Raw genomic sequence first — 144,179 nt, forward strand, 5'->3', positions numbered from 1 at the left:
AAGGGCCTTGGCTGAAAGTTTTTGTGTGCACGTATTCATCGTGATTTGATGTGATCTATCCGTGGGATAGTTCCAAAGATGAAAGTAGTTAATGTGCCACACGACAAAGGAAATGAAAGGAGGCAATGCGCCGTGGTACAAAGAGAGATGATAGGAGTGAACACACCAAGTGAAAGCGAAAAATGGAGATGAAAGGATTCAAAGAGACACATGACAAATGGATATGAAATGCGTCATCGCGATAGGTGACAAATATATGCCTTAAGAACCAAAACGTTCAGATTTGGAGGGTCAGATTGGCAACGAACGATTTATATATAGGGATACCTAGCGGCACTAATTAAGTTCATTGCCAAAAAGAAAGTCTCTGATCTACAAGAATTATTGTTATGCACTGCTTGGTGAATTTCATACTAGGTACCCCCCGCCCCCCTCCCCATGAACTTTCCAAGGGGGCAATTGTTGGGGAACGTAGTAATTTTAAAAAATTTCCTACGCACACGTAAGATAATGGTGATGCATAGCAACCAGAGGGGAGAGTGTGATCTACGTACCCTTGTAGACCGACAGCGGAAGCGTTAGCACAACGCGGTTGATGTAGTCGTACGTCTTCACGGCCCGACCGATCAAGCACCGAAACTACGGCACCTCCGAGTTCTAGCACACGTTCAGCTCGATGACGATCCCCGGACTCCGATCCAGCAAAGTGTCGGGGAAGAGTTCCGTCAGCACGACGGCGTGGTGACGATCTTGATGTCCTACCGTCGCAGGGCTTCGCCTAAGCACCGCTACAATATTATCGAGGACTATGGTGGAAGGGGGCACCGCACACGGCTAAGAATATGACCACGTGGATCAACTTGTGTGTCTAGGGGTGCCCCCTGCCCCCGTATATAAAGGATCAAGGGGGGGTGTGGCCGGCCAGGAGGAGGGCGCGCCAGGAGGAGTCCTACTCCCACCGGGAGTAGGATTCCCCCCCCTTTCCTAGTTGGAATAGGATTCGGGAGGGGGAAAGAGGAGAGAGAGAAGGAAGGGGGCGCCGCCCCCCTCTCCTTGTCCTATTCAGACTAGGGGGGAGGGGCACGCGGCCCAGCCCTGGCCACCTCTCCTCTCTTCCACTAAAGCCCACTAAGGCCCATATACCTCCCGGGGGGTTCCGGTAACCTCTCGGTACTCCGGTAAAATCCCGATTTCACCCGGAACACTTCCGATATCCAAATATAGGCTTCCAATATATCAATCTTTATGTCTCGACCATTTCGAGACTCCTCGTCATGTCCATGATCACATCCGGGACTCCGAACAAACTTCGGTACATCAAAATGCATAAACTCATAATATAACTGTCATCGAAACCTGATGCGTGCGGACCCTACGGGTTCGAGAACAATGTAGACATGACCGAGACACGTCTCCGGTCAATAACCAATAGCGGAACCTGGATGCTCATATTGGCTCCTACATATTCTACGAAGATCTTTTATCGGTCAGACCGTATAACAACATACGTTGTTCCCTTTGTCATCGGTATGTTACTTGCCCGAGATTCGATCGTCGGTATCTCAATACCTAGTTCAATCTCGTTACCAGCAAGTCTCTTTACTCGTTCCGTAATACATCATCTCACAACTAACTCATTAGTTGCAATGCTTGCAAGGCTTATGTGATGTGCATTACCGAGAGGGCCCAGAGATACCTCTCCGACAATCGGAGTGACAAATCCTAATCTCCAAATACGCCAACCCAACATGTACCTTTGGAGACACCTGTAGAGCACCTTTATAATCACCCAGTTACGTTGTGACGTTTGGTAGCACACAAAGTGTTCCTCCGGCAAATGGGAGTTGCATAATCTCATAGTCATAGGAACATGCATAAGTCATGAAGAAAGCAATAGCAACATACTAAACGATCGGGTGCTAAGCTAATGGAATGGGTCATGTCAATCAGATCATTCACCTAATGATGTGATCCCGTTAATCAAATAACAACTCTTTGTCCATGGTTAGGAAACATAACCATCTTTGATTAACGAGCTAGTCAAGTAGAGGCATACTAGTGACACTCTGTTTGTCTATGTATTCACACATGTATTATGTTTCCGGTTAATACAATTCTAGCATGAATAATAAACATTTATCATGATATAAGGAAATAAATAATAACTTTATTATTGCCTCTAGGGCATATTTCCTTCAGCAATAGACCTGAGTTTCATGAGCAAACATATGGTTTTTTATTTTAGACAAGACATGAAGGGGATGGTACCCTATATTGCGTGAAGCGGTGAAGGTACTCGCTTTTTGTTGGAATGCCTCATCAAAATCCTGAATATGAGATACTATAAATTGAGAGATGATCTCTTAAATCTTTCTGATAAGAATAAAGGAATAAGCCAATGCATACCAGCTACAGGTAATATTTTGTTACAAAAAGGAGTTGATGCACCACACAAAAAGATATGCAATGTTAAAAGTATAGATTTTCCATTTCGGATGGGTGAATCATCATCTTCTCCATTTTTCCCTAAAAAGAGATACCGAAGGTGGATTATGGAAAATCACCGCATCCTATTAGACTTCGTTTGAAGCAATGAGCTTACGCTCTATCTCAAGGTCTTTCTATTTATAATTCAATTGGTGGCGATCTGACCCTCCAAACTGAACTTTTTGATTCTAATGACATATATTTGTCGCATAGTGCATTAAATCCTTTCATATTCATTTGTCATGTGTCACTTTGAATAATTTTATCTACATTTGTTATGCGGTGTGCTGGCTCGTTTCATCTCTGTTTGTCGACAGGTGCTTTGACGCCTTTGAACCCCTCATCTTATGGCACATTGACTTCTTTCGTCTCCAATTGTTTGCTGGCATGTTAAATTCTTTCATCTCCATTGGCCAGGTTTTCATGAGTACTTTTCCACGATGATAGGAAGTACTACCACATCCCATAAATTATATTGATTTAAATTGAAATATCATATGTTTATATTTCATAAAAAAATATTCACTTGCATGAATAATGTGAGCTTGGGATATCATTTCCCTTAAATATTTCACGAATAATTACATGAAGCTAGTAAATGTTCACTCGTGCAAGTAACAATAGTCATCGTGTAACTTCTTCTACAAGAATGTGTTTTTAAGTGGTTGGGAGTTTGATTCTCGGGAAAATGAAATACTAGCAAACAATACAAGTAGAATTAACTTTGCCTTGTCAGTGCCACCAGAGGTCTTGCTGTGAGCCATGAAGCAGATTGGGATTCACAGAGATCCTGTTGAAACGCCGTCAAGTAGCATAGCAGGAAAGATGATGTGAAAATGAAAGTAGAAATGAAGCGTCGGTTCTGATAGGAGTGGAGAAAGTGAGAAGAGAGGGGGAAACTGATCTATGTACCTTCTTGAGGCCATCCTCCATCCAACGGTGTTTAGTCTTTGAAGGAAGGTGAGGAGGCAGATGACAAGAAGTCATTCATCATGCATCAAACAACCATCAAACTAACGGTGATGTTTATCAACTATGACTATCAAAATATTAGCATGTTATGTGTATATCGACTGCGACACTTTTCACCTCACTAATACCCTCACAATAACACCACTCGACAAATTTCACATTTCTGACCAATATCTATGTTGGATTCAATTTTTCCAAACAAAACTCGAATGGTGACTAAATACAACCAAATGAGATATATAACACATGAGTAAGTGTGCAAATCATCTATATTTTTTCCTACATCATGGAGAACTATTGTACACAGCGTTGGAATGCTATTCTCACAAGGTACTTCAGAAAGATGCTAGATATGGGTGTTCGAAGAGTAAGCAGGAGCAGACATCATCACTTGGCAAGTTCGGATGTAAGTTTAAAATTGTGATCATCAATGCTATATATAAGACATGATCCATGCCCCTTCTTGTCCATGTGACATCAACAGGGACTACATTTGTACATTTGCATGTGTTGTTCGTTTCAACCATTGGTCCTGCTAGTATGTGTGGGGGTTTGCCTGCCCGGACACAGAGCGTCTTTGAGGGAGTCCTGGATTAGGGGGTACTCGGGTGTCCGGACTATGGTACGTGGGCCAGACTGATGGACTGTGAAGATGCAAGACCGAAGACTCTCACCCGTGTCCGGATGGGACTCTCCTTGGCGTGGAAGGCAAGCTTGGCATCCCAATATGAAGATTCCTTTCTCTGTAACCGACTTTGTACAACCCTAGTCCCCCCGGGTGTCTATATAAACCGGAGGGCTTAGTCCGTAGAGACAGAGAATCATAATCATAATCATATATGCTAGACTTCTAGGGTTTTAGCCATTACGATCTCATGATAGATCAACTCTTGTAACCCCCATACTCATCAATATTAATCTAGCAGGACGCAGGGTTTTACCTCCATCGAGAGGGCCTGAACCTGGGTAAACATTGTGTTCCCTGTCTCCTGTTACCATCAACCTCAGACGCACAGTTCGGGACCCCCTACCCGAGATCCACCGGTTTTGACACCGACATTGGTGCTTTCATTGAGAGCTCCGCTGTGTCATCGTCAAGAGGTTCGATGGCCCCATCAATCATCCACAACAACATTGCCCAGGGAGAAACCTTTCTCCCTGGACAGATCTTCGTGTTCGGCGGCTTCGTACTGCGGGCCAACTCACTTGGCCATCTAGAGCAGATCGATAACTACGCCCCTGGCCATCAGGTCAGATTTGGAAGCTTGAACTATCTCGCGGACATCCGCGGAGACTTGATCTTTGACGGATTCGAGACCGCGACAGTAGCCGCTCCCTGTCACCACGATGAACATGACTTAAATCTGTCATCGAACCACACCCAAGAGATAGAACCTGCAACTGCTCCGGCTCTAGATCCGGATCAGATCACGCCATCCAAGGACGGGAGGCTCAATCCCGCCACGGAGGCCGCAGACTCAACGGCGTTGGAGACGCACACAGACCCAACCTCAAGTGAGATCTGTGTTACCAGAACCTCGAACACGTTTCCGGGTACAGGTTCCGAAGCATGTGCGTCCGCGCATGACGAGCTTGATCGGGCGTCGATCGTTGAATTCAGCTCCACGGACATCTTCCGGCACTCGCCTTTAGGCGACGTGCTAAACTCATTAAAAACACTCTCCTTAGTGGGGGACTCACAACCGAATTATATCCGGTTCAATCTGGAGGCTGATGACGGAGAATTTCGCTTCCCACCCTGTAACATCCCTATTTTTAATTTGGATGTTTACAATAGATCATTCATATGCATCCATGATTTATGCATTTTTGCCCCATTTATTTTATTTGATTTTTGATCCAAGAAACTTTGAGCAACTCAAGGACCAAAAGAGAGAGTTGGAAGTTTCCCTAAAAACCAATTTTTATTTTTTTCGAAGTTGGGAGTTTGAATCAAATTTGGTTTCACCAAAATTCATTTCCATTATTTCAAAAATAAATAAAGAGAGAAGATAAAAGGACTTCTTCGAAAACAGAAAAGAAATATGGGAAATTGAATTTGGAATCAAAATTTATTTGTTGGGTTTTATTTACACTTTATTTTATTAGTTTAGCAAAAATGTTTATTTTTTTAACTTGCATTTTAGGACACATACAAGTTCACTAGGTCATATATAAGACCATATAACTATGTGAATTTTCTGGAAATTTTTAAACTTATATTTATTTATATTTTCGGTGTTATTGTGTTTCTATAAAAAAACGTGGGCAGCCAAGGCCCAAGGAAGGCCCAGCCTTCTTCACGACAGGAGGTCGTCTTCAACCTCCTGCACAAGAGGAGGAAGCACGTACGCAACACTCCCACCCAACACCCCACCCCCTCCCCTCCTCTCCCTCGCTCCAAAACTTCTCTGAACGGAATCCACTCGCCTCCCTCAACCCTTTGCCCTCCTCAGTGCGCCTTGGAGTCGCCTGTAATGGCCATTACGAGGCAGAGAAACAACCACCATTATACTCCATTGTCTGCTCAAATTCTGACCTCCCCAAGCTCTATATAAAGCACCCATGGGAACCTCTCTCACCCCTCGTCTGAAGCCCTCTCCTTCTGGAGTTTTACCCCCTTCCTAACCTCGCCAATTGCTCACCGGAGTTCGTGTATTCCGGCGACCTCTCACCGCGTGTAGAGGAAGCAATCTACAACCACAAGTTGTTCAAGTGGTTCACCTCATCGTCCTCTACACCGTCCCGCACGCATCCTTCGCTGAAGCACACCGGAGCCGCCTTCTTCCTCATCTACGGCGACTAGTCCGGTGAGCACCCAGCCAACCAATCAGAAAGTGCCACTTGGCATCTGGGCGAATTTATTTCTCTTTTTCCAGTATTTTTCCAATCTCAGATTCTATATCAATTCTTGGTTCTAGTATATCTTTTAGTCTATAGATCCGATTTAGTTGATTCTTTTTCCTACCGCTTCATAAAAATATCCTCTATCCAGAGAACCAAACAAAAAATATTTTTGATAATTTTAAAATTTGAATTCAAACAGATTTGAATTCAAACTTCGTTAGGCCGTAACTCGAGTTTCGTAACTCCGTTTTAGGTGATTCTTTTTGCAAATCGAAGCTCGTGACGTGTAATTTATGTTAAACCCAAACAAACATATGTTTGCTACTGTAAAAATTATGTTATGTACAGAAACTTTATTTGGTTGTTTTGGAGTTTTTCGAAGTCTTTCATTTGTTTTCTTTTTGGATTTTTGCTTGTATGCTTATGTATGTTATTGCTTGCTTACGTTAGATCATCCGGAGTGCGAAGCTTGCTACCAGGAATCCTTAGAGTTCAACGATCGTCAGCAAGGCAAGTTCACACTTTGATCATAATTTTCAATACCCAGTTTTTACTATGCATTAGTTTAACCCTCAAAGATTGCATGAGTAGGATTGGGAACATGTGGTTATGCTATCTAGTTCATGTGGTAGGAACCTATGACCTTTGATCACCCCTGGAATATTCGTTATGTCATATATTGCTTAGCCATGCTCGTAGACGGGGATTGGTATGTGTGATTCTTGCAAGTTGCGAGAGATAATAATTTGGGATAACGTAAGGTGGCAACTTTAATACACATCTGGGTGGATTGTTTGGGGCACCTGGAGTAACCAGTGCTTGCCCAAGGGGAATCCCAGAGTACCCGTGTGATTACCCTAGGTCCGCCACCCATCTCAAAGGGATCATAAGATATTTCATGCCTAGAAACTTCCGTGTGCAGCCACAAGCCATTATGGGCTCTGGCATAGTTGATTAAGTTGTGTGACCTATTTCCATGGTAGACTAGCTAATGTAGGGGAAAGTAGGTGTACCGGTCTACCCAGGGTTAAGGGGAAATGTTTCTAAAAGTCTATGTATTGATCTACCGATCATGGAGGTGGTCGAGTCTTGTGGGGAAAAGTGCGCAAACCTCTACAGAGTGTACAAACTAATCATGATTAGCCGTGTCCCCGGTTATGGACAACTTGAGTATCTAGAAGTGAATTACTGGTTGATCTCATCACTCTATTTAATGAAATTATTGGGTTACTAATAACTTGGGAATTTTGGGATTGAGTTGGAGGAACCTTCTCAATAATGGCATTTTAATTTAGTAGTAAAAAATGTATTCCTTTGTTGTAGGGTAAAATTAGCTTTATGAAAAATAAAACTTAGAGCCTCCACTAGCTAAATTTGCATATAGAGATAGTATTTTCATTTATTATTATTCTATGGTGTGAAATTGCTTGCATATTCCATGTGCTGACCTACACGGCTGCAACGTCTCATGTTGCAGACTTTTTCGATGAGAATTAAAGGTGCGATAGGTCGTTGTTCTGCACTCAGTTTGCCGTGGAGTTGGATGGACTCATTTACCTTTGAAGCTTCCGCAGTTCTTTTTATTTAGATGGCCTTTGGCCATGTTATTGTAATAAATACTCTTTTGAGGATCTCGATGTAATAAAGTGTGATTGAACTCTGTTATAATTCCTCGAGTACTGTGTGTGTCAGCATACCGATCCAGGGATGACACTTGAGCAAAGAGACATCGATCCATTTTGGGTCGGGTCGCTACAAGATGGTATCAAAGCACACGCTGACTATAGGACGCGACCACTAGGAAATGGAAAACCATAGGAAGAGAACTCTATTTTACGACTTCCTTATATATCCGTTGGTCTATACTCTTCTCTATTCATTTCTATCTCTTCTCTACTTCAATAAAATAATAGTTGAACCCCATCACCAAGTTGCTCAGCCCGATGAGACCATGACTTATGAAGACATCATTGACGAAGAAGAAGCTAGAGTTGACTTTGATTTGAGAAGATTTAGTTCAGACCACCATTACCAAGTTGAGTCCAACGAATGATTGCGGTAGTATGAAGAGATCATATCTCTTGTGGATATGACCTCACCTATAGGTTTTTGCTTGTGTGGTGTGATCTGTGTGAATTGCTTGATTTGAAGTTTTCTTGCTATCATAAGCATATGGGTAGTGATTTATCTCATTAGGCCCTTATTCTATTCTAATTTCTCATCCACTCTAAACCTAACAGATGCCTCCAAGACGTGACCCGAAATTCACACCGGAACTTACCCAGTTGATCCAGAACCAGAATGCCCTCATGCAGCTATTCATCCAGAATCAGAACCAGAACAACAACAACCAACCACCACCACCTCTAGTCGACAACCTTACCCGTTTCCTGAGGTTGAACCCACCGATGTTCTCTAGCAGCACGGAGCCGATCATTGCAGATGACTGGCTTCGCAAGATCGGAAGAGAGCTGACCACCGCAGGATGCACTGACACTGAGAAGGTGCGCTTTGCCGCACATCAACTGGATGGACCAGAGCCTCATGGTGGGAGAATTACACCACCACAATCCCCATAGCCAATGTGACTTGGGATCAGTTCCAGCAGGCGTTCCTTACCGCACATGTTTCAGCCGGAGCTATGAGTCTGAAGAAGCGTGAATGCCGAAACTTACGCCAAGGAAATCGTTCTGTTGGTGATTATGTGGAGGTATTCAGCAAGTTATCCAGGTATGCTCCCGGAGACGTGGCTGATGATGCCGCTAAGCAGGAAATTTTTTTGGAGGGACTAAACGATGATCTGGGATTTCAGTTGACTGTGGCTACCTTTAACAATTATCAAGAGTTGGTCGACAAGGCTCTCATTCTGGAAGGCAAGCAGCAGCAGGTGGAGAATCGCAAGAGGAAGTACGTACAGGGAAAGTACAACTCTGGAGTTCATCAGAAGCCCCGCTATACCCCATACACGGGAAATAATGGATCAGGATCCGGCAAGTATGGTGGACACACTCACCATAACCATGGAGAAAATTTTCATCGTGGAGGAAATGGACATAACCATAATGGCCATAGGAATGGCAATGGGAATGGAGGAAACAAAAATCAGCATCAGTCCAACCCCGCTACACCGGCAAAGAAGGATCTGAGCGACATTACCTGCTTCAACTGCGGGAAGACCGGACACTACGCCACCGATTTCCCTGAGGCCAAGAAGGGAATGGTTATGGAAGCTCTGCAAAGAAGCCCAATCCTTTCACCAGAGGTCAGGTGAACCATGTCAATGTGGAGGAAGTTTATGACCAGCCTGAAGCCGTTGTTGGTAAGTTCTTGATTAATTCATTTACATCCCTTGTTCTTTTTGACACTAGTGCATCACATTCATTCATATCGAGGTGGTTTGTGGATAAGTTTAAGTTGCCGACCGTAGCCCTTAAGTCACCTATGTTAGTGAGTTCCCCAAGAGCAGAGTATATGGCTAGTCGGGGATGTTTTCAGTTGCCATTGACCATAGGGAGAGACGTTTTCCCCACAGGCCTCATCATCCTAGAATCACAAGGATTGGACGTAATTCTAGGCATGGACTGGCTATCCAAGTATGAAGGGAATATTGATTGTGCCCGTAAGTCGATTCTTCTCACCACCCCAAAGGGGAAACGGATCAAGTATGTGGCGAGGCATACGCCAAGGAGGACTCAAGTGAATTCTCTTTAGGGAGTTGTTCAGGAGGAAGTACCAGTTGTGATGGATTATCCCGATGTATTCCCCGAGGAATTGCCCGGCATGCCACCGGATCGGGACATAGAGTTTTTTATTGAATTGTTACCAGGCACCGGACCAATATCCAGGAGACCGTACCGGATGCCCGCAAATGATCTGGAGGAAATTAAGAAGCATATTAAGGAATTATTGGAGAAAGGTTATATTCGACTGAGTTCATCACCTTGGGGAGCCCCAGTGCTTCTAGTTGAGAAGCAGGATGGAACCTTGAGAATGGTTGTAGATTATCGTGCACTTAACGAAGTGACGATCAAGAACAAGTACCCTTTGCCAATGATCAATGATTTTTTTGACCAGCTACAAGGAGCAAAAGTTTTCTCCAAGATCGATCTTCGATCAGGATATCACCAGCTGAAGATTCGAGAACATGATATACCCAAGACAGCCTTTACCACGAGATATGGGCTTTATGAGTATACGGTCATGTCTTTTGGTTTGACTAATGCCCCTGCCTATTTCATGAGCATGATAAATAAGGTATTCATGGGGTTCTTCGATAAGTTTGTTGTGGTATTCATTGATGACATATTGATTTACTCGAAGAATGAAGAAGAACACAAGGATTGCGCATGGTTCTTGAGAAGCTCAGGGAACATCAATTATACGCAAAATTCAGCAAATGCGAATTCTGGTTGAAGGAAGTTGGATTTCTTGGACATATTATATCAGGAGAAGGAATAGCAATAGACTCCTCCAAGGTTGAAGCCGTCACCGAATGGAAGGCACCCACCTCAGTCGGAGAGATTCGCAGTTTTCTTGGACTTGCAGGATATTACCGGAGGTTTATTGAGAATTTCTCCAAGATTGCGAAGCCCATGAAAGAGTTATTGAAGAAAGACACAAAGTTTAATTGGACCGAGGAATGTGAGACTAGTTTTCAGGAGTTAAAGAAACGTTTGGTCACAGCCCCAGTGCTAATTCTTCCGAATATACGAAAGGATTTCCAAGTATATTGTGACGCTTCTTGATAGGGACTTGGAGGTGTTCTTATGCAAGAAGGAAGAGTTGTTTCATATGCCTCACGTCAGCTTCGACCTCATGAGCGGAATTATGCCACACATGATTTGGAGTTAGCAGCCGTAGTGCACGCACTCAAGACCTGGCGACATTTTCTTATCGGAAATCGTTGTGATGTTTACATGGATCATAAGAGTTTGAAATACATCTTCACTCAGAAGGAGTTGAACCTCAGGCAAAGAAGATGGTTGGAGCTCATAAAGGATTATGACATGAAATTGCACTATCACCCAGGAAAGGCCAATGTTATGGCAGATGCATTGAGCCGCAAGAGCTATGTCAATACCATCACAGCAGGAGGATTACCTCAGGAGTTAATTGATGATCTCATAGATCTTCGATTGGAAATAGTACCACAAGGTTTTGTTGCCGCAATGGAAATTCAATCTACTTTGTTGGGAAAGATACGAGAAGCCCAGAAGTTAGACAAAGGTATTGCGGAGATAAAGGGAAGGATGAACCAAGGAAAGGCAGAAGGATTTCGTGAGGATGAACATGGAACCTTATGGTTTGAGCAGCGTATTTACGTGCCAAATGACCCAGAGATCAGGAAATTGATTCTTCAGGAGGCTCATGATTCACCTTATTCAATACACCCGGGCAACACCAACATGTATTTGGACTTGAAGGAAAGTTTCTGGTGGACAGGTATGAAGAAGGATATTGCCGGGTATGTCGCAGTATGTGACGTATGTCAGAGGGTTAAGGTAGAGCACCAGAAACCAGCAGGATTACTTCAGCCTTTGCCAATACCAGATTGGAAGTGGGACAAGCTTGGCATGGACTTCATTACAGGATTACCCAGGACCCGATCAGGCTATGATTCTATTTGGGTAGTGGTTGATCGCTTGAATAAGGTAGCTCATTTCATCCCTGTGAAAACCACATATACAAGTGCTAAGTTAGCCAAGATATACATGACCAGGATCGTATGTCTACATGGAGTTCCGAGGAGCATCATATGAAATAGAGGAACACAATTTACCTCAAAGTTTTGGCATCAGTTACATGAAACTTTGGGTACCAAGCTGGAGTTCAGTACAACTTTTCATCCGCAGACAGATGGGCAGACCGAGAGAGTCAATCAGATGTTGGAGGACATGTTGAGAGCTTGTGCGCTAGATTATGGATCTAGTTGGGATGATAATTTTCCTTACACAGAGTTCTCATATAACAACATCTGTCAAGCTAGTTTGAAAATGGCCCCTTTCGAAGCTTTGTACGGAAGGAGGTGCAGGACACCATTGATGTCGGATGAAGTTGGAGACCATAAATTATTCGGACCAGATTTATTTAGAGATTCAGAGGAGAAAGTCAAGTTGATCCGCGACAGACTCAAGGTAGCCCAATCCATACAAAAGAGTTATGCCGATACTAAACGCAAGGAGGTAACCTATGAAGTCAGAGATAGAGCATATCCGCGTGTGTCGCCACTTCAAGGAGTAAAACTATTTGGAGTCAAAGGAAAGTTGGCACCACGATTTGTGGGGCTGTACAGAGTTTTAGAACGCATGGGTGAAGTTGACTACAAGTTAGAACTACCTGAAGCCTTGTCAGGAGTTCATGATGTGTTTCACGTTTCCCAGTTGAAGAAGTGCCATGCAGAGATGGCAGATATTCCTTTGAGAGATACAGTGCCACTTGAGGCCATATAGTTGGATAGTGATCTGACCTATGAGGAGAAGCCCATCAAGATTCTCGATACTGCAAGCAGGGTTACCCGCAGCAAGGTCATCGAGTTTTGCAAGGTTCAGTGGAGTCATCATACTGAGGAAGAAGCCACCTGGGAACGAGAAGAAGACCTCCGACAGGACCACCCACACATTTTTGCTAGCCAACCCGAATCTCTAGGGCGAGATTCATCTTAAGGGGGGTAGGTTTGTAACATCCCAATTTTCAATTTGGATGTTTACAATAGATCATTCATATGCATCCATGATTTATGCATTTTTGCCCCATTTGTTTTATTTGATTTTTGATCCAAGGAACTTTGAGAAACTCAAGGACCAAAAGAGAGAGAGTTGGAAGTTTCCCTAAAAACCAATTTCGATTTTTTTCGAAGTTGGGAGTTTGGATAAAATTTGGTTTCACCAAAATTCATTTCCATTATTTCAAAAATAAATAAAGAGAGAAGATAAAAGGACTTCTTCGAAAACAGAAAAGAAATATGGGAAATTGAATTTGGAATCAAAATTTATTTGTTGGGTTTTATTTGCACTTTATTTTATTAGATTAGCAAAAATGTTTATTTTTTAACTTGCATTTTAGGACAGATAAAAGTTCAATAGGTCATATATAAGACAATATAACTATGTGAATTTTCTAGAAATTTTTAAACTTATATTTATTTGTTTTCGGTGTTATTGTGTTTCAGTAAAAAAAACATGAGCAGCCAAGGCCCAAGGAAGGCCTAGCCTTCTTCACGACAGGAGGTCGTCTTCAACCTCCTGTACGAGAGTAGGAATCACGTACGCAGCACTCCCACCCAATGCCCCACCCCCTCCCCTCCTCTCCCTCGCTCCAAAACCGCTCTGAACGGAATCCCCTTGCTTCCCTCGACCCTTTGCCCTCCTCAGTGCGCTTTGGAGTTGCCTGTAATGGCCATTATGAGGCAGAGAAACAACCACCATTATACTCCATTGTCTGCTCGAATTCTGACCTCCCCAAGCTCTATATAAAGCACCCATGGGAGCCCCTCTCACCCCTCGTCCGAAGCCCTCTCCTTCTGGAGTTTTACCCCCTCCCTAACCTCGCCAATTGCTCACCGGAGTTCATGTATTCCGGCGACCTCTCACCGCGTGTACAGGAAGCAATCTACAACCACAAGTTGTTCAGGTGGTTCACCTCATCGTCCTCTACACCGTCCCGCACGCATCCTTCGCTGAAGCACACCGGAGCCGCCTTCTTCCTCATCTACGGCGACTAGTCCGGTGAGCACTCAGCCAACCAGTCAGAAAGTGCCACTTGGCATCTGGCCGAATTTATTTCTCTTTTTCCAGTATTTTTCCAATCACAGATTCTATATCAATTCTTCGTTCTAGTATATCTTTTAGTCTATAGATCCGATTTAGTTGATTCTTTTTCCTACCGCTTCATAAAAATATCCTCTATCCAGAGAACCAAACGAAAAATATTTTTGAAAATATTAAAATTTGAATTCAAACAGATTTGAATTCAAACTTCGTTAGGCCGTAACTCGAGTTTCGTAACTCCGTTTTTGCTGATTCTTTTTGCAAATCGAAGCTCGTGACGTGTAATTTCTGTTAAACCCAAACACACATATTTTTGATACTGTAAAAATTATGTTATGTACAGAAACTTTATTTGGTTGTTTTGGAGTTTTTTGAAGTCTTTCATTTGTTTTCTTTTTGGATTTTTGCTTGTATGCTTATGTATGTTATTTCTTGCTTACGTTAGATCATCCGGAGTGCGAAGCTTGCTACCACGAATCCTTAGAGTTCAACGATCATCAGCAAGGCAAGTTCACACTTTGATCATAATTTTCAATACCCAGTTCTTACTATGCATTAGTTTAACCCTCAAGGATTGCATGAGTAGGATTGGGAACATGTGGTTATGCTATGTAGTTCATGTGGTAGGAACCTATGACCTTTGATCACCCCAGGAATATTCGTTATGTCATATATTGCTTAGCCATGCTCGTAGACGGGCATTGGTATGTGTGATTCATGCAAGTTGCGAGAGATAATAATTTGGGATAACTTAAGGTGGAAACTTTAATACACAACTGGGTGGATTTTTTGGGGCACCTGGAGTAACCAGTGCTTGCCCAGGGGGAATCCTGGAGTACCTGTGTGATTACCCTAGGTCCGCCACCCAGGCTCAAAGGGATCATAAGATATTTCATGCCGAGAAACTTCCGTGTGCATCCACAAGCCATTATGGGCTCTGGCATAGTTGAGTAAGTTGTGTGACCTCTTTCCGTGGTAGACTAGCTGATGTAGGGGAAAGTAGGTGTACCGGTCTACCCAGGGTTAAGGGGAAATGCTTCTAAAAGTCTATGTCTTGATCTTCCGATCATGGAGGTGGTCGAGTCTTGTGGAGAAAAGTGCGCAAACCTCTGCAGAGTGTACAAACTAATCATGATTAGCCGTGTCCCCGGTTATGGACAACTTGAGTATCTAGAAGTGAATTGTTGGTTGATCTCATCACTCTATTTAATGAAATTATTGGGTTACTAATAACTTGGGAATTTTGGGATTGAGTTGGAGGAACCTTCTCAAAAATGGCATTTTAATTTAGTAGTAAAAAAATGTATTCCTTTGTTGTAGGGTAAAATTAGCTTCATGCAAAATAAAACTTAGTGCCTCCACCAGCTAAATTTGCATATAGAGATAGTATTTTCATTTATTATTATTCTATGGTGTGAAATTGCCAGCATATTCCATGTGCTGATCTACACGGCTGCAACATCTCATGTTGCAGACTTTTCTAATGAGGATTAAAGGTGCGATAGGTCGTTGTTTTGCACTCAGTTTGCCGTGGAGTTGGATGGACTCATTTACCTTTGAAGCTTCCGCGGTTATTTTTATTTAGATGGCCTTTGGCCATGTTATTGTAATAAATACTCTTTTGAGGATCTCGATGTAGTAAAGTGTGATCGAACTCTGTTATAATTCCTCGAGTACTGTGTGTGTCAGCATACCGATCCAAGGATGACACTTAAGCACAGAGACTTCGATCCATTTTGGGTTGGGTCGCTACACACCCACCGCCCACTTAATAGCCACTGTCGAAGACTTAACTAACATGCTCGATTACGGCTCGGACGACATCGCAGTATGGACGACCATGCCGAAGAAGAAGAGGCCCAAAACCCGCTGTTTGCCGGACGCTGGACGGCCACTTCCTCATATGACGTATACATGGTGGATACACCAAAAGAGAATAACAGCGATGACAAGGAAGATCCAGTTGAGGATAAACCTCTCGAGATACAACCAAAGAGCCAGCGTCAGCGGTGCTGCTCTAAGTCACGCCGCAACAAAGACAGCAACACCTACACAAGAGAAGATAACACTCCAGACGGTGCCGAAGACAATGAAGACTCCATTGAGGCAACTTCCGAACAAGATGAACGGGATGACGGGCAAGTTAGCCCTGATGAACAGGCCACGCATGAAGACTCGGAGGACAGTAATTATCTTCCGCTCTCCGAGGATGAGGCGAGCCTCGGCACCGAGGATTTTATCATGCCTGAGGAACCTCTCGAGCAGGAACGCTTCAAGCGCCAGCTAATAACCACTGCAAGGAGCCTGAAAAAGAAACAGCAACATCTTCAAGCTGATCAAGATCTACTCAATGATAGATGGACTGATGTCCTGGCAGCCGAGGAATACAGCCTCAAGCACCCAGCCAAAAGTTACCCGAAGCGCAAATTGCTACCTCAGTTCGATGACGAGGCGCTGGAGCCCGTACCATCATCGTGCAATGCGTCTGACCGACCAGCACGTGGAAGGGATAAGGCGGCAACTCAAGAAGAACACTAGCCTGCCCTACCTCACCGTAAAGGCAGAGATAAAACAGCTCGGGGACACACATATGACCTACGGCACGACTTGGACAGTAGAGTAGGTCAGAACAGACCGATCTATGGATCACGAGGACGTGCCCTGACACGCGATAACGGCCATCTAGCCGGACGCAATAGTCATACTCATGCCCGGGCCGAGAACCGTAGAAGGACTCCATCCGAGCTACGTCGTGACGTGGCACGATATAGAGGCACTGCTCACCCACTTTGCTTCAACGACGAATTAATGGAGCATGAATTCCTAGAAGGGTTTTAACCCGTAAACATCGAATCATACGATGGGACAACAGACCCCGCGGTATGGATCGAGGACTTTCTTCTTCACATTCATATGGCCCGCGATGATGATCTCCATGCCATTAAATACCTACCACTAAAACTAAAGGGACAAGCTCGGCACTGGTTAAACAGCCTTCCAGAGAACTCCGTTGGCAGCTGGGAAGACCTGGAAGACGCCTTTCGCAATAATTTCCAAGGTACATATGTTCGGCCACCAAATGCCGATGACTTAAGTCACATCATTCAGCAGCCCGGAGAGTTAGCCAGATAGCTCTGGACTAGGTTCTTAATTAAAAAGAACCAAATTGTCGATTGTACGGACGCCGAAGCCCTCGCGGCCTTCAACCGCAGCGTCCGGGATGAATGGCTCGCTCGCCACCTCGGTCAAGAAAAACCAAAATCCATGACAACCCTTACCGCTCTAATGACCGCTTTTGCACGGGAGAAGACAGCTGGCTCGCTCGTAGGAGCAACGGCGCCAACAACCCGGGCACTTCCAAAGTCCGAGACGGCAACGGAAAGCCACGACGCAATAAACACAAGCCTCTTAATAATGATGAAATAACACAAGACACAGCAGTTAACGCTAGATTCAGCGGCTCCAAGCCCGGTCAATAGAAAAATCCATCCAAGGCAAATAGAGATGGACCATCCAACCTCGATAAGATATTGGATCGGCCCTGTTAGATTCATGGCACCCCCCGATAAACCAGCTACTCATACTAACAGAAGATGTTGGGTCTTGAAACAAGCCGGCAAGCTAAAAGCCGAACACAAGGGGAAGGGGCCGCCCAATGACAGCGATGACGAAGAGACTCGCTAGCCAAATACCGAGGTTCAGAAGCAACCCCCGCCACCCGAAGTGAAAACCGTAAATATGGTATATGCGACGCACACCCCTACAGGGAAGCACACGCGCGCACTACGGGACACATACGCCATAGATCGGGTTCCCCCAAAAATTAGTCATACCCGTCCCGAAGGATCGGCAGCTCTGATCATCGATCCAATTATTGATGGGTTCCATCTCACGAAAGTCCTTATGGACAGCGGTAGTAGCCTTAATCTACTGTACCAAGACACTGTCCACAAAATGGGCATTGATCCTTCTAGAATAAAACCCACCACAACAATCCTCAAAGGAGTAGGCGTAGAAGCTCACTGCACGGGCTCTGTCACACCAGAAGTCGTTTTCAGTTTGCCAAACAACTTCTGAAGTGAGGGCTTGACCTTTGATATTGCCCCGTCCCACAGTGGCAACCACACACTTCTAGGGCATACCACTTTTGCTCGATTTAATGCGGTGCCATTCTACGCCCTTGCAAAACTTAAAATGCCCGGTCCGCGTGACTCATAACAATAAACGGAAATACGGGACACTCCTTCCGTACAGGGGATTGTACTATGGCCATTACAGCCAAAGCGCAAAGCGGCCTCGTCAAGCCACACAACTCACCGGCCATTAAGTCGCCGGTTTCCATTAAATGGAACCAATCGGTCTCAGAGCAGGATTAGCAGTTCAACCTCCGTCGTTCTCCTCACAATCATGCGAAGTTTATACCGCACATGCATAATTATGCACTTAAAATACCCTGTCCATCGACTCAGGCACAATACGGGGAAGCCTACAAGCACTACCATTTCCTCCGTTAAATTTCTAACTATTTATTTTTATCTTATCATAGGTGATGCAAAATATTGGTCATCTCACATACTCTTTCGGAGTTCGGCTTCATACACTTACCCCAAGGTTGTTCCTGTTAAAAGAATCCTTTAACCGAGGCAAGGCGGCGCAGACGTGCGAAAGTAGGTCCAAATAATTTTGTAGACCGCACTCTGTATTTTGTGCGTGTAAAGTGCTTTCTCCCTTAGCCTTCGACCACCGGCATGTCAAATAGCCCGGGTCATGGCATTATTATTTGTAAAATGACAATTGACATATCGATCAGATCCCAGTAATCATAATCCATATCCAGTATTTGCTTTTTCTATAAAAAATGAATTTCTCCAGTTTTTTCACACTCGCACCTCGGCACGGGTTGCCAGGGGCTCGATATGGGAACAAAAGAATTGCCGACAAGTCCAAACAGCTTTATAGCACACTTCGGTGTCGTCAGTTTGGCCTTATATGCATCAGCTCTGAAACATTCTTTGGTCAATAGTTGGGTTTCCCGGCTCCTGTGCTTACTACCTTACGTTCCTCTATATTGGCTAGGGTAGTAAAGGGAGAACTATTGCGATTGTGTCCCAGTTTATCCAGAAGAGCACCTCAGTAGAGAAAGCCGATAACTGACTGTCATGATGTGGTGACAGCTGGTCAACCACTCGATGACTTATTAGAATCTTTCACGACGCCTTCCGTATTGCACGAAGGACCGTTCTTCTGGTCACTCATGTAACGCACCGTATTCGGATAACTGCGTACATACCAGGGGCTATATCATAGACCCACTGTCAAACTCCAATGGCTAAGTGAAAGTGCTAAAGCCCTATAGTCCAATTTCCTAGTTCGTCGCATTGACACCTCCTTCACGGACCAAGACTTGGATCAAGAGTGATCAAGTGCTTTTCCGAACACCCCCGTATTTTATGTGAGGGGGCTGAAGCCGACGATTGGAAAACTTTTAGATTATACAAAAACGGCCGCACGGGAGGAGCCACAACTTCTAGGCATAATCTTAAAATATAATAATATTGTTTTTATAATTTCAATACATTTCACTAGAACATCATCTCTTTCGAGCACTGACCCTCTATCAAGCCGGCTCCCTCTAAGACATCCTCAAAATAATACTCTGGCATGTGATGCTCCTTGCCCTCGGGTGGACTTTTTGCTGCAACATCGGTGGCCTTCATCTTCGCCCAGTACGTCTTCACACGGGCAAGCGCCATCCGTGCACCTTCAATGCACGTGGACCGCTTAAAAACATCGATACCTAGCACCACATCACCTAGTCGCTGTACCAAACCAAAATAACTCTTCGGAACTAGCTCAGTCGGCCACAGCCAGACTACGACGTCCTTCATGGCAGAACCGGATATCTTGTGGAGCTCGGCCCACTGGGCCGTCTGTTCGTTCAGCAATAGTGGGCGCTTCGGCATGCCGAATTGTGACCAAAAAAGCTTCTCTGTTGCATGCCCTTCCTGCGCTTCGTAAAACTGCGCCGCATCGGAGGCACTCTTCGGCAAGTCCAAAAAGGCGTCTGGGGAGCTCCACATTTGATTAAGCGGGGCATACTTCGGATTGCTGAACTTAGTCTGCAATAAGAAAGGCTTACTGGCCGCTATCTGCCCAACTTGTCGGATCTCTTCCCGAGCCGCTCTAGACTCACATCGTACTTCTTGCCTCTTGTACTGCCTTTTCAAGAGCAGCTGCTTTGGCCTTGTTATCCTTCTTGAGGAATTCACACCGGACAATGGCTTCCTTCAGCTCGCGCGCCATAGTGGCCATTCTCTCTTCACACTGGCGCTGAGCAGCCTATCCGGCTTCTAACTCATCAGCTGCCTTCTTGGCAGCCACATTACTCATCCGAGCTTGCTCCTTGGCTCGGGCAAGTTCATCCCGAAGGGTCTCAACCGCGGCAGCACCATCTGTAGATACGCATGTCTTAGATCATAATTCTAGGTTCGTGCTCATGTTGCTATACATACTCTAACACATACCTTGCGCCTCGTCGAGTCGCCTGTTAATAAGCGTGATGTCGTTATCCGGCACATCAAGCTTATGCTCTAGACATGCAACCTCTGTAGCATTGGTAGTCGTCATGGAGGTAACAGCCTGTGTTTCCAGTCATTAAGATTATTATCTGAGGACATCTTTTTCGATCCTCTGATTGCCTACCTTTGGGCGCCAACCAGAGTTTCAGGGGCTACTATCTATACACAGGTGCATTTTGCGTATAGAGCACAATCGAAAATATAACATTACATACCTCAAAGCCTCTTAGCAGGCCCATGAAGGCTTCATTCAATCCTCTTTTCGTGGACAAAATCCTCTCAACCACCGTACCCATCAAGGTACGATGCTCCTCTGATATTGACGAATACCGTAACATGTCCATCAGTATATCCGGCGCATCCGGATTCCCGGAAGCAGCTATGGCAGTATGGACTCCCTTTGAAAGGCTATGTCTACTCCACCCTAGAGTCATCTCCGGCTCTAAACCAGATAGTCCGGAGCCTTTATTGTTAACCCTTGTAGGGAATGCACACTTCGGACCCTGGGCAGCCGAAGTTTCACCTTGGGGCGTTGGCTCCATTATCCCCTGATCTGGAGAGACCCTCCGGGACGACACCTCGACGTCGTCCACCCTGTTGGGCGAGGAAGCTTGTGGAGGTGTTTTGCTTTCCATCATCTCTGGTAGAAGGTCCCCCGAGGAGGAGGATTGTTGATGAAGACTGTGTGCTGGACTACAAAACGCATATTCTAGACGTTACCTTTGCAAAGAAAAAAGGAACGACGTATGTTTAAAATATCTGTGTTCACTTAAGATTCGGCTGGAGGCTTGTCCTTACGAAGGGATTGTGCGACAACGACACCTTCCGAGCCTGAACCACCCGATAGGGGTGTTTTGCCCCGCTTAGGAGCCCTTACCTCCCAACTCTCGGAGGTGGCCCTTTTCTTACCATAGGAAGAAGGGATGTCAGCTTCTCCTTCTCTTTTGTCTTCGGAAGAGGGAGCCCTAGTCTCCCCGGACACAGTGTGTGGTTTGCCTTCAGGATGGAAGCCACCTTTGGCTCCTCCGCTCTCCTGATTCTCCTCTTCCACCGATGCCTGGTGTGGCGCCGGGACCAGCATCCTTGTTAGAATGGGACTAGTTGAGTCTTCGAGAAGAGGAGCCAAACACCTGATTCGCTCTGCCTTCTTTTTCTAGCCATGGAAGAAGATGGTTTTCTCAGCATCTGATGACCCACAAGTATAGGGGATCTATTGTAGTCCTTTCGATAAGTAAGAGTGTCGAACCCAACGAGGAGCATAAGGAAATGATAAGTGGTTTTCAGCAAGGTATTCTCTACAAGTACTGAAATAAGTGGTAACAGATAGTTTTGTGATAGGATAAACTGTAACGAGCAACAAGTAACAAAAGTAAATAAAGTGCAGCAAGATGGCCCAATCCTTTTGTAGCAAAGGATAAGCCGGAACAAACTCTTATAATAGGAAAAGCGCTCCCGAGGACACATGGGAATATCGTCAAGCTAGTTTTCATCACGTTCATATGATTCACATTCGATACTTTGATAATTTGATATGTGGGTGGACCGGTGCTTGGGTGCTGTTCTTACTTGAACAAGCATCCCACTTATGATTAACCACTATTGCAAGCATCCGCAACTACAACAAAAGTATTAAGGTAAACCTAACTAGAGCATGAAACATATGGATCGAAATCAGCCCCTTACGAAGCAACGCATAAACTAGGGTTTAAGCTTCTGTCACTCTAGCAACCCATCATCTAATTATTACTTCCCAATGCCTTCCTCTAGGCCCAAATAATGGTGAAGTGTTATGTAGTCGACGTTCACATAACACCACTAGAGGCAAGACAACATACATCTTATCAAAATATCAAATGAATACCAAATTCACATGACTACTCATAGCAAGACTTCTCCCTTGTCCTCAGGAACAAACATAATTACTCACAAAGCATATTCATGTTCATAATCAAAGGGGTAATAATATGCATATAGGATCTGAACATATGATCTTCCACCAAATAAACCAACTAGAATCAACTACAAGGAGTAATCAACACTACTAGCAACCTACTAGCACCAATCCCGGACTTTGAGACAAGAATTGGATACAAGAGGTGAACTAGGGTTTGGAGATGAGATGGTGCTGGTGAAGATGTTGATGGAGATTGCCCTCTCCCGATGAGAGGAGCGTTGGTGATGACGATGGTGATGATTTACCCCTCCCGGAGGGAAGTATCCCCGGCAGAACAGCTCTGTCGGAGCTCTAGATTGGATCCGTCAAGGTTGCGCCTCGTGGCGCGGAGTCTCGTCCCGAAAAGTTCCTTGCTATTTTTTTCTCATCGAAAGACCTCATATAGGAGAAGATGGACGTCGGAGAGCCACCAGGGGGGCCACGAGGTAGGGGCACGCCCTAGGGGGGGCACCCCCCACCCTCATGAGCAGGGTGTGGGCCCCCTGGCCTTCATCTTTTGCGAGGATTTTTCTTTATTTGTTTTAAGATGTCCCGTGGAGTTTCAGAACTTTTGGAGTTGCGCAGAATAGGTCTCTAATATTTGCTCCTTTTCCAGCCCAGAATTCCAGCTGCCGGCATTCTTCCTCCTTATGTAAACCTTGTAAAATATTGAGAATAGCCATAAGTATTGTGACATAAAGTGAAATAACAGTCCACAATGCAATAAATATTGATATAAAAGCATGATGCAAAATGGACGTATCAGCATCTTATTATGAGGTGCGTATCTAAGCTGTATTCGAGAGTCAAGTGCTTACCGAGGTATCTGGATGGTTGTAGTCAAGGCCGACGTCCTCTGTAGTATCCGGCCACTTTTTTCGTTTCTCAAAAAATAACTTCCACATTCCTCTTTGTGTCGCACCGAAGAAGTGCTGAAGGGTTCGTTGTCCTTCTGGATTAAACTCCCCCATACGAAGGGGCCGTCTTTGGCATGGGAGGACCCAACGGACTAGTATTACTTGAATCACGTTGATGAGTTCGGTGTCCTTCTAAAGGAGACTCCAGATGCGGCTATGTAGAGTATGCACTTCATCGGTTGATCCCCAGTCTAACCCCTTATTGACCCATGATGCAAGCTGAATTGGAGGGCCAGATCAGAACGTAGGTATAGCTGCCCACTTGGTGCCACAGGGTTCAGTGATGTAAAACCACTCCCGCTGCCATAAGTCGGAAGATTCTGTGAATGATCCGTTTAGCCTGGGAGCGTTGATAACTTTGCACACTGTAGCACCACCGCACTCTGCTCGTACCCCGTCGATTACCTTTCGTTTCACATTAAAGGTCTTAAGCCACAAGTCAAAGTGTGGGGGAATACAAAGGAAAGCCTCGCACGTGATAATGACCATCGAGATGTGAAGGAAGGAGTCCGGAGTTAGATCCTGAAAATCTAGCCCGTAATAGAACATAAGCCCTCGAACAAAGGGGTGGAGGGAGAACCCTAGCCCTCGGAGGAAGTGGGATATGAATATGAACCTCTCACTGGATCTGGGAGTAGGAATAACCTGCCCTTGAGCAGGAAGCCTGTAGGGGATTTCCGCGGTCAGGTATCTGGATGCCTGGAGCTTCGCGATGTCCTCCTCTGTGATGGAGGAAGGCACCCACCAACCTTGAGGACAGGGCTGGCCATGACTGGAAGCTTGAAACAATCGAAACCTTCGACGTTGGAGCTCGAGGTTGGAGAGGATGAGGAAAGGGTTGGCATAAAGAAGCCAGATGGGCCTTATTACCTTTATAAAGGTAATAAATATCGAACACCTCCTCTTCGACCTTGAAACCCGCCTATTCTTAAGGAATCATGCCAAGCGGATGGTTGGAATACCCACGCCCGTGTTGATGAGGATCCCGCAATAAGGGGACACGATCTCTACATCGACAAGACGTGCCAATGAAATCGCGTCTCCAAACGAAGAACGGCAAGCGAAAAAAAACAGTTCGATATAATAACCACGTGGTGACATAATATAACATCACAGAAAAATTGTCAGCAAATTGGACTCGCAAAATATTATTTCCTCTGCGGTGGTGTGTGGTATTTGTTTTGCAGAGCCGGACACGTTCGTTGCGTCCGAAGACTATGTTGGAGTGTTCGGATAAGGAACCCGCCTTGCAATGTCGAAGACAATTTATGCGCCATACACCTCGCCATTGAAGCCTAGTTCAGGGGCTACTAAGGGAGTCCTTGATTAGGGGTTCCTCGGGTGTCCGGACTATGGTACCTGGGCCGGACTGATGGACTGTGAAGATGCAAGACTGAAGACTCTGACCCGTGTCCGGATGGGACTCTCCTTGGTGTGGAAGGCAAGCTTGGCGTCCCAATATGAAGATTGCTTTCTATGTAACCGACTTTGTACAACCCTAGTCCCCCCGGGTGTCTATATAAACCGGAGGGTTTAGTCCAGAGACAGAGAATCATAATCACATAGGCTAGACTTCTAGGGTTTTAGCCATTACGATCTCATGGTAGATCGACTCTTGTAACCCCCATACTCATCAATATTAATCTAGCAGGACGTGGGGTTTTACCTCCATTGGGAGGGCCCGAACCTGGGTAAACATTGTGTTGCCTGTCTCCTGTTACCATCAACCTTAGACGCAAAGTTCGGGTCCCCCTACCCGAGATCCGCCGGTTTTGACACCGACAGTCTTCACCTTCCCGGACGAGGAGGGGCTTTTCCCGCCCCAATATAGACACGGAAGGTTTTGGCATGCCTAGATGCATAGGCGCTAGGCCTACCTGGACCCTTGTCGTCATGGGCTTTGGCCATCTAGCGCCCTACCTGGCTTCTCGGTGTGATAGGGCATGGACGGCTTGTTCATTGGCCGCTTTCTATTTGGGGGAGGGACGCCTTCTGATGCTTCTTATGGAGGCGCTTGGCCTATCTGGACCCTTGATTCAAGTATTATAGCCCAAAGGATATAGCTCATTTAGCCACCAAATACTCTTGTCACCTATTCATGTATAATAATAACAGATCTACAATGGAAGTAAGGCCTTCCACTTGGCGCCCTAAACTGAAATAAATATGCCCTAGAGGCAATAATAAAGTTGTTATTTTATATTTTATTATTCATGATAAAGGTTTATTATTCATGCTAGAATTGTATTGATCGAAAACGTTAATACATGTGTGAATACATAAACAAACATCATGTCCCTAGTGATCCTCTGCTAGACTAGCTCGTTGATCAAAGATGGTTAAGGTTTCGTAACCATGGACATGAGTTGTCATGTGATAACAGGATCACATCATTAGGAGAATGATGTGATGGACAAGACCCATCCGTTAGCTCAGCGTAATGATCGTTTAGTTTTATTGCTATTGCTTTGTTCATGTCAAATACATATTCCTTCGACTATGAGATTATGCATCTCCCGGATACTGGAGGAATGCCTTGTGTGCTATCAAATGTCACAACATAACTGGGTGATTATAAAGATACTCTACATGTCACTCCGAGTTTCAGAGAGGTATATCTGGGCCCTCTCGGTAGTACACATCATAAGTTGGCAAGCAAACGACTAAGGAGTTAATCACAAGATGATGTATTACGGAATGAGTAAAGAGACTTGCTGGCAACGAGATTGAACTAGGTATGAAGATACTGACAATCGAATCTCGAGCAAGTAACATACAGATAGACAAAGGGAATTACGTATGTTGTCATAACGGTTCGACCGATAAAGATCTTCGTAGAATATGTAGGAGCTAATATGGGCATCCAGGTTCCGCTATTGGTTATTGACCGAAGAGGTGTCTCGGTCTTGTCTACATAGTTCTCGAACCCGTAGGGTCCGCACGCTTAACATTCATTGACGATATAATGTTATATGAGTTATGTGATTTGGTAACCGAATGTTGTTCAAAGTCTCGGATGAGATCATGGACATGACGAGGAGTCTTGAAATGTTCCAGAGGTAAATATTGATATATAGGACGATGGTATTCGGACACCGAAAGTGTTTCGGAGGGTACCGGGTACTTATCGGGTCACCGAAAAGGAGTTTCGGGCACCCACGGCAAAGATATGGGCCTTATGGGCCAAGAGAGGGAACACACCAGCCCACAAGGGGCCGGTATGCCCCTATACAAGTGTGACGCCCCCGATTCAATCGTACACTAAGCATACATGCAAACTTGTACGATCAAGATCAGGGACTCACGGGAAGATATCACAACACAACTCTACAAAAAAAATAAGTCATACAAGCATCATATTACAAGCCAGGGGCCTCGAGGGCTCGAATACAAGAGCTCGATCATAGACGAGTCAGCGAAAGCAACAATATCTGAGTACAGACATAAGTTAAACAAGTTTGCCTTAAGAAGGCTTGCACAAACTGGGATACTGATCGAAAGAGGCGCAGGCCTCCTTCTTGGGATCCTCCTAAACTACTCCTGGTCGTCGTCAGCGGGCTGCACATGGTAGTAGGCACCTCCGGAGTAGTAGTAGTCGTCATCAACAGTGGCGTATGGCTCCCAGGCTCCCACGTCTGGTCGCAACAATCGGATATAGGAAAGGGGAAAAGGGTAGCAAAGCAACCGTGAGTACTCATCCAAAGTACTTGCAAGCAAGGAGCTACACTACATATGTATGCATTGGTATCAAATGGATTAAGGGTATCATATGTGGACTGAACTGCAGAATGCCGGAATAAGATGGAATAGCTAGTCCTTTCGAAGACTACGCTTCTGGTAACCTCCATCTTGCAGCAGAAGAAGAGAGTAGATGGTAAGTTCACCAAGTAGCATCGCATACCATAATCCTAACTGATGATCCTCCCCTTGTCGCCCTGTGAGAGAGCGATCACCGGTTGTATTTGGCACTTGGAAGGGTGTGTTTTATTAATTATCCGGTTCTAGTCGTCATAAGGTCAATGTACAACTCCAAGTCGTCCTGTTACCGAAGATCACGGCTATTCGAATAGATTAACTTCCCCGCAGTGGTGCACCACATTTCCCAACACGCTCGATCCCCTTTGTCCGGACACACTTTTCTGGGTCATGCCCGGCCTCGGAAGATCAACACGTCGCAGCCCTACCTAGGCACAACAGAGAGGTCAGCATGCCGGTCTAAATCCTATGGCGCAGGGGTCTGGGCCCATCGCCCTTTGCACACCTGCATGTTGCGAACGCGGCCGGAAGCAGAACTAGCCCCCTTAATACAAGAGCAGGCTTACTGTCCAATCCGGCGCGCGCCACTCAGTCGCTGACATCACAAAGGCTTCGGCTGATACCACAACGTCGAGTGCCCATAACTGTCCCCGCGTAGTTGGTTAGTGCGTATAGGCCAGTGGCCAAACTTAGATCAAATACCAAGATCTCGTTAAACGTGTTATCTTAGAATAACCGCGAACGCCGACCAGGGCCAGGCCCACCTCTCTCCTAGGTGGTCTCAACCTGCTCTGTCGCTTCGCCATAAAGATCCACACAGAGGGCTGTCGGGAAAGTATGTCCTTCCGGCCCCCAATTCGTGAATCAACCGCGGGTACTCCTCGAGCTGACCCGTCTTTTGTCACCACAAATATCATATATTATATATAAGTATATACCCGTGACCACCTCCCAAGTGATCATGGCCCGATAATATAGCATGGCAGACAGAAAAGAATATAGGGCCACTAATGATAACCTAGCATCCTATACTAAGCATTTAGGATTGCAGGTAAGGTATCAATAGTTGTAGCAACAATGACAGGCTATGCATCAGAATAGGATTAACGGAAAGTAGTAACATGCTATACTACTCTAATGCAAGCAGTATAGAGGAGAGTAGGCGATATCTGGTGATCAAGGGGGGGGGGCTTGCCTGGTTGCTCTGGCAAGAGAGAGGGGTCCTCAACACTGTAGTCGTACTGGGTAGCCGCGTCGTCGGTCTCGGTGTCTAGCAAGAGAAGAGGGGGAAGAAACAATAAATATTAAGCAAACAGATGCATAGCGATGCATGACATGACAAAGCGTGATGCTAGTGGTGCCCTAACGCGGTATGAGGTGGTACCGGTGAAGGGGGAAACATCCGAGAAAATATCCCCGATGTTTCGCGTTTCCGGACAGGCGAACCGAAGGGGGAAAGTTGCGTGTTCGCTATGCTAGGTATGCGTGACGGACGAACGGGTTGCGTATCTGGATTCATCCCATCGTTCTGAGCAACTTTCATGTACAAAGTTTTTCTATCCGAGCTACGGTTTATTTTATATTAATTCTAAAAGATTTAAATCATTTTAGGATTTATTTAATTAAATAAATCAACATTATCCAGAATAGAATTTGCTGACGTCAGCATGACATCAGCAGTTGACCTAGTCAACCTGACAGGTGGGTCCCACCTGTTAGTGACACATTTAATAAACCAGTTTAATTAACCTGACCGGTGGGCCCCACTGTTATTGAATAGTTAATTTACTAACAGCAGTTAGTTTAATTAGTTATTTGGTTAATCTTAATTATGATTAATTAGTTTAATTAATTGTTTAGTTTAATTAATCAATATTAATTAATTAATTTTTTTATTTATTATTCATTTTTTAAACCTTTTTTTCATTTTCGTTCACACGGAGGTGGGCCCCGTTTGTCTATGGCCCAGAGGCCTAGTGGGTCGGGCGAGGCAGGCGCCAGAACCAGCGCGTGCTCGAGGCACGCTGCGCCCAGGTGCGGGGCGAGGCCACCGTCCAACAGGGAGCATGCCGGCGGGCGCGGCTGCAGGCAGGGGCCCGGTCAAGGCGCGGCCGACCAGCCGGAGCCACGACGGGCGGTGCGGCGGCGAGTGGAGGGAGCAGGCGCACGCGGGGCCGTGGAGGCGCACGGGCTGGTCGGGATCGAGGCGCGGGCGCGTCCAGAGCGGCGGCCGAGGACGCGGCGAGGGCGTCGCGAGGCCATGGCGACCATGGGGCGAAGGCTAGAGGTGCGGGGCGGCCATGGGAGCGCATCGGCAGGCTGGACGAGCGGCGGGGCGCAACAGCGGTGCAGGAGCGAAGCAGCGGGGGCGCGGGCGAGTGGATGAAGGTGGGGCGCGGAGCACCGGTGTGTGCAGTGCGGGGCGGGGCTCGGGGCGGCTGGCAGATGCATGCGGGCGAGGCCGGCGGGTGGTGCGCGGGCCTACAGAGGCGGGTGGGGCGGCTGCGCAGGCGAAGCGCGGCGATGCGAGCGGGGCGCGGGCGCGCGCCATCGAGCCGTGGCACGGGCGCGGTGAGCGCGTCACGGGGGAGCAAACGGCAGCCACGCGCTTGAGCAACGGTGGCGTGAGAGCTCGTGCACGTACGTGCGCACGGGGGCAGGGGAGAGGAGGAGATGGGGCCTCACGGGGGGGGGGGGTCATAGGGAAAAGGGCAGTGGGGCATGAGGTGGAGGTCGGAGACGACGGCGATGGGGTGGCAGGCCGTCAGGGACGAGACGAGGTCGAGGCGGCGTCGATCCAGGCGGCGGGGTCGTCGGGCTCCGAGGCGCGCGCGTGCGAGCCCCGATCCGATCTGGATCGGGGGGAAGGCGGGGAACGATGTGGGGGAGTGGGTGGGTGTCGGTTAGGGTTTGGGTGCCTGGGGGGTTAAGGGAGTGGGGTGGGCTGGCCGGTTGGGCCGGTGGAGGCCAGCTGGGCCACTTGGCCCAGCGGGGGGGGGCTTTTCTCTTTTCCTTTTTTTATTTGTCTTCTACTTTTGTATTTTCTTTTCTTTTATTTCTTTTTCTGTTTTATTTCATTTTAAAATACTTAGGCACTTTATACAAATGTGTTTACTACATCAGAATTACATATGCAAATTATGGCACCGCCCAAACATTTTTGTTTTAACTTTTGAAAACTTTTATTATTTAACTTTATTTTAAATTTGAATTTGACTCGGTTTTGAACTAACGGTAGATTAGCAACAGTAACCGTGGTGACGTGGCACCATTTGCATGGAATTACTGTAGCTTGATTACCCGGGCGTTACAACAAGCCAGGCCAATGAGGAAGAGAAGGAAAGAGGGGAGGGCAAGCAAGTGTGGAGTAGGACTGCCCCTTCCTTCCCTCTCCCCCCTCTTTCCTTCCTCCTTGTTTATACAAGGAAAGGGGGCACTGGGCAAGGCAGAAGCCCTAGGGGCCGGTGGCCAGCCCTAGGGGGCGCCTGGCGGCCTCCCCTCCCCTCCCAGCTATATATATGTGGGGAGGGGCGCCAAACAACGACACACCATTGTCTTAGCCGTGTGCGGCCCCCTCGTCCACCGTTTACTCCCTCGGTCATATTTTCGTAGTGCTTAGGCAAAGCCCTGCAGAGATCACATCATCATCACCGTCACCACGCCGTCATGCTAACGGAACTCATCTATTACCTGGACGTCTTAATGGATCAAGAAGGCGAGGGGCGTCACCGAGCCGAACATGTGTAGAACGCGGAGGTGTCCTGTGTTCGGTACTTGATAGGTTGGAGCGCGAAGAAGTTCGACTACATCAACCGTATTGCTAAACGCTTCCGCTTACGGTCTGCGAGGGTACATAGACGCACTCTCCCCCTTGTTGCTATGCATCTCCATGGATATATCATTGCGTGTGCGTATAATTTTTTTGTTTTCCATGCAACGATTTCCAACAGTGGTATCAGAGCCAGGTCTATGCGTATATGGTATGCACGAGTAGAACACAAAGAGTTGTGGGCAGTGATAGTCATACTGGTTACCACCAACATCTTATTTTGATTCGGCGGTATTGCGGGATGAAGAGGCCCGGACCAACCTTACATGTCCACGCACATGAGACCGGTTCCACCGACTGACATGCAACAAGTTTTGCATAAAGGTGGCTGGCGGGTGTCTGTTCCTCCTACTTTAGTTGAATCAAATTTGACTACGGCCCGTCCTTGAAGAAGGTTAAAGCAGCAAACTTGACGAAACACCGTTGTGGTTTTATGCGTAGGTAAGAACGGTTCTTGCTAGAAGCCCGTAGCAGCCATGTAAAACTTGCAACAGCAAAGTAGAGGACGTCTAACTTGTTTTTGCAGGGCATGTTGTGACGTGATATGGTCAAGACATGATGTGATAAACGTTATTGTATGAGATGATCATGTGTTGTAAGAGATCTGACAACCGGCGGGAGACTTATAGTTGTCTCTTTATTGTATGAAATGCATACGCCATGTAATTTATTTACTTTATCACTATGAGTTAGCAAGAGTTGTAGAAGCAATAGTTGGTGAGACGACCACGATGCTACGATGGGGATCAAGGTGTCGCGCCGGTGACGATGGAGATCATGATGCTGCTTTGGAGATGGAGATCAAGAGCACAAGATGATGATCGCCATATCATGTCACATATTCTGATTGCATGTGATGTTTATCCTTTATGCATCTTATTTTATTTAGAACAGTGGTAGCATTCTAAGATGATCCCTTCATTAAATTTCACGGTAAAAGTGTTCTCCCTGAGTATGCACCGTTGCTATAGTTCGTCGTGTGGAGACACCACGTGATGATCGGGTATGATAGACTCTATGTTCACATACAACAGGTGCAAGACAGTTTTTCACATGCGGAATACTTGGGTTTAAACTTGACGAGCCTAGCATGTACAGATATGGCCTCGGAACACTGGAGACCAAAAGGTCGAATGTGAATCATATAGGAGATATGATCAACATAAAGATGTTCACCATTGATGACTACCCCATCTCACGTGATGATCGAACATGGGTTAGTTGATTTAGGTCACGTATCACTTAGATGACTTGAGGGCTGTCTATTTAAGTGGAAGTTCTTTAGTAATTTGATTAATTGAACTTAATTTATCACGAACTTAGTCTCGATAGTTTTGCATATCTATGTTGTAGATCAAGAGCTCGCGATATAGCTCCTATACATTTTTGATATGTTCCTAGAGAAAATTCAGTTAAAAGATGATAGTAGCAATAATGCAAACTGGGTCCGTGGTCTGAGATTATCCTCATTGCTGCATAGAAGAATTATGTCCTTGATGCACCACTAGGTGACAAACCTATTGCAGGAACAGATACAGATGTTATGAACATTTTGCAAGCTCGATATGATGACTACTTGATAGTTTAGTGCGCCATGCTTTACGGCTTAGAACAGGGACTTCAAAAACATTTTCAACGCCATGGAGAATATGAGATGTTCCAAGAGCTGAAATTGGTGTTTCAGACTCATGCCCGTGTCGAGAGATATGAGACCTCTGACAAGTACTTTGCCTACAAGATGGAGGAGAATAGCTCAACCAGTGAACATGTGCTCAGAATGTCTGGGTACTACAATCGCTTGAATCAAGTGGGAGTTAATCTTCCAGATAAGATAGCGATTGACAAAGTTCTCTAGTCAGTATCACCAAGCTACTAGAAATATGCAAGGGATGAGAAAAATGATTCCCAAGCTCGTCACAATGCTGAAATCGGCGATGGTAGAAATCAAGAAAGAGCATCAAGTGTTGATGGTTAACAAGACCACTAGTTTCAAGAAAAAGGGCAAGGGCAAGAGAGTGAACTTCAAGGAGAATGGCAAGCAAGTTATTGCTCCCATGAAGAAGCCCAACGCTGGACCCAAGCCTGAAACTGAGTGCCTCTACTGCAAAGGAAATGGTCACTGGAAACGGAACTGCCCCAAATACTTGGCAAATAAGAAGGATGGCAAAGTGAACAAAGGTATATTTGATATACATGTTATTGATGTGTACCTTACTAGTATTAATAGTAGCCCCTAGGTATTTGATACCGGTTCAGTTGCTAAGATTAGTAACTCGAAACAAGAGTTGTAGAATAAAAAGAGACTAGTTAAGGGAGAGGTGACGATGTGTGTTGGAAGTGATTCCAAGGTTGATACGATCACCATCGCACACTCCCTCTATCTTCAGGATTAGTGTTGAACCTAAATAAATGTTATTTGGTGTTTGTGTTGAGCATGAATATGATTTGATCATGTTTATTGGAATACGGTTATTCATGTAAGTCAAAGAATAATCGTTGTTCTATTTACATGAATAAAACCTTCTATGGTCATACACCAAATGTGAATGCTTTATTGAATCTCGATCGTAGTGACACACATATTCATAATATTGATGCCAAAAGATGCAAAGTTAATAATGATAGTGCAACATACTTGTGGCACTGCCGTTTAGGTCATATTGGTTTAAAGTGCATGAAAAAACTCCGTGCAGATGGACTTTGGAATCACTTGATTATGAATCATTTGATTCTTGAGAACCATGCCTCATGGGCAAGATGACTAAAACTCCGTTCTCCGGAACAATGGAGTGAGCTAATGACTTATTGGAAATAATACATACTGATGTATGCGGTCCGATGAGTGTTGAAGCACGCGGCGGGTATCGTTATTTTCTAACCTTCACAGATGATTTGAGTAGGTATGGGTATATCTACTTGATGAAACACAAGTCTGAAACATTTGAGAAGTTCAAAGAATTTCTGAGTGAAGTGGAGAATAATCGTAACAATAAAATAAAGTTTCTACGATCTGATCGCGGAGGCAAATATTTGAGTTACGAGTTTGGCCTTCTGTAACGCCCTCGATGCGGCTATATCTCCCACGTGTCGAGGCACGACTTAGAGGCATAACCGCATTGAAAGCAATGTCGCAAGTAAGGAAATCATCACACATCCCATGTACATAAATGATAAAGGGGAGGTACATAGTTGGCTTACACTCGCCACGTCACATCAAAGTACATAAACAACATCCATCATACAAATCACTCATGGCCCGACTACGGTGCCAAATAGAAAAGACCCCCAACATGCGACAAGGCCCTGAATCGATAACCCCAACTGGACACCACTACTGATCGTCGGGAAAGGAAACATAATAACGTTGAGAGTCCTCGTCGAACTCCCACTTGAGCTCGTACTCGTCACCTGGAGCGGAATCACCTGGACCTGCATCTGGAATTATAGTATCTGTGAGCCACAGAGACTCAGCAATCTCGCACCCTCGCGATCAAGACTACTTAAGCTTATAGGAAGGACAAGGCAAGTATATGTGGAGCTGCAGCAAGCGACTAGCATATGTGGTGGCTAACTTATCCGCAAAGGAGAGCGAGAAGAGGAGGCAAAGCGCGAGCGAGAGACTAGAAGGAACAACCTGCGCAAGCATTACTCCAACACCGTGTCCACTTCCCGGACTCCGCCGAGAAGAGGCCATCACGGCAACACACTCAGTTGATTCATTTTAATTAATTAAGGTTTACGTTGTCTACAACCGGACATTAACAAATTCCCATCTGCCCATAACCGCGGGCACGGCTTTCGAAAGTTCAATCCCTGCAGGGGAGTTCCAACTTAGCCCATGACAAGCTCTCACGGTCAACGAAGGAAAAGACCTCCTCCCAAGACGTTCCGATCAGACTCGGTGTCTCGGTAACTCAAGACACTTCGACAGGTTAAAACAAGACTAGCGACACCGCCCGAATGTGCCGACAAATCCCGATAGGAGCTGCACATATCTCTTTCTCAGGGCACACTCAGATTGTCCTAGGTACGGGTAGGCCAGCCCAGAGTTGCCACTGGTGGCCACCGGTAGCTGACAGGTGGACCAACACTCAGAGGAGCACTGGCCCGGGGGGGTTAAAATAAGATGACCCTTGAGTCTGCAGAACCCAAGGGAAAGAAAAGGCTAGGTGGCAAATGGTAAAACCAAGGTTGGGCATTGCTGGAAAAGCTTTAATCAAGGCGAAATATCAAGGGGTTCCCATTATAACCCAACCGCGTAAGGAACGCAAAATCCGGGAACATAACACCGATATGACGGAAACTAGGGCGGTAAGAGTGGAACAAAACACTAGGAGAGAGGCCGAGCCTTCCACCCTTTACCAAGTATATAGATGCATTAAGATAACATAGCAATATAATGATATCCCAACAAGCAAATAAAAGATGTTCCAATAGGAACGGCTCCAATCTTCACCTGCAACTAGCAACGCTATAAGAGGGGCTGAGCAAAGCGGTAACATAGCCAATCAACGGTTTGCTAGGACAATGGTAGGTTAGAGGCTCAATCATGCAATTGGGAGGCTGATGAGCAAGTGGTAGGCATCGTAGCAGTGGCAAAGCAAAGAGCGGGCAAACTAGCATAGCAAAGATAGTAGTGATTTCGAGGGTATGATCATCTTGCCTGCACAGTTGTCAAAGCTGACTGGATCCTCACAAGCGAACTCAACGGGCTCCTCGGTAGCGAACTCGTCTCCCGGCTCTACCCAAACAAGACAGACAAGCAACAAGGATACAATCAACCACGTGCAAGACCAAGCAATATGATGAAATGATGACATGCTATGCGGGATGCGATGCGGGATGCAAAATGCAAGATATGACAGGAAATGCATGAACCTGGCCTCAACTTGGAATTCCAAGGGTGCCACTGGATATAGGGGATGAAATCGCTTGAAAACGATATAAAGATCATTGGAATCGGAGCTACGGTTTGGGAATGGCAAGCGTTTTAAGATATGACACCGGTCTGCGATTTACAGCAAGTAGGCATCTAAATGCAACGAAATGAACATGCTACAGCCACCAAACATGAAAACCAAATACATGGCAGTGATGTACACAAGATGGCTAACAGAACACTAGCACTGAGCCATAGGCAAATTCATCAATTAAGAGGTTCAAACAAGCATGGCAAAAATGAATATGCAAAACAGATTCCAGACTTGGTGAAATTAACACTAGCCTGAAATTTCAGATCACGAAGCCATTTTCGGAGCAGCAAAACAACATGATAGATAACCTGAACATGACAAGTAAGAACATGGCATGGAGCTACTCAACAAGCTTATTAAAACACCCAAAGTGACCTGGGGCCAAAAGGGTTCACAAAATACTCTACCGAGCTCACGAACATAGCTCGAACACAATCAGTTTTCAGACTTAGTGAAAACTGAGACATGCTGAAATTATAACTCACGAAGGCATGTAAACGAGCTCGATGCACACACTACGGTGCAAGTCATAGCAAGGCAAGCATGTAACCAGCAAGAAGGCACAATATGATAGCTACACATGGCAAGAACAAAGGCATAGCATGCATGGAACACTAACGGTAGCATCGGCAAAATCGCAAACAAGTTGACGATCTGCCCAGATTAACAACGAAGCTAAAGTTGAGCTCGATTGAGTCAACCTAGAGCACTCCACATATGAAAACAAAGACATGCATGCATAGAGCATAACATAAATATCAAAACTCCCTTACTGATCATCCTCAAAAGAGGCACGGATCACTAGGAAACAAGCTGGACATATAGCATCACGAACTAAAATATCCCAGACTTGGTGAAAATCACTAAGTCCCTGAAATAAGCAATCTCAGGTACCTCTCTTCGCAAGCTTGCACAAGACAACACACACATCCTAAAAATGCATGGGTGTCACCTCTGGAAAGAAGACAAAATGCTTAACAATTCATCCCAAAGGGGCACAGGCATATCATGCATGGATTAAACATGGCAAAAATGACAAAAGTGCATGATGAACTAACGGATCTGCAATTTAACTCACGAAGCCTCCTTCTAACAGCATTTTGGGCACCAATATGAACTCAAATGTAAATGATGCAATGGAATGAAATGATGCACATGTCGAGACGAAGATTTTGATATATTATATGCCCAAAACGGAGCTACGGTTGCGGAGATACAAGCAGTCAAAGGATGCATAAAAAATCTGGGAGTTAGGGTTTCGGGGGAGAGGGGGTCAACCCAGATCCAGCGCACGGAAACCGAGGCACCGCCCGAGTTACTGTAGCAGCCGGAGGAGCTCGCCGGAGCCGGAGCTTCGGGAGGAGGCCGGCGAGGCGGGGCGAGGCCAGGGCGGCGGCGGTCGGCGGTGTGGGGGCGAGGAGAGGCGGCGGCGTCCGGCGCCGATGCGGGCGGCGGCGGGGCGGCGCCGGCGACGAGGGCGGCGGGCGGCGGCGGCCTCGGGCGAAGGAGGAGGCGGGCGGCGGTGATGCGGCCTTGGGCTCCGCGCGGGCCCGTCGGTGCGGCGGCGGCGGGCCACGTGGCGGACGCTGGTTGGGCGAGGCGGATCGGGCGGACGTTGTCCGGTCGGATCCGGACACGTCCTTCGGTGGGGGGGGGGGGTTTGATCTGTTTTTTTTTAGGAGGAGGACGGGGAGAATCCGAGATCCGAAAATGGGGGGCCTTTAAATAGGCATAGAGGGAGCTAGGAGAGTCCAAATGAGGTGCGGTTTTCGCCCACGCGATCGTGATCGATTGCTCTAGGACATGGAGCAAAGTTTGGTGGGTTTTGGCACAAATTTGGGGGGTGTTGGGCTGCAACACACACGAGGCCTTTTCGGTCCCTCGGTTAACCGTTGGAGTATCAAATGAAGTCCAAATGATACGAAACTTGACAGGCGGTCTACCGGTAGTAAACCAAGGCCGCATGGCAAGTCTCGGTCCAATCCGGAAATGTTTGAACCCCACACATGAAAGAAAGCTAGAAATGGCCACCGGAGGAGAAGGAAGCGCCGGAATGCAAAACGGACAACGGAGAAAATGCTCAAATGCATGAGATGAATATGTATGCAAATGCAATGCACGAGATGACATGATAAGAGATGCACGAAAAAGAAAACAACACATGGAGACAAAGACCCGAACCCGAGAAATAAATATAACTTAGCGCCGGAGACGGCAAGAGTTGGATACAAATATGGAAAGTATATCTGGGGCGTTACAACACTCCACCACTACGAAAAGATCTCGTCCCGAGATCTAGGACTGAAAGAACTCCGGGTACTCAGAACGGAGGTGATCATCGCGTTCCCAGGTAGCTTCACGATCGGAATGGTGAGACCACTTGACTTTGAGAAATTTGATTGAGTTGTTGCGAGTCTTGCATTCAGTCTCTTCAAGAATAGCAACTGGGTGCTCACGATAGGAGAGATCTTCTTGGAGCTCAATGTCCTCGAAGTTGACGGTGCGGTCAGGAGTCTTGAAGCACTTTCGAAGCTGAGAGACGTGGAACACATCATGAACATTTGCAAAGTTTGAAGGAAGCTCAAGTTGATAGGCGAGGTCGCCTCTCTTGCTGACAATCTTGAAAGGTCCCACGTATCTAGGGGCAAGCTTCCCTTTGATACCGAAGCGACGAGTACCTTTCATAGGAGAGACGCGGAGGTAAACATGATCTTCGATCTCGAAAGCCAAATCACGGTGCTTACTATCATAGCAGCTCTTCTGGCGGGATTGGGCTGCTTTGAGGTTATCACGAATGACTTTGCACATTTCTTCTGCTTCTGTGATTAAGTCATTACCCAGCAGCTGACATTCACCGGTTTCAGACCAGTTGAGAGGGGTACGGCACTTCCTGCCATACAGAATTTCAAAAGGGGCCTTGCCCGAACTTGCTTGAAAGCTGTTGTTATAGGAGAATTCAGCATAAGGAAGACAATCCTCCCACTTCATGCCGAAGGAGATCACACAAGCCCTGAGCATATCTTCAAGAATCTGGTTGACACGCTCGACTTGACCGCTTGTTTGAGGATGGAAAGCTGTGCTGAAGCGAATGTTGGTACCCATGGCCTTCTGAAAAGAATCCCAAAACTTGGAGGTAAAGATGCTGCCACGGTCTGAAGAGATCACTTGAGGAATACCATGCAGAGAGACAATGCGAGAGGTATAGAGTTCCGCCAATTGAGCTGCAGTGATCGACTCTTTGATAGCCAGAAAGTGAGCCACTTTGGTGAGTTTGTCGATGACAACAAATATAGCATCATTGCCACGCTTGGACTTTGGAAACCCAGTCACGAAGTCCATTTCAATGTGGTCAAACTTCCATTCTGGAATGGCAAGAGGTTGGAGGAGACCAGCTGGCCTTTGGTGTTCTGCCTTCACTCTTCTGCAGACATCACATTCATTCACGAATTGAGCTATTTCGCGCTTCATTCGAGTCCACCAATAAGCTTGCTTGAGATCCTGATACATCTTCGTACTACCGGGGTGGATGGAGAGGAGAGAGTTGTGAGCCTCGTTCATGATCACTTTACGAAGTTCACCTTTGGGCACAACAATACGATCCTCGAAGAAGAGAGTGTCCTTGTCATCAAGGCGGTAGCACTTGTATTTGGACTGACTCTTTGCAATCCCAATCTTCACCTTTTTCACCATAGCATCAAGAAGCTGGGCTTGGCGAATCTGGTCTTCTAAGGTAGGAGAAACTTGAAGGTTGGCGAGGAAACCTTGAGGAACAACTTGCAGATTAAGTTTGCGGAAAGCTTCACAAAGCTCAGGTTGATAAGGCTTGAGAATCAGACTGTTGCAATAGGCCTTTCTGCTCAAAGCGTCAGCAATCACATTGGCCTTGCCTGGAGTATACTCAATACTCGGATTGTACTCTTGAATCATTTCGACCCATCGAGTTTGCCTTAGGTTGAGATTAGGCTGAGTGAAGATGTACTTGAGACTCTTGTGATCAGTGAAAATGTCCACTTTTCTTCCCAATAGAAGATGTCTCCAAGTCAAAAGAGCATGCACAACTGCCGCCAACTCGAGATCATGAGTGGGGTAGTTCTTCTCATTAGGCTTCAACTGGCGAGATGTATAAGCAACAACTTTCTTCTCTTGCATCAAAACTGCACCGAGACCTTGGAGAGAGGCATCACAAAAGACCTCGTACGGGTTGGATTCATCAGGCGGAGTCACAACTGGAGCAGTGATCAACTTCTCTTTCAAAGTGTTGAAAGAAATATCACACTCTGGAGACCAAACGTACTTGACGTGCTTCTGAAGAAGATTTGAGAGAGGCTTCGCGATCTTGGAAAAGTTTTCAATGAATCTTCGGCAATAGCTTGCGAGACCGAGAAAACTGCGGAGTTGCTTCACGTTCTGAGGAGGTTCCCAATTCACAATTGCAGACACCTTCTCAGGATTGACGGAAATGCCCTTGGCAGAGATGATATGGCCAAGATAAAGAACCTCATCGAGCCAAAATTCACACTTGGAGAACTTGGCATAGAATTGATGTTCCCTGAGCTTATCGAGAACCAAACGCAAATGCTTGGCATGATCTTCCTTATTCTTCGAGAAAACCAGAATGTCATCGAGATAGACCAAAACGAAGTCATTGGTGTAGGCGTTGAAGATGAAATTCATCATGCGAGAGAACGTCGGAGGAGCGTTGGCGAGGCCAAAAGACATGACAGTGTATTCATATGAACCAAAGCTTGTTCTGAATGCTGTCTTGGGAATATCTTCTTCACGAATGCGAATCTGGTGATAACCCATACGGAGATCAAGCTTGGAGAATACTTGAGCACCCTTGAGTTGTTCGAACAGCTCATTGATGTTGGGAAGTGGGTATTTGTTTTTGATGGTCTTCTTGTTCACTGGACGGTAATCAACACAAAGTCGACTCGATCCATCCTTCTTCTTCACAAAAAGAACACCACAACCCCACGGAGAAGTACTAGGCCGGATGAGACCCAATCTTTCTTGCTCATCGAGTTGTTTCTTCAACTCCTTCAACTCTTCGGGGCCGAGCTTGTAGGGACGTTTGCACATAGGTTCCGTACCGGGCTCAAGTTCAATAACAAATTCAACCGGCCGGTTTGGAGGCATCCCTGGGAGTTCTTCTGGAAAGACGTCTGGATATTCACAAACAACCGGAATCTGCGAAATAGCATCCAATTCACCCTTCTCATTGAGAGAAAACAACCGGATCGTATTATCCCGAGCGGCAAAGACAATGACATCCTCAAACGAATGAGTCAGTTGAATCTGCCTGGCTGCACAATCAAGCTGAGCTTTATGCTTAGAGAGCCAGTCCATCCCGAGAATAAGATCAATATCCGAATCACCGAGAACCGTAGGAGAAGCAAGAAACTTGAACTCGCCCATCGTGATAGAAACATCCGGAACGATGGAGTTAGCCTGCATGCGCTTGCCGGGAGAGACAAATGTTAAAGGACTAGGCAAGACTTGTGAAACCAATTCATGCCTATTTGTAAACGGTCTCGAGATAAAGCAATGCGATGCACCAGTGTCAAAAAGAACTTTTGCAGGAATATCATTAACAGGAAGGTTACCCATGATCACATCTGACGAGTCCTCTGCCTGAGCTGCATTCATCAAATTGACCTTGGCGTGCTTAGGGTTATGCTTGACCACAGCTGTACTTGCCGATCTCACGGGAGGAGGAGGAGGAAGACGCCTCTGGTTAAAACACTTGTTGGCATAGTGACCCTTCTGTTGGCACTTGTTGCACGTGACCTCTGAAAGCGGACGGTGATACGGAGCACTCGATCTTGGAGCTTGAGATGAAGCCTTGTTCTAAAAGCCTGGATTGGGTGGGTGGGAAGAACCACTGCCACCTTTGCTCTTCTGCTGATACGGCTGACGGAACGGAGGAGGAGGAAGCCAAAACTTCTGCTGCTTGGCCACTTGAGTAGAGGAAGAAGGAGTAACATCTCTGACTCGCTTCCTGGAAGCATCACACCTCAACTGAGCAGCCTCTTGCTTCAGTGCCATGTTGTAGAACTCATCGTATCTCAACGGCTCAAAGAGGACAAGAGCGAGCTGAATTTCTTCACGAAGACCACCCCTGAACTGATAGATCATGCTCTTCTCATCAGGAACATCCTGCTTGGCAAAACGGGCAAGCTTCTGGAACAACTTGTTGTAGTCATAGACAGACAAAGAGCCTTGCTTCAGATTGCGGAATTCCTCACGCTTGCTTTCAACCACGCTCTGCGGAATGTGATGAGCGCGGAAATCTTGACGGAAATCATCCCAAGTGATAACACGTCCACCTCTGGAATCCTTGTACTGCTGGAACCACTCTGCAGCCTGATCTTTGAGTTGGAAGGAAGCGAATTTCACAAAGTCCTCAGGCCTGACGTTGCTGCACTCGAAATGCTTACACAGATCCACAAGCCAATCGTCAGCATCGGTTGCCTCAACACAATTGCTAAAAGTCTTTGGCCCGTTAGCAAGGAACTGGTTGAGTGTAGCAAAGTGACTCTGATTGCTGCCTTGATTCCCTTAACTGCCTTGATTGCGCTCTTGGAGAATTTGCATGATCAGCTGAGTGTTTGCATTGGTTGCGGCCATCACAGCTTGCCATGCCTCTGGAGGAGGTGGAGGTGGTGGCGGATCAGGATTCGGAGTCGTGCGCGTTGGAGGAGCCATCCTGAAGAGGTTGACCACCGTTAGCACATAGACAGATAAATATTGAAGCTGAATCCAACAGAATGAAAATTGCAACATATAGTCTTCACATTCGAACAAATGAACGAATGCATTTCTCTTGAAGTGGTCACATATTCCTAAATTGCGAAGCCACGAAGAATCAGGTAGAAGGGGTACAACAATGAGGGATGGAATCATCATATGACGTCGAAGCAAAACGAATGCCACAACTCGAAATAAAACCAAGGGTTGGCTTGCGGAATAAGCCGGAACAAATACATGATAGAAATTTCGTCCGAAGTTTTCGTGGTGGGACCTACACGGGCTCGATCGTACAGCACCATCATGTACAAGGCAGTGCACATGACATACGAAGCGTCCCCGAGTCAGCATAGCCAAGGACTCTTTAAGACACAACGAGACCACTGTAAAATCGACCGTGAATAGGCGAACCACTAGACGTCGAACCCCAATTTCATATCATACATCTGTCGGAAGGATATCCTAAGGCTACTTGAATTCCCACCTATGAAATTCCCGAAATTTTCCCGGTTATGCAATCAGGTGTTGGGGATACAGGGGAAGCATAATATCTCACCCAAGCTAGCAAATCCTACATCCAGCTGTATCCATCCTTCAACACATAACCAAGAAACCTTCGGAAACCATCTATCTCAACCTTCGAAAAGCATCCGTTATACAAGTTATGGCGATACTCCCGAACTCCCGCCCCAGTACTGGGTGGCGTCGAGGTTATCTCACCAACGAACTGCATAAAAGAGATTTTCGATGTCACGCACAAATCTCAAGTATACCAGAATTGCAACGATAAAATTGTGACGACAACACCTCGGAGCTCAACTCCCCGGGACACTGCCACAACCCCTAAAGACAGGAGGCACCAAGAACAATGTTCTCGTCACAAAACCATCAGAACAAAACCAAGATACTCGCGTGATCCTAAAATTTTTTTTAGTGAAATTTGAGAAGAGAAGAGTCAAAACTCTACGTCAGGATGCCTTACCAGAGCGATGAGGAGACTGGGAAGTAAAAAGAATTCCTAACTCTCCGATATATAATTCCTAAGTGACTCAAAACATTTTTCTAGACACAACTCGGCTGCTAAAAACGATCAAGCAATGGGGGCTCCTAAGGTCGGGGAAGGCTCTGATTACCAACTTGTAACGCCCTCGATGCGGCTATATCTCCCACGTGTCGAGGCACGACTTAGAGGCATAACCGCATTGAAAGCAATGTCGCAAGTAAGGAAATCATCACACATCCCATGTACATAAATGATAAAGGGGAGGTACATAGTTGGCTTACACTCGCCACGTCACATCAAAGTACATAAACAACATCCATCATACAAATCACTCATGGCCCGACTACGGTGCCAAATAGAAAAGACCCCCAACATGCGACAAGGCCCTGAATCGATAACCCCAACTGGACACCACTACTGATCGTCGGGAAAGGAAACATAATAACGTTGAGAGTCCTCGTCGAACTCCCACTTGAGCTCGTACTCGTCACCTGGAGCGGAATCACCTGGACCTGCATCTGGAATTATAGTATCTGTGAGCCACAGAGACTCAGCAATCTCGCACCCTCGCGATCAAGACTACTTAAGCTTATAGGAAGGACAAGGCAAGTATATGTGGAGCTGCAGCAAGCGACTAGCATATGTGGTGGCTAACTTATCCGCAAAGGAGAGCGAGAAGAGGAGGCAAAGCGCGAGCGAGAGACTAGAAGGAACAACCTGCGCAAGCATTACTCCAACACCGTGTCCACTTCCCGGACTCCGCCGAGAAGAGGCCATCACGGCAACACACTCAGTTGATTCATTTTAATTAATTAAGGTTTACGTTGTCTACAACCGGACATTAACAAATTCCCATCTGCCCATAACCGCGGGCACGGCTTTCGAAAGTTCAATCCCTGCAGGGGAGTTCCAACTTAGCCCATGACAAGCTCTCACGGTCAACGAAGGAAAAGACCTCCTCCCAAGACGTTCGGATCAGACTCGGTGTCTCGGTAACTCAAGACACTTCGACAGGTTAAAACAAGACTAGCGACACCGCCCGAATGTGCCGACAAATCCCGATAGGAGCTGCACATATCTCTTTCTCAGGGCACACTCAGATTGTCCTAGGTACGGGTAGGCCAGCCCAGAGTTGCCACTGGTGGCCACCGGTAGCTGACAGGTGGACCAACACTCAGAGGAGCACTGGCCCGGGGGGGTTAAAATAAGATGACCCTTGAGTCTGCAGAACCCAAGGGAAAGAAAAGGCTAGGTGGCAAATGGTAAAACCAAGGTTGGGCATTGCTGGAAAAGCTTTAATCAAGGCGAAATATCAAGGGGTTCCCATTATAACCCAACCGCGTAAGGAACGCAAAGTCCGGGAACATAACACCGATATGACGGAAACTAGGGCGGTAAGAGTGGAACAAAACACTAGGAGAGAGGCCGAGCCTTCCACCCTTTACCAAGTATATAGATGCATTAAGATAACATAGCAATATAATGATATCCCAACAAGCAAATAAAAGATGTTCCAATAGGAACGGCTCCAATCTTCACCTGCAACTAGCAACGCTATAAGAGGGGCTGAGCAAAGCGGTAACATAGCCAATCAACGGTTTGCTAGGACAATGGTAGGTTAGAGGCTCAATCATGCAATTGGGAGGCTGACAAGCAAGTGGTAGGCATCGTAGCAGTGGCAAAGCAAAGAGCGGGCAAACTAGCATAGCAAAGATAGTAGTGATTTCGAGGGTATGATCATCTTGCCTGCACAGTTGTCAAAGCTGACTGGATCCTCACAAGCGAACTCAACGGGCTCCTCGGTAGCGAACTCGTCTCCCGGCTCTACCCAAACAAGACAAACAAGCAACAAGGATACAATCAACCACGTGCAAGACCAAGCAATATGATGAAATGATGACATGCTATGCGGGATGCGATGCGGGATGCAAAATGCAAGATATGACAGGAAATGCATGAACCTGGCCTCAACTTGGAATTCCAAGGGTGCCACTGGATATAGGGGATGAAATCGCTTGAAAACAATATAAAGATCATTGGAATCGGAGCTACGGTTTGGGAATGGCAAGCGTTTTAAGATATGACACCGGTCTGCGATTTACAGCAAGTAGGCATCTAAATGCAACGAAATGAACATTCTACAGCCACCAAACATGAAAACAAAATACATGGCAGTGATGTACACAAGATGGCTAACAAAACACTAGCACTGAGCCATAGGCAAATTCATCAATTAAGAGGTTCAAACAAGCATGGCAAAAATGAATATGCAAAACAGATTCCAGACTTAGTGAAATTAACACTAGCCTGAAATTTCAGATCACGAAGCCATTTTCGGAACAGCAAAACAACATGATAGATAACCTGAACATGACAAGTAAGAACATGGCATGGAGCTACTCAACAAGCTTATCAAAACACCCAAAGTGACCTGGGGCCAAAAGGGTTCACAAAATACTCTACCGAGCTCACGAACATAGCTCGAACACAATCAGTTTTCAGACAGTGAAAACTGAGACATGCTGAAATTATAACTCACGAAGGCATGTAAACGAGCTCGATGCACTCACTACGGTGCAAGTCATAGCAAGGAAAGCATGTAACCAGAAAGAAGGCACAATATGCTAGCTACACATGGCAAGAACAAAGGCATAGCATGCATGGAACACTAACGGTAGCATCGGCAAAATCGCAAACAAGTTGACGATCTACCCAGATTAACAACGAAGCTAAAGTTGAGCTCGATTGAGTCAACCTAGAGCACTCCACATATGAAAACAAAGACATGCATGCATAGAGCATAACATAAATATCAAAACTCCCTTACTGATCATCCTCAAAAGAGGCACGGATCACTAGGAAACAAGCTGGACATATAGCATCACGAACTAAAATATCCCAGACTTGGTGAAAATCACTAAGTCCCTGAAATAAGCAATCTCAGGTACCTCTCTTCGCAAGCTTGCAAAAGACAACACACACATCCTAAAAATGCATGGGTGTCACCTCTGGAAAGAAGACAAAATGCTTAACAATTCATCCCAAAGGGGCACAGGCATATCATGCACGGATTAAACATGGCAAAAATGACAAAAGTGCATGATGAACTAACGGATCTGCAATTTAACTCACGAAGCCTCCTTCTAACAGCATTTTGGGCACCAATATGAACTCAAATGCAAATGATGCAATGGAATGAAATGATGCACATGTCGAGACGAAGATTTTGATATATTATATGCCCAAAACGGAGCTACGGTTGCGGAGATACAAGCAGTCAAAGGATGCATAAAAAATCTGGGAGTTAGGGTTTCGGGGGAGAGGGGGTCAACCCAGATCCAGCGCACGGAAACCGAGGCACCGCCCGAGTTACTGTAGCAGCCGGAGGAGCTCGCCGGAGCCGGAGCTTGGGGAGGAGGCCGGCGAGGCGGGGCGAGGCCAGGGCGGCGGTGGTCGGCGGCGCCGGCGGGGCGGCGTCCCGCGGCGGCGCGGCGAGGAGGCGGCGGGGCCGGCGGTGCGGGGGCGAGGAGAGGCGGCGGCGTCCGGCGCCGATGCGGGCGGCGGCGGGGCGGCGCCGGCGACGAGGGCGGTGGGCGGCGGCGGCCTCGGGCGAAGGAGGAGGCGGGCGGCGGTGATGCGGCCTCGGGCTCCGCGCGGGCCCGTCTGTGCGGCGGCGGCGGGCCACGTGGCGGACGCTGGTTGGGCGAGGCGGATCGGGCGGACGTTGTCCGGTCGGATCCGGACACGTCCGTCGGTGGGGGGGGGGGGTTTGATCTGTTTTTTTTAGGAGGAGGACGGGGAGAATCCGAGATCCGAAAATGGGGGGCCTTTAAATAGGCATAGAGGGAGCTAGGAGAGTCCAAATGAGGTGCGGTTTTCGCCCACGCGATCGTGATCGATCGCTTTAGGACATGGAGCAAAGTTTGGTGGGTTTTGGGACAAATTTGGGGGGTGTTGGGCTGCAACACACACGAGGCCTTTTCGGTACCTCGGTTAACCGTTGGAGTATCAAATGAAGTCCAAATGATACGAAACTTGACAGGCGGTCTACCGGTAGTAAACCAAGGCCGCATGGCAAGTCTCGGTCCAATCCGGAAATGTTTGAACCCCACACATGAAAGAAAGCTAGAAAAGGCCACCGGAGGAGAAGGAAGCGCCGGAATACAAAACGGACAACGGAGAAAATGCTCAAATGCATGAGATGAATATGTATGCAAATGCAATGCACGAGATGACATGATAAGAGATGCACGAAAAAGAAAACAACACACGGAGACAAAGACCCGAACCCGAGAAATAAATATAACTTAGCGCCGGAGACGGCAAGAGTTCGATACAAATATGGAAAGTATATCTGGGGCGTTACACCTTCATTTAAAACAATGTGGAATTGTTTCACAAATCACGCCACGTGGAACACCACAGCGTAATGGTGTATCCGAACATCATAACCGTACTTTATTGGATATGGTGCATTCTATGATGTCTCTTACCGATTTACCACTACGTTTTGGGGTTATGCATTAGAGACAGCCGCATTCACGTTAAATAGGGCACCATCTAAATCCGGTTAGACGACACCGTATGAACTATGGTTTGGCAAGAAACCTAAGCTGACGTTTCTTAAAGTTTGGGGTTGCGACACTTATGACAAAAGGCTTCAGCCTAATAAGCTCGAACCTAAATCAGAGAAGTGTGTCTTCATAGGATACCCTAAGGAAACAATTGGGTACACTTTCTACCACATATTCGAAGGCAAGATCTTTGTTGCCAAGAATGGAACATTTCTAGAGAAGGAGTTTCTCTCGAAAGAAGTGATTGGGAGGAAAGTAGAACTTGATGAGCTAATTATACCTTCTCCCAATTTGGAAAGTAGCACATCAGAGAAATTCGTTCTCGTGATGCCTACACCAACTAGAGAGGGAGCTAATGATGATGATCATGAAACTTCAGATCAAGTTACTACTGGACCTCGTAGGTTAAACAGAGCATGTTGCACACGAGAGTGGTATGGTAATCCTGTCTTGGAAGTCATGTTACTAGACCATGGCGAACCTACGAACTATGAAGAAGCTATGATGAGCCCAGATTCCGATAGATGCCTTGAGGCCATGAAATCTGAGATTGGATCCATCTATAAGAACAAAGTGTGGACTTTGGTGGACTTGCCCAATGATCGGCAAGCCATTGAGAATAAATGGATCTTCAAAAAGAAGACACATGCTGATGGTAATGTCACCATCTACAAACCTCGACTTGTCGCGAAAGGTTTTTGACAAGTTCAAGGGCTGACTACAATGAGACCTTCTCACCCATAGCGATGCTTAAGTCAGTCCGAATATTGTTAGCAATTGCCACATTTATAATTATGAAATTTGGCAAATGGACGTCAAAACTGCATTCCTTAATGGATTTCTTAAAGAAGAGTTGTATATGATGCAACCAGAAGGTTTTGTCGATCCTAAAGGTGCTAACAATGTGTGAAAACTCAATCTTTCCATCTATGGACTGGTGCAAGCATCTCGGAGTTGGAATATACACTTTGATGAGGTTATCAAAGCATATGGCTTTATAATGACTTATGGTGAAGCCTGTATTTACAAGAAAGTGAGTGGGAGCTCTATAGCATTTCCGATATTATATCTGGATGACATATTGTTGATCGGAAATGATATAAAATTTCTGGATAGCGTAAAAGGATACTTGAATAAGAATTTTTCAATAAAATACCTCGGTGAAGTTGCTTATATATTGGGCATCAAGATCTATAAAGATAGGTCAAGACGCTTGATTGGACTTTCACAAAGCACGTACCTTGATAAAGTTTCGAAGAAGTTCAAAATGGATCCGTCAAAGAAACGGTTCTTGCCTGTGTTACAAGGTGTGAAGTTGAGTAAGACTCAAAACCCGACCATGGCAGAATATAGAGAGAGAATGAAAGTCATTCCCTATGCCTCAGTCATAGGTTCTATAAAGTATGCCATGCTGTGTACCAGACCCGTTGTGTGCTGATACGCACATTTTGCATCATGTTTTCTTACTGTTATTTATGATTTTTTATCCATAATAATTCTTTTTGGAGTAATTCTAATGCCTTTTCTCTCATAATATGCAAGGTATACACCAAGAGGGAGAATTCCGGCAGTTGGAAATCTGGACCTGGAAAAGCTATGTCAGGCCACCTATTCTGCACAACTCCATACAAGCTAAAACTTCACGGAGATTTTTTATCAAATATATGAAGAATATTGGAGAAAAAAACTACCAGAGGGGCCCCCCAGGTGGGCACAACCCACCTGGGCGCGCCAGGGAGCTCAGGCGCGCCCTGGTGGGTTGTGCTCACCCAAGCCCTCCTCCGTTGCCCATCTTCTGGTATTTAGGTCGTTTTGACCTAGAAAAAATAAGGGGAGGACTTTCGGGACAGAGTGCCGACGTCGTGAGGCGGAACTTGGGCAGGATCACTTTTGCCCTCCGGCGGAGCGATTCCGCCGGGGGAACTCCCCTCCCGGAGGGGGAAATCATTGTCATCATCATCACCAACAACTCTACCATCTTGGGGAGGGTAATCTCCATCAACATCTTCAAAAGCGCCATCTCATCTGAAACCTTAGTTCATCTCTTGTGTTCAATCTTGTTACCGGAACTATGGATTGGTGCTTGTGGGTGACTAGTAGTGTTGATTACATCTTGTAGTTGATTACTATATGGTTTATTTGGTGGAAGATTATATGTTGAGATCCAATATGCTATTTAATACCCCTCTGATCTTGAGCATGATTATCATTTGTGAGTAGTTACTTTTGTTCTTGAGGTCACGAGAGAAATCATGTTGCAAGTAATCATGTGAATTTGAAATGTGTACGATATTTTGATAGTATGTATGTCGTGATTCCCTTAGTGGTGTCATGTGAACGTCGAATACATCACACTTCACCATATTTGGGCCTAAGGGAATGCATTGTGGAGTAGCAATTAGATGATGGGTTGCGAGAGTGACAGAAGGTTAAACCCCAGTTTATGCTCTATTTCATAAGGGACCGATTGGAACCAAAAGTTTAATGCTATGGTTAGAATTTATTCTTAATACTTTTCTCATAGTTGCGGATGCTTGCGGGAGGGTTAATCATAAGTAGGAGGTTTGTTCAAGTAAGAACAACACCTAAGCACCGGTCCACCCACATAATTATCAAAGTAGTGAATACAAATAGAACCAACATTATGAAAGGGACTAGATGAAATTCGCGTGTACCCTCAAGAACACTTTGCTTATCATAAGAAACCGTTTTGGCCTGTCCTTTGCCTCAAAAGGATTGGGCTACCTTGCTGCACTTTTGTTACTACTATCGTTACTAGCTCGTTACAAATTATCTTTCTATCAAACTACTCTGCTACTTACAATTTCAGCATGTGCAGACATTACCTTGCTGAAAACCACTTGTCATTTCCTTACACTCCTCGTTGGGTTCGACACTCTTACTTATCAAAAAGAGCTACAGTTGATCCCCTATACTTGTGGGTCACCATGTGCCTTGCCATGAGTTTGGCAAGGGGGTACAATAGTTATCCAGGAGTAGATCACTGAACAGCGGTCAAAATTATCCTTAGATACCTAAATAGGACTAAGGAAATGTTTCTCGGTTATGGAGGTGATAAAGAGTTCGTCGTAAAGAGTTACATTGATGCAAGCTTTGACACCGATCCGGATGACTCTGAGTCTCGATCTGGATACATATTGAAAGTGGGAGCAATTAGCTAGAGTAGCTCCATGAAGAGCATTGTAGACATAGAAATTTGCAAAATACATACGAATCTAAATGTGACAGACCCGTTGACTAAACCTCTCCCACAAGCAAAACATGATCACACCTTAGTACTCTTTGGGTGTAACTCACATGGTTATGTGAACTAGATTATTGACTCTAGTGAACTCTTTGGGTGTTGCTCACATGGCGATGTGAACTATGGGTGTTAAATCACATGGTGATGTGAACTAGATTATTGACTCTAGTGCAAGTGGCAGACTGAAGGAAATATGCCCTAGAGGCAATAATAAAGTTGTTATTTTACATTTCCTTACTCATGGTAAAGGTTTATTATTCATGCTAGAATTGTATTGATCAGAAACCTTAGTACATGTGTGAATACATAAACAAACACCGTGTCCCTAGTGAGCCTCTACTAGACTAGCTTGTTGAGCAAAGATGGTTAAGGTTTTCCAACCATGGACATGAGTTGTCATTTGATAACGGGATCACATCTTTAGGAGAATGATGTGATGGACAAGACCTATCCGTTAGCTTAGCATAATGATCGTTCAGTTTTATTGATATTGCTTTCTTCATGTCAAATACATATTCCTTCGACTATGAGATTATGCAACTCCCGGATACCGGAGGAATGCCTTATGTGCTATCAAACGTCACAACATATCTGGGTGATTATAAAGATGCTCTACAGGATCTCCGAAGGTGTTTCTTGAGTTGGCATAGATCGAGATTAGGATTTGTCACTCGGAGTTTCGGAGAGGTATCGCTAGGCCCTCTCAGTAATACACATCATAATCTTGCAAGAAAACGACTAAGGATTTAGTCACAAGATGATGTATTACAGAATGAATAAAGAGACTTCCTGGCAATGAGATTGAACTAGGTATGATGATACCGATGATCGACTCTCAGGCAAGTAACATATTGATAGGCAAAGGGAATTACGAATGTTGTCATAACGGTTCGACCAATAAAGATCTTCGTCGAATATGTAGGAGCCAATATGGGCATCCAAGTTCCGCTATTGGTTATCTACCGGAGAGGTGTCTCGGTCATGTCTACATAGTTCTCGAACCCGTCGGGTCCGCACGCTTAACGTTCGTTGATGATATAGTGTTATGTGAGTTTTGTGATTTGGTGATCGAATGTTGTACCAAGTCCCGGATGAGATCACAGACATGACGAGGGGTCTCGAAATGGTCGAGAGGTAAAGATTGATATATAGGATGATGGTTGATACGTCTCCAACGTATCTATAATTTTTGATTGTTCCATGATATTATATTATCTGTTTTGGATGTTTATGGGCTTTATTATGCACTTTTATATTATTTTTGGGACTAACCTATTAACCCAGAGCCCAGTGCCAGTTTCTGTTCTTTCCTTGTTTTAGAGTATTGTAGAAAAGGAAAATCAAACGGAGTCCAATTGACCTGAAACTTCACGGAACTTATTTTTGGACCAGAAGAAGCCCACAGAGTATCGGAGTTGGACCAGGAGATTCCCGGGCTGCCCACGAGGGTGGGGGGCGCGCCCACCCCCCTGGGCGCGCCCACTGCCTCGTGGATAGCCCAGAGGTCCACCGACGTACTTCTTCCTCCCATATATACCCATATACCCTAAAAACTTCGGAGAGCAAAATAGATCGGGAGTTCCGCTGCCAGAAGCCTCCGTAGCCACCAAAAACCAATCTAGACCTGTTCCGGCACCCTGCCAGAGGGGAGAATCCCTCTCCGGTGGCCATCTTCATCATCCCGGCGCTCTCCATGACGAGGAGGGAGTAGTTCTCCCTCGGGGCTAAAGGTATGTACCAGTAGCTATGTGTTTGATCTCTCTCTTTTGTGTTCTTGGGGTGGTACGATCTGGATGTATCGTGAGCTTTGCTATTATAGTTGGATCATATGATGTTTCTCCCCCTCTACTCTCTTCTAATGGATTGAGTTTCCCCTTTGAAGTTATCTTATCGGATTGAGTCTTTAAGGAGTTGAGAACACTTGATGTATGTCTTACGTGGGATACCTATGGTGACAATGGGGTATTCTATTAATCCACTTGATGTATGTTTTGGTGAACAACTTGCGGGTTCCGCCCATGAACCTATTGTAACACCCCGGATATGACTTTCCCAATATGTACTCGAACTCTTGCCGTTTCCGGCGTTAAGTTATTTTATTTTCTCGGGTTCGGGTTTTTGTCTCCATGTGTTGTTGTCGTTGTCATGCATCTCATATCATGTCATCATGTGCATTGCATTTGCATACGTGTTCATCACATGCATTCGAGCATTTTCCCCGTTGTCCGTTTTGCATTCCGGCGCTCCGTTCTCCTCCGGTGGTCATTTCTACCTTTCTTTTGTGTGTGGGGTTTAAACATTTCCAGATTGGACCTAGACTTGCCAAGCGGCCTTGGGTTACTACCGGTAGACCGCCTGTCAAGTTTCGTACCATTTTGACTTCGTTTGATACTCCAACGGTTAACCAAGGGACCGAAAAGGCCTCGTGTGTGTTGCAGCCAACACCCCTCCAATTTGGCCCAAAACCCACCAAAACCCTCTCCATCATCTAGAGCGTTCGATCACGACCGCGTGGCCGAAAACCGCACCTCATTTGGACTCTCCTAGCTCCTCCTATGCCTATATAAAGGCCACTCCCCGAAATTTTCGGGCAAACCCTAGATTACTCCCTCTCCTCGCGCGCCTGACACAATCCGTGCCGATGGACATGTCCGGCTAGCCGCCCGCCGCCACCTGCCGTCCTCTCGTTGGTTGCGCCGCTCTCGCCCCACATCGCCTGTTCCCGCCGCCGCGTGGCCCGGGAGCCTGGAGCCGGCCCTCGCGGCCCGCTCCCTTGCGCCGCCCGCCCGCGCGTCTCTTCGCCCGCGCCGGCGAGCCTCAATCTTCGGCCGCCGCCCGCCATCGCCGCCGTCGATGCCGACCTACTGGACCGCGCCACCGCGCCTCCTCGTCCCCGGCCGAGCCGCGCCGCTCGCCGCCCGAGCCGGTACCGGTCACCGCCGCCTCGCCCTCGACTCCACCGCCCGGATCCGGCGTCTTCTCCCTTCGGCGACCGCGGCAAGTCCGGCCACCGCGACGTCCATTTCTGGCGAACCTCGAGACTCGTGCTACTACAGTGCCCAGATCTAGATCCGGTTGACTTTTGCCCAGGAACCCTAAATATTTTGCCCCCGTTCATCGCATCGTAACTTTGCATCCGTAGCTCCGTTTTGGGCATATAGCAGATCAAAATGTTCGTCTCAGAGAGCACATCATTTCATCTCATTGCATCATTTTCATTTGAGTTCATCTTGATGCCCGAAATGCTGTTGGAAGAGTGCTATTTGAGATAATTGTCAGATCTGCTGCTCCAATTAGATATTTGTCATTTTTGCCATGATTAATGTGTGCATGATATGCCCCTGAGCTCTACATGTGTTTTGTGATATGTTTTGCCATCTATCCAGAGGTGCAACCCATGTATTTTTTGATTTGTGTGGTGACTAGCACAAGCTTGCAAAGTGGTGCATTTGTTACTGCTGATTTCAGGGACTTAGCATTTCCACTAAGTCCTTGGACTGTTTATCTCATTATGCCATATGTTCATGTTGTTTCCTAGTGATCCGTGCCTCTTTTGAGGATGATCAGTAAGGATGTTTTGTTAATCTTGTAGTGCTCTATCCATCCATGTCTTTGTTTTCAATTATGGAGCACCCTAGCTTGAGTCAATCGAGCTCTACTATTGCTATTTCGTGAATCTAGGCAGATTGTCTACTTGTTAGCGATTTTGCCGAGGATGTTGTAGTTGATCCGTGCATGCTATGTTATTGTTCTAGCCATGTCTAGCTTGTATAATGTGTATTCTTGATAGGTGTATGCTTAGATTGTCATGATATGCTCTGTAGTGAGTGCATCGAGCTCGTAAACATGCCTACTTGATATCTGATTTGCATTCTCCAGTTTTTCACTAAGTCTGTGAACTAATTATGTTTTGCCATGTTCACATGCTCGCAAATGTTTTTTCTGATCCCTTTTGGCTCAAGGTCACTAAGGGACTTTTGTTAAGCTCCTTGAGTAGCTCCGTGCCATGCTTTACTTTGCCATGTTAAGGTCCTGTAGCATATAGTTTTCATGCTCCAAAGTGTGCTACCTGATCTGAAATTCCAGACAAGTGTTAATTTCACTAAGTCTGAAATCTGTTTACCAAATGCATTTTTGCCATGCTTGTTTGAACCTGTTAATGGATGAATTGGCCGTAGCTCAGTGTTCCTCTTTTGTTAAGCATCATGAATGGATCCCTCCCATGTATTTTGTTGTCATGTTTGCATGCTGTAGCATGTTCATCTTGTTGCATTTAGATGGCTACTTGCTGTATACCGCAGAACGTGGTCATATTTGAATTGCTTGCCATTTCCAAACCGTAACTCCGATTCCGGTGATCCTTATATCGTTTTCAAGCAATTTCTTCCCACCTTTACAGTGGCACACTTGTATTTCCAAGTTGAGGCCAGGTTTATTCGTTCCTTGTCAAATCTTGCATATGCATCGCATATCACATCCCGCATAGCATACCATCTTTGCATCATGTTGTTTGAGTTGGCACATGGTTGATTGTGTCCTTGTTGCTTGTTTGTCTTGTTTGGGTAGAGCCGGGAGACGAGTTCGCTAACGAGGAGCCCATTGAGTTTGCTTTTGAGGATCCAGTCAACTCTGACAAATTTGCAGGCAAGATGGTCATACCCTCGAAATCACTACTATCTTTGCTTTGCTAGATGCTCGCTCTTTTGCTATGCCTATGCTACGATGCCTACCACTTGCTTATCATGCCTCCCAAATTGCCATGTCAAACCTCTAACCCACCATGTCCTAGCAAACCGTTGATTGGCTATGTTACCGCTTTGCTCAGCCCCTCTTATAGCGTTGCTAGTTGCAGGTGAAGATTGGAGACCGTTCCTTGTTGGAACATTATTTACTTGTTGGGATATCATTATATTATCTTGTTATCTTAATTCATCTATATACTTGGTAAAGGGTGGAAGGCTCGGCCTCTCGCCTAGTGTTTTGTTCCACTCTTGCTGCCCTAGTTTACGTCATATCGGTGTTATGTTCCCGGATTTTGCCTTCCTTACACGGTTGGGTTATAATTGGAACCCCTTGATAGTTCGCCTTGATTAAAGCTTTTCCAGCAATGCCCAACCTTGGTTTTACCATTTGCCACCTAGCCTCTTTTTCCCTTGGGTTTCCGGAGCCCGAGGGTCATCTTATTTAAACCCCCCCCCCCGGGCCAGTGCTCCTCTGAGTATTGGTCCGACCGAGTAGACTGCGGGGCCACCTCGGGGCAACTTGAGGGTTGGTTTTACTCGTAGGATGTCTCATCTGAGTGTGCCCCCAGAACGGGATATGTGCAGCTCCTATCGGGATTTGTCGGCACATTCGGGCGGTGTTGCTGGATTTGTTTTAACTTGTCGAAGTGTCTTGTAGAACCGGGATACCGAGTCTGATCGGAATGTCTCAGGAGGAGGTCTATTCCTTCGTTGACCGTGAGAGCTTGTCATGGGCTAACTTGGGACTCCCCTGCAGGGATTTGAACTTTCGAAAGTCGTGCCCGCGGTTATGGGCAGATGGGAATTTGTTAATGTCCGGTTGTAGATAACCTGAACCTTAACTTAATTAAAATGAATCAACTGTGTGAGTTACCGTGATGGTCTCTTCTCAGCGGAGTCTGGGAAGTGAACACGATGTTGGAGTAATGCTTGCCGCAGGTTGTCCTCTAGTTACTTGTTCGTTCTTTGCCTCCTCTTCTCGCTCTCTTTTGCGAACAGGATAGCCATCATATATGCTAGTCGCTTGCTGCAGCTCCACATATTTTACCTTGCCTTTCCTATAAGCTTGAATAGTCTTGATCGCGAGGGTGCGAGATTGCTGAGTCCCTGTGGCTCACAGATTACTTCCAAACCAGATGCAGGGCCTGACGACTCCGTTCCAGATGACGCGCTTGAGCTCAAGTGGGAGTTCGACGAGGACTCACGCCGTTACTATGTGTCCTTCCCTGATGATCAGTAGTGGTGCCCAGTTGGGGCGATCGGGACCGTGTCGCATGTTGGTTTTATCTTTTATTTTGGCGACGTAGTCAGGCCATGAGTGATTGGTTGATGTAATGCTATTTATGTACTTTGTTTGACGTGGCGAGTGTAAGCCAACTATGTATCTCCCCTTTTATTATCTATATTACATGGGATGTTGTGAAGATTGCCTAACTTGCGACATTGCTTTCAATGCGGTTATGCCTCTAAGTCATGCCTCGACACGTGGGAGATATAGCCGCATCGAGGGCATTACAAGTTGGTAATCAGAGCCTTCCCCGACCTTTGGAGCCCCCATTGCTTGATCGTTTTTAGCGGCCGAGTTGTGTCTAGAAAAATGTTTTGAGTCATTAGGAATTATATATCGGAGAGTTTAGGAATTCTTTTTACTCCCAGTCTCCTCATCGCTCTGGTAAGGCATCCTGACGTAGAGTTTTGACTCTTCTCTTCTCAAATTTCACTAAAAAAAATTTAGGATCACGCGGGTATCTTGGAATCGTTCCGATGGTTTTGTGACAAGAACATTGTTCTTGGTGCCTCCTGTCTTTAGGGGTTGTGGCAGTGTCCCGGGGAGTTGAGCTCCGAGGTGTTGTCATCACAATTTTATCGTTGCATTTCTGGAATACCTGAGTTTAGTACGCCGACATCAAAAATCTCTTTTATGCAGTTCGTTGGTGAGATAACCTCGACGCCACCCAGTACTGGGGCGGGAGTTCGGGAGTATCGCCATAACTGGTATAACGGATGCTTTTCGAAGGTTGAGGTAGATGGTTTCCGAAGTTTTTTCTTGGTTATGTGTTGAAGGATGGATACAGCTGGATGTAGGATTTGCTAGATTTGGGTGAGATATTATGCTTCCCCTGTATCCCCAACACCTGATTGCATAACCGGAAAGGTTCGGGAGTTTCATAGGTGGGAATTCTTGTAGCTCTAGTTCTTCTTCCACGGATATTTGATTTGAGATTGGGATTTCTTACCGAGTATTCGTTCTTGATCCGTACCTTGTTGATTTATTCTTCTACCTAAATTCTAAGTGGCTTCTCAATTTATGGATATGTGACCATTTCAAGTGGAATGCATTCGTTCATTTTGTTCGGATGTGAAGACTCTATGTTGCAATTTCAACCCGTTTGATTCAGCTTCATTTTATCTGTCAATGTGCTAACGATTGTCACCCTCTTCCGGATGGCTCCCGCTAAGAGCACCAACCAGAATCAGATCCGCCACCACCTCCACCTCCTTTGGAGGCATGGCAAGTTGTGATGGCCGCAACCAATGCAAACACACAGTTGATCATGCAAATTCTTCAAGAGCGCAATCAAGCGAACCAAGGCAACCAAGGCAACAACCAGAATCACTTTGCTACAATCAACCAGTTCCTTGCTAACGGGCCAAAGACTTTCAGCAATTGTGTTGAGGCAACTGATGCTGACGATTGGCTCGTGGATCTGTGCAAGCATTTCGAGTGCAGTAATGTGAGGCCTGAGGACTTCGTCAAGTTCGCTTCCTTCCAACTCAAAGACCAAGCTGCAGAATGGTTCCAGCAGTACAAGGATTCCAGAGGAGGGCGTGTGATTACCTGGGATGAATTCCGTCGAGACTTGAAAGCTCATCGTATTCCTCAGAGCGTGTTTGAAAGCAAGCGCGAGGAATTCCGCAACCTGAAGCAAGGCTCTTTGTCTGTCTATGACTACAACAAGTTGTTTCAGAAGCTCGCCCGCTTTGCTAAGCAGGACGTCCCTGACGAGAATAGCATGATATACCAGTTCAGGGGTGGTCTCAGAGAAGAAATCCAGCTAGCTCTTGTTCTCTTTGAGCCCTTGAGGTATGATGAGTTCTACAACATGGCATTGAAGCAAGAGGCCACTCAACTGAGGTGTGATGCTTCCAAGAAGCGAGTTAGAGATGCTACTCCTTCTTCCTCTACTCAAGTGGCAAAGCAGCAGAAGTATTGGCTTCCTCCTCCTCCGTTCCGTCAGCCGTATCAGCAGAAGAGCAAAGGTGGCAGTGGATCTTCCCACCCACCCAACCCTGGCTTTCAGAACAAGACTTCGTCTCAAGCTCCAAGATCGAGTGCTCCGTATCACCGTCCGCTTTTAGAGGTCACGTGCAACAAGTGCCAACAGAAGGGTCACTATGCCAACAAATGCTTCAATCAGAGGCGTCTCCCTCCTCCTCCTCCTGTGAGATCGGCAAGTACAGCTGTGGTCAAGCATAACCCCAAGCATGCCAAGGTCAACTTGATGAACGCAGCTCAGGCAGAGGACTCGTCAGATGTCATCATGGGTAACCTTCCTATTAACGATGTTCCTGTAAAAGTACTTTTTGATACTGGTGCATCGCATTCTTTCTTGTCATGCCCTTTTGCATCGAAGTACAATGTTGATACTGAGGTCATGCCCAAAGTTATGCAAGTTGTTTCTCCCGGCAAGCTTTTGACTTCTAGTTTGGTTGCTCCCGATATCTCTATCACGTTGGGCGACTACAAGTTTCTTTCTTCTCCGGTGGATCCTGGCAACTCAGATATTGATCTTATTCTTGGAATGGATTGGCTTTCTAAGCACAAGGCGCATCTTGCTTGTGCTGCAAGGCAGATTCAATTGACTCATTCGTCTAAGGATGTAATTGTCTTTGCCGCTCGTGTTGATACCATCCATCTATTTTATCTCAATGAGAAGGGTGAACTGGATGCTACCTCGCAGATTCCAGTCGTTTGCGAATATCAAGACGTCTTTCCAGAAGAGCTTCCAGGAATGCCTCCGCACCGGCCAGTTGAATTCGTCATCGATCTTGAGCCTGGAACGGAACCAGTGTGCAAGTGTCCTTACAAGCTCGGACCTGAAGAGTTGAAGGAGCTGAAGAAACAACTCGATGTTCAAGAGAGAATGGGCCTCATCCGACCTAGTTCTTCTGCATGGGGTTGTGGTGTTCTTTTTGTGAAGAAGAAGGATGGAACGGACCGACTCTGTGTTGATTACCGTCCATTGAACAAGAAGACCATCAAGAACAAATACCCACTTCCCAACATTAACGAGCTGTTCGAACAACTCAAAGGTGCCCAAGTATTCTCCAAGCTTGATCTCCGTATGGGTTATCATCAGATTCGAATCCGTGAGCAAGATATTCCCAAGACGGTCTTCAGGACAAGCTTTGGTTCATACGAATACACTGTCATGTCTTTTGGCCTCGTCAACGCTCCTCCGACTTTCTCTTGCAAGATGAACTTCATCTTCAACGCCCACACCAATGACTTCGTTTTGGTCTATCTCGACGACATTCTGGTCTTTTCGAAGAACAAGGAAGATCATGCCAAGCACTTGCGTTTGGTGCTCGATAAGCTCAGGGAACACAAGTTCAACGCCAAGTTCTCCAAGTGCGAATTTTGGCTCGATGAGGTTCTTTATCTTGGTCATATCATCTCTGCCAAGGGCATTGCGGTGAATCCTGAGAAGGTGTCTGCAATTGTGAATTGGGAACCACCTCAGAACGTGAAGCAACTCCGTAGCTTCCTTGGTCTCGCAAGCTATTGTCGAAGATTCATTGAAAAAATTTCTACGATCGCGAAGCCTCTCTCAAATCTTTTCCAGAAGCACGTCAAGTACATTTGGTCTCCGGAGTGTGACATTGCTTTCAACACTTTGAAAGAGAAATTGGTCACTGGTCTAGTTCTGACTCCGCCTGATGAATCCAAGCCATACGAGGTCTTTTGTGATGCCTCTCTCCAAGGTCTTGGCGCAGTGTTGATGCAAGAGAAGAAAGTTGTGGCTTATACCTCTCGCCAGTTGAAGCCCAACGAGAAGAACTACCCCACTCATGACCTTGAGTTGGCGGCAGTTGTGCATGCTCTTTTGACTTGGAGACATCTCTTATTTGGAAGAAAAGTGGACATATTTACTGAACACAAGAGTCTCAAGTACATCTTCACTCAGGCTAATCTCAACCTCAGGCAAACTCGATGGGTCGAAATGATTCAAGAGTATAATCCAAGTATCGAGTATACTCCAGGCAAGGCCAATGTGATTGCTGACACATTGAGCAGGAAGGCTTACTGCAACAATCTGATTCTCAAGCCTTATCAACCCGAGCTTTGTGAAGCTTTCCGCAAACTTAATCTGCAAGTTGTTCCTCAAGGTTTCCTCGCCAACCTTCAAGTCTCTCCTACCTTGGAAGACCAGATTCGCCAAGCCGAGCTTCTTGATGCTATGGTGAAAAAGGTGAAGATTGGGATTGCCAAGAGTCAACCCAAGTACAAGTGCTACCGCCTTGATGACAAGGATACTCTCTTCTTCGAGGATCGTATTGTTGTGCCCAAAGGTGACCTTCGTAAAGTGATCATGAACGAGGCTCACAATTCTCTCCTCTCCATCCACCCTGGGAGCACGAAGATGTATCAGGACCTCAAGGAGGCTTATTGGTGGACTCGAATGAAGCGCGAGATTGCTCAGTTCGTGAATGAATGTGATGTCTGCAGAAGAGTGAAGGCAGAACACCAAAGGCCAGCGGGTCTCCTCCAACCTCTTGCCATTCCAGAATGGAAGTTTGACCACATTGAGATGGACTTCATGACTGGTTTTCCAAAGGCCAAACGTGGCAATGATGCTATATTCATTGTCATCGACAAACTCACTAAAGTGGCTCGCTTTCTGCCTATCAAAGAGTCAATCACTGCAGCTCAATTGGCGGAGCTCTATACCTCTCGAATTTTCTCTCTGCACGGTATTCCACAAGTGATCTCTTCAGACCGTGGCAGCATCTTTACCTCCAAGTTTTGGGATTCTTTTCAGAAGGCAATGGGCACCAACATCCGCTTCAGCACAGCTTTCCATCCTCAAACTAGCGGTCAAGTCGAGCGTGTCAATTAGATTCTTGAAGATATGCTCAGGGCTTGTGTGATCTCCTTCGGCATGAAGTGGGAGGATTGTCTTTCTTATGCTGAATTCTCCTACAACAACAGTCTTCAAGCAAGTTCGGGCAATGCCCCATTTGAAATTCTGTATGGCAGGAAGTGCCGTACCCCTCTCAACTGGTCTAAAACCGGTGAACGTCAACTTTTGGGAAATGACTTAATCACAGAGGCAGAGGAAATGTGCAAAGTCATTCGAGATAACCTCAAAGCAGCCCAATCCCGCCACAAGAGCTACTATTGTAGTAAGCACCGTGATTTGGCTTTCGAGATCGGAGATCATGTTTACCTCCGTGTCTCTCCAATGAAAGGTACTCGTCGCTTCGGTATCAAAGGAAAGCTTGCCTCTAGATACGTGGGACCTTTCAAGATCGTCAGCAAGAGAGGCGATCTCGCCTATTGTAACATCCCAAATTTTCAATTTGGAATGTTATACATTAGGTCGTCATGCATATCATATTTTATTTTGCTTTTGGTTTTGATCCTAGAAAATCCTAAGCAACTCAAGGACCCACGGAGAGAGTTGGGGATTTCGTTATTTACATATTTGAGTTTTCTCAGATTATGTAAACAGGATCATTTGATTTTATTTATTTTATCATCAATTATTTCTATTACAAAAATATGAGAGAGGGAATAAAATGACTTTCCCAAAATATAGAAATGTTGAGGATTTAATAAAAAAAATCAAATAAGTTTTAGTTCGGAGTTTTTCGGTATTTTTTATTTGAATTTAGGAAAATGCGCGTTTTTCAAAGTTGTATTTTGGGCCCAGATAAATGTTCACTTTATCGGGCTTGATTTTAGGAACCCGGCAAAATTTATTTCGTGATTTTTGGAGTCCGTTTAGTATTTTTTTTTTATTTTTCTTCCGAGTGGAATTATTTAAAAAAAACGCGTAACCGACTCCGGGCCGTACCCGGCCAGGAAACCTCCGCCCGGGGCCTTTAAATAGTGCCCGAGGATAGCCAAACCGCCGCCGCCGCTGCCCGCCGCCGCCGACTCGCCGGAGCGCGCGCCTTTCGAGGTTCGCCGCCGCCTCGTTTTCCATGCTGTTTAAAAAAAAAATTCTGTTCGTCGTTTTTCTTTTTCGTCGGATTTTTCGCGGTTATTTTCTGATTGCGATTTCTGATTCGATTTTCGTTTTAGTATAACCTTTCGCTCGTTTATCGGAATCAGGCGATTCAACCGCCTGGAGTTTTGTCTCGAAACCCTCTTTCCGAATAATCAACTTAAACAAGTTTTTGCTACTGTAAAATTTGCCCTAGATCCAGATTACTAGAACGAAGTTGTTTCCTTTCGCCGTTTGATTTGTTTCGCTTCGTTCGATTTGATTCTTTTTGCAAACCAGGGTTCTTAAGTTGAACTTTCTGGTTAGATCTTCTATTTGAGTTTTACCTGTGCATTAGATGAGTACTTATTGTATGCTTGTTGTTTTTCTACGATAGAATACCCGGAGTGCGCCGCCTGTTACTTCGAATCTCTAGGTTTCGCGGATCATCAGCAAGGCAAGTAACACTTTGCTCATACCTTTTCTACAACCCAGTTTTATTGCATTAGATCAATCCTCACACATTGCATGATTAGGATCTAATTAAATTGTGGGATGGGAAGTAGATGAGGTAGTACCTATTACCTGTTTATTACCAAACCTTTGGGAGTTACTTCTACGTTTGCTTATTATGCCGTGCTATGCTAGTAGACGTGGATTGGGTGAGTGAAATCCATGACAGATGTGAGATTGTTAATTAAGGGTTTATCTAAGGTGGCAACCTAACACACATCTGGGTGGATTGAGGCACCTGGGGTTACCAGGACTTGCCTGTTTTCTTTTGGACCGCCACCCAGGCTCAAAGGGATCATGAGATTATTCATACTAGAAACTTCCGTGTGCAGCCACAAGCCATTATCGGCTTTGGCATAGTTGATTAAGTTGTGCGAACTCTTAAAGTGGTAGACTAGCAGATGTAGGGGATGTAGGTGGTACGGTCTACCCGATCGTAAGGTGCTAGCGCTTCTGAAAGACTATGTCTCGGTCATCCGTTTCTCAAACACCCTGTAGTGCGAGAAACCAAACGGAGGCGATCGAGTCTTGTGGGGAAAAGTGCGCAAACCTCTGCAGAGTGTATAAACTAATCATGATTAGCCGTGTCTCCGGTTATGGACGTTTTGAGTATCTAGTACCTGGATTATCATGTGAATCTCAACATGTTACCACTTGTAGAAAAAGGGCCTATAGTCCCGGTTCGTAATGGCCTTTAGTCCCGGTTCTGGAACCGGGACTAAAGTGTCGGTACTAATACCTCCACCCTTTAGTCCTGGTTCAATCCAGAACCGGGACTAAAGGCCCTCCACGTGGGCTGTGCGCAGAGCCCAGTCAGGAGATCCTTTGGTCCCGGTTGGTGCCACCAACCGGGACCAAAGGGTCTCCTGACTGGGCTCTGCGCACTGCCCACGTGGAGACCCTTTGGTCCCGGTTGGTGGCACCAACCGGGACCAATAGGCATCCACGCGTCAGCACTTCTGTGGCTGGGGTTTTTGTTTTTTATTGAAAGGGGGGGGGTTGGGGATTTTAGGGGGTTAATTTAGGTGTTTCATATATTGTGTTAGCTAGTTATAATTAATAGAGAGAAGTGTCCTCTGTTATGTCTGTGCTTGGTCGACGCTACCTACTATACATACGTATATAGAGAGGACTAGACACGCTAGCTAGCTAGTAAGCAAACGAAGGAAACAGAAGATCGTCATGAACATCTATGCATATATACAGAGAGAAGTGATATCGACCACCTCTCCTTCTCCGAGAGATTGGGCGAACAACAAGTTCTCGTATATCTATCTGACACTACCGGCTACATATATACAGTAATTATCTCTTACAAATATAATCATACGGGCTCAGGGTTAACATAGAATTCTCCGTCTTCAGGGATCACGTGGTCAAGAAAGAATGCCGCCAATTCCTCTTGAATTCCTCGCATGCGAGCTGGTGCTAGGAGTTCATCCCGCTTCTGAAACATCTAATTTAAAGAAGGGGGTCAATACATATATATATGAATGAATGAAACTCAACACAAATGATGGTAATAAAATAAAATTATGAATGTTGTTATTTACGTACTTCATATTGTTCGTCAGTGTAGCCCCGCTCACAGGTCGTGTGGCGGATGGACTCGCAAACATAGTAACCACAGAAATCATTCCCTTGTTCCTGCCACAACCACTTTACAAGAAATAGAGGTTAATCAAACTGATAAGCAAGAATGCCAAATGGTATTGATGAAACTAGCGCTTGAATGACTAGTAGATGCGCTTAAAATGCTACTATAGCTAGTACTTACTTTCGGGTGTCTAAATTGCAGCTCCTTCAGCAGTCCCGGAGCTTTTCTGGTGAATTTTCTCCAAACCCTACCGGACAAAGAAAACAATTACTTGATATATCAGGAAATGAACAAAGTTGCTGATATGGTGGATAATGATCGATTTAATTTACTTCTCGAGTATTTGAGTCATGTCTGCATAGTCCTTGGGATCTTTTCATCTTGAGTCTAAGACGGTTACTAGTCCCTGCTCAAGCTTAATATGTAGGAGAATATAGTGGAAACTGCACACGCATGCATAACTCATCAATTACATTACTATAACCTTGACTAATATATAAGGGAAACCGAATACGCACAAGACAGTAACACTCACTTGAAGTTGTAAGGAAAGAGTATTATATATTTGTTTTGATTTATTATCAACGATTCTAGCATGCTGGCCTCGGTTTCTGCGGCATGAAATTTAACCTGAGTTGCATCTATGAGATTTGTGTTAATGAACCCAATATCACCGACTTGTCTTTTCTTCAATTCGATGATCTTCAATCTGCATAATATAGTGAGGATGATTATAAATACATGCAATGAAAGAGCTAAGCTATATAGAGAAACTTAATGACAGAAGTAGTACTACTTACAGACAGTAGCAGGTGACAGTTGCTTTATCGAGGGCCAATTGATTGAAGAGATGATAGAACTCCTCAAATGGAACAGGCAACAGATCAATTCCAACGAGGTCATGCTCTGGTTTAACTCTTGCATACAAAGTACTCCTCCCCCCAGAGTCTCTGCAGATTTTCAAGTACCAATCATGCAATCTTCGCATCATCGTTGATAGAGATCTTTCATCTTTGACGAGAGGCTTCCCGTACTTGTATCTTTGTATCTGCACGTCCATGGGGTCATAATGTACTTCGTCGGGCAGGTAATCTGCAGGATTGCTATAACCGGGCACCATCCTCGGATCATTATCGACGTTGTGGCTAGGCACCTTGAGCGGGGGGCACGATTGCTTCGCTTGTTCGCCGAGCTGGGCAATTTGTTTCCCAGCTCGTCGTTGTTTCAGCCTTTGATCACTGACAGTACTTCCCGACCGCTCCGCTTCGGCAAATTCCTTTCCAATAATGCGGTCATAGTTTCCTTTCGGCGAATCAGACTTCGGTGGTTTTGTCAGGGCAGCCAGAGTGCGCTTCACTTTCACCCGATCTACCTTCTCCTCCGGAGGTGGATGTTTCTTTGCTTTCACCCCTTCAAAGAATTTCTTCACTTCTTCTCGCGCGATCTCGGCGTTCTCCTCCTGGGTCCTCTCGTATGGTAACTTCTCTGGAGTCTTCAGAGAAGGACCGAATCTGTATGTCCTCCCGCCTCTGGTTGTACTGCTAGACGCCGACCGAGCAGACGTAGTGGTTGTCTTCTTTACTTGGTTAAGCGGTGGAGGAGAAGGACTACGACGCGCCGGAGCAGCTAGAGCGGCGGCAGGTCTCTTCCGCCCTTGCTGACGAGGCGGAGAAGGAGGAGGCGGGCTGCTCGGGCGCGTCGGCGCAGGCGGAGAAGGAGGCGGAGTGCCGCCGCACGCCGGAGAAGGAGCCGGCCGACGGCCCTGATCGTCACTTGCCGGAGGAGGAGGAGGCGGTGGAGGCGGAGTGCCCTGACTCGCCGGAGGAGGAGGAGGAGGAGGCGGTGGCGTCCAGTTCGGAAGGTTGATGAGGTCCTTCCGCCATAGGCATGGAGTCTTCAGAGCAGACCCCAGCCGAGTCTCCCCTTCACCGGTAGGGTGGTCAAGCTGGAGGTCCTCAAATCCCTCCGTTATCTCATCCACCATCACCCTAGCATATCCTTCTGGAATCGGCCGGCAGTGAAAAGTTGCGCCGGGTTCAGTAGGATAAACAGAGCCAACAGCCGCCTTGACCTTCAAATTCATCCATTGCGTCATAAGGTGGCAATTTTGAGACTCCGTGATAGCATCCACGGGATAGCTGGCAGGAGCCATCAAGGCATGCTCTAGCTGAAGCAGCTCGGTGGAAGCCACGCTGCTTCTGCGCTGAGATGGCGGGGTAGATTCGGGGGAGGCTTCGGCAGTACGTTTGGTGCGATTTGCTTCTCGTTCCTCTATCGCGTCCACCCTTGCTTGCAGCGCCTGCATTTGGGTCTGCTGCACTTTTTTCCTCCTCTCATGGGATTTGTAACCGCCTGCGTCCGGAAACCCAACCTTCCACGGAATGGAGCCTGGCGTGCCTCGTGTCCGTCCAGGGTGCTCAGGATTCCCGAGGGCCATTGTGAGCTCGTCGTTCTCTCTGTCTGGAAAGAACGTCCCTTCCTGCGCTGCTTCGATATACTGCTTAAGCTTACTGACTAGTATGTCCATTTGATCGTTCGTCCAAATGCACTTCCCTGTTTCAGGGTCCAGGGTTCCACCAGCCCCGAAGAACCAAGTCCGGCAACGGTCTGGCCAGTTATTTGTCTCTGGTTCGATCCCTTTATGAACCAGATCATTCTCACTCTTGGACCACTTAGGCTGGGCTACGAGGTAGCCACCTGACCCCGTGCGATGGTGAAGCTTCTTCTTCGCAGCATTTTGCTTGTTTGTCGCCGACATCTTCTTACTCTTTTCTAATGTCTTGTGGGCCACAAATGCGGGCCAGTGATCTCTGATCTTCTCATATCTGCCCTTGAATTCTGGTGTCTCATTTTTTTCGACAAACTTATTCAGCTCTTTCTTCCACCTCCTGAATAGTTCTGCCATCCTCTTCAGAGCAAAAGACTTGATTAATTTCTCTTTAACTGGGTTCTCTGGATTATCCTCAGGCGGCAGGGTGAAATTTGACTTCAGCTCAGTCCAAAGATCATTTTTCTGCATATCATTGACATAAGACACCTCAGGGTCTTCTGTAGCTGGCTTAAACCATTGCTGGATGCTTATCGGGATCTTGTCCCTAACCAGAACCCCGCACTGAGCAACAAATGCGCTCTTTGTCCGGAGGGGTTCAATAGGTTGGCCGTCGGGCGTGATTTCTATGATCTCAAACTTTTCATCCGAGCTCAACTTTTTCTTCGGGCCTCGTCTCTTTACCGAAGTTCTGCTCGATTCGGAGGGCTAGAAAAAAGAACAAAGACTTAATTAATATGTGTACATACCAAAACAATGAATGCATCAATCAGCTAGTCAGCATAGGCTTAACTAATATATATACCTGGCCGGACTCGGTTCGGTCACCGGAGCCGTCATCACGGTCTCCTTCTTGCACCGGCATTGGGTCACCGGAGCCGTCCTCATGTTCTTCTTCTTGCACCGGCATTAGGTCACCGTAGCCAGCTTGTTCACCCTCTCCTTCCAGACCATCGGTTTCGTTGAGAAACAACGAGATGGCATCACTTCCTTCTGCGATTATGTCCCTCAACAACGCTTCTTTTGTTGCTTCGTCTAGGGCGGTGTCCATAGTTTCTACAAATATTTACAACATGGCAATTATTATTCAAACATGATAGATGGATATATTAGTGCCAAACGTAGAACTAGCTACCTAATCATAGTAAGCTATCGGGAGGGGGTATATATCGAGAACGACGACACTACATCTATGTCCCTCGACAACCCTCGTTCCCGATAAAAAGAAGAGGAAGAAGAAGAAAAATAAGAGGAGAAGAAAGAATAGAGGAGAAGATCTCCTCTATTCTTTCTTCTCCTCTTTTTTTCTTCTTCCTCTTCTTTTTTTATCCTCTTCTTCCTCTCATGTTCGATAGGATCGCCGAGGGGTCGGGAGGTTGCGTAGTGTCTCAGGATTCAACAAAACCATGTCTTCATCATTAGGCGAAAGTAACATGTGCATGATGGTACGAAGCTCTTCAAAGTTGTTCTGGAACGGACTCCCAGATAGGATAATCCGCCTTTTGGTACAAAGTTCAGCAAGAGCCTTCCGAATATCGCTATTTGGAAGGCCTTTGCTGAATTGGTACCAAAAGGCGGATTATTCTATCCGGGACTCCATTCCAAAACAACTTTGCAGAACTTCGTACCAACATACCCTGGTTAGTTCCGGCTAATGATGAAGGCATGGATTTCTTCAATACTTTGACACTAGGAAACCTCTCTCGACCCCTCGGCGATCCTCGACCCCTCGAACCCTCGACGACCCTAGAACCCTCGACCCCTAGACGACCCTCTTCTTCCTCTCATGTTCAAGAGGATCGCCGAGGGGTCGGGAGGTTGCGTAGTGTCTCAGGATTCAAGAAAACCATGTCTTCATCATTAGGAGAAAGTAACATGTGCATGATGGTACGAAGCTCTTCAAAGTTGTTCTGGAACGGAGTCCCAGATAGGATAATTCGCTTTTTGGTACAAAGTTCAGCAAGAGCCTTCTGAATATCGCTATTTGGAAGGCCTTTGCTGAATTCGTACCAAAAAGCGGATTATTCTATCCGGGACTCCATTCCAGAATAACTTTGCAGAACTTCGTACCAACATGCCCTGGTTACTTCCGGCTAATGATGAAGGCATGGATTTCTTCAATACTTTGACACTAGGAAACCTCTCTCTACTTCCGGCTAATAAGAAGAAGAAGAAGAAGAAGAAGAAGAAGAAGAAGAAGAAAAGAAGAAAAAAAAGAGGAAAGAAGAAAGGAATAGTGGAGAAAAGAGAAAAGAGAAAATAGAATATATATACTATTTTCTCTTCTTCTCCACTATTCCTTTCTTCTTCTCCTCTTCTTTTTCTTCTTTTTTCTTCTTCTTATTTATTTCTCCTCTTCTTTTCGGTAGAGGAAACCCTAAATAGCTAGCAAGTATCGTGGGTGTGAGATACATGTGGCCTTCGGTGTCGGACACTACATCCACGTCCCACAAGTGACGTGGGCGTCGAAGCCCGCGCCACTTGTGGGATGTGGGTGTAGTGTCCGACACCGACGGTACATGTATCTCACACCGACGATACTTTCTATTTAGGGTTTCTCCTCTACCGCTCGGCGACCCTCTCGACGACCCTCGTTCCCGATAAAATAAAGAGGAAGAAGAAGAAGAAAAAAGAAGAGAAGAAAGAATAGAGGAGAAGACTTCCTCTTCTTCCTCTCCTCTTCTTCTCCCTCTTCTTCCCCTTCTTCCTCGCCTCTCTCATGAATGTCCGACGTTCTCGACCCCCCCCCACGTGTCGAAGAAAAAAAGAAGAAAAAAATAGGAGAAGAAGAAAGGAATAGAGGAGAAAAGAGAAAATAGAATAGGAATAGAGGAGAAAAGAGAAAATAGAATATATATTCTATTTTTCTCTTCTTCTCCTCTATTCCTTTCTTCTTCTCCTCTTCTTTTTCTTCTTCTTATTTATTTCTCCTCATCTTCCTCTCCCCTCTCGGCGACCCTAGACCCCCTCTCGACCCTTGACCCCTAGGCGACCATCGACCCCTCTCTTTTTTTTCTTCCTCTTCTTTTTTATCCTCTTCTTCCTCTACCGCTCGGCGACCCTCGACGACCATCGTTCCCGATAAAAAAAGAGGAAGAAGAAGAAAAAAAAGAGGAGAAGAAAGAATAGAGGAGATCTTCTCCTCTATTCTTTCTTCTCCTCTTTTTTCTTTTCTTATTCCTCTTCTTTTTTATCCTCTTCTTCCTCTCATTATATTTTCTACGAATGTTCTATATACATACATCCATCGATATCATTCCATACATACATATACATCTACATTATATATGAACAAAAAAATATCAAAATTCATCATACATACATCTAAAGTATATATGAACAGTATATATGAACAAAAAAAAATCAAAATTCATCATACATACATCTACAGTATATATGAACAGTATATATGAACAAAAAAATATTAAAATTCATCATACATACATACATCTACAGTATATATATATGAACAAAAATCAAAATTCATCATACATACATACATCTACATTATATATATATGAACAAAAATCAAAATTCATCATACATACATACATACATCTGCAAATTCAGGAGCAGGGAAGGAACGAAGGGGGGAGGAGGCGGTAGCTACCTCTCCCGGAGGGATCGGGGAGGAGACGCGGGCGGCCGGCGTCGGGGGTGACGGCGACGAGGACGTGCTCGGGGTCGGCGAGGGCGAGGGCGACGGCGGACGGGCTCGGGGTCGGCGAGGGCGAGGGCGACGGCGGACGGGCTCGGGGTCGGGGTCGGCGAGGGCGACGGCAAGGGCGGACGGGCTCGGGGTCGGCGAGGGCGGACGGGCTCGGGGTCGGCGAGGGCGGACGGGCTCGGGGTCGGCGAGGGCGACGGCGGACGGTGGATGAGGACGGGCTCGGGGTCGGCGCGCTCGGGGGCGGGGCAGGGACAACGGCGTCGAGGGCGAGACGCAGAGGGTGCTCGGCGGCGCAGGGGGTGATCAGGGGCGGTGGACGGGCGGCCGCGGACGACGGCGAGGCAGGGCGCGCTCGGGGGCGGGGCAGGGGCAACGGCGGCGACGGCGAGGTGAGCAGAGGGGCAGCCTGGCGGCGTCGTCGGGGCGGGTTGAAGAACTGATCCAAAATTTTCGCAAGTGTCGGCTTATATAGCCAGAGAATTGGTCCCGGTTGGTGGCACCAACTGTGACGAATGCCCCCCTTTAGTCCCGGTTGGTGCCACCAACCGGGACCAAAGGCCAATTTTCGGCAGCCCAAAGGGCGGGAAGCGGCGGCCTTTGGTCCCGGTTGGTGGCACCAACCGGGACTAAAGGGGGGCATTGGTCACGGTTGGTGCCACCAACCGGGACCAATGCCCCCTTTAGTCCCGGTTGGTGCCACCAACCGGGACCAATGCCCTTGTGCTGCCAGCGCCCAAAAGTTTAGTCCCACATCGCTAGCTGAAGGGTGCCGGCACCGGTTTATAAGCCCTGCTGTCTCCTCCCTCTCGAACTCCTCTGAACTGCAGGCCTATGGGCCTAATTTGACACTGCTTTGCCTGTGGGCCTATTGGGCCTTCTACGGGCCTGAATCCTGGCCCATGTAGGGTTTCTAGTCGTATTCAGGCCGTGGAGGCCCAGTAGGTGGCATTTTTTTTGGTTTTTTCTTTTTTATTTCTACATTTTTTTGTTTTTTTATTTTTTATTTCTTTTTGCTTTTAGGTCACAAAAATTATAAACTTTCTGTTAGTGCCATTAGTTTTAAATTTTAAATAGTTTAAATTTGAATTTTTAAAAATTTGTGTGAATCACTAGTTTATGAATAACTTTACTATAAAATTAGAATTTTTTTCTATTTATTTTTTATTTCTACTTACAACTAAATACTTACAGTTTTTTAGTGATTTCTTTTTGCTTTTAGGTCACAAAAATTATAAACTTTCTATTAGTGCCATTAGTTTTAAATTTTAAATAGTTTAAATTTGAATTTTTAAAAATTTGTGTGAATCACTAGTTTATGAATAACTTTACTATAAAATTAGAATTTTTTTTTCTATTTATTTTTTATTTCTACTTACAACTAAATACTTACTGTTTTTTAGTGATTTCTTTTTGCTTTTAGGTCACAAAAATTATAAACTTTCTGTTAGTTCCATTAGTTTTAAATTTTAAATAGTTTAAATTTGAATTTTTAAAAATTTGTGTGAATCACTAGTTTATGAATAACTTTACTATAAAATTAGAATTTTTTTTCTATTTATTTTTTTCTTCTTTGCTATTTATTTTTTATTTTAGGTCACACAAATTATAGTTTGATTTTAGGTCACATAAATTATATTCTTTTTGCTATTGAAGATTATTATAGTTTTATTTTAGTTGATCATAACATAATATTTTAATTGATTGTTTTTATTTTCATAAAATTTTTTAGTTCATTCTGTTTGCTATTAATTCATTCTTTGAGCTAAATGACTCTGAAATTGGAAAGCATTTCAAAATGAACTCTGAAAAGGTTAAAAGTTGGCATGGTCTCATCATTTCACCCACATAGCATGTTCCAAAAAGTAGAGAGGGTTACGACAAAAACTTGATGCACTTCGTGTACAAAATGGACAATCACTTTCGAAGTATCAAAGTTTTGAACCATAAGACATGAAAGCATTTTAAATGAACTCTGAAAAAGTTGAAAGTTGGGATGGTATCATAATTTCACCCACATAGCATTTGCTTATTGCGGGAGAAAGTCTTCACTTTTTCTTCGCTTGTGTCATTTGCTTATTGCGCCGTAACCATGGATAATCTTCATTGTTTATCAGGATGCTTGGGTCAGCATTGACATTGAAGGGAGGAATTTCATGAAACTTTTCATAATCTTCAGACATGTCTGTCTTGCCGTCCACTCCCAGGATATCCCTTTTTCCTGAAAGAACTATGTGGCGCTTTGGCTCATCGTATGATGTATTCGCTTCCTTATCTTTTCTTTTTCTCGGTTTGGTAGACATGTCATTCACATAGATAACCTGTGCCACATCATTGGCTAGGACGAACGGTTCGTCAGTGTACCCAAGATTTTTCAGATCCACTGTTGTCATTCCGTACTGTGGGTCTACCTGTACCCCGCCGCCTAACAGATTGACCCATTTGCACTTAAACAAAGGGACCTTAAAATCAGGTCCGTAGTCAAGTTCCCATATGTCCACTATGTAACCATAATATGTGTCCTTTCCGCTCTCGGTTGCTGCATCAAAGTGGACACCGCTGTTTTGGTTGGTGCTCTTTTGATCTTGGGCGATCGTGTAAAATGTATTCCCATTTATCTCGTATCCTTTGTAAGTCAATACAGTCAAAGATGGTCCCCTGGACAACAAGTACAACTCATCACAAACAGTGTTGTCACCTCTGAGACGTGTTTCCAACCAACTGCTGAAAGTCCTGATGTGTTCACATGTAATCCAGTCGTCGCACTGCTCCGGGTGTTTGGAGCGCAGACTGATCTTGTGTTCATCGACATACGGGGTCACCAAGGTAGAGTTCTGTAGAACTATGTAGTGTGCTTGAGACCAAGAATATCCGTCCCTGCATATTATTGAGTCTCTTCCCAGAGTGCCTTTTCCAGTCAGTCTCCCCTCATACCGCGATTTAGGGAGACCTATCTTGTTAAGGCCAGTAATGAAGTCAACACAAAACCCGATAACATCCTCTGTTTGATGGCCCATGGAGATGCTTCCTTCTGGCCTAGCGCGGTTACAGACATATTTCTTTAGGACTCCCATGAACCTCTCAAAAGGGAACATATTGTGTAGAAATACGGGCCCCAGGATGACAATCTCGTCGACTAGATGAACTAGGACGTGCGTCATGATATTGAAGAAGGATGGTGGGAACACCAGCTCGAAACTGACAAGACATTGCGCCACATCACTCCTTAGCCTTGGTACGATTTCTGGATCGATCACCTTCTGAGAGATTGCATTGAGGAATGCACATAGCTTCACAATGGCTAATCGAACGTTTTCCGGTAGAAGCCCCCTCAATGCAACCGGAAGCAGTTGTGTCATAATCATGTGGCAGTCATGAGACTTTAGGTTCTGAAACTTTTTCTCTGGCATATTTATTATTCCCTTTATATTCGACGAGAAGCCAGTCGTGACCTTCATACTGAGCAGGCATTCAAAGAAGATTTCTTTCTCTTCTTTCGTAAGAGCGTAGCTGGCAGGACCTTTATACTGCTTCGGAGGCATGCCGTCTTTTTCGTGCAAACGTTGCAGGTCCTCTCGTGCCTCGGGTGTATCTTTTGTCTTCCCATACACGCCCAAGAAGCCTAGCAGGTTTACGCTAAGGTTCTTCGTCACGTGCATCACGTCGATTGAGGAGCGGACCTCTAGGTCTTTCCAGTAGGGTAGGTCCCAAAATATAGATTTCTTCTTCCACATGGGTGCGTGTCCCTCAGCGTCATTCGGAACAGCTAGTCCACCGGGACCCTTTCCAAAGATTACATAGTGTAAATCATTGACCATAGCAAGCACGTGAACACCGGTGCGCATGGCGGGCTTCTTCCGGTGATCTGCCTCGCCTTTGAAATGCTTGCCTTTCTTTTGACATTGATGGTTGGTCGGAAGAAATCGACGATGGCCCAGGTACACATTCTTCCTGCATTTGTCCAGGTATATACTTTCAGTGTCATCTAAACAGTGCGTGCATGCATGGTATCCTTTGTTTGTCTGTCCTAAAAGGTTACTGAGAGCGGGCCAATTGTTGATGGTCACGAACAGCAACGCCTTAAGGTTAAACTCCTCCTGTCTGTGCTCATCCCACGTACGTACACCGTTTCCATTCCACAGCTGTAAAAGTTCTTCAACTAATGGCCTTAGGTACACATCAATTTCGTTGCCGGGTTGCTTAGGGCCTTGGATGAGAACTGGCATCATAATGAACTTCCGCTTCATGCACATCCAAGGAGGAAGGTTATACATACATAGAGTCACGGGCCAGGTGCTGTGATTGCTGCTCTGCTCCCCGAAAGGATTAATGCCATCCGCACTTAAAGCAAACCATACATTCCGTGGGTCCTTTGCAAACTCATCCCAGTACTTTCTCTCGATTTTTCTCCACTGCGACCCGTCAGCGGGTGCTCTCAACTTCCCATCTTTCTTTCGGTTCTCACTGTGCCATCGCATCAACTTGGCATGCTCTTCGTTTCTGAACAGACGTTTCAACCGTGGTATTATAGGAGCATACCACATCACCTTCGCAGGAACCCTCTTCCTGAGGGGCTCGCCGTCAACATCACCAGGGTCGTCTCGTCTGATCTTATACCGCAACGCACCGCATACCGGGCATGCGTTCAGATCCTTGTATGCACCGCGGTAGAGGATGCAGTCATTAGGGCATGCATGTATCTTCTCCACCTCCAATCCTAGAGGGCATACGACCTTCTTTGCTGCGTATGTACTGTCGGGCAATTCGTTATCGTTTGGAAGCTTCTTCTTCAATATTTTCAGTAGCTTCTCAAATCCTTTGTCAGCCACAGCATTCTCTGCCTTCCACTACAGCAATTCCAGTACGGTACCGAGCTTTGTGTTGCCATCTTCGCAATTGGGGTACAACCCTTTCTTGTGATCCTCTAACATGCGATCGAACTTCAGCTTCTCCTTTTGACTAATGCATTGCGTCCTTGCATCGACAATGAGCCGGCGGAGATCATCATCATCTTGCACATCGTCTGGTTCCTCTTGATCTTCAGCAGCTTCACCCGTGGCAGCATCATTGGGCACATCGTCTGGTTCCTCTTGATCTTCACCAGCTCCCCCCGTTGCAGCATCACCGTATTCAGGGGGCACATAGTTGTCATCGTACTCTTCTTCTTCGCCGTCTTCCATCATAACCCCTATTTCTCCGTGCCTCATCCAAACATTATAGTGTGGCATGAAACCCTTGTAAAGCACGTGGGAGTGAAGGATTTTCCGGTTAGAGTAAGACCTCGTATTCCCACATTCAGTGCATGGACAACACATAAAACCATTCTGCTTGTTTAACTAAGCCGCATCGAGAAACTCATGCACGCCCTTAATGTACTCGCGGGTGTGTCTGTCACCGTACATCCATTGCCGGTTCATCTGCGTGCATTATATATAATTATGTGTCCAAATTAATAGAAGTTCATCATCACATTAAAACCAAAGTGCATACATAGTTCTCATCTAACAACATATAGCTCTCCAGAGCATCTAATTAATTAAACCATACATTGAAACTATGTAAAACATTTCAATACGAAAACAAATGCGATCATAATCGCAACCAAGGTAACAATTGATCCAACGGCATAATGATACCAAGCCTCGGTATGAATGGCATATTTTCTAATCTTTCTAATCTTCAAGTGCATTGCATCCATCTTGATCTTGTGATCATCGACGACATCCGCAACATGCAACTCCAATATCATCTTCTCCTCCTCAATTTTTTTATTTTTTCCTTCAACAAATTGTTTTCTTCTTCAACTAAATTTAACCTCTCGACAATAGGGTCGGTTGGCATTTCCGATTCACATACATCCTAGATAAAAAAAATCTATGTCACGTTGGTCGGCATAATTTTCATAAACAATAAATGAACCAATAGTTATGAAGATAATATACATACCAAATCCGAATCATAGACAGGACGAGGGCCGACGGGGGCGGATACCAAAACCATCGCACTATATAAGATGCAATAATAAATGTAAGAAAATGATACAAGTATCTATCTAAACAGACAAGTAAGAATATTTTTCCTTTCAGAAATAAGATAAGAACAAGAGGCTCACCATGGTGGTGTCGGTGATGAGATCAGCGCGGGTGATCGACGGCGGTGAAGACGGGGACGGGGCGTGACGGACCGCTAAATCTAGACAAATCTCGAGGAAAATGGAGCTTGGAGGTCGAGCTTCGATAGGAGAAAGTTTAAGTAGTGTGGCTCAGGCATTCCATCGAACACCTCATGTGCATAGGAGGTGAGCTAGAGCACCACAAACCCCTCCCCTCGCCGGCCAGAGAAAAACAGAGCACTGGAGTGCTCTGCTCGCGGGCGAGGGTATATATAGGCACCTCATTGGTCCCGGTTTGTGGCAAGAACCGGGACTAAAGGGTAGCCTTTGGTCCCAGTTCAGGCCACCAACCGGGACCAATGGTGGTGGGCCAGGAGCGAGGCCCATTGGTCCCGGTTCGTCCCACCAACCGGGACCAAAAGGTCCAGACGAACCGGGACCAATGGCCCACGTGGCCCGGCCGGCCCCTTGGGCTCACGAACCGGGACCAATGCCCACATTAGTCCCGGTTCTACACTGAACCGGGACTAATGGGCTGAGCCGGCCTGGACCATAGCCCTGTTTTCTACTAGTGTACTCTAAAATTAATATTGTTGGGTTTTAATGATGTTACTTAATTGGGATTGAGAATGCTGTCAACCATTCTCAATGTTTAACAACCACCATGATAGTAATTAATTTTATTCCTTTGAAGTAGGGAAAAATTGGCTTTACGCAAAAACTATAACCATAGAGCTTTCCACCAGCCAAATATGCATATAGTATAGTTGTTGCATTCCATTACTCTCTATGTGTTACCTTGTCAGCATATTCCATGTGCTGACCCGTTTTCGGGCTGCAACGTTAATGTTGTAGACTTTTCAGACGATGATTGAGGAGTTTTAGGTCGTGGTTCTATACTCAGTGATGCCATTGGAGTTGATGGACTCACTTATCTTCCAAGCCTTCCGCTGTTATCGTTATTAGATGGCCTTAAGCCATATTTATTGTTTTAAGTTCTCTTTTGAGACACTCGATGTAATAAGTGTGTGATTGCTACTCTACTGTAAATCCTCCGAGTACTGTGTGGTGTCAGCATTACTGATCCAGGGATGACACCAGAGCACAGAGATCAGACTGTTTGAGGACTGGTCGCTACAGAGATGGTATCAGAGCACACGCTGACTGTAGGACACGACCACTAAGCTAAAGACCTAGATCACTACTCACTCTCTTCTCTTCTGACCTCTCATCTTTTCTACTCTTTAGGATGGCGGATGCAAGGAACAAGTTCACACAACCAGATGAAGATACACCCTTTGGACGCCACTTGAAGGAAGTCACTAGATACCTGAACATAGGAATACCAAGCTTCACGGGAACCTACAACGCCACTTTACCTGAAGAAGAGCGCTGGATGATTCAAGTTCAAGTTCCAGGAAGGACGTTCATGCCAGTCACTGAGCCCATAGAGTTTTCTTTTGATGCACCAACTTGGAGTCTAGGAAAGAGCATGGCAGCTCACATCGCCATGGGACGCATTGGAGAAGTCTACCGCAAGGATCTTAAGGATACTATCTACCAGATTGGCGGGCACCGAGATGAACACTGGGAGATGATCAGCACCAGGAAAGATAGATCAATTGCAGCTTTTATCTAGGAGTTAAATCAACACATTCGACGACGGGAGAATCAGATGTGCGCCGACATGATAGATCTGAAGAAGGCTAGGACCAGAATTAAGGAACTGGAGGAAGAACTCAAGGCTACACGTGAAGATTATGAAGAAGAATTGAAGTATTGGTGGAGAAGAATGACGATCTGATCAAGAAGATTGGAATATTTATGGGAGGCCCGACACCAGTAGATGAAGACGAGGAACCCAAGGAGATTAGCCCGGAAGACTACATCATCATAGTTGACAGCACCGACTCGGAACAAGATAGTAGAGATGATGACTATGTGGATGAAGCAGGAGCAGATATCATGGAATCTACAACCGTAGAATATTTCTAGTAGACCACCTCATCAGTAGTAGTAGTCCACCATGTAAATATAGTAGTCCGAGCACTTTTGCGATAGTTAGACTGATTGTATGCCTTTGTTTGATTGATTAAAGTGAATTGTGTGCTTTTGCCTCATGTGCACATGGGTAGTGTTTTCCCTTTAGACCCCCTCTATTCTTATATCTCATATTTTCTAAACCCTCAGATGCCTCCGAGACGTGACCCCGGATTTGCCTTTCCGCCGGAGCTCACCCAGTTGATCCAGCAGCAGAACACCCTGATGTAGTTGCTAGTTCAGAATCAGAATCAGGGGAACAACAACAACAATCCACCACCACCACCACCTGTTGACCACTTAGCCCGTTTTCTTAGGCTGAATCCGCCGGTGTTTTCCAGTAGCACCAAGCCGATAGTAGCAGATGATTGGCTCCGCAAGATAGCTAGGGAGTTGACCACAGCAGGATGCACAGATGTGGAGAAGGTTAAGTTTGCCGCACATCAGTTAGAAGGACCCGCAACATCTTGGTGGGAGAATTTCACAACCACCTTCCCAGTCGACACTGTCACATGGGACCAGTTTCAGCAGGCTTTCCGTACTGCCCATGTTTCAGCAGGAGCAATGGCCATGAAGAAGCGTGAGTTTCGTAACTTGCGCCAAGGAGGACGGACAGTTGGCCAGTATGTGGAGGAGTTTAGTAAGTTAGCACGTTATGCCCCAGATGACGTTGCTACGGATGCAGCTAAGCAAGAGAAGTTCCTGGAAGGATTGAATGATGAGTTGAGTATGCAGTTGATGGTAGCCACCTTCAACAACTACCAGGAGTTGGTAGACCGTGCTCTTATGATTGAAGGGCAGCAGCAACAAATTGAGAACCGCAAGAGGAAGTATGGACAAGGGAAGTATAATTCAGGAGCTCAGCAGAAGCCTCGTTTTACCCCTAGACCAAGAGGACATTTTCAGCATACCCATGGAGTAGGTAGCTCGCACAATCACAATGGCACCAAAAATGGTAATGGGAATGGAGGAAGCAATGGCCAGAACCGCAGCACCCCATCAACCCCAGCCAAGAAGGATTTGAGCCACGTCACTTGCTATAAGTGTTCGAAGCCAGGACATTATGCAAATGACCGTCCTGAAGGACAGAATGGCAATGGAAGTTCTGGGAAGAAGCCAAACCCTTTCAACAGGGGACAGGTGAACCACGTTAATGTGGAGGAGGTTGAAGCTCAGCCCGATGCAGTAATAGGTAAGTTTTTGGTTAAGTGATTTACTGCACTCGTTCTTTTTGATACTGGTGCATCGCATTCATACATATCAAGGGGATTTGTGGATAAGTATAACCTACCAACCCAAGCCCTTAGGTCACCCATGTTAGTAACTTCGCCAGGAGCAGAGTATGTGGCAAGTTTATGGTGTGATCGGTTACCATTAAGGATTGGTAACTATGTTTTTCCCTCAGACATAATAGTATTGGAATCACAAGGATTGGATGTGATATTAGGCATGGATTGGTTATCAAAGTATTAAGGGGATATTGAGTGTGCTAGTAAGTCAATTTTGCTTACCACACCAGAAGGGAGAAGGATCAAGTATGTATCCCGGCATGTACCAAAGAGGACCCAAGTAAATTGCCTAACAGGAGTTGTGCAGGAGGAAGTACTAGTGGTAAAGGATTTTCCTGATGTATTTCCCGAAGAGTTGCCAGGCATGCCACCGGATAAAGACATTGAGTTTTTGATTGAGCTATTGCCAGGCACTGGGCCAATATCAAAGAGACCATATAGGATGCCAGCAAAAGATTTGGTGGAAATTAAGAAGAAGATTAAGGACTTACTGGATAAGGGATATATTCGCCCAAGTTCTTCGCCTTGGGGATCACCAGTACTTTTAGTGGAGAAGAAGGATGGATCGTTAAGGATGGTTGTTGATTATCGAGGATTGAACGAAGTAACGATCAAGAACAAGTACCCACTACCAATGATCAACGATCTGTTTGATCGATTGCAAGGAGCTAAGGTATTTTCCAAGATCGATTTGAGATCAGGATACCACCAGTTGAAGATTCGAGAACAGGATATTCCTAAGACAGCTTTTACCACCAGGTATGGGCTGTATGAGTATACCGTTATGTCATTTGGACTGACTAACGCGCCTGCCTATTTTATGAACATGATGAACAAAGTGTTTATGGAGTTTTTGGATAAGTTCATCGTAGTGTTCATTGATGATATCCTGGTATATTCGAAGAATGAAGAGGAACATAAGGAGCATTTGTGTTTGGTAGTTGGAAAGCTCAGAGAACACCAATTATATGCCAAGTTCAGCAAATATGAATTTTGGTTGAAGGAAGTAGGATTCCTCGGACATGTTATATCTGGAGAAGGTATAGTAGTAGATCCCGCTAAAGTTGAAACCGTGACCAAGTGGGAAGCCCCAACTACCGTTGGAGAGATCCGGAGTTTTCTTGGACTCGCAGGATATTACCGGAGATTTATTGAGAATTTCTCAAAGATTGCAAAACCTATGACGGAGTTGTTGAAGAAGGATACTAAGTTCAAATGGACTGAGGAGTGTGAGGAAAGTTTCCAGGAGTTGAAGAAACGTTTGGTTACCTCACTAGTGTTGATTTTGCCTGATCAAACCAAGGATTATGAGGTGTATTGCGACGCTTCACGTCGAGGACTTGGAGCAGTGCTTATGCGGGAAGGAAGAGTTGTTTCGTATGCTTCACGACAACTGAAGCCTTACGAATTGAATTATGCCACGCATGATTTGGAGTTAGCAGCCGTAGTGCATGCGTTGAAGACATGGAGACATTTCCTCATTGGAAACCATTGTGAGGTGTACACGGATCATAAGAGTTTGAAGTACATTTTCATGCAGAAGGAGTTGAATCTCAGACAAAGGAGATGGTTGGAGCTCATCAAGGATTATGATATGAGATTGCATTATCATCCCGGAAAAGCTAATGTAGTAGCTGATGCATTGAGCCGTAAGAGTCATGTCAATACACTAATGACGGGAGAAATACCCAAGGAGTTAGCAGAAAATCTTCGTGAACTATGTTTAGAAATAGTTCCGAGAGGCTATGTAGCAGCATTGGAGATTCAGTCAACACTGATGGATAGAATCAGAGAAGCTCAGAAAACTGACAAAGAGATTGCCACTATAAAGGAGAAACTGAGCAAAGGAAAAGCTAAAGGATTTCGTGAGGATGAGCACGACACCCTATGGTTTGAAGACCGTGTTTACGTGCCCAACAACCCGGAGATCAGGAAGTTGATTTTGCAAGAGGCCCATGATTCACCGTATTCGATTCACCCAGGAAATACCAAGATGTATTTGGATTTGAAGGATATTTTCTGGTGGACCGGAATGAAGAAGGATATTGCGGAGTATGTAGCAGTTTGTGACGTATGTCAGAGAGTAAAGGCAGAGCATCAGAAGCCAGCAGGATTGTTGCAACCATTGCCGATACCCGAATGGAAGTGGGATAAAATAGGCATGGATTTTATCACGGGATTACCAAGGACTCGTTCAGGCTATGACTCGATTTGGGTTGTAGTTGATCGATTGACGAAGGTAGCACATTTCATCCCAGTAAAGACCACTTACACCAGTGCTAATTTGGCAAAGATATAGGTGACCAGAATCGTATGTCTGCATGGAGTTCCAAGGAGTATCGTATCGGATAGAGGAACCCAGTTTACCTCAATGTTCTGGAAGCAGTTGCATGAGACTTTAGGTACTAGGCCAGAATTTAGTACAGCTTTTCACTCGCAGACAGATGGACAGACTGAGAGAGTCAATCAGATTTTGGAGGATATGCTGAGAGCTTGTGCGCTAGATTATGGATCTAGTTGGGACGATAATTTGCCATATGCAGAGTTTTCTTACAATAATAGCTATCAGAACAGTTTGAAGATGGCACCTTTCGAAGCTTTGTACGGAAGGAGGTGCAGGACACCGTTGTCATGGGACGAAGTTGGAGACCGCCAGTTGTTTGGACCAGATCTGATTAAGGAGTCTGAATAGAAGATCAAGTTGATTCGCGATAGGCTCAAGGTAGCTCAGTCCAGGCAGAAGAGCTATGCAGATTCTAAACGCAAGGAGATAGTTTACGAAGTTGGAGATAGAGCTTATCTTCGAGTATCCCCACTTCGAGGGAGTAAGCGTTTTGGAGTTAAGGGGAAGTTAGCGCCACGATTTGTAGGACCATATCGAGTTTTGGAGCGTATGGGAGAAGTGGCCTACAAGTTGGAATTGCCAGAAGGATTGGCCGGAGTGCATGATGTGTTCCACGTTTCTCAGTTGAAGAAGTGTCACGCGGAGATGGCTGACATACCTTTGAGAGACACAGTGCCATTGGAAGCAATCCAGTTGGATAACAATCTGACCTATGAGGAGAAACCAGTCAAGATCCTTGAGTTTGCCAGCCGAGTTACTCGTAGCAAGGTTATCAAGTTTTGCAAAGTTCAGTGGAGCCACCACACGGAGGATGAAGCCACCTGGGAGCGAGAGGAAGATTTGCTCAAAGACCACCCTCACCTATCTTCTTGCCAACCCGAATCTTGAGGGCGAGATTCATCTTAAGGGGGGGTAGGTTTGTAACATCCCAAAATTTCAATTTGGAATGTTATACATTAGGTCATCATGCATATCATATTTTATTTTGCTTTTGGTTTTGATCCTAGAAAATCCTAAGCAACTCAAGGACCCACGAAGAGAGTTGGGGATTTCGTTATTTACATATTTGAGTTTTCAGATTATGTAAACAGGATCATTTGATTTTATTTATTTTATCATCAATTATTTCTATTACAAAAATATGAGAGAGGGAATAAAATGACTTTCCCAAAATATAGAAATGCTGAGGATTTAATAAAAAAATCAAATAAGTTTTACTTCGGAGTTTTTCGGTATTTTTTTATTTGAATTTAGGAAAAATGCACGTTTTTCAATGTTGTAGTTTGGGCCCAGATAAATGTTCACTTTATCGGGCTTGATTTTAGGAACCCGGAAAAATTTATTTCATGATTTTTGGAGTCCGTTTAGTATTTCTTTTTATTTTTCTTCCGAGCGGAATTATTTTAAAAAAACGCATAACCGACTCCGGGCCGTACCCGGCCGGGAAACCTCCGCCCGGAGCCTTTAAATAGCGCCCGAGCCGGCCCGAGGAGAGCCCAGCCGCCGCCGCCTAAACCTAACCCTAGCCGCCTCCAGCCGCCGCCCGCCGCCATCGACTCACCGGAGCGCGCGCCTTTCGAGGTTCGCCGCCGCCTCATTTTCCGTGCTGTTTAAAAAAAAATCTGTTCGTCATTTTTCTTTTTCGTCGGATTTTTCGCGGTTATTTTCTGATCGCGATTTCTGATCCGATTTTCATTTTAGTATAACTTTTCGCTCGTTTATCGGAATCAGGCGATTCAAGCGCCTAGAGTTTCGTCTCGAAACCCTCTTTCCGAATAATCAACTTAAACTAGTTTTTGCTACTGTAAAATTTTCCCTAGATCCAGATTACTAGAACGAAGTTGTTTTCTTTCGTCGTTTGATTTCTTTCGCTTCGTTCGATTTGATTCTTTTTGCAAACCAGGGTTCTTAAGTTGAACTTTCTGGTTAGATCTTCTATTTGAGTTTTACCTGTGCATTAGATGAGTACTTATTGTATGCTTGTTGTTTTTCTATGATAGAATACCCGGAGTGCGCCGCCTGTTACTTCGAATCTCTAGGTTTCGCGGATCATCAGCAAGGCAAGTAACACTTTGATCATACCTTTTCTACAACCCAGTTTTATTGCATTAGATCAATCCTCACACATTGCATGATTAGGATCTAATTAAATTGTGGGATGGGAAGTAGATGAGGTAGTACCTATTACCTGTTTATTACCAAACCTTTGGGAGTTACTTCTACGTTTGCTTATTATGCCATGCTATGCTAGTAGACGTGGATTGGGTGAGTGAAATCCATGACAGATGTGATATTGTCAATTAAGGGTATATCTAAGGTGGCAACCTAACACACATCTGGGTGGATTGAGGCACCTGGGGTTACCAGGACTTGCCTGTTTTCTTTCGGACCGCCACCCAGGCTCAAAGGGATCATGAGATTATTCATACTAGAAACTTCCGTGTGCAGCCACAAGCCATTATGGGCTCTGGCATAGTTGATTAAGTTGTGCGAACTCTTACAGTGGTAGACTAGCAGATGTAGGGGATGTAGGTGGTACGGTCTACCCGATCGTAAGGTGCTAGCGCTTCTGAAAGACTATGTCTCGGTCATCCGTTTCTCAAACACCCTGTAGTGCGAGAAACCAAACGGAGGCGATCGAGTCTTGTGGGGAAAAGTGCGCAAACCTCTGCAGAGTGTATAAACTAATCATGATTAGCCGTGTCTCCGGTTATGGACGTTTTGAGTATCTAGTACATGGATTATCATGTGAATCTCAACATGTTACTCTAAAATTTATATTGTTGGGTTTTAATGATGTTACTTAATTGGGATTGAGAATGATGTCAACCATTCTCAATGTTTAACAACCACCACGATAGTAATTAATTTTATTCCTTTGAAGTAGGGAAAAATTGGCTTTACGCAAAAACTATAACCATAGAGCTTTCCACCAGCCAAATATGCATATAGTATAGTTGTTGCATTCCATTACTCTCTATGTGTTACCTTGCCAGCATATTCCATGTGCTGACCCGTTTTCGGGCTGCAACGTTAATGTTGCAGACTTTTCAGACGACGATTGAGGAGTTTTAGGTCGTGGTTCTATACTCAGTGATGCCGTTGGAGTTGATGGACTCACTTATCTTCCAAGCCTTCCGCTGTTATCGTTATTAGATGGCCTTAAGCCATATTTATTATTTTAAGTTCTCTTTTGAGACACTAGATGTAATAAGTGTGTGATTGCTACTCTACTATAAATCCTCCGAGTACTGTGTGGTGTCAGCATTACTGATCCAGGGATGACACCGGAGTACAGAGATCAGACTTTTTGAGGTCTGGTTGCTACACCTATCTACTCGAGCTTCCTTCAAACTTTGCAAATGTGCATGACGTGTTCCATGTCTCTCAGCTCCGAAAGTGCTTCAAGACTCCTGACCGCACCATCAACTTCGAGGACATTGAGCTCCAAGAAGATCTCTCTTATCGTGAGCACCCCGTTGCTATTCTTGAAGAGACTGAACGCAAGACTCGCAACAGGTCAATCAAATTCCTCAAAGTCAAGTAGTCACACCATTCCGACCGTGAAGCTACCTGGGAATGCGAGGATCACCTCCGTTCTGTATACCCGGCGTTCTTTCAGTCCTAGATCTCGGGACGAGATCCTTTCATAGTGGTGGAGTGTTGTAACACCCCGGATATGACTTTCCCAATATGTACTCCAACTCTTGCCGTTTCCGGCGTTAAGTTATTTTATTTTCTCGGGTTCGGGTTTTTGCCTCCATGTATTGTTGTCGTTGTCATGCATCTCATATCATGTCATCATGTGCATTGCATTTGCATACGTGTTCATCTCATGCATTCGAGCATTTTCCTCGTTGTCGTTTTGCATTCCGGCGCTCCGTTCTCCTCCGGTGGTCATTTCTACCTTTCTTTCGTGTGTGGGGTTTAAACATTTCTGGATTGTACCTAGACTTTCCAAGTGGCCTTGGGTTACTACCGGTAAACCGCCTGTCAAATTTCGTACCATTTGGACTTCGTTTGATACTCCAACGGTTAACCGAGGGACCGAAAAGGCCTCGTGTGTGTTGCAGCCCAACACCCCTCCAATTTGGCCCAAAACCCACCAAAACCCTCTCCATCATCTAGAGCGTTGGATCACGATCGCGTGGCCAAAAACCGCACCTCATTTGGACTCTCCTAGCTCCTCCTATGCCTATATAAAGGCCACTCCCCGAAATTTTCGGGCAAACACTAGATCACATCCTCTCCTCGCGCGCCGGACACAATCCGCGCTGACGGACATGTCCGGCTAGCCGCCCGCTGCCACGTGGCATCCTCTCGTTGGTCGCGCCGCCCTCGCCCCACATCGCCTGTCCCCGCCGCCGCGCGGCCCGGGAGCCCGGAACCGGCCCCCGCGGCCCGCTCCCTCACGCCGCCCGCCCGCGCGTCTCTTCGCCCGCGCCAGCGAGCCTCAAGCTCCGGCCGCCGCCCGCCAGCGCTGCTGTCGACGCCGACCCGCCGGACCGCGCCACCGCGCCTCCTCATCCCCGGCCGAGCCGCGCCGCTCGCCGCCCGAGTCGATACCGGTCACCGCCACCTCGCCCTCGACTCCACCGCCCGGATCCGGCGACTTCTCCCTCCGACGACCGTGGCAAGTCCGGCCACCGCGACGTCCATTTCCGGCAAACCTCGAGACTCGTGCTGCTACAGTGCCCAGATCTAGATCCAGTTGACTTTTGCCCCGGAACCCTAAATATTTTGCCCCTGTTCATCGCATCGTAACTTTGCATCCGTAGCTGCGTTTTGGGCATATAGCATATCAAAATGTTCGTCTCAGAAAGCACATCATTTCATCTCAGTGCATCATTTTCATTTGAGTTCATCTTGATGTCCGACATGCTGTTGGAAGAGTGCTATTTGAGATAATTGTTAGATCTGCTGCTCCAATTAGATATTTGTCATTTTTGCCATGATTAATGTGTGCATGATATGCCCCTGAGCTCTATATGTGTTTTGTGATATGTTTTGCCATCTATCCAGAGGTGCAAACCATGTATTTTTGTGATGTGTGTGGTGACTAGCACAAGCTTGCAAAGTGGTGCATTCGTTACTGCTGATTTCAGGGACTTAGCATTTCCACTAAGTCCTTGGACTGTTTATCTCATTATGCCATATGTTCATGTTGTTTCCTAGTGACCCGTGACTCTTTTGAGGATGATCAGTGAGGATATTTTGTTAATCTTGTAGTTCTCTATCCATCCATGTATTTGTTTGCAATTATGGAGCACCCTAGCTTGAGTCAATCGAGCTCTACTTTTGCTATTTCGTGAATCTGGGCAGATTGTCTACTTGTTAGCGATTTTGCCGAGGATGTTGTAGTTGATCCATGCATGCTATTTTATTTTTCTTGCCATGTCTAGCTTGTATAATGTGTATTCTTGATGGGTGTATGCTTAGATTGTCATGACATGCTCTGTAGTGAGTGCATCGAGCTCGTAAACATGCCTACTTGATATCCGATTTGCATGCTCCAGTTTTTCACTAAGTCTGTGAACTAATTATGTTTTTGCCATGTTCACATGCTCGCAAATGTTTTTTCTGATCCCTTTTGGCTCAAGGTCACTAAGGGACTTTTGTTAAGCTCCTTGAGTAGCTCCGTGCCATGCTTTACTTTGCCATGTTAAGGTCCTGTAGCATATAGTTTTCATGCTCCAAAGTGTGCTACCTGATCTGAAATTCCAGACAAGTGTTAATTTCACTAAGTCTGAAATCTGTTTACCAAATGCATTTTTGCCATGCTTGTTTGAACCTGTTAATGGATGAATTGGCCGTAGCTCAGTGTTCCTATTTTGTTAAGCATCATGAATGGATCCCTCCCATGTATTTTGTTGTCATGTTTGCATGCTGTAGCATGTTCATCTTGTTGCATTTAGATGGCTACTTGCTGTATACCGCAGAACGTGGTCATATTTGAATTGCTTGCCATTTCCAAACCGTAACTCCGATTCCGGTGATCCTTATATCGTTTTCAAGCAATTTCTTCTCACCTTTACAGTGGCACACTTGTATTTCCAAGTTGAGGCCAGGTTTATTCGTTCCTTGTCAAATCTTGCATATGCATCGCATATCACATCCCGCATAGCATACCATCTTTGCATCATGTTGTTTGAGTTGGCACATGGTTGATTGTGTCCTTGTTGCTTGTTTGTCTTGTTTGGCTAGAGACGGGAGACGAGTTCGCTAACGAGGAGCCCGTTGAGTTTGCTTTCGAGGATCCAGTCAACTCTGACAACTTTGCCGGCAAGATGATCATACCCTCGAAATCACTACTATCTTTGCTTCGCTAGATGCTCGCTTTTTTGCTATGCCTATGCTACGATGCCTACCACTTGCTTATCATGCCTCCCAAATTTCCATGTCAAACCTCTAACCCACCATGTCCTAGCAAACCGTTGATTGGCTATGTTACCGCTTTGCTCAGCCCCTCTTATAGCGTTGCTTGTTGCAGGTGAAGATTGGCGACCGTTCCTTGTTGGAACATTATTTACTTGTTGGGATATCATTATATTATCTTGTTATCTTAATGCATCTATATACTTGGTAAAGGGTGGAAGGCTCGGCCTCTCGCCTAGTGTTTTGTTCCACTCTTGCCGCCCTAGTTTCCGTCATATCAGTGTTATGTTCCCGGATTTTGCGTTCCTTACGCAGTTGGATTATAATGGGAACCCCTTGATAGTTCTCCTTGATTAAAACTTTTCCAGCAATGCCCAACCTTGGTTTTACCATTTGCACCTAGCCTCTTTTTCCCTTGGGTTTCCGGAGCCCGAGGGTCATCTTATTTAACCCCCCCGGGCCAGTGCTCCTCTGAGTGTTGGTCCGACCGAGTAGACTGCGGGGCCACCTCGGGGCAACTTGAGGGTTGGTTTTACTCGTAGGATGTCTCATCTGAGTGTGCCCTGAGAACGAGATATGTGCAGCTCCTATCAGGATTTGTCGGCACATTCGGGCGGTGTTGCTGGATTTGTTTTAACTTGTCGAAGTGTCTTGTAGAACCGGGATACCGAGTCTAATCGGAATGTCTCGGGAGGAGGTCTATTCCTTCGTTGACCGTGAGAGCTTGTCATGTGCTAAGTTGGGACTCCCCTGCAGGGATTTGAACTTTCAAAAGCCGTGCCCGCGGTTATGGGCAGATGGGAATTTGTTAATGTCCGGTTGTAGATAACTTGAACCTTAACTTAATTAAAATGAATCAACTGTGTGAGTTACCGTGATGGTCTCTTCTCGGCGGAGTCCGGGAAGTGAACACGGTGTTGGATTAATGCTTGCCGTAGGTTTTCCTCTAGTTACTCGTTCGTGCTTTGCCTCCTCTTCTCGCTCTCTTTTGCGAACAGGATGGCCACCATATATGCTAGTCGCTTGCTGCAGCTCCACATATTTTACCTTGCCTTTCCTATAAGCTTGAATAGTCTTGATCGTGAGGGTGCGAGATTGCTGAGTCCCTGTGGCTCACAGATTACTTCCAAACCAGATGCAGGGCCTGACGACTCCGTTCCAGATGGCGCGCTTGGGCTCAAGTGGGAGTTCGACGAGGACTCACGCCGTTACTATGTGTCCTTCCCTGATGATTAGTAGTGGTGCCCAGTTAGGGCGATCGGGACCGTGTGGCATGTTGGGTTTATCTTTTATTTTGGCGCCGTAGTCGGGCCATGAGTGATTGGTTGATGTAATGCTATTTATGTACTTTGTTTGACGTGGCGAGTGTAAGCCAACTATGTATCTCCCCTTTTATTATCTATATTACATGGGACGTTGTGAAGATTGCCTAACTTGCGACATTGCTTTCAATGCGGTTATGCCTCTAAGTCGTGCCTCGACACGTGGGAGATATAGCCGCATCGAGGGCGTTACACCTATGCATAGGGGTTGGCACACGTTTTCGTATAGACTCTCTGGTAGAAACTTTGGGGCTCTCTTTGAAGTACTTTGTGTTGGTTTGAATAGATGAATCTGAGATTGTGTGATGCATATCGTATAATCATACCCATGGATACTTGAGGTGACATTGGAGTATCTAGGTGACATTAGGGTTTTGGTTGATTTGTGTCTTAAGGTGTTATTCTAGTACAAATTCTATGATAGATTGAATGGAAAGAATAGCTTCATGTTATTTTACTATGGACTCTTGAATAGATCGATCAGAAAGGATAACTTTGAGGTGGTTTCGTACCCTACCATAATCTCTTCGTTTGTTCTCCGCTATTAGTGACTTTGGAGTGACTCTTTGTTGCATGTTGAGGGATAGTTATATGATCCAATTATGTTATTATTGTTGAGGGAACTTGGACTAGTGAAAGTATGAACCCTAGGCCTTGTTTCAACGCATTGCAATACCGTTTACGCTCACTTTTATCATTAGTTACCTTGCATTTTTTATATTTTCAGATTACAATACCCATATCTATCAAGCATATTGCACTTGTATCACCATCTCCTCGCCGAACTAGTGCACCTATACAATTTACCATTGTATTGGGTGTGTTGGGGACACAAGAGACTCTTTGTTATTTGGTTGCAGGGTTTCTTGAGAGAGACCATCTTCATCCTACACCTCCTACGGATTGATAAACCTTAGGTCATCCACTTGAGGGAAATTTGCTACTGTCCTACAAACCTCTGCACTTGGAGGCCCAACAACGTCTACAAGAAGAAGGTTGTGTAGTAGACATCAAGCTCTTTTCTGGCGCCGTTGCCGGGGAGGTTAGCACCTGAAGGTATATCTTTAGATCTTGCAATCGAATCTTTTTGTTTCTTGTTTTATCACTAGTTTAGTTTATAAAAGAAAACTAGAAAAAAGATATGGAATTGAGTTTGCCTCATACGCTTCATCTTTTTAATATCTTTCGTGAGTATGATGGAAAGGAAAATTGTGCCAAAGTGCTAGAAGAAGAATGTATTAAAATGTTTGGCACTAAACCTTTGAATGATGATCACGATTGCAATGTTGTTAGTATGAATTCCTTGAATATCCATGATGCTAATGATATGCAAAGCCACAAGCTTGGGGAAGCTATGTTTGATGAAGATGATATTTTTTGTCCCCCAAGTTTTGATGAGCAAATTTATTATGATGAAAGCATGCCTCCTATTTATGATGATTATATTGATGAAAGTGGATTTGGAGAGGTCCTCACTTTATTTAGTAATGATTCCACTATTTTGGAAGAGGTTCCAATTGATTATGAGAACAAAGTTGCTATCTATGATGATTATTGTGATGACTTGTATGCTATAAATAATAATGATATCCATGAAACTTGTCATCATGATTTTAGTTTTCAATTGGATTATGCCTCACATGATAATTATTTTGTTGAGTTTGCTCCCACTATTATTGATGAGAAGAATTTTGCTTGTCTGGAGAGTAATAAAAATGCTATGCTTGTAGATCATGAAAAGAATGCTTTAGGTGCTGGTTATATTGTTGAATTCATTCATGATGCTACTGAAAATTATTATGAGGGAGGAACATATGCTTGTAGAAATTGCAATAATATCAAGTTTCCTCTCTATATGCTTAAAGTTTTGAGGTTATGCTTGTTTTGCCCTCCTATGCAAGTTGATTCTTGTTCCCACAAGTTGTTTGCTCACAAAATCCCTATGCATAGGAAGTTGGTTAGACTTAAATGTGCTAGTGATATTCTTCATGATGCTCTCTTCATGTTACAATTCTTATCTTTTATGTGAGCATCGTTGAAATCATCATGCCTAGCTAGGGGCGTTAAACGATAGCGCTTGTTGGGAGGCTGCTACCTCTTGAGCTTGCGTTGGTTTTCCCCAAAGAGGAAGGGATGATGCAGCAAAGTAGCGTAAGTATTTCCCTCAGTTTTTCAGAACCAAGGTATCAATCCAGTAGGAGGCCACGCTCAAGTGCCTCGTACCTGCACAAAACGATAGCTACTCTCAACCAACGCGATTAGGGGTTGTCAATCCCTTCACGGTCACTTACGAGAGTGAGATCTGATAGATATAATATTTTTGGTATTTTTGGTATAAAGATGCAAAGTAAAAAGTAAAGGAAAAGTAAAAAGCAAAGAAAGATTAAAGTGATGGAGATTGATATGATGAGAATAGACCCGGGGGCCATAGGTTTCACTAGTGGCTTCTCTCAAGAGCATAAGTATTCTACGGTGGGTGAACAAATTACTGTTGAGCAATTGACAGAATTGAGCATAGTTATGAGAATATCTAGGCATGCTCATGTATATAGGCATCACATCCGTGACAATTAGACCGAAACGATTCTGCCTGCATCTACTACTATTACTCCACTCATCGACCGCTATCTAGCATGCATCTAGAGTATTAAGTTAAAAAAAGAGTAACGCCTTAAGCAAGATGACATGATGTAGATAGATAAATTCATGCAATATGAAATAAACCCCATCTTGTTATCCTCGATGGCAATGATGCAATACGTGCCTTGCTGCCCCTTCTGTCACTGGGAAAGGACACCGCAAGATCGAACCCAAAGCTAAGCACTTCTCCCATGGCAAGAACTACCAATCTAGTTGGCCAAACCAAATGGATAATTCGAAGAGACTTGCAAAGATAACCAATCATACATAAAAGAATTCAGAGAAGATTCAAATATTATTCATAGATAGACTTGATCATAAACCCACAATTCATCGGTCTCAACAAACACACCGCAAAAAGAAGATTACATCGAATAGATCTCCACAAGAGAGGGGGAGAACTTTGTATTGAGATCCAAAAAGAGAGAATAAGCCATCTAGCTACTAACTATGGACCCGAAGGTCTGAGGTAAACTACTCACACTTCATCGGAGAGGCTATGATGATGTAGAAGCCCTCCGTGATGACGGCCCTCTCCGGCGGAGCTCCGGAACAGGCCCCAAGATGGGATCTCGTGAATACAGAAAGTAGCGGCGGTGGAATTAGGTTTTTGGCTCCGTATCTGATCGTTTGGGGGTATGTAGGTATATATAGGAGGAAGAAGTACGTCGTGGAGCATCGAGGGGCCCACGAGGCATGGGGCGCGCCCTAGGGTGGGGCCCCCACCCTCGTGACCGCCTCTCTGATGCCCTTGCCTAGGGTCCAAGTCTCCTGGATCACATTCGGTGAGAAAATCACGTTCCCGAAGGTTTCATTCCGTTTGGACTCCGTTTGATATTCCCTTTCTTCGAAACACTGAAATAGGCAAAAAACAGCAATTCTAGGTTGGGCCTTCGGTTAATAGGTTAGTCCCAAAAATAATATAAAAGTGGAAAATAAAGCCCAATATAGTCCAAAACAGTAGATAATATAGCATGGAGCAATCAAAAATTATAGATACGTTGGAGACGTATCAAGCATCCCCAAGCTTAATTCCTGCTCGTCCTCGAGTAGCTAAATGATAAAAACAGAATTTTTGATGCGGAGTGCTACTTGGCATAATTTCAATGCAAATCTTCTTAATTGTGATATGAATATTCAGATCCGAAAGATTCAAGAAAAAAGTATATATTTACATAAAAATAATAATACTTCAAGCATACTAACAAAGAAATTATGTCTTCTCAAAATAACATGGCCAAAGAAAGTTATCCCTACAAAATCATATAGTCTGGCTATGCTCTATCTTCACCACACAAAGTATTTAAATCATGCACAACCCCGATGACAAGCCAAGCAATTGTTTCATACTCTAACTTTTTCAAAACCTTTTCAATCTTCACGCAATACATGAGCGTGAGCCATGGATATAGCACTATCGGTGGAATAGAAAGGTGGTTGTGGAGAAGACAAGAAGGAGAAGATAGTCTCACATCAACTAGGCATATCAACGGGCTATGGAGATGCCCATCAATAGATATCAATGTGAGTGAGTAGGGATTGCCGTGCAATGGATGCACTAGAGCTATAAGTATATGAAAGCTCAAAAAGAAACTAAGTGGGTGTGCATCCAACTTGCTTGATTATGAAGACCTAGGGCAATTTGAGGAAGCCCATCATTGGAATATACAAGCCAAGTTCTATAATGTAAAATTCCCACTAGTATATGAAAGTGACAACATGAGAGACTCTCTACTATGAAGATCATGGTGCTACTTTGAAGAACAAGTGTGGTAAAAGGATAGTAACATTGTCCCTTCTCTATTTTTCTCTCATTTTTTTTATTTTTATTTTTATTTTTATTTGGGCCTTTTCTCTCTTTTTAAGGCCTCTTTTTATTTGGGCTTCTTTGGCCTCTTTTTTTTTGTCCGGAGTCTCATCCCGACTTATGGGGGAATCATAGTCTCCATCGTTCTTTCCTCACTAGGACAATGCTCTAATAATTATGATCATCACACTTTTATTTTTCTTACAACTCAATACTTAGAACAAAATATGACTCAATGCCTCTGGCGGTGTACCGGAATATGCAATATGACAATGATGGAGTGTGTCATAATAAACGGAACGGTGGAAAGTTCCATTGCAATATATCTCGGAATGGCTATGGAAATGCCATAATAGGTAGGTATGTTGGCTGTTTTGAGGAAGGTATATGGTGGGTGTATGATACCTGCGAAAGGTGCGCGGTATTAGAGAGGCTAGCAAAGGTGGAAGGGTGAGAGTGCGTATAATCCATGGACTCAACATTAGTCATAAAGAACTCATATACTTATTGCAAAAATCTAGAAGTTATCAAAGCAAAGTATTACGCGCATGATCCTAGGGGATAGATTGGTAGGAAAAGACCATCGGTCATCCCCGACCGCCACTCATAAGGAAGACAATCAATAAATAAATTATGCTCCGACTTCAGCACATAATGGTTCACCATACGTGCATGCTACGGGAATCACAAACTTTAACACAAGTATTCTTAAATTCACAACTACTCAACTAGCATGACTTTAATATTATCACCTCCATATCTCAAAACAATTATCATGCTTCAATCTTTTCTTAGTATTCAACACACTCAAAAGAAAGTTTCACAAATATTGAATACCAAGCATATTATTATTAAGCAAATTACCATGCTATTAAGAGACTCGCAAAATAATTTAAGTGAAGCATGAGAGATCAATAGTTTGTTTAAAAAAAATCCACCACCGTGCTCTAAAAGATCTAAGTGAAGCACATAGAGCAAAATTATAACGCTCAAAAGATATAAGTGAAGCACATAGAGCAAAACTACATATCTCAAAATATATAATTGAAGCATATAGAGTATTCTATCAAATTTTAATTCATGTATGGCTGTCTCAAAAGGTGTGTACAGCAAGGATGATTGTGGCATACTAAGACACAAAGACACAAATAATGCAAGACGCTCCAAGCAAAACACATATCATGTTGGTGAATAAAAATATAGCTCCAAGTAAATTACCGATGGAAGTGGACGAAAGAGGGGATGCCTTCTGGGGCATCCCCAAGCTTTGAATTTTAGGTGTCCTTGGATTATATTGGGGGTGCCATGGGCATCCCCAAGCTTAGGCTCTTGCCACTCCTTGTTCCATAATCCATCAAAAGAATTCACCCAAAACATGAAAACTTCACAACACAAAACTTAAAGTAGAAAACTCGTGAGCTCCGTTAGCGAAAGAAAACAAAAGACCACTTCAAGGTACTGTGATGAACTCATTATTTATTTATATTGGTGTTAAAACTACTGTATTCCAACTTCTCTATGAATTATAAACTATTTTACTAACCATAGATTCATCAAAATAAGCAAACAACACACGAAAAACAGAATCTGTCAAAAACAGAACAGTCTGTAGTAATCTGTAGCTAGCGCAAGATCTGGAACCCCAAAAATTCTAAAATAAATTTCTGGACGTGAGGAATTTATCTATTAATAATATTCAAAAATAATTAACTAAATAGCACTCTTCAAATAAAAATGACAGCAGTTCTTGTGAGCGCTAAAGTTTCTGTTTTTTACAGCAAGTTCAACAAGACTTTCCCCAAGTCTTCCCAACGGTTCTACTTGCCACAAACACTAATTAAACACAAAAAACACACAACCAAAACATAGGCTAAATAATTTATTTATTACTAATCAGGAGCAAAAAGCAAGGAATAAAAATAAAATTGGGTTGCCTCCCAACAAGCGCTATCGTTTAACGCCCCTAGCTAGGCATAAAAGCGAGGATAGATCTAGGTATTTTTATCCATGGAATTAATCTTTCTATTTTGAATGTTGCAGAAATTAATGGTAGAAGAAAGATTAAGAATGTTGCAGAAATTGGCATCTAGGCTAGCTTTTATCTCTTTAATAGATTCGTTTTGGTAAGAAAGCAAGAGAGATGTGATTTCAGCTTTCTCATTAATGTGGTGCCCAAATATAGTTTTCATCCTCTCATAGGTATGTATGGGTTCCCCTTCAAGGAAACCCCCTGCGAAAATAGAATCTAAAACTTTTTTGAACGAAGCGGGTAGCCCAACATAAAAGCTTTTTAAGTAAACCTCAATTTGATATTGGGGTACATAGCTAGCCCGGATCCTTAACAGCCTATCCCAAGCATCTCTCAAAGATTCATCAAGTAAATAACGAAAAATTCCAGAATCATCTTCATCAAATTTACTAAGGTTTTCATTGATAACTCCGACAAGCTGTTCTATAGCATTCCGATTTATGAGTTTAGAAAAGATAGCAGGATTGTCTAAAGCACTAGAACTTGGGAGAGAACCCCCAACTCTTTTTGGTTCTGACTTGGCGAGGGAAAAGAGGCAAATAGAGAGGGAGGATAGAGAGACAGGGCGAATAAAACGGCAAGGGTGAAGTGGGGGAGAGGAAAACGAGAGGCAAATGGCAAATACTGTAATGCGAGAGATAGCGATTGTGATGGGTACTTGGTATGTTCACTTTTTGCGTACAATCCCCGACAACGGCGCCATAAATCTTTCTTGCTACCTCTTGAGCTTCCGTTGGTTTTCCCCGAAGAGGTAGGGATGATGCAGCAAAGTAGCGTAAGTATTTCCCTCAGTTTTGGAGAACCAAGGTATCAATCTAGTAGGAGGCCACGCTCAAGTCCCTCGTACCTGCACAAAACGATAGCTACTCGCAACCAACGCGATTAGGGGTTGTCAATCCCTTCACGGTCACTTACGAGAGTGAGATCTGATAGATATAATATTTTTGGTATTTTTGGTATAAAGATGCAAAGTAAAAAGTAAAGGAAAAGTAAAAAAGCAAAGAAATATTAAAGTGATGGAGATTGATATGATGAGAATAGACCCGGGGGCCATAGGTTTCACTAGTGGCTTCTCTCAAGAGCATAAGTAGTCTACGGTGGGTGAACAAATTACATTTGAGCAATTGACAGAATTGAGCATAGTTATGAGAATATCTAGGCGTGATCATGTATATAGGCATCACGTCCATGACAAGTAGACCGGAACGATTCTGCATCTACTACTATTACTCCACTCATCGACCGCTATCCAGCAATCATCTAGAGTATTAAGTTAAAAACAAAGTAACGCCTTAAGCCAGATGACATGATGTAGAGAGATAAATTCATGCAATATGAAATAAACCCCATCTTGTTATCCTCGATGGCAATGATGCAATACGTGCCTTTCTGCCCCTTCTGTCACTGGGAAAGGACACCGCAAGATCGAACCCATAGCTAAGCACTTCTCCCATGGCAAGAACTACCAATCTAGTTGGCCAAACCAAACGGATAATTCGAAGAGACTTGCAAAGATAACCAATCATACATAAAAGAATTCAGAGAAGATTCAAATATTATTCATAGATAGACTTGATCATAAACCCACAATTCATCGGTCTCAACAAACACACCACAAAAAGAAGATTACATCGAATAGATCTCCACAAGAGAGGGGGAGAACTTTGTATTGAGATCCAAAAAGAGAGAAGAAGCCATCTAGCTACTATCTATGGACCCGAAGGTCTGAGGTAAACTACTCACACTTCATCGGAGAGGCTATGATGATGTAGAAGCCATCCGTGATGACGGCCCTCTCCGGCGGAGCTCTGGAACAGGCCCCAAGATGGGGTCTCATGGATACAGAAAGTTGCGGCGGTGGTATTAGGTTTTTGGCTCCGTATCTAATTGTTTGGGGGTACGTAGGTATATATAGGAGGAATAAGTACATAAGTGGAGCATCGAGGGGCCCACGAGGCAGGGGGCACGCCCTAGGGGGGCGCCCCCACCCTCGTGACCGCCTCTCTGATGCCTTGGCGTAGGGTCCAAGTCTCCTGGATCACGTTCGGTGAGAAAATCACGTTCCCGAAGGTTTCATTCCATTTGGACTTCGTTTGATATTCCGTTTCTTCGAAACACTTAAATAGGCAGAAAGAGCAATTCTGGGCTGGGCCTCCGGTTAGTAGGTTAGTCCCAAAAATAATATAAAAGTGGAAAATAAAGCCCAATATAGTCCAAAACAGTAGATAATATAGCATGGAGCAATCAAAAATTATAGATACATTGGAGACGTATCAGAGGCAACCCAACTTTATTTTTGTTCCTCGCTTTTTGCTCCTGTTTAGTAATAAATAATTTATCTAGCTTCTGTTATGATTGATTTTTTTATGTTTTAATTAGTGTTTGTGCCAAGTAGAACCGTTGGGAAGTCTTGAGGAAAGTCTTTTTGATCTTGCTGTAAAAAACAGAAACTTTAGCGCTAACGAGAATTGCTGCCATTTTTTATTGGAGAGTGCTATTTAGTTAATTATTTTTGAAGATGATTATTATATAAATTCCTCACGTCCAGCAATTTATTATAGATTTTTTGGGGTTCCAGAAGTTTGCGTTAGTTATAGATTACTACAGACTGTTCTGTTTTTGACAGATTCTGTTTCTATGTGTTGTTTACTTATTTTGATGAATCTATGGCTAGTAAAAGAGTTTATTAACCATAGAGAAGTTGGAATAAATTAGGTTTAACACCAATATAAATAAATAATGAGTTCATTAAAGTACCTTGAAGTGGTGTTTTGTTTTCTTTCGCTAACGGTGCTTACAAGTTTTCTGTTAAGTTTTGTGTTGTGAAGTTTTCAAGTTTTGGGTAAAGATTCGATGGACTATGGAATAAGGAGGGGGAAGAGACTAAGCTTGGGGATTCCCAAGGCACTCCAAGGTAATATTCAAGGACAACCAAGAGCCTAAGCTTGGGGATGCCCCGGAATTCATCCCCTCTTTCGTCTTCGTTCATCGGTAACTTTACTTAGAGCTATATTTTTATTCACCACATGGTATGTGTTTTGCTTGGAGCATCATTTTATTTTATTTAGTTTCGCTTGCTGTTTGAATAAAATACCAAGATCTGAAATTCTTAAATGTTAGAGAGTCTTCACATAGTTGCATAATTATTCGACTACTCATTGATCTTCACTTATATCTTTCGGAGTAGTTTGTCATTTGCTCTAGTGCTTCACTTATATCTTTTTAGAGCACAGTGGTGGTTTTATTTTGAAGAAATAGATGAACTCCCGTGCTTCACTTATATTATTTTGAGAGTCTTTAGAACAGCATGGTAGTTTGCTTTGGTTATGAAACTAGTCCTAATATGATGGGCATCCAAGAGGGATATAATAAAAACTTTCATATAAGTGCATTGAATACTAAGAGAAGTTTGATACTTGATGATTGTTTTGAGATATGGAGATAGTGATATTAAAGTTGTGCTAGTTGATTAGTTGTGAATTTGAGAAATACTTGTGTTGAAGTTTGCAAGTCCCGTAGCATGCACGTATGGTAAACGTTGTGTAACAAATTTGAAACATGAGGTGTTATTTGATTCTCTTCCTTATGAGTGGCAGTCGGGGACGAGCGATGGTCTTTTCCTACCAATCTATCCCCCTAGGAGCATGCGCATAGTGCTTGGTTTTTGATGACTTGTAGAATTTTGCAATAAGTATATGAGTTCTTTATGACTAATGTTGAGTCCATGGATTATACGAACTCTTACCCTTCCATCATTGCTAACCTCTTCGGTACCATGCATTTCCCTTTCTCACATTGAGAGTTGGTGCAAACTTTGCCGGTGCATCCAAACCCCGTGATATTATACGCTCTTTCACACATAAACCTCCTTATATCTTCCTCTAAAAAGCCACCATACCTACCTATTATGGCATTCCCATAGCCATTCCGAGATATATTGCCATGCAACTTTCCACCGTTCCATTTATCATGACACATTCATCATTGCCATATGCCTTTTCATGATCATGTAGTTGACATAGTATTTGTGGAAAAGCCACCATTCAAAATCCTTTTATACATGTCACTCTTGGTTCATTGCATATCCCGGTACATCGCCGGAGGCATTCATATAGAGTCATACTTTGTTCTAGTATCGAGTTGTAATCATTGAGTTGTAAATAAATACAAGTGTGATGATCATCATTTTCTAGAGCATTGTACCAAGTGAGGAAAAAAGGAGAAAGTCCATAAAAAAGAGAAGGCCCAAAAAAATGAGTGAAAAAGAGAGAAGGGACAATGTTACTATGCTTTTTACCACACTTGTGCTTCAAAGTAGCACCATAATCTTCATGATAGAGAGTCTTTTGTTTTGTCACTTTCATATACTAGTGGCAACTTTTAATTATAGAACTTGGCTTGTATATTCCAACAATGGGCTTCCTCCAATGCCCTAGGTCTTCGTGAGCTAGCAAGTTGGATGCACACCCACTTAGTTTCTTTTGTTGATCTTCCATATATTTATAGCTCTAGTGCATCCGTTGCATGGCAATCCCTATTCCTTGCATTGATATCAATTGATGGGCATCTCCCTAGCTGATTGATTAGCCGCGTCGATGTGAGACTTTCTCCTTTTTGTCTTCTCCACATAACCCCCTCATTATATTCTATTCCACCCATAGTGTTATATCCATGGCTCACGCTCATGTATTGCGTGATAGTTGAAAAAAGTTTGAGATTACTAAAGTATGAAACAATTGCTTGGCTTGTCATCGGGGTTGTGCATGATGAGAGCATTCTTGTGTGACGAAAATGGAGCATGACCAAACTATATGATTTTGTAGGGACGAACTTTCTTTGGCCATGTTATTTTGAGAAGACATGATTGCTTATTTAGTACGCTTGAAGTATTATTATTTTTATGTCAATATTAAACTTTTTTCTTGACTCTTATCGATTTAAATATTATTCCTACAATAAAGAGAAACACATGATGAATATGTTAGGTAGAATTCCACATCAAAAATTTTGTTTTTATCATTTATCTACTTGAGGACGAGCAGGAATTAAGCTTGGGGATGCTCATACGTCTCCAACGTATCTATAATTTTTGATTGTTCCATGCTATTATACTGTCTGCTTTGGATGTTTATGGGCTTTATTATGCACTTTTATATTATTTTTGGGACTAACCTATTAACCCAGAGCCCGGTGCCAGTTTCTCTTTTTTCCTTGTTTTAGAGTATCGCGGAATAGGAAAATCAAACGGAGTCCAATTGACCTGAAACTTCATCGAACTTATTTTTTGACCACAAGAAGCCCACGGAGTATCGGAGTTGGACCAGGAGAGTCCCGGGCTGCCTTGTGGACAACCAGGAGGTCCACCGACGTACTTCTTCCTCCCATATATACCCATATACCCGGGAGGACAATAGATCGGGAGTTCCGCCTCCAGAAGCCTCCATAGCCACCAAAAACTAATCTAGACCCGTTACGGCACCCTGCCGGAGGGGGGAATCCCTCTCCGGTGGCCATCTTCATCATCCCGGCGTTCTCCATGACGAGGAGGGGGTAGTTCTCCCTCGGGGCTACGGGTATGTACGAGTAGCTATGTGTTTGATCTCTCTCTTTCGTGTTCTTGAGGTGGTATGATCTTGATGTATCACAAGCTTTCCTATTATAGTTGGATCTTATGATGTTTCTCCCCCTCTACTCTCTTGTAATGGATGGAGTTTTCCCTTTGAAGTTATCTTATTGGATTGAGTCTTTAAGGAGTTGAGAACACTTGATGTATGTCTTGCGTGGGATACCCATGGTGACAATGGGGTATTCTATTGATCCACTTGATGTATGTATTGGGTGATCAACTTGCGGGTTCCTCCCATGAACCTATGCATAGGGGTTGGCACACGTTTTCGTCTTGACTCTCCGGTAGAAACTTTGGGGCACTATTTGAAGTACTTTGTGTTGGTTTGAATACATTAATCTGAGATTGTGTGATGCATATCGTATAATCATACCCACGGATACTTGAGGTGACATTGGAGTATCTAGGTGACATTATGGTTTTGGTTGATTTGTGTCTTAAGGTGTTATTCTAGTACGAACTCTATGATAGATTGAACGGAAAGAATAGCTTCAAGTTATTTTACTACGGACTCTTGAATAGAACGATCAGAAAGGATAACTTTGAGGTGGCTTCGTACCCTACCATAATCTCTTCGTTTGTTCTCCGCTATTAGTGACTTTGGAGTGACTCTTTGTTGCATGTGGAGTAGGACTCCACCTTCCTACCCTCTCTCCCCCTCTTTCCTTCCACCCTTGTTTATACAAGGAAAGGGGTCGTAGGGCAAGGCAGAAGCCCTAGGGGCCGGCGGCCAACCCCAGGGCGCGTCTGCTTGCCTCCCCTCCCCTCATTGTCTTAGCCGTGTGCGGCGCCCCCGTCCACTGTTTACTCCCTCGGTCATATTTTCGTAGTGCTTAGGCGAAGCCCTACAGAGATAACATCACCATCACCGTCACCATGCCATCATGCTAATGGCACTCAACTACTACCTCGACGTCTTGCTGGATCAAGAAGGCAAGGGACGTCACCGACCGAACCTGTGCCGAACGCGGAGGTGCTATGCATTCAGTACTTGATCGGTTGGAGCACGAAGAAGTTTGACTACATCAGCCGTGTTGTTAAATGCTTCCACTTATGGTCTATGAGGGTACGTAGACACACTCTCCCCCTCGGTACTATGCATCTCCATGGATAGATTATTGCGTGTGCGTAGAATTTTTTTATTTTCCATGCAACGATTCCCAACATAAATTTGGGTATATCATGTGTCTTCATCATTGCTAGCTTCATCGGCAAGATCCTTATGTAACCCATTCCTACATGTTTTCTACAAAATATACGCCCACCCCCAGATGCACAGTTCATGAATTTTGTGTATCAATTTTCTCGATGTTGGTAAGTTTGTTCACCATCTATTATTTTTATGCCCATCTCCATAGCTTTAACACCCGCAAGATATTCTTCAGGGATCCGACAATGTAGTGAGTTCCAATCATCAACAAGTTCTGCTGGTTAGGGCGGTCACAAGATAAAGTTGTGGCCATCATGATGAAAATCGCGGAAGCACTAAAGCAGTAGCGATGCCAACACCACAAGAAAAGGAGGTGAGGGTTGCTACGGGAATAAAGGAGGACAACTGGCGATGTGCCAAGCTTGCCTCAATGTTGGGCATATTGCGCGAGTGTTGGCATCACTTCTATGACAACTAAATTATTGTATGGCAACGTGTTCGTTTGGGAGTAACCGCATACAACATGGATTGGTACATAGAACCTAGTGCAACCGATCACATAACCGGTAGGCTCAACAAGTTAGTTGTTCGGGACAAGTATACCAACTATGACAAGGTGCACCTAACAAATGGAGGAGGTATGGAAAGTAGTAATATTACTAGTATCATAATTAATACCCTAACCACATGATTGGCCATTCATGAAGTTGGCATTGATCTTTGGAATTGATTTTGGACCCCCACGCCCCCCACATGCTCAGCTCCATAGTTGTCTTCCTCGTGAGTAGGAACAACTAAAGTCGTAAGTTCGAAACATATTTCTAAATATTTTACATGCTCCTAAGGCAAAGAAAAGTCTTGCTTATGCTCATAAACTTCCTATGGGTAATCATGCATTTCTTATTTATGGCAAATGTGAAGGTGGGGTCAACCTTGTCAAGTCCTATCCACCATCGCCAATAAAGTGATCAAGGTGCTACCACACCATCATCTATAAGAGTCTACAAAGATTTTGGAAAGACACGATGGGCAAGGAAATATTTACTTAACACAATAATCTACGTTTCTTAAGGACATAAAACTAAAATGCACTAGTAGAAAACAGGGCTTTGGTCCAGGCCGGGTAAGCCCATTAATCCCGGTTCACTCATGAACTGGGACCCATGGGGTCATCGGTCCCAGTTCGTGAGGCCAGGGGGTCGGCTGTGCCTCCGGGGCCATTGGTCCCAGTTCGTCTGGCCGCATTGGTCCTGGTTCCAGACACGAACCAGGACTAATGGGCCTCGCTCCTGGCCCACAACCATTGGTCCCAGTTGGTGGCTGGAACCGAGACCAAATGGGGTCCTTTAGTCCCGGTTCTAGCCACGAACCGGGAATCAAGAGATGCCTATAAATACCCCCTTGCCCGCGAGCAGAGCAGTGGAGTGCTCTGTATTTTTGGCCGGTCGTTCAAGGACTTGGTTCTTCGGGGTTGTGGGAAATTTGGACCCTGAAATAAGGAAGTGTCGTTGGACAGACAAGCAACATGCAATACCCGTCAAGAAGATTCAGAAATATATCACCGCAGCGTAGGAAGGGACGTTCATCCTGACAGAGAGAAGGACGAGTTGACTGAGTGTTGGGGAATGCAGTATTTCAAAATTTTCCTACAATCATCCAAGATCTATCTAGGAGATGCATTGCAACGAGAGGGGAGAGTGTGTCTATGTAGCCTCATAGACCGAAAGCGGAAGCATTGAGTAACGCGGTTGATGTAGTTGAATGTCTTCGCGATCCAACCGATCAAGTACCGAAAGCATGACACCTCCACGATCTGCACATGTTCAGCTCAGTGATGTCCCTCGTACTCTTGATCCAGCTGAGGCGGAGGGTGAGTTCCGTCAGCACGATGGCGTGTTGACGGTCATGATGAAGTTACCGACGCAGGGCTTCGCCGAAGCACTACGACAATATGACCGAGGTGTAAAACTGTGGAGGGGGGAACCACACGGCTAAACATCAACTTGTGTGTCTATGGGGTTCCCCCTTCCCCATATATAAAGGAGGGGGAGGAGGAGGGCCAGCCACAAGGGGCGCGCCCAAGGGGGGGAAATCCTACTCCTGGTGGGAGTAGGTTTCCCCCTTTACTAGTCCAAGTAGGAGAAGAAGGAAGGAGAGGAAGAAGAGAAGGAAAGGGGTCGGGCCCCCTAGCCCTAGTCCAATTCGGTTTGGGCTAGGGGGCATGCGCCACCTCTTGGCCTGCCTCCTCTCTTCCACCACTAGGCCTGAGGGAGTCTTGGATTAGGGGGTCTCCGGATAGCCGGACTATATCCTTTGGCCAGACTGTTGGACTATGAAGATACAAGATTGAAGACTTCGTCACGTGTCCGGATAGGACTCTACTTGGCGTGGAAGGCAAGCTAGGCAGTACGGATATGGATATATCCTCCTTTGTAACTGACCTTGTGTAACCCTAGCCCCCTCCGGTCTCTATATAAACCGGAGGGTTTTAGTCCGTAGGACAACATTCAATCATACCATAGGATAGCTTCTAGGGTTTAGCCTCTCCGATCTCGTGGTAGATCAACTCTTGTAATATTCATACATCAAGAATAAATCAAGCAGGATGTAGGGTTTTACCTCCATCAAGAGGGCCTGAACCTGGGTAAAACGTCGTGTCCCCTACCTCCTGTTACCATCCGCCTTAAACACACAGTTCGGGACCCCCTACCCGAGATCCACCGGTTTTGACACCGACATTGGTGCTTTCATTGATAGTTCCTCTCTGTCGTCGCCATTGGGCTTGATGGCTCCTTTAATCATCGATAGCGATGCGGTCCAGGGTGAGACTTTTCTCCCCGGACAGATCTTCGTATTCGATGGCTTCGCACTGCGGGCCAACTCACTTGTCCATCTGGAGCAGATTGAAAGTTACGCCCCTGGCCACCATGTCAGGTTCGGAAGCTTAAACTACACGGCCGATATCCGCGGAGACTTGATCTTCGACGGATTCGAGCCCCTGCCAAGTGCGATGCACGGTCTTGATGAGCATGATTTAACTCCGCCGTCGCACAGTTTTCAGGATATCGCACCGGCGATTGCTTCGACCCTCAATTTGGAGCCAATTGAATCCATGGACGGGTGGATAGACCCCGTCATGGAGGCCGTACTCTCAGCGGCGATCGAGCGAAGGATCGGCCTTAGCTTCCACGAGAGCCGTGTTGCCAAACTGCCGGATCCTTCTCCGCCCACGGACTCCGAACCGCCTGCGCCCGTGCGTGTCGAATCCGACTGGGTGCCGATCATGGATTTTACCTCCGCGGATATCTTTCAGCATTCGCCCTTCGGCGACGTACTGAACTCGTTAAGGTCTCTCTCCTTGTCAGGAGAGTCCTAGCCGAACTATGTCCGGCAGGATTGGGATACGGATGATGAAGAAATTTGTCGCCCACCCACCACCCATTTAGTAGCCACTGTCGATGACTTAACCGACATGCTCGACTTCGACTCCGAAGACATCGACGGTATGGACGGCGATGCGGGAGGCGAAGAGGAACCACGGCCCACAGGGCACTGGACAGCCACCTCATCATATGATATATACATGGTGGACACACCCAAAGAAGGCAATGGCGACGAGACAGCGGAGGATGACCCCTCCAAGAAGCAACCCAAGCGCCAGCGTCAGCGACGCCGCTCTAATTCCCTCCAAGGCAAAAGCGGTGATACCGGCACCGGAGATAATAGCACTCCGGACAGTGCCGAAGACAACAACAATCCCCTCCAGTAAGATTTACAGCAGGAGGATGGAGAAGCCAGCCCTCCTGAGAGAGCGGCAGATGGAGAGGCGGAGGATGATAATTACATGCCTCCCTCCGAAGATGAGGCAAGCCTCGACGATGACGAATTCGTTGTGCCTGAGGATCTCGTCGAACAAGAGCGCTTAAGAAAAAGCCAGCGCTTGAAGCGCTCTTGTTCGACGGGATCCTCAGGGGTGTTCGAGTTTATATTCGTTGTGCCTGAGGATTCCCTTATACTTCATAGATGAAGTAATGGATCATCAAATCCCAGAGGGTTTCAAACCCGTAAATATAGAATCATACGACAGCACAACAGATCCTGCGGTATGGATCGAGGATTTCCTCCTGCACATCCACATGGCCCGCGGTGATGACCTACACGCCATCAAATACCTCCCACTCAAACTCAAAGGACCATCTTGGCATTGGCTCAACAGCTTGCCAGCAGAGTCCATTGGCTGTTGCGAAGATCTGGAAGCCGCATTCCTCGACAACTTTCAGGGCACTTATGTGTGACCACCAGATGCCGATGACTTGAGCCACATAATTCAGCACCCAGAGGAATCGCCCAGGCAATTCTGAACATGGTTCCTAACAAAGAAAAATCAAATCATCGACTGTCCGGATGCAGAGGCCCTAGCAGCTTTTAAGCACAACATCCACGACGAATGGCTCGCACAGCACATTGGCCAGGAAAAGCCGAAATCTATGGCAGCCCTCACGACACTCATGACCCGCTTTTGTGCGGGAGAGGACAGCTGGTTGGCTCGCAGCAATAACATATCAAAGAACCATGGTATTTCGGATACCAAGGACGGCAACGGCAGGTCACGTCGCAACAAACATAAGCGCCACATTAACAGCGACAATACCGATGATACGGCAGTCAATGCTGGATTCAAAGGCTCTAAACCCGGTCAACGGAAAAAGCCATTCAAAAGAAGCACTCCGGGCCCGTCCAGTTTGGACCGTATACTCGATCGCTTGTGCCAAATACACGGCACCCCCGACAAGCCAGCCAACCACACCAACAGGGATTGTTGGGTGTTCAAGCAGGCCAGCAAGTTAAATGCCGAAAACAAAGATAAGGGGTCACATAGCAATGACGAGGAGGAGCCCCGGCAGCCGAACACTGGAGGACAGAAGAGGTTCCCCCCACAAGTGCGGACAGTAAACATGATATACGCAACCCACATCCCGAAGAGGGAGCGGAAGCGTGTGCTCAGGGACGTATATGCGTTTGAGCCAGTCGCCCCAAAGTTCAACCCATGGTCCTCCTGTCCGATCACCTTCGATCGCAGGGACCACCCCACTAGTATCCGTCATGGTGGATTCGCCGCATTGGTCCTAGACCCAATCATTGACGGATTCCACATCACTCGAGTCCTTATGGATGGCGGCAGTAGCCTGAACCTGCTTTATCAGGACACAGTGTGCAAAATGGGTATAGAACCCTCAAGGATCAAACCCACAGAACGACCTTTAAAGGCGTCATACCAGGTGTAGAGGCCCATTGCACAGGCTCAGTCACACTAGAAGTGGTCTTCGGATCCCCAGATAACTTCCGAAGCGAAGAGTTAATCTTCGACATAGTCCCATTCCACAGTGGCTACCATGCACTCCTCGGGCGAACCGCATTTGCGAAATTCAATGCAGTACCGCATTATGCATATCTCAAGCTCAAAATGCCAGGACCCCGGGGGGTCATCACAGTCAATGGAAACACAGAGCGCTCTCTCTGCACGGAGGAGCACACTGCGACCCTCGCAGCAGAAGTGCAAAGCAGCCTCTTAAGGCAATCCACTAGTTCGGCCATTAAGGACCCGGACACCTTCAAGCGCGCCCGGAGTAATCGGCAACACATGACCGCCTGGCACGTCCCGAGCTCGCATAGCAATGCGGCCCCCACCCGGTCCCAGCCAAACGGCGAAGTCCGTGCTACGCGTACATAATTACGCATTAAAAATACCATGGGCACAGGTGGGAAGGGGGCACGACTACGGCACGCTCCAAGACACGGCTTAAACCGCACTAGGGGCTTCCCGCTTTGTTATTTTTCTCATTCAGGACTTTAATCTCTGGAAACCCTGTCCGGCAGCATGATTGCTGAACACATGATGCAGCAACCAAGGAGGCAGAAAGCTAGGTCACACCACGGAACTCCTAGGTGGATTACGATAACGAGTGAAATACTTGCTTTAATACTATTCCTCAGCTTGCCCTTGGAAGGGACATGTCCAATAGTCCTACTTTTTGCTTATTGCACTACTTGTATCATTCTACTTTAACGCACCTTTTTGAATAAACAACGCATAGCATTAAGACTATTATTGCATTCTTCCTTTATATATATATATATGTTCATTCATGACATCTAGCACCCGTACACTCTGGTACGGCCAATACGCTAGGTGCTTAAGCATAACCCATAATACGGCGTGAGAAGTCCGAACACTTTCGACAGTGCGGCACCCCGAACTTATAGCATTATATGCATCAGCTCCGAATCATGTCTTGGGTCAATAGTTGGGTTTGCCCGGCTCTCATGTTTTGGTACCTTATGTTCCGCTACATCGGCTAAGGTAGCACTGGGAGAACTACTGCGATTGTGCCCCGATTCTGCTGGGCTAAGCACCTCAGTAGAGAAAGCTAAAACTGACTGTCATGATAAGGCGAGAGACTGGTCGCTGTTCGAGAGGTTTCAAGTCCCTAAAGACTTATGCCGCTTAGAGCGAGGAGTCGGCCCTGTCCGGCTTAAGGCGTGTATAGTGCCCCGAATTCGGCCTTCCGAATACTAGGGGCTTCGCTGAAATTTAAAATTATAGAATTCTATGGCTAAGTGAGAGTGATAACGCATTATAGTCCGATTGCCTTGTTCGTTGTGCTGAGCACCTCCCTCGAAGGACCCAAAAATGGGAACAATAGTGCTCAGGTTTATCCCGAACACCCTAGAACTCATGGCGTGGGGGCAGAAGCCGACGACTAGCCATCTCTCAGATTTGATAAACAGCCGAACAGAAGGTAATATTTTAAATTCAAACAAGCATTGGATAATGCATATGAACAAGTTTTCATAATAAAGGATTACACAAGCAAGTTTATTCAAATATTACATCTTTCACACACTTGTCCGCTACAAGACGGGCACCCTTCAGGACACCCTCATAGTACATCTCGGGGTGGCGATGCTCCTTGCCCTGCGGCGTCCCTTCCTTCACCAGCTTCACAGCGTCCAGTTTGGCCCAACGCACCTTCGCATGGGCAAAAGCCCGGCGTGCACCTTCGATGCAGACAGACCGCTTGATGACTTCCAGCCGTGGGCAGGCATCCACAAGCCGCCTCACCAGGCCTAAGTAGCTGTTGGGAAGGGCGTCGCCAGGCCACATCTGGACTATAAAGCCCTTCATGGCATGTTCGGCCGCATTGTGCAGCTCGACCAGTTACTTTGGCTGGTCGCTTAGAGGCATCAGGTGTTCGGTCCCACTATACTGAGACTAGAACAGCTTCTTCGTTGAGCTTCCCTCCTCGGCCTGGTAAAACTGTGCAGCATCCGACACGCTGCGGGGCAAATCTGCGAATGCTCCTGGAGAGCTCCGCACTCGGGTAAGTAACAAGTAATGTACTTTCACATGCTTGCTTTGCATACTGAATGCCTTACCCACCGCTATCTTCTTCATCGCATCAATCTTCTGGAGGGCCCTTTGGGCTTCAGCCTTGGCACTCTTTGCACTCTCAAGGGCCGCGGCAAGCTCGGACTCTCGCGTCTTCAAGTCAAGCTACAACGCCTCGTGCTTCGTCCTCGTGCTTCGTCACGAGAGCATGGAGCTCTTGCTGCACCTCGCCCACCCGTGCCTCTTGTTTTTCCCGCTCGGTGCGCTCCTGGGCCGCTTTGTTTTCGGCCTCGGATAGCGCTTTCTTCAGGGTTGCCACTTCGGTCATGGCCCCTGGAAAATTAAAGATGATCCTGTCATTTTGCAATCACATCCTTTTTGTATATATACATATCTATAGACTAGGTATTACTTACTTTTGTTCTCCTCGAGCTGCCTCTTGGCAAGGCCGAGCTCTTTCTTGGACCCTTCGAGGTCGTGCTTCAGTACGGCGACCTCCGCAGTCAGTGCGGTAGAGGTCAGCAGCAAAGCCTGCATACGCATATGGACATACTTATATTAGACTCCTATAGATATTAGTTGATCCTCTATTCGGCTTTTCTTTTTGAACACCAAACAGAGCATCAGGGGCTACTGTCTATGCGGTAATATTTTTCCTATATTTCAAATACTTACCTAAAAGCCTGTTAGAAGGCTGGCACGGGCTTCAGTCAGTCCGCTCTTGGCGGACTGAACCTTCTGAATCACCGCACTCATAATAGTGCGGTGCTCTTCGTCGATGGAAGCGCCGCGAAGCGCTCCTAGCAGATTGTCTGGTGCCTCTGGATGGACAGAGGTCACCGGCACAGGCATCTTGCCCCTTTTGGAAGGAGGCCGCCTTCCTGAGTCCGGAACCGCTGGAGGTTCCGGCGCGGTGTTTGGATGAGGGCCGAACTCGGATCCCTCGGGAGCCTTACTCACTCTGCTCCCAGAGTCCGGAAGGTCGCCTTGAGGCGCCTCCGGGATTTTCTCCCCTTGACCCGTTGCCTCTTGAGACAATACCTCGGCATTGTCCGTAGGGCAAGGGGAGGTGGCCGTCGGAAGTGGATCGCTATCCATATCCGACGAGTCCAAGGAGCCGCCCGACGAAGATACGTCGACACGGGCTTGGGGTGGTCTGCATAATCATATTCGGCGTTAGGAGAAGCAGTGCGACAAAAGTGTGCTATGAGTTACTCTGGTATCCGAATACTTAGGACTTCGCCAGGGGCTTGGCCCTGAGCAGCCACTCGTCTTCGCCTTCGGCGGCGGTGGTGGAGTAGTCCGGAAGGAGAGTCCTCCCCTTCTTGGACCCTTCGCCCCCCCCCCGGTCGGGGCGGCCTTCCTTTTCTTGTCTCCCCTGACTGGAGGGGGAGCATCTTCATCGTCCTCCTCGTCTTCGGGGGAGGAGTGCGTCGCGGAGTCATCGGACGATGAGTCCGATATCACCTGGCGCCGGGAAATCTTTCGGGTTCCCTTGGCCTTCTTCTTGGTCTTCTCCGGCACCTTGTAAGGCGCCGGAGTCAGCATCTCCATCAGGAGAGCGTCCGCAGTGTCTTCGGGCAGAGGGGCCGGGCAGTCGATCTGCTCCGATGCCTTCACCCAGTCCTGTCAAAGGCATGGGAGCTCAGACCCCGCTTATGGTTAAGCTATGGGAAGTAAAAATCCTACCAGATGTACAAAACTTACGGGATTCACAGGGCGCTTCGCGCTTAGCCCGCGGTCCTCGGTGAGAGAGGGAGGGACCTCGGCGCCCTTGAACAACACCCTCTAGACGTCTTTGTGCGTCGTGTCGAAGAGCTCGATAAGAGTCTGGTGCCGGCCGGGTCGAACTCACACAGGTTGAAATCCCGTTGTTGACACGGGAGGATCCGGCGGAAGAGCATGACCTGGACTATGTTGACAAGCTTGAGCTTCTTGCTTGCCATATTACGGATACATTTCTGGAGTCCGTCCAGCTCCACCGATGAACCCCAGGACAGGCCCTTCTCTTTCTAGGAGGTGAGCCGTGTGGGGATTCCGGATCGGAACTCGGGGGCCGCCACCCAGTTGGTGTCGCACGACTCGGTGATGTAGAACCACGCAGATTGTCACCCCTTTATGGTCTCCACGAAGGAGCCTTCGAGCCATATAACATTGGGCATCTTGCCCACCATGGCTCCGCCGCATTCCGCTTGCTGGCCCCCCACCAACTTCGGTTTGATATTGAAGCTCTTCAGCCACAGACCGAAGTGGGGCCGTATGCGGAGGAAAGCCTCACACACGACGATGAATGTTGAGATGTTGAGGATGAAATTCGGGGCCAGATCATGAAAGTCCAGCCCGTAGTAGAACAAAAGACCACGGACGAATGGATGGAGGGGAAACCCAAGTCCGCGGAGGAAGTGGTGGAGGAAGACTACCCTCTCGTGAGGTTCCGGGGTAGGGACAATCTGCCCCGCAGTGGTCAGCCGATGCGCGATATTCGCGGCTAAGTATCCGGCTCCCCGCGGCTTTTTGATGTGTCCCTCCGTAACGAAGGAAGCCATCCACTTGTCTCCCGCTCTGGACATCTTTGGAGAAGGTTGAGGAGAAGGATGTGGACTTGCGCGTTGGAGCTCGATTGCATAAGAATGGATGAGCAAGGAGGAAGAAGGCGTGGGTAGAAAAAGGTTAAACTTATCCCCTTATAATGGTGGCCGAAACTATGCGCCCCCACTAGCCTGGTAAAACTCGCTTATCCCCCAAGCGCCGCAATTGATGGCGCGGTTGGGTTACCCATGCCCGTATTGATGAGAATCCCGTAATAAGGGGGACACGATCTCTGCTTTGACATGATGTGTCAAGAAACTGCCTCGCGTTATGTGAGGGGCTAGTTAAAGAAAAGCGGTTCGAATAATCACCGAGCCATGGCATGATGTCATGTTGCCAAAACGTGTCAGCAGATTAGATTTGTGGAAATATTATTCTCTCTACGGTGGTATGTGGAACTTATTTTCCAGGGCCGGACACTGTCCTTTTATTCAAACTCTTTTGTGGTTTATCCGGAGGAGGAACCCGCCTTGAAATGCCGAAGACAACACTGCGCGCCGGACTCATCGTCATTGAAGCCTGGTTCAGGGGCTACTGAGGGAGTCCTGGATTAGGGGGTCTCTGGAAAGCCGGACTATATCCTTTGGCCGGACTATTGGACTATGAAGATACAAGATTGAAGACTTCGTCCCATGTCCGGATAGGACTCTACTTGGCGTGGAAGGCAAGCTAGGCAGTATGGATATGGATATCTTGTGTAACCGACCTTGTGTAACCCTAGCCCCCTGTGGTGTCTATATAAACTGGATGGTTTTAGTCCGTAGGACAACATACAATCATACCATAGGCTAGCTTCTATGGTTTAGCCTCTCCGATCTCGTGGTAGATCAACTCTTGTAATACTAATATCATCAAGAATAAATCAAGCAGGACGTAGGGTTTTACCTCCATCAAGAGGGCCCGAACATGGGTAAAACTTCGTGTCCCATGCCTCCTGTTACCATCCGCCTTAGACGGACATTTCGGGACCCCCTACCCGATATCCGCCAGTTTTGACACCGACAAGGCCCATAAGGCCCAATGACTTCCTGAAGGGGGTTCTGGTAACCCCCGGAACTACGAAACTTATCCGAAATGACCCAAACCATTCCGGTATGAATGTAACCTTCCAATATATGAATCTTTATGTCTTGAACATTTTGAGACTCCTTGTCATGTCTGTGATCTCATCCGGGACTCCAAACAACCTTCGGTACATCAAATCACATAACTCATAATGCATATCGTCATCGAACGTTAAGCGTGCGGACCCTATGGGTTCGAGAACTATGTAGACATGACATGGATGCTCATATTGGTTCCTACATATTCTACAAAGATCTTTATCGGTCAAACCGCACAACAACATATGTTATTCCCTTTGTCATCGGTATGTTACTTTCCCGAGTTTCGATCGTCGGTATCATCATACCTAGTTCAATCTCATTATCAAAAAGTATCTTTACTCGTTCTGTAATGCATCATCCCGTGACTAACTCATTAGTCACATTGCTTGCAAGGCTCATAGTGATGTGCATTACCGAGAGGGCCTAGAGATACCTCTCCGATACACGGAGTGACAAATCCTAATCTTGATCCATGCCAACTCAACAAACACCATCGAAGACACCTTTAGAGCATCTTTATAATCACCCAGTTACATTGTGACGTTTGATGGTACACAAGGTGTTCCTCCGGTATTCGGGAGTTGCATAATCTCATAGTCATAGGAACATGTATAAGTCATAAAGAAAGCAATAGCAATAAACTAAACGATCAAAGTGCTGAGCTAATGGATGGGTCTAGTCCATCAGATCATTCTCTAATGATGTGATCCCGTTCATCAAATGACAACACATGTCTATGGCTAGGAAACTTAACCATCTTTGATTAGCGAGCTAGTCAAGTAGAGGCATACTAGCGACACTTTGTTTGTCTATGTATTCACACATACTAAGTTTTTGGTTAATACAATTCTAGCATGAATAATAAACATTTATCATGATATAAGGAAATATAAATAACAACTTTATTATTGCCTCTAGGGCATATTTCCTTCAGTCTCCCACTTGCACTAGAGTCAATAATCTAGTTCACATCGTCATGTGATTTCACACCAATAGTTCACATCTTTATGTGATTAGTTCACATCTTCATGTAACTAATACCCAAAGGGTTTACTAGACTGAATAATGTAGTTCACATCGCTATGTGATTAACAGCCAAAGAGTGATCATGTTTTGCTTGTGAGGGAATTTTAGTCAGCGGTTCTGCAACATTCAGATTCGTATGTATTTTCCAAATTTCTATGTCTACAATACTCTGCACGGAGCTACTCCAGCTAATTGCTCCCACTTTCAATATGTATCTAGATCGAGACTTAGAGTCATCTAGATTGGTGTCAAAATATTGCATCGACGTAACTCTTTACGACGAACTCTTTGTCACCTCCATAATCGAGAAATATCTCCTTAGTCTTCTAAGGATAATTTTGACCGATTTCCAGTGATCCACTTCTGGATCAATATTGTACCCCTTGCCTAACTCATGGCAAGGTACACAATAGGTTTGGTACACAGCATGGCATACTTTATAGAAACCATGGCTAAGGCATAGGGAATGACTTTCATTCTCTTCCTATTTTTGTCGTGGTCATGTTTTGAGTCTTACAACTTTACACCTGGCAATACATGGAAGAACTCCTTCTTTGATTATCCCATTTTGAACTACTTCAAAATCTTGTCAAGGTATGTACGCATTGAAAAAAACTTATCAAGCGTCTTGATCTATCTTTATAGATCCTGATGCCCAATATGTAAGCAGCTTCACTGAGGTCTTTCTTTGAAAAAAACTCCTTTCAAACACTCCTTTATGCTTGCCAGAAAATTCTACATCATTTCCGATCAATAATATACTTATCAGAAGGCTGTAGTGCTCCCACTCACTTTCTTGTAAATACATGCTTCTCCAAAAGCTTGTATAAAACTATATTCTTTGATCAACTCATCAAAGCATATATTCCAACTCCGAGATGCTTGCATCAGTCCACAGATGGATCACTAGAGCTTGCACACTTTGTTAGCACCTTTAGGATCAAGAAAACCTTCTTGTTGCATCATATACAACTGTTCTTTAATAAATCCATTAAGGAATGCAGTTTTGACATCCATTTGCCAGATTTCATAAAATGCGGCAATTGCTAACATGATTCATACAGACTTAAGCATCGATACGAGTGAGAAAATTGCATCGTATTCAACACATTGAACTTGTTGAAAACCTTTTTCGACAATTCGAGCTTTGTAGATAGTAACACTACCATCGGCGTTGTCTTCCTCTTGAAGATCCATTTATTCTCTATGGCTCGCCGGTCATCAGGCAAGTCCACCAAATTCCACGCTTTGTTCTTATACATGGATCCCATCTCAGATTTCATGGCCTCAAGCCATTTCGCGGAATCTGGGCTCATCATCGCTTCACCATAGTTCGTAGGTTTGTCATGGTCAAGTAACATGACCTCTAGAATAGGATCACTGTACCACTCTGGTGCATAACGTAATCTGTTTGACCTACGAGGTTCGGTAGTAACTTGATCTGAAGTTTCATGATCATCATCATTAACTTCCTCACTAATTGGTATAGGCATCACTGGAACTGATTTCTGTGATGAACCATTTTCCAATTCAGGAGAAGCTACAACTAACTCATCAAGTTCTACTTTCCTCCCACTCACTTCTTTCGATAGAAACTCCTTCTCTAGAAAGGATCCACTCTTAGCAAGAAAGATCTTGCCTTTGGATCTGTGATAGAAGGTGTACCCAACAGTTTCTTTTGGGTATCCTATGAAAAGACATTTCTCCAATTTGGGTTCGAGATTATCCGATTGAAGCTTTTTCACATAAGCATCACAAACTTTAAGAAGCGACAGATTAGGTTTATTGCTAAACCACAGTTCGTACTGTGTCATCTCAAGGGATTTTTAGACGGTGCCCTATTTAACGTGAATGCAGCTGTCTCTAATGCATAACTCCAAAATGATAGTGGTAAATCGGTAAGAGACATCATAGATCGCACCATATCTAATAAAGTACGGTTACAATGTTCGGACACACCATTACGCTGTGGTGTTCCAGGTGGCGTGAGTTGTGAAACTATTCCACATTGTTTGAAATTAAGACCAAACTCGTAATTCAAATATTCGCCTCCATGATCAGATCGTAGAAACTTTATTTTCTTGGTACGATGATTTTCCACTTCACTTTGAAATTCCTTGAACTTTTGAAATGTTTCAGACTTATGTTTCATTAAGTAGATATACCCATATCTGCTCAAATCATATATGAAGGTCAGAAAATAACAATACCTGCCGCGAGCCTCAACACTCATCGGACTGCATACATCAATATGTATTATTTCCAATAAGTCAGTTGCTCGCTCCATTGTTCTAGAGAACGGAGTCTTAGTCATCTTGCCCACGAGGCATGGTTCGCAAGCATCAAGTGATTCCAAAAGCCCATCAGCATGGAGTTTCTTCATGCGATTTACACCAATATGACCTAAACGGCAGTGCCACAAATAAGCTGCACTATCATTATTAACCTTGCATCTTTTGGCCTCAATATTATGAATATGTGTATTACTACAATCGAGATTCAATAAACCAATCACCTTGGGTGTATGACCATAGAAGGTTTTATTCATGTAAACAGAATAACTATTATTCTTTGACTTAGATGAATAACCATATTGCAATAAACATGATCCAACCATATTCATGCTCAACGCAAACACCAAATAACTTTTATTTAGTGTCGGTGTCAAAACCGGCGGTTCTCGGGTAGGGGGTCCCGAACTGTGCATCTAAGGCGGGTGGTAATAGGAGGCAGGGGACGCGATGTTTTACCCAGGTTAGGGCCCTCTCGATGGAGGTAATACCCAACGTCCTTCTTGATTGTTCTTGACGGTATGAGTATTACAAGAGTAGATCTACCACGAGACCATAGAGGCTAAACCCAAGAAGCTAGCATATGGTATGATTGTCTGTTGTCCTACGGACTAAACCCCTCCGGTTTATATAGACACCGGAGGAGGCTAGGGTTACACAAGGTCGGTTACAAAGGAGGAGATATCCATATCCGTATTGCCTAGATTGCCTTCCACGCCAAGTAGAGTCCCATCCGGACATGGGACGAAGTCTTCAATCTTGTATCTTCATAGTCCAACAGTCCAGCCAAAGGATATAGTTCGACTGTCCGGAGACCCCCTAATCCAGGACTCCCTCAGTAGCCCCTTAACCAGGCTTCAATGACGGTGAGTCCGGTGCACAGTGTTGTCTTCGGCATTGCAAGGCCGGTTCCTCCTCCGAATACACCACGGAAGAGTTTGAATACAAGGATAGTGTCCGACCCTCCAAAATAAGTTCCACATACCACCGTAGAGAGAATAATATTTCCACAAATCTAATCTGCTAACGCGTTTTGGTAGCATGACATCACGCCACGGCCCGGTAATTATTAGAACCGTTTTTCTTTAACCAGCCCCGCACATAACGCGAGATTCTCATCAATACAAACGTGGGTAACCCAACCGTGCCTGTTGGTATGACTCCTAGATCTTAGGTAAGTCTTGAACGGCCATGAGGAGGACGCCTGATATTTATACCCTTTATAAAGGGACAAGGCTTTTTCTTTTTCCCTCCTGTGCTCAATCGAATCCTAACCTCGCCTCGAGTTCTAACACCCAAAGCTCAGGTCAGGTGCTTCAGACCTTCAATCATGTCCGAATCTAGCCTTCAAGGTTGGTGGGTGCCTTCCTCTGTCACGGAGGAGGACATCAAGAAGTTGAGGGAGGCCAGAAATTGTTGGGGAACGTAGTAATTTCAAAAAAATTCCTACGCACACGCAAGATCATGGTGATGCATAGAAACGAGAGAGGAGAGTGTTATCTACGTACCCTCGTAGACCGAAAGCGGAAGCGTTAGCACAACGCGGTTGATGTAGTCATACGTCTTAACGGCCTGACCGATCAAGCACCGAAACTATGGCACCTCCGAGTTCTAGCACACGTTCAGCTCGATGATGATCCCCGGACTCCAGTCCAGCAGAATGTCGGGGAAGAGTTCTGTCAGCACGATGGCGTGGTGACGATCTTGATGTTATACCGTCGCAGGGCTTCGCCTAAGCACCGCTGCAATATTATCGAGGATTATGGTGGAGGGGGACCGCACACGGCTAAGAGATCAATGATCAATTGTTGTGTCTCTGGGGTACCCCCTGCCCCTGTATATAAAGGAGCAAGGGGGAGGAGGTGCGGCCAGGAAAGGGGCGCGCCAGGAGGAGTCCTAGTCCCACCGGGAGTAGGACTCCCCCCCTTTTCCATGTTGGACTAGGACTTGGGGGGGGGGAAGGAGAGAAAGAGGGAAAGGAGAGGGGGAGCGCCGCCCCCCTCCTTGTCCAATTCAGACTTGGGGGGGGGGCGCGGCTGCCCCTTGGCCTCCTCTCTAATTCCTCCACTAGGCCCATTAAGGCCCATTAGGTTACCGGGGGGTTCCGCTAACCTCCCGGTACTCCGGTAAAATGCCGATTTCACCCGGAACACTTCCGATGTCGAAACATAGGCTTCCAATATATCAATCTTTATGTCTCGACCATTTCGAGACTCCTCGTCATGTCCGTGATCACATCTGGGACTCCGAACAACCTTCGGTACATCAAAACATATAAGCTCATAATGAAACTGTCATCGTAACGTTAAGCGTGCGAACCCTACGGGTTCGAGAACAATGTAGACATGACCGAAACACGTTTCTGGTCAATAACCAATAGCGGAACCTGGGCTCATATTGGCTCCTACATATTCTACGAAGATCTTTATCAGTCAGACCGCATAACAATATACGTTGTTCCCTTTGTCATCGGTATGTTACTTGCCCGAGGTTCGATCGTCGGTATCTCAATACCTAGTTTATTCTCGTTGCCGGTAAGTCTCTTTACTCGTTACGTAATACATCATCCCACAACTAACTTATTAGTTGCAATGCTTGCAAGGCTTGAGTGATGTGCATTATCGAGAGGGCCCAGAGATACCTCTCCGACAATCGGAGTGACAAATCCCAATCTCGAAATACGCCAACCTAACAAATACCTTCGGAGACACGTGTAGAGCACCTTTATAATCACCCAGTTACGTTGTGACGTTTGGTAGCACACAAAGTGTTCCTCCGGTAAACGGGAGTTGCATAATCTCATAGTCATAGGAACATATATAAGTTATGAAGAAAGCAATAGCAACAAACTAAAGGATCAAGTGCTAAGCTAATGGAATGGGTCAAGTCAATCACATCATTCTCCTAATGATGTGATCCTGTTAACCAAATAACAACTCATGTGTATGGTTAGGAAACATAACCATATTTGATCAACGAGCTAGTCAAGTAGAGGCATACTAGTGACACTCCGTTTGTCTATGTATTCACACATGTATTATGTTTCCAGCTAATACAATTCTAGCATGAATAATAAACATTTATCATGATACAAGGAAATAAATAATAACTTTATTATTGCCTCTAGGTCATATTTCCTTCAGTCTCCCACTTGCACTAGAGTCAATAATCTAGATTACACAGTAATGATTCTAACACCCATGGAGCCTTGGTGCTGATCATGTTTTGCTCATGGAAGAGGCTTAGTGAGCGGGTCTGCAACATTCAGATCCGTATGTATCTTGAAAATTTCTATGTCTCCCACTTGGAATAAATCCCGAATGGAATTGAAGCGTCTCTTGATGTGCTTGGTTATCTTGTGAAATCTGGATTCCTCTGCCAAGGCAATTGCACCAATATTGTCACAAAAGATTTTCATTGGACCCGATGCACTAGGTATGACACCTAGATCGGATATGAACTCCTTCATCCAGGCTCCTTCATTTGCTGCTTCCGAAGCAGCTATGTACTCTGCTTCACATGTAGATCCCGCCATGACGCGTTGTTTAGAACTGCACCAACTGACATCTCCACCATTTAATGTAAACACGTATCCGGTTTGCGATTTAGAATCGTCCAGATCAGTGTCAAAGCTTGCATCAACGTAACCATTTACGATGAACTCTTTGTCACCTCCATATACGAGAAACATATCCTTAGTTCTTTTCAGGTACTTCAGGATGTTCTTGACCGCTGTCCATTGATCAACTCCTGGATTACTTTGGTACCTCCTTGCTAGACTTATAGCAAGGCACACATCAAGTCTGGTACACAGTATTTCATACATGATAGAGCCTATGGCTGAAGCGTAGGGAACATCTTTCATTTTCTCTCTATCTTCTGAAGTGGTCGGACATTGAGTCTTACTCAACTTCACACCTTGTGACACAGGCAAGAACCCTTTCTTTGCTTGATACATTTTAAACTTCTTCAAAACTATGTCAAGGTATGTGCCTTGTGAAAGTCCAATTAAGCGTCTTGATCTATCTCTATAGATCTTAATGCCCAATATGTAAGCAGCTTCAACGAGGTCTTTCATTGAAAAACTCTTATTCAAGTATCCCTTTATGCTATCTAGAAATTCTATACTATTTCCAATCAATAATATGTCATCCACATATAATATCAGAAATGGTACAGAGCTCCCACTCACTTTCTTGTAAATACAGGCTTCTCCAAAAGTCTGTATAAAACCAAATGCTTTGATCTCACTATCAAAGCGTTTATTCCAACTCCGAGAGGCTTGCACCAGTCCATAAATGGATCGCTGGAGCTTGCACACTTTGTTAGCTCCCTTTGGATCGAAAAAACCTTCTGGTTGCATCATATACAACTCTTCTTCCAGAAATCCATTCAAGATTGCAGTTTTGACATCCATTTGCCAAATTACATAATCATAAAATGCGGCAATTGCTAACATGATTCGGACAGACTTAAGCATCGCTACGGGTGAGAAGGTCTCATCGTAGTCGATCCCTTGAACTTGTTGAAAACCTTTCGCAACAAGTCGAGCTTTGTAGACAGTAACATTACCGTCGGCGTCATTCTTCTTCTTGAAGATCCATTTATTCTAAATTGCTTGCCGATCAACGGGCAAGTCAACCAAAGTCCACACTTTGTTCTCATACATGGATCCCATCTCAGATTTCATGGCTTCTAGCCATTTTGCGGAATCTGGGCTCACCATCGCTTCTTCATAGTTCGTAGGTTCATCATGATCTAGTAGCATGACTTCCGGAATAGGATTACCATACCCCTCTGGTGCGGATCTTACTCTGGTTGATCTACGCGGTTCGGTAGTAAATTGATCTGAAGTTTCATGATCATTACCATTAGCTTCCTCACTAATTGGTGTAGGTGTCACAGAAACCGGTTTCTGTGATGTACTACTTTCTAATAAGGGAGTGGGTATAGATACCTCATCAAGTTCTACTTTTCTCCCACTCACTTCTTTCGAGAGAAACTCGTTCTCTAGAAAAACTCCGAATTTAGCAACAAAAGTCTTGCCTTTGGATCTGTGATAGAAGGTGTACCCAACAGTCTCCTTTCGGTATCCTATGAAGACATATTTCTTCGATTTGGGTTCGAGCTTATCAGGTTGAAGCTTTTTCACATAAGCATCGCAGCCCCAAACTTTCAGAAATGACAACTTTGGTTTCTTGCCAAACCAGAGTTCATAAGGCGTCGTCTCAACGGATTTCGATGGTGTCCTATTTAACGTGAATGCAGCCGTCTCTAAAGCATAACCCCAAACCGATAGCGGTAAATCAGTAAGAGACATCATAGATCGCACCATATCTAATAAAGTATGATTACGACGTTCGGACACACCATTACGCTGTGGGTTCCGGGTGGCGTTAGTTGCGAAACTATTCCGCATTGTTTCAAATGTAGACCAAACTCATAACTCCAATATTCTCCTCCACGATCAGATCGTAGAAACTTTATTTTCTTGTTACGATGATTTTCAACTTCACTCTGAAATTCTTTGAACTTTTCAAATGTTTCAGACTTATGTTTCATTAAGAAGATATACCCATATCTGCTTAAATCATCTGTGAAGGTGAGAAAATAACGATATTCGCCACGAGCCTCAACATTCAATGGACCACATACATCTGTATGTATGATTTCCAACAAATCTGTTGCTCTCTCCGTATCGGAGAACAACATTTTAGTCATCTTATCCATGAGGCATGGTTCGCAAGTACCAAGTGATTCATAATCAAGTGGTTCCAAAAGTCCACCAGTATGGAGTTTCTTCACGCGCTTTACACCGATATGACCTAAACGGCAGTGCTACAAATAAGTTGCACTATCATTATCAACTCTGCATCTTTTGATTTCAACATTATGAATATCTGAATCACTACTATCAAAAATAGACCACTCTTCAAGGGTACATGACCATAAAAGATATTACTCATATAAATAGAACAACCATTATTCTCTGATTTAAATGAATAACTGTCTCGCATCAAACAAGATCGAGATGTAATGTTCATGCTCAACGCTGGCACCAAATAACAATTATTTAGGTCTAATACTAATCCCGAAGGTAGATGTAGAGGTAGCGTGACGACCGCGGTCACATAGACTTTGGAACCATTTCCCACGTGCATCGTCACCTCGTCCTTAGCCAATCTTTTCTTAATCTGTAGCCCCTGTTTCGAGTTGCAAATGTTAGCAACAGAACCAGTACCAAATACCCAGGTGCTACTGCGAGCATTAGTAAGGTACACATCAATAACATTTATATCACATATACCTTTGTTCACTTTGCCATCCTTCTTATCCGCCAAATACTTGGGGCAGTTCCGCTTCCAGTGACCAGTCTGGTTGCAGTAGAAGCACTCGGTCTCAGGCTTAGGTCCAGACTTGGGTTTCTTCTCCTGAGCAGCAACTTGTTTGCTGTTCTTCTTGAAGTTCCCTTTCTTCTTCCCTCTGCCCTTTTTCTTGAAACTGGTGGTCTTATTGACAATCAACACTTGATGCTCCTTCTTGATTTCTACCTCCGTGGATTTTAGCATCGCGAAGAGCTCAGGAATAGTCTTATTCATCCCTTGCATATTATAGTTAATCACGAAGCTTTTGTAGCTTGGTGGCAGTGATTGAAGAACTCTGTCAATGACACTATCAACAGGAAGATTAACCCCCAGTTGAGGCAAGTGATTATGATACCCAGACATTTTGAGTATATGTTCACTGACAGAACTATTATCCTCCATCTTGCAGCTATAGAACTTATTGCAGACTTCATATCTCTCAATCCGGGCATTTGCTTGAAATATTAACTTCAACTCCTGGAACATCTCATATGCTCCATGAAGTTCAAAACATCGTTGAAGACCCGGTTCTAAGACGTAAAGCATGGCACACTGAACTATCGAGTAGTCATCAGCTTTGCTCTACCAGACGTTCATAAAATCTGGTGTTGCTCCCGCAGCAGGCTTGGCACTTAGCGGTTCTTCCAGGACGTAATTCTTCTGTGCAGCAATGAGGATAATCCTCAAGTTATGGACCCAGTCCGTGTAATTGCTACCATCATCTTTCAACTTTGCTTTCTCAACGAACGCATTGAAATTCCACGGAACAACAACACGAGCCGTCTATCTACAATCAAACATAGACAAGCAAGATACTATCAGGTACTAAGTTCATGATAAATTTAAGTTCAATTAATCGTATTACTTAAGAGCTCCCACTTAGAAAGATATCCCTCTAATCCTCTAAGTGATCACGTGATGCAAATAAACTAAACCATGTTCGATCATCACGTGAGATGGAGTAGTATTAATGGTGAACATCAATATGCTGATCATATCTACTATATGATTCACGCTCGACCTTTCGGTCTCCGTGTTCCGAGGCCATATCTGTTATATGCTTGGCTCGTCAAGTTTATCCTGAGTATTCCGCGTGTGCAACTGTTTTGCACCCATTGTATTTGAATGTAGAGCCTATCACACCCGACCATCACGTGGTATCTCAGCACGAAGAACTTTTGCAACGGTGCATACTCAGGGAGAACACTTATACTTTGATAATTTAGTGAGGGATCAACTTATAATGCTACCGTCAATAAAAGAAAGATAAGATGCATAAAAGATAAACATCACATGCAATCAATATAAGTGATATGATATGGCCATCATCATCTTGTACTTGTGATCTCCATCTCCGAAGTACCGTCATGATCACCATCGTCACCGGCGCGACACCTTGATCTCCATCGTAGCATCGTTGTCGTCTCGCAAATCTTATGCTTCCACGACTATCGCTACCGCTTAGTGATAAAGTAAAGCATTATAGCGCGATTGCATTGCATACAGTAAAGCGACAACCATATGGCTTATGTCAGTTGCCGATAACTCGGTTACAAAACATGATCATCTCATACAATAAAATTTAGCATCATGTCTTGACCATGTCACATCACAACATGCCCTGCAAAAACAAGTTAGACGTCCTCTACTTTGTTGTTGCAAATTTTACGTGGCTGCTATGGGCTTAGCAAGAACCGTTCTTACCTACGCATCAAAAACCACAACGATAGTCTGTCAAGTTGGTGCTGTTTTAACCTTCGCAAGGACCGGGCGTAGCCACACTTGGTTCAACTAAAGTTGGAGAAACTAACACCCGCCAGCCACCCATGTGCAAAAAACGTCGGTAGAACCAGCCTCACGTAAGCGTACGCGTAATGTCGGTCCGGGCCGCTTCATCCAACAATACCACCGAACCAAAGTATGACATGCTGGTAAGAAGTATGACTTATATCGCCCACAACTCACTTGTGTTCTACTCGTGCACAACTTCAACGCATAAAACCTGGGCTCGGATGCCACTGTTGGGGAGCGTAGTAATTTCAAAAAAATTCCTATGCACACGCAAGATCATGGTGATGCATAGCAACGAGAGAGGAGAGTGTTGTCTACGTACCCTCGTAGACCGAAAGCCGAAGCGTTAGCACAATGCGGTTGATGTAGTCGTACGTCTCCACGGCCTGACCGATCAAGCACTGAAACTACGGCACCTCCGAGTTCTAGCACACGTTCAGCTCGATGACGATCCCCGGACTCCGATCCAGCAGAATGTCGGGGAAGAGTTCCGTCAGCACGACGGCGTGGTGACGATCTTGATGTTCTACCATTGCAGGGCTTTGCCTAAGCACCGCTACAATATTATCGAGGATTATGGTGGAGGGGGGCACCGCACACGGCTAAGAGATCAATGATCAATTGTTGTGTCTCTAGGGTGCCCCCTGCCCCCGTATATAAAGGAGCAAGGGGGAGGAGGTGTGGCCAGGTAAGGGGCGCGCCAGGAGGAGTCCTACTCCCACCGGGAGTAGGACTCCCCCCTTTTCCATGTTGGACTAGGACTTGGGGGGAAGGAGAGAAAGAGGAAAAGGAAAGGGGGGCGCCGCCCCCTCCTTGTCCAATTCGGACTGGGGGGTAGGGGCGCGCGGCTGCCCCCTGGCCTCCTCTCTACTTCCTCCACTAGGCCCATTAAGGCCCATTAGGTTACCGGGGGGTTCCGGTAACCTCCCGATTTCACCCGGAACCACTACAAGGATACCCCCTATAAAGCAACATATATTCTACAACGTTTTGACTATATGTTGCAAAATTCAGGTTTGATACGCATATAAAGTATTGTAGCATATGCGTTGTTGCGGCAGCAAGTAAAGCCCAATGAACTAACATAGCCTTTTGTCTAGCCTAGCCCAAGATTGCTTTCACGATTAATCTAGGTCGTCCCCTTTCCCCCAGCGCTTCCCCTATTCCTATCGAGCCCCTCCCACGCCGGCCGCTACCACTCCTTTGCACGGCTGCGACCTACCTGCATCCCAGATGCCGCCCCTCATGACTCCCCTGTGACCCTCCGTCCCGGTGCGCCGTCCCTCGTCACCACCCCCGCGGCCCTGCATCCCGGCGTGCCACGCCTCGTCACCGCTCCCCTGCGACCAACAATGGATCCAAGGTACGGCCATGAACAAGCACACACAACCGCATCCCTCATTCCACATCTGTAAACCCTCGGGGTACCAATGCATCGTCCGCATCTGTAGACTCGTTCGTCCTTCTCCGGTGCTCCTCCTCCTAATCGTTCTCCACTATTCATGTGTTAACCATGTAAAACAATCCAGGCAGCCTCTTGCTGGTCCCTTCTCTGCAATCTTTTAATCTAATTGCTCCAACGACGCCGCAAGCCATCTTGGCTGTTGAGGACGTCCTTCCAATCTCACATTCGATGCCCGACCAAAGTGCAATCCAGTGCAGTGGGGAAGGCGTACATGGCAGTTTGTAGCTGAATGGGCAGCCGCTATTGTTGGTGAAGTTGCCGAGAATAGGAATTATTGCAGACTGCTCGCAGGTATGCAAGGAGCAAGAAGAGAGTAGCTTTTTGCTTTTGAGGATTTTTATGTTGTGTCGTGCTACTGAAATCTGAGACGTACATCCTAGAGTTCTGTTTTAGGAGATATTGATGATGTGCTTTCTTTAGTTTCAGACCTCTACTTGGTATATAATGAGAAAGTACAGCCTAGAGTTCATAATGTGGGATGCTGATGATGTGCGTTCTTTAGTTTCAAACATCTGAAAATACATATTACCTGGATGACTAAGATTTGTAGGTGCTATACAAGCAACTACGCGATTCAATTCACCTAAGGCGTGGACGTAGTTCTGCACAGCAAACTCAAGCACCACTTCTAGTTTTGTGGGAAAGTGGACAAGTCCTTTTGGAGCATCACACGATTTGTTCAGTCCACTTCTCTATGTTCCTTACATGCCAAAGGTATGGGTTTGCTTACTTGGATCTGTTCTTTCAATTTTATGCTCACCCAGTGATCCACATCTTAAAAGCACAAACTACTATGTTCAGATGGAATTTCTGGATAGTGTTATTGAAGACCTGGAGGTATATGCATCAGGAGGTCAAGGTGGCACCGTAGGAGTATTTATTTGAAAATACACCCGAGATCAAAAAATGATGCTAAGTTCATCTTTCCTCATATTTTTTTCTGCTCGGTTTGTTTTAATGTTATTATTTTGTTAAATAGATGTACTAAATAATTAAGAACATATTTGTTGCTTATTTTTTTTAAAGTTCATGCATCTGGTGTATGGAGCTAGAACTTGCTTAGGAAGAGCTGTTATGTAATTAAGATCTGATTTTTGTAATTCGTTGACTAAATCCATGATACTAAATTGTATGTTGTCATATATATGTGACACATACACATGTAGTTACTAGGAACGCATTGTGAGCAGATAAGTTCAGTCTTTATTAATCTTGTTAAGCACAAAATATGGCCTTGCATACATGTATTTCCATTCTCATATAATGAAATATATACTAAAGGAAAGCCTCGTGCTGTATGCTTCTGATTCATGTTAAAAGCGTGTAACCTCTTAACTGCTATGCTTGCTTTTCACATAATAGGAAAAGGTCTTTAGCAAAAAAAAGGAAGCTCATTGAGCACATCATTACAAATTACCTGGCGAAAGGCCAGGCGATGAAGAGGATAATCAAGTTGAGAGCCCCCAACATAGACGTATAATGGCTAAATGTGCTTTTCATCAGCGCTTTGGCTGCATCCCGTGTCTCCAGCTATGTAGGTATTGGCTTCATACAGTTCTATTTTATACACGTACGTACTCGACTGCAGATTTGATTTCTAGAACAATTTCTTATTACTCGCATTATATAGTGTACATATGCATGGTTGTCTACCTCGCATTATATAGTGTAAAACTGATATAGACTAGAAGGAAAAACCAGTCGCTTCTTTTGTGTTATCTAAAAGGAAAACCAATCATCTGTTTTGTGTTATCTATAGAGCATTTCAATGGATTTGTTGTATATCACCAAAACAAAATAAATGCCCTTCTTTTATATGTTCATCCCATATACAGGAGCCAAAACACCTCTTTCTACAGAAACATGGATATATGGTCCCTTCTAAATATTCTTCGGAATATTTTATTTCGAGTTTCCAGTTTTATCGTCCCATAGTGTCAATCTTTTTTTCTTCTGAATCCATGACATAAAATGACCAGTTGCGAGATTTTCAAAACGTATTACATGTTCTCTAATTACTATTACATTACCACAGAAAGTTATTTGATTTTTTTAATAATGTTATGTTTCCAATATGTTGGTGTTTAATTGATGTACAAACAGAATTTTGATGTGTAGTTTTAGCAGCCTTACTTAGGACTATTCTCCTTTCATTTTCCATATGGAGGGACTATATTAGCATTTATAAAGCTCTTATAATTCCTTTATGAGCTCCTTCAATTTGATCGCATGACGACTTTGATTTTTTCTAACAGGCAGGAACTAAAGTACTCTTGAAGAGCCTGAAAATCAAAACGGAGACGTAGCTCTTCCTACAGTTGTAAGTTATGATCCTAAATTTAAACTTGATGGTGGTGAACTTTCAAATGAATTCTGGGCAGTGCATGTTGAAATGGATCTTGCGAAAACTTAAGATTTGGTACGAAGTCACAAAAACTGCTACACTTGGTAATGCAAAAAAACAAAAAAAAAAGATTGCATGCCCTTCAACCTTTGTATGTGACTAACATCCTATCACTACATTAATCATGTCAATGCATTGTGTATTAATAGTTCATTTTGTTTTTTGTTCGTAGATTCAAAAGATAAATGGATGATTATATGGGTGCGTGGCAAGTATGCTGCTGATGGGGGTGGTGGTGCTGGTGATGATGATGATGATGATGATGATGTCCCTGTTCATGATGATGATGTTGGATGCTTTCAATTGTAGTTTAGTTGTAGGGATGATGTTCCTAGGTTAAGTTTTAGTTAAGTTGCAGGGATGTTGATGACGCTTTTAGTTTGAGTTTTGTTGTCAAGAAAATATTTAGATTATGTATCACATTTGGATGATGCTCCTCATGTAATATCCGCTATTGTAATCCAATAATTTTATTTAATATATGATTTCTTCCTTGTGTGAGTATATTCTCTTGCTATTTGTTCACTTGAAATATATACTTATCACCATTACGTGTAGCATTCATTTAATAGATGGGAATATATATAAAGTAATATTATTCACAGTATATATATAGCAAGACTTGAAGCGTTGCAAATTCTCTGTTGCCAAGCAATGGGATTTTGATTCTGTACATTAAGCACCAACATATAATAGTGTTGCACGAATCAGTTTTATGTGTTGCATTTTTGCAACGGTCACTTTTACCAATGGTAGTATAAGTGTTGTAATATGTGCTAGCAACACTGGATAAGGCTACGCATCCCAAACCGTTGGTAAAGACACTAACAACGCATATATGGACTTTTAGATACGGAAACAAGCGTTGCTATAGGGGGGTTCCTGTTGTAGTGAACACTGCCGATATCCAAACATAGGCTTCCAATATATCAATATTTATGTCTCGACCATTTCGAAACTCCTCGTCATGTCCATGATCACATCCGGGACTCCGAACAACCTTCGGTACATCAACACATATAAACTCATAATGAAACTGTCATCGTAACGTTAAGCGTGCGGACCCTACATGTTCGAGAACAATGTAGACATGACCGAGACACGTTTCCGGTCAATAACCAATAGCGGAACCTGGATGCTCATATTGGCTCCTACATATTCTACGAAGATCTTTATCAGTCAGACAGCATAACAATATATGTTGTTCCCTTTGTCATCGGTATGTTATTTGCCCGAGATTCGATCGTCGGTATCTCAATACCTAGTTTAATCTCGTTACCGGCAAGTCTCTTTACTCATTCCGTAATACATCATCTCGCAACCAACTTATTAGTTCAATGCTTGCAAGGCTTGAGTGATGTGCATTACCGAGAGGGCCCAGAGATACCTCTCCGACAATCGGAGTGACAAATCCTAATCTCGAAATACGCCAACCCAACAAATACATTCGGAGACACCTATAGAGCACCTTTGTAATCACCCAGTTACATTGTGACTTTTGGTAGCACACAAAGTGTTCCTCCGGCAAACGGGAGTTGCATAATCTCATAGTCATAGGAACATATATAAGTTATGAAGAAAGCAATAGAAACAAACTAAACGATCAAGTGCTAAGAAAATGGAATGGGTCAAGTCAATCACATCATTCTCCTAATGATGTGATCCCGTTAACCAAATAACAACTCATGTCTATGGTTCGGAAACATAACCATCTTTGATCAACGAGCTAGTTAAGTAGAGGCATACTAGTGACACTCCGTTTGTCTATGTATTCACACATGTATTATGTTTCCGGTTAATACAATTCTAGCATGAATAATAAACATTTATCATGATACAAGGAAATAAATAATAACTTTATTATTGCCGCTAGGGCATATTTCCTTCAGATATCTGACCGCCGAAATTTCGCATAGGCTGCCCACCCGAGGGCAGGTCGTCCCTACTCCCGAACCCAACGAGAGCATCGTGTTCGTCTCCCACTTCCTCCGAGGACTAGGCCTCACTATGGATCCCTTTGTTAGGGGTCTTATCTTCTATTACGGGTTGTATTTTCACGATCTGGCCCCAGATTCCCTTCTTCACATCTCGTCATTTATTGTCGTGTGTGAGGCCTTCCTCCGCATTACCCCTCACTTCGGCATGTGGCTCAAGACCTTCGATGTGAAGCTGAAGATGGTCGAGGGGCAATACGCAGCGTGCGGAGGTGCTTTAATAAGCAAAATTGCTGACACTCCATGGCCAAAGGCTTCCTTTCCAGAGGTGTCTGGATTGTGGCAACAAGAGTGGTTTTACGTCACAGCTCCCCGAAGTGCCAAATGGGTCGCTACCCCCAACTTTTGCTCGGGCCCCCCACCACAATTGATGTCATGGATCATCAGGGGGCTGAGGTGGGGTCCAGCCAAGGACGTGCCAATACTGCAAAGCCGTATCCGAGATCTCTTCGAGGGAGATTTCAGTCTGGTTATGGTAATGCAAGTTATGTTGGTTCGTCAAGCCCAGTGAGGGAGTCCTGGATTAGGGGGTGTTCGGGTAGCCGGACTATACCTTCAGCCGGACTCCTGGACCGGTCGCTGTTCGAGAGGTTTTTCGAGGAGCCGGAATTGTCCGGCCAAGGCGTGGATAGCGCCCCAAACTCGGTCTTCCGAACTAGGGACTTCGCTGAAATTTAAAATTATAAAGTTCTATGGCTAAGTGAGTGTTCAAGCATTATAGTCCAATTGCCTGGTTCGTCGTGCTGAGCGCCTCCCTCGAAGGACCCAACCATGGGAAAAAGAGCGCTCAGGTTTATCACCGAACACCCCAGCACTAGTGGCATGGGGGCAGAAGCCGACGACTGGCCATCTCTCAATTTTTGATAAACGGACGCACAGAAAATAATGTTTTAAATTCAATAAGCATTGCTTAGCGCATATGAACAAAGTTTTCAGTGCACAGGATAAAAACGAGCGAGTTTATTCAAATATTACATCCTTGGTACATTCATCCGCCACAAGGCGGGCACCTGCAAGAACATCCTTGTAATAGTTCTCGGGCTTGCGATGCTCCTTCCCCGGCGGCGGCCCGTCCCTCACAAGCTTTTCACCATCTAGCCTACCCTAGTGCACCTTTGCACGGGCAAGGGCCCTACGGGCACCTTCGATGCAGCCGGAGCACTTGATGACCTCGAGCCTTGGACAGGCTCCACCAGCCGCCGCACCAGCCCGAAGTAGCTCCTAGGCAGGGCCTCTCCGGGCCACAGCCGAACTATGAAGCCTTTCATGGCCTGTTCGGCCGCCTTGTGGAGCTCGACCAGCTGTTTCAGCTGGTCGCTCAAGGGCACAGGGTGTCCGGCCTCAGCATACTGAGACCAGAACACCTTCTCCGTCGAGCTGCCCTCTTAAGCTTGGTAGAATGCGGCGGCGTCGGATACGCTGCGGGGAAGATCTACGAATGCCCCTGGAGAACTCCGTATTCGGGTAAGTAACAAGTAGTTTACTTTTATATTTCTGCTTTGCATAAAGAATGCCTTACCCGCTGCTATCTTCTTAATCTCCTCCAACTCTTGGAGGGCCTTTTGGGCTTCGGCCTTGGCAGACTTGGCAGTCTCAAGGGCCGCTGCGAGCTCGGACACTTGGGTCTTTGACTCAAGCTCCAAACTCTCATGTTTTTTCAAGAGAGCCTGAAGCTCTTGCTGCACCTCGCCGACCTGAGCCCCAAGTTTCTCTTGCTCGGTACGCTCCGCGGCCGTTTTCTTTTCGGCCTCGGACAGCGCCTGCTTGAGGGTCGCCACCTCAGTCGTGGCCCCTATAATAAGCAGTCCAATCCTGTTATTTTTTGCAATCAAGCCACTCTATAGGCACTTTTTCTGTAAGGTATTTCTTACCTTCTTTCTCCTCGAGCTGCCGTTTGGCAAGGCCGAGCTCTTGCTCGGTCCGCTCGAGGCCCTGTTTCAGGGCACCCACCTCCGCAGTCAGTGCGGCGGTGTCTAGCAGCGAAGCCTGCATACGCATATTGACTCTTTTTGTTAGACTCCTACGGAATTTAATAGATCCTCTATTCGGCTTTTCTTTCCATGCGCCAAACAGAGCATCAGGGGCTACTGTCTATGCGGTTATATTTTTACATATCTTTTACTTACCTCGAAGCCTGTTAGGAGGCTAGCACAAGCTTCACTTAGTCTGCTCTTGGCGGACTGAACCTTGTGGATCACCGTACTCATAATAGTACGATGCTCCTCGTCGATGGAGGCACCGTCAAGCACCTCGAGCAGATTGTCCAGCACCTCCGGTTGGACGGAGGCCGCCGGCTCAGAAGGCTTGTTCCTCTTGGAAGGAGTTCGCCTACCGCGGTCTAGAACTGTTGAAGATTCTGGCGCGGTGTCCGGCACAAAGCCGGACTTGGAGCCCTGGGGGGTCTTGTCCCCTTTACTCCTGGAGTCCGGGAGGTCGCCTTGCGGCTCCTCCAAGACCACCTCCTCCTGCCCCGGAGCTCGTTGCGACGCCACTTCGCCGTCATCCATAGTGCGGGGGGAGACAGCGGGCGGAACTGTGTTCACGTCCGATGAATCCAGGGAGCCGCTCGACGACTCGTTGAGTTCGGCCCGGGGCGGGCGGCATGATTATATTCGATGTTAGGGAAAGTTGTGCAACAAAAGGAATATCATGAGTTACTCTAGTATCCGAACACTTACGATCTCGCCGGACGCCTGGTCCTGTCTGGCCACTCCTCTTCGTCCTCGTTGGCGTCGGGGGCGTAGTCCGGCAGAGGGGTTTTCCTCTTCTTGGACCCTTCGGCCCCCCCTACTGGGGCAGCCTTCCTCTTCTTGCCTCCCCCCGCTGGAGGGGGAGAGGTTTCTTCTTCCTCCTCCTCGTCTCCATGGGAGGGGTGCGTCTCGGACTCGTCGGACGATGAGTCCGACACCACCATATGCCGGGAACTCTTTCGAGTCCCCGTGGCCTTCTTCTTCTTGGTCTTCTTCTCCGGCACCACATAAGGTGCCGAAACCAACATCTTTGCTAGTAGAGCGGGGGCTGGGTCTTCAAGCAAGGGAGCCGGACAGTTAATCGATCCAGACTTCGCCCGCCAAGCCTGTCAAAGGTAAGGGAGCTTAGATCCCGCATAGAGTCAAACTATGAAAAAACTTAACATCCTGTAAAGGTGAAAATGGCTTACCTCGCTAGCGTGATGCTGCGAGCTGTATCCGCGGTCCTCGGAAGCGGATGTGGGAGCCTCGGCGCCTTTGGTTAGAACCTTCCAGACTTCTTCATACGTCGTGTCGAAGAGCCTGTTAAGGGTTTGGTGCTGCGCCGGGTCGAACTCCCACAGATTAAAGTCCCGTTGTTGACACGGGAGGATCCGGCGGACGAGCATAACCTAGACTACATTGACGAGCCTGATCGGCAAGCTCACCAGGGACTGGATGCATGTCTGCAGTCCGGTCAGCTCTTTTTCGTCGCCCCACGACAGGCCCGTCTCTTTCCAGGACATAAGCCGCGTGGGGGGTCCGGATCGGAACTCGGGGGCTACGATCCATTTCGGATCGCACGGCTCGGTGATGTAAAACCACCACGATTGCCACCCCTTCAGGGTCTCCACGAAGGAGCCCTCGAGCCATAGGATGTTGGCCATTTTGCCCGCAATGGCGCCTCCGCACTCCGCCTGGCTGTCGCGCACCACCTTGGGCTTGACGTTGAAGGTCTTGAGCCAGAGGCCGAAATGGGGGCGGATGCGGAGGAAAGCCTCGCACACGACGATAAACGCCGAGATGTTGAGGACGAAGTTCGGGGCCAGATCATGGAAATCCAGGCCATAGTAAAACATGAGCCCCCGGACAAATGGGTGGAGTGGAAAACCCAGTCCGCGGAGAAAGTGGGGAAGGAATACTACCCTCTCATGGGGCCTTGGGGTGGGGCGAAGCTGCCCCTCCTCGGGAAGCCGGTGCGCGATGTCTTTGGACAAGTATCCGGCCTTCCTTAGCCTTTTGACATGGCCCTCCGTGACGGAGGAGACCATCCACTTGCCTCCCACTCAGGACATTGCTGGAGAAGGTTGAGGTGGGAAGTGCGGGCTTGGGTGCTGGAGCTTGAGTGCGCAGGAGATGGATAAGCAAAGGAGGAATAAGGCGCAGGTAAATAGGTGGATCCTTATCCCCTTATATGGGCGGATGCGGTTGCGCGTCCCCACCTGCCTAGTAAAACTCGCTTGCCTCCCAAGCGTCGTGATAAATGGCGAAGTTGGGTTATCCACGTCCGTATTGATGAGAATCTCGTAAAGGGGGTACACGATCTCTGCTTTGACAAGACGTGCCAAGGAAACCGCGTCGCAAAACATGCTGAGGTGGAAAAGTAAAAACGATTCAAGTAAAGGACTTGGCCGTAGTGTGATGACGCACTGCGGAATACGTCGGCAGATTAGATTTGTGTCAATGTTATTCTCTCTATGGCAATATGTGGAAACTTATTTTGCAGAGCCGGACACTACTCTTGGTGTTTACAATCTTCTACGAAGAACTTGGAGGAGGAACCCGCCTTGCAATGCCGAAGACAATTTGCGCGCCGGACTCGTCATCATTGAAGCCTGGTTCAGGGGCTACTGAGGGAGTCCTGGATTAGGGGGTGTTTGGGTAGCCGGACTATACCTTCAGCCGAACTCCTGGACTATGAAGATACAAGATTGAAGACTTTGTCCCGTGTCCGGATGGGACTTTCCTTGGCGTGGAAGGCAAGCTTGGCGATGCGGATATTCAAGATCTCCTACCATTGTAACCGACTTTATGTAACCCTAACCCTATCCGGTGTCTATATAAATCGGAGGGTTGTAGTCCGTAGGCAATCAACTCCATACACAACAATCATACCATAGGCTAGCTTCTAGGGTTTAGCCTCCTTGATCTCGTGGTAGATCTACTCTTGTACTACCCATATCATCAATATTAATCAAGCAGGAGTAGGGTATTAACTCCATCGAGAGGGCCGAACCTGGGTAAACAAAGTGTTCCCTACCCCCTGTTACCCGAGATTCGCCGGTTTTGACACCGACACCCAGCCTTGCAAACGCCGGCCCCTCCGCATGTGGGAATTCAACCCGGAAGGACCATGCACTATTCAGCATTTTCTCGACATGACGCATGAGGAGATGTACAAATCGTTCTTCGGACCCCAAATAGAGTGTCCGGACAATACCGAGGACGTGGGGCTGAGCTGCAACCGCCCCGCTGCCCAAGTAAGTAATCCCCTGGCCGAACACACTGTCCTTTTGTTTATCTTGACATCATCCTGACGAATCGCTCTTTGACCAGGACTGGATAGCAAAGGCGAAGATGATCCGGTGTTCGGCCCCCCTTCCTGAAGGCTTGGACAATCCGGTGCTGGAAAAGATGCTCAAGCCAACACCTCATCTAGTGCCCTCAAAGGAAGACGAAGGGGGGAATAAAGAGGGCGTAGGCAGGCCTCCATCGCTACCTATTCCAATCAAAGGAATGAGTGCCTCTGCGAGGGATGGTATCCCAGGGGAAGAATCTGACATTCTCCCTCCCTGGGGAAGGAAGAGGACTACCTCTGAAGATTCGGAAACTAAGGTTTCCAAACGGGAGAAGAAATCTCTGCCAGAGGGTCCTGCCTCGGAGGGTATTCGTCCCGCACAATGTCCGCGCGGGGATCAGCCCTCTACCGAACTATATGTACAAAAGTACATAATAGTGAAGATATCCTACCTTACTTCCGAAGACAATAACCGATGCTTGTAAATTGTAGTCCGGATCGCAGCTCTTCTCGACAGAGTTCATCTTCGGGGATCTTCTTCCGGAGATGATGGAGAGCGAAACGCCTCCCCCGGACTCCCCAGCTCAAGAAGCGGGCAACCTTGAAGTGTCATCGCGAAGGGTATCTCCGGATCCAATATCACCGGAAGATAATCCTTTGGCCGCCCGACACCCCCAGTATCCGACTCCTGAGGAGAGCGATAGCAAGGGTCCGTGCAGTGTGCGGTCGGACGTGCTGAAGGATCTTCTAGGGCAAGCTCTCGTCTCAGAAGCACATCGTACGCTAATGGGTACGGTAATTGAAAGGATTTCATCTGCCGAAAGCGGTTTGCACGAAGCTTTTATGAGTCTGCTGAAAGGCTTAGAGGTACGTGAAATAAAGTATGCCTTTAACAGTACCACATACGTTTGGTATGCCCATGCAGATAGTAGCCCCTGAGATTCTGGTTGTCGTCGAGAACGGCGGCAAACAGAGGATCATAGTCCCAGGTAATAACCAGGCCGACTTTATGTGCAGGTGGTTGAAGCTCCAGTGGCTAGCCGGACTGATGGGTTTGCTGAACTAAAGAGGCAGCTGGATGCGGCAGATGCCGACATCGTGCTTGTCAACAAGCGGCTTGACGAGGCATAGGGTGGGTGATTTTTCTGGTGATCGTCACATAGTAAGAGCAGCATGATGCCAGTATCTTTAATATGTTGTGACTGTAGATGGAGCTGCCATCATGGAGACCCTTCGGACTGAGCTTGCCCGAGCCAAGGAGCAAGCGAGGAGTAGCAATGCGGCCGCTTTAAAGGTGGTCGAAGAGTTAAGGGCCGAACAGGCCGCACATTGCGAGAGCAAGGAAAAAATAGCCAAGATGGTTGTAGACTTAAAAGATGCTGCTGACCGTTACCGGCTTCTTGAAGAAGAAGACCGGGCGAAAGCGACGGACCTGGAGAAGGCCCGGGTGGCTGCCATGGAAGCCCACTCCAAAATTAGAGCGATGAAGGAGGAGCTGAATCAAGCTACAGATATCGTGTTTGGGAAGCCCTTCTTGTTGCGGACAAAGTTCGGAGATCCGAAGTATGCTCCTCTGGACCGGCTATGGAGTTCTGCGGACGAGTACATGGATTTGGCTGCAAGTGCTGCTGATGCAGCCGAGTACTTCAAGGATTAGAAAGGTCCCGAAGTGGAGAAGCTCTCCTGGTCACAGTTTCACGCTCCAGTCCGTTCGCTGCTGCTGAATGAGCGACTGACCGGTTGGGCCGAGCTCCATAGGTTGTCCGGACTTGCCATGAGGTCCGTTGTGGATCACCTGTGGCCGGGACGGCCAAGGACGACTAGCTACTTTAGCTTAGTGCAACAATTCCTTGAAGTGGCTGTCGAGCACTACTTTGAAGAAGTCCTTGAAGGTGCTCGCTCGATAGAGGCTCAGTGCTTGAAGAATATTATTTTCCAGTGACATGTGGTCCTATTGTACGAACAATGTTTTTCTGAATTAATCAAGGCTGTATTTATACTTTTGCCCGGAAGTACTATGATGCCTCCTGTGCGGCCGTTTATGTATATATGTATATAACCTGAAAGTTTGCAGTCGTCAGCTTCCGCCCCCATGCATATAATGCGGGGGTGTTCGCAAAAGATGCATATCCACACTTGATCCAACGTCTTGGTCTGTTAAGGAGGTGATAGCATAGCGAACGAGGCAATCAGACTATATTGCTTTAACACTTTCACTTCGCCATAGGAGTTTGATAGTGGGGCTACTATATAGCCCCTGGTACTCTGGTGCTCGTCCGAATATGGTGCGCGTACGTACATGGCTAGGAAACGGCCCTTCGTTAATGCGGATGAATCCCGAAGATTCTGATTAGTCATCGATTGGTTGACCAGTCTCTCGCTATATCATGACAGTCAGTTTTCAGCTTTCTCTACTGAGGTGCTCATCCGGACGAACCAGGGCACAATCGGAGTAGTTCTCCCAGTGCTACCTTAGCCGATATAATGGAACGTAAGGTACCAAAACGTGGGAGCCGGACAAACCCAACATTTGACCAAAGACATGATTCGGAGCTGATGCATATAGGGCCAAACTTGCGACGCCGAACACTCCCTAAGGTGTTTGGTCTTTATAACATATATCGGGCTAAACAATGCCCTTTATAAGAAACCCCATGTGTCCAGGTACGTGCAAAATCCTGGAGTGGCCACATGCCAATAACGCCGGCATCCTTCTCGGTTGTGTGGAGTATCAAGAGGATGTGAGCAACAAGAGACAGTAAAAAAGGTTTACGCAGGGCCTTAATCTAAAAGAAACCTTTTGGCGGGTCCCTGCTGAACGTCTGCGCCTGTGTCTCCGTTGTGCCGTGTCCTGGACGGCTGTAGCACGGTTGTAACCTACAAGAAGCATAGAACTTAGATGAAGGTTGTCGTGCCGAAAAGAAGAATGAGTTATTAGAATTCCAGAGAAGCCTAGTTGAGCCGGGCTGGCCCTGATTACACGCGGGAAGCCCCTGGTATCGCTTTATGAGGGTTTGAAAACCAATCTTATACATGTATGATGGAATGCCAGACTTGTCTAACTGTGTCCGTGGTCTTGACGACCTGCCATTTTTCTAGTTGGTGAGGTCGTCTAGTGTGCGGCTGTTAGAGCCGCCGCGTCCTCTTCCGTACGTGAAGAACGGTTGGTATTTCCGCTAACTGTAATGACGCCTCGTGGACTGGGCATCTTGAGCTTGAGAAAAGCATAATGCGGTATTGCATTAAAACAGGCGAAAACCTCCGTTCCGAGTAGTGCTTGAAAATCACTTCGGAATGGAGCGATGTGAAAAGTTTACGTTTCACTTCGAAAGTTATCGGGAGAACCGAATACCACCTCTAGTATTAGAGAGCCGGTACAGTGGGCCTCTTGGCCTAATATTACTCCCTTGAAGGTAGTATTACTGTGGCTTATTTGTGTCGGGTCTATCCCATTTTGCGGACTGTGTCTTGATATATCAGATTGAGATCACCGCTGCCGTCCATGAGTACCCTTGTGAAATGGTACCCATTTATTATTGGGTCTAACACCATGGCCGTCAGTCCTTCGCGCCGGATATGTGTATCGTGATCCCTACGATCAAAAGTGATCGAGCAGGCCAACCAGGGGTTGGATCTAGGGGTGGCGGGCTTGATGGCGCGTGTGCATCGGAGTGCGTGATTGCTTCTCCTCCTTGTCACATTGATCACGTTTACTGTTTTAACCTCCGGTGGGAATTTTTTCTGTCCTCCGGCGCTTTGCTGGCGAGGTTCATCCTCGTCTTCGCTGGGTGTCTCCTCCCCTTTGTATTCGACGTTTAGCTTACCGGTCTGCTTGAAGACCCAACATTCGCTGTGGGTATGATTTGCAGGTTTGTTCGCACTACAAAAAAATACACTTCCGTGATGATACGTGTTTGTCATAGTAGGTCGCTTTTTTATTCATGCATGTACATCCATGACAAATTTATGACAGAATCAAGATAGTCATACTTGTGCTGTCGTAGAAGTGTTCCATGGCATTTCCAAAATTATCGTCACGGAAGTGTCCACTTCCATGAAAATAAATCGCGCGTCACGGAAGTGCTTTCGTCAAGGGGGACCGACACGTGGCATCCACCGTAACGGAACGCCATTAAGCTATCGGGTCGCGTTTGGATCTGATAACCCGTTAACAGCCCCGGCAAATGGGGATTTTCCATGTGTGAAATCATCATTGGCTAGAGGAAACACGTGTCAGCTCATCGTTGGGACATATGTCATCCACTCACTGGACAGAAGGCGCCTATGATATGTCAACACATGGAACGGCCCAACAGTGGCCCATTCCTATGAAAAGGCCGGCCCATTTGACTTGGTCAAAAGCTGGCGGGCCGGCCCATGGAAAGCCTGTTAACGGCCTGTTCTCATATAGCCCATTTACAGCCCGCTAACCCAAGGCCCGTTACGCCCTATCCGAATTAGGCCCAGTAGCGTCATCTGGGCCGTCCAATATGATTCCAGCCTGTTTTCACTTCTGGCCCATGTATAGCCCATGACGTCTTTCGGCCCATATGAGGCCCTTTGTAACTCTTGGCCCATTAGCGGCCCGTGCTGAAACTGGCCCGTAATGAATAGTGTATTACTTCACACCCATTAACGGCCCGTGGTGAAACTGGCCCGTAATGAACAGTGTATCACTTTATACCCATTAACGGCCCGTTATTCCATTGGGCTGTTTCCAGCCCAAGTTAACTTTCGGCCTTCTGAGGGCCCATTTATTCTTGGGCTCATTTGCAGCATTCATTTACTTACGGCCCGTTACTGTCATTTTCTATTTGTGGGCCAAATTTAGCCCATCGTTACAGTCGGCCCGTTTGTGGACCGTTAGTCTGTTGGGCCATTTTCATAGCATCACCAAATATGGCCTATTAACGGCCTGTTATGGTGAGCCCATAAAACGTACGATTTCCATTAAAGGCCCGTATACGGCCCATTAAAGGCCCGTACAAGACCCATAAATGAGCCGGCGGCCCATGGATCCTACGAGACATACAAGGCCCATGGATCCTACAAGACGTAGAAGGCCCATGGATCCTACGGGACGTAGAAGGCCCATGGATCCTACGAGATGTAGAAGGCCCATGGATCCGACGGCCCGTGAAGGGCCATGGTCGGGCGAATTGGCCCCCGTTTGAACGATATAGCATATTCAAAGAATTATCCTACTCAATACTATGACCTCTAAAAAGCCTACACTATTACAACAAAGAGATCAAGGCATAGAAAGGTAGAATAATCCTACACTATACAATAAAGAAATTATAGTCGATTATACCCACTAGGCATTATGGTTTGGCACAGGTGATAATAAAGCATACACAAACAGTAAATTACATACACTGGGCAAATACAGCTCATACATCATGGAAGCGCATCAACTTAACTCCATTTGAACTATAATCTCTTCAGAAAATAGGATTGACCGGATTCAGATAGCACAAATTTCAGTCTGCAAAATCTCCAATTCCTTCATGGTTACCTCAGTGTCTTGTTTCATTTTTTTGACTCCTACATCTAATACCTGCAGGTCCAGTCACAACTTGTTGATTATACGTTGACAATCATGTACACGTTGTCTTGCCACCTCTAGTTGATGCTCGAGAACATCAGCACATTCCAATTCCAATCCATAATCATTCGGTAATGGCCATGCCGCACTGCTCGTAGATCTTTGTGTTGATGTCATTTTATCCTGAAATGTTTCTGTAAGTACACATGACTAGGGCAAAAATATATTTACAACAGTGAAGCGAACAAGACCCTATTTTGTACTACAGGGCAAAACAGGACTAACAATAATGTTACAC

This window comes from Triticum urartu, chromosome 7A, assembly GCF_056163025.1.
Source record: "Triticum urartu cultivar PI428250 chromosome 7A, HENAU_Tu73, whole genome shotgun sequence".
NCBI classification, from domain to species: Eukaryota; Viridiplantae; Streptophyta; class Magnoliopsida; order Poales; family Poaceae; genus Triticum; species Triticum urartu.